This window comes from Musa acuminata, chromosome BXJ1-1 (assembly GCF_036884655.1).
Source record: "Musa acuminata AAA Group cultivar baxijiao chromosome BXJ1-1, Cavendish_Baxijiao_AAA, whole genome shotgun sequence".
Taxonomy (NCBI): Eukaryota; Viridiplantae; Streptophyta; class Magnoliopsida; order Zingiberales; family Musaceae; genus Musa; species Musa acuminata.
Window position 1 is genome coordinate 16,918,679 of NC_088327.1, and position 142,990 is coordinate 17,061,668.

Here is a 142,990-nt window from a genome sequence, read left to right on the forward strand (position 1 = left end):
GTTGGGTCTAGTTTGCGGGTTGTTCTAACTCTATGTCTATCCAATTTCATCAATATTGAATTATGATAATATATACTCATTAACAATAATATATTAAAACATAATAATAGATTAAATAATAAGATTGAAAGATAAACTTTAAGAAAATGATATTCTAAATTTAATAAGAATTAGAAATCATATTTTCAATACATGACATGAATAATTTCACCATGATTTAATCAAATAATAAAATTTTAAATCTTAACAAGGATAAAAAATTTAAAATAATATATTATAATCTAACAATAAAAGTTTTAACAATTAAAAGATTAAGATTTTATTTTGAACTAATCATAATATATTTTAATCCAGATAAGATTAAAAGTTAAACTGTAATACGAAGAAATAACATTCCTAATCCAAATATAAAGAATCAAATATCATGTATTTAATACATAAAATATAAAATATGTATAATTTCAGTATATTTAAATCCAAAGAAATCTTTATGGAGAATTGAAGAATCCCTTAAAAACTTCATATAATATATCTTAATCTAATAATAAATATTTTGACATTAAAAAGAATGATAAATATTTTCAATCTATAAAAATTTTAACATTTAAACAATCAAAATAAAAACTTTTAATTTTAAAAAAATAAAGAAAAATCTACCTCTCGTCAAATAGGAGGAGGTGAGCCTCTAGAAAATTTATTTTAATTTTTATATTTATTTAATATGAATTATTTGTATTTAATGTACTAACCAGATATCACTTGGAATGCTTAATAGTCATTAATTGATAATAGCAAATAAAAAAATAAGATTAATATTTTTTAAATTATAATAATAATTAAGAAAATAAAAATTGATTCCTAACTTAATTATTTAGTTACCCGGGAACAAGTAGGAGCCCTCAGCGCTGACGTACACATACGAGCTTGGGCTCAAGAACAAGACACGGTCGTGGATATCCTCACCTCGACGGCCACCGCTGGCCTGCTTATTCCTTCCCGTTTCCAGCCTGAAGACATGGACTCCGCGGGTCATCTTCCCATCTGCAGTTCTGTTGTAATGGCACGCAACCAGCAGCAGTTCTCCGACCGATACAACCAAGTAGCTGGGATACCGAGTGCGCGGCACGCAGGACGGCATGGCGTACCATGCGGCAATCGTCCCCCTCCCCGTCGGGCCTGGGTCAACCTGGAGAATCTCCCAGTACTCGTTATCGCCGTATATCGCGTATAGCATCCGGTTGCCGTAGGGAACGATGTCGCGCATCCGGTTGCTCCTCCGGGAGACAAACTGAGGTCCAAGAAAGGGGAGTTCACGCTTTCCGTCCATGATTCGTCACCTTGGGCGCCAAGTTAAGTAAGTAATGTCCACCCCGCGTTTGAAGAGGATAGCCACGAAGTCGCGGTCGAGCGTGGGATCCGAGGATACTACAGCCTCCTCTATGTCATCGCCGACCTCATCGGCCCCCGGCATCAGAATATGAAACAGGAAACCCAGGAGGTAGGGGAGCCGAATATCCTCTCTGGTAAGGGGGTTTAAGAGCTTGATCAGACCGCAGTCCCCGCAGAGAATAAGCCAACCGAAGGAGGAGCCGACGCAGGACAAATTGGATGCGTTAGGTAGCGGGCGAACATTTCCGGCGGAGGCGGCGGTGAGGCGAAAGACGGATCGGATTTTTGGTTCGGAGGTGTAGAGGAGGAGGAAAGGGAGCTGAGTGGGGAGGTGATCGGGCCAGAGGGGGACGGCAGACCGCCACGACTTGCAGACGGCGCGCCTAAACGGAGATAGTCGTCGACGCTCGTCAAGAGTTGGGAGGTGAGCTTGACGAGCTGCGAGCGAAGCCCGTCCGACGTCGCTCTTCTTGGGACTTCGTCGGCCATCTCCCGATCTCGATCTCGATCTCGATCTACAACGTCACTTCCGCCCTTAATTCCTTTCTGTTGGAATCTTCTTGGTTAGTTACACGGCGGTTGTCGTTCAAACAGCACGCGATGCCACGCAACAGTTAACGAGGCGTCAGAGAGAGTGCGGGGAGGGGGGTAGAATTCGAACACGAGCGGTCAAGATGATATCCACGTCAGTATCTGGACGGCATTGAACGGTTCGATTATACTTTTGCATCTCTGTCAAAGCCAGAGTGAGCGCCGTTAGTTTTTGTGCTTCCCTGAAACAGAGCATGACGGCTGATGCACAAACAGCCGTTAATTGAGAGAGTCGAAGAGTCAGTTGAAAGTTCTAATTTACTACCTATCTATTTATATAAAATGCAAGCAACATGAATTAATCAAACTACATCAACCAAAATTTCTCCTTTTATATCATCATCATCTATGAAAAAAAACAAGAAAGAATATACATCTTGATAAGTGAACATCACGTAATCAGACTGTAACAAACAAAAACAAAAACCTCTACAGAGTATTCATACAGGTAGATGGGTTTGGGTTAGTCATCTGTACAAAGCCCCCCCCCAGTTGTGTTTCCAAGCTCCTCTCTCCTTATGGCAAGCTGCACAAGAAGATAAGAGAAGAGCTTAATGTATCGTAGTTCGGACGAGATCAACACAGATAATGATGCTAAAAGGTGGTAAAACGCTTACCGTATCAATAACAAGGACCTTCTTGAAAGCTTCTTGTTCTGGAGTTATCAATATCGACTAAGGTGTTTCCCTTTGCTTTACTCTATAATAGTATATGTCCCGTTAGGATCTTCTCTATCTGCTACCATTGGTTCCATGCATATGATAGAGAAGAATTCTTGCATAATCTAATGGTCAGAGGCGTTGGTGACATCAGTTATGGTGGTATACTCTGTGGCTCTTTCTTTGTATGACTGTTCTTCACTTTTTCTTGTTCCGCTTCTTTACGTGCCTTTTTCTTCTCCAACTCTAGCTGTTTGCAGTTCTCTTCATGGGCACGTGCAAACATCTTAACAAAGTTGAGAAGTGTTGAGACGACTGCAAAATGAAGAATAAAAATCACAGGTATTTTATAAGGATATGTACCCCAAAGCTCTCTAGCTGAGTTCGATATATAAAAGTAGTCAACCAATAATAATACAGCTAATATGCTGCACGCGAGCAAGCAAACATTTTGATGTGGCAAGGAATGCAAAATTATGCCATCTCACAAGCATGGGCATCTATAAACGCTTGTATGAAATAACATGAAAGAACTCGGGGATCATCTATGCAGGAAAGAGTCTGAAGCAAGCAGTTGATCATTTGTTGAATTTTCAAGCAGTAATTTCTTGGTTGGAATGACATGTACCTTGTTCAAATGGACACCTGGCAGGATCTTCTCCAAAATAAAGGGTTAATGCATCAGCATTTCTACCCTGTAGGTCGAGTTCAAAATTTTGTCAGAATCAGGATAGGTATAACAAGTGCTTTAAGACTGAAAAGTTATCAGCAGCAGTAACATCAAAGCATACCACATTGGAATAAAGTGAAGTTAGGGCCCTAACTTCAGCTTCAGAAACAACAAGAAACTCCTTCAAGGTCTGACAAAAACAGTGTAAGATATGGATCAAGAAGGAAAATACAAACAATATTTGTGTAAGTTATATATTGCATCAAAATTCCTACTGATAAATTCAGTAGCATCCAGAAAAACTGAGCATAACTACTTCAGGCTACTGGCTGACAAAGATACTCATCAACAAGACAACAACATTCCATGAATTATGAGTTTGATAAAGATATTTTTGTTTTTTGAGTAATTGACATTGGACCTTGTAAGGAATCCAGTTAGGCCTCAATTTTTTTACATGATGGTACTTCCTTGGTCAGAAACCTGAATTTGCCACTGTGAACAATTAGCATTTGTCAAAGGGAACTCAATTTACAGATATTTCAGCATCATTGTTCTACATCTTATGTGGCGAACTAACTAGATTTTCAATTGCCGATAGAAATAGTGTTGTACTTGAAAATTGCCATTGTGATTTACTGACAATTATATGCAGTTTTCTGGCCACTGACAAATGAATGTCAGCCATAAACAAAAAAGTCATGCATCATCAAGTAATTTGCTTGAATTCATTTGTCATAAGGTAGATCCAATTCTTTCCATCTTTTGCTTGCAAAAGATGACTAAGAGGTAGTCATGTAAAATACACAATATAAATCTGTTTAGATGTAAGATCCTCAATAAAATTTAGTCTTTGTGCAGACAAAATGAATGCTAAGATAAAAAATACTAACTAAATTTCTAAGTAAAATATCTCAAGACATCCATATGCAAGCAAACAATATAACATAAGTTATCAGAGAAACCACAAAAAAGGGAAACAAGCACATGTATGAAACAATTGCCAACTGACCTTTTTGTTGTTAAAAGGAAAAAGGAAACTCTAATTGTTGACATACTCACTTTAATAGTTGACAACTGACCTTTTTTGTTGTTACATTCATGAGATGATACTAACCCAGGTCTTCAGCTTATATTCAGGTTTAACCTAGTAAAACATTTACATATTTTTGTATAAAAGTTATTGCTCATAAATCCAATATGTTTGAGCCAATATATCTTGCATGATCAGGTATCAGAAATTGTAACAGATGGTATCTAAACAGAGACAAGAACTTAAGGAGCAATTGAAGCTAACGAAAGGTAATTAGAGGGAGATTAGCAAATGAACTGAAGGAGCTATATAATCATAAGCAATACCTTACAGAAAGTTTGTGAGACAGGGCCATCATTTTCAGATGCTGTTAATTCCTGTTCAACCTTCTCAAGGCCTTTGCTTATTGCTTGCATTTCTTCTGCCAAAGTTTTCAATTGTATCTGTAACAAAAAATTGTTTCACTAAGATTTTGAAGTCAAGGAACATAAAATATCAACGACCAACCAAATGTACCTTAGCTGCAACGTCCAAGCTAACAAGATCTTTAGGAAAATCAAGAAGCTCAGGAAGTTTGTCTGCAATAACCTGCAGGTTGACAAGGAAGAAAAATAAAAGATTGGAAGGTAACTATGATAACAGAATCCATTTGGGATAAGTTTAAGTTTTAGCAACACCAACAAGATAAACAAAAAACAAAGCAGGTAGAAACTCGTTCATCTGTATGAAAATGATATGTCAATTCTATTATGCAAGATCCCATAAAGAAGCTAAATATTCTGTTTCATTGTGGTAAGGGGAATTAGAGCAAAAGACAACCAGAAAACAGTACAGGAAGGTAAATTTTCAAGATACTTTTCAGTATATTTTATTAAACTAGAATCTGAATGTTATGCTTTCCAAAAAAAAAATTAATAATGTCTCACCAATAGTAAGCATCCAACTCAACTCACCCAATATTTTTAAAATACAAGTTTAGATTCTGATTTTACTGCAATATTTTAGGACCAAAGCACATATCTTTAAACTGGTTTGATATACAAAGACAAACTTTTATTAAATAACTGAATTTCTCAAATAAAATATTTAAATTTTTTATAATAATCTTAAATCATCAGACATATAATCAGTGAACCTAGAGTCAAGGCTATATATGCAATTTGCCCAAAAAAACCTCAGTTACGATAATAATCTACCTTGCATAAGTAATGCATGAGAGTCATCTTATTGTTACGTGCACGTGTATCAGAAAGTTTCAGAAGGCTATCCAACCTGAATCCAACAGCAGAACCTGAAAATATAGGGGTAGCATATACAGAAAACATGGCATTTATACCACGAATGCAAGAAATTAAATAATTTAAGAGGAAACATGAAATTTTTTTTTTGGTAGAGATGGATTAGCTCACAATTAAAAAGCATCAGATGGTATCTAATTAAGTATTTTGTCAAGCATTACAAAAAAAATAAGTAACAAGAAATCTAAAGACACCCTCAGAATTGAGATTAATGAAAGGGAATTTTTTTTTATTTCTTGCAGTGAAACCATGATCTAAGTACTGTGTATCATCTAAATTCAAAATTGGAAGAACAGGCATGAGTGCCTCCACCGCAACCACCAGATCATGCATAGCTCTATCTGGTTTAAGGCCTTAGCCTTGACCAATGAGAGTCATATGGGATTTTAACCACCCTAATCAGCCCCCTCTTTTTAACTCTCCTGATACATCGCTCATTCCATATGGTGATGGATCTTTCTCTTATAGCAATGTCAAAGAAGGTGCTGGCTTCCATATTAACAGAGACTAGTTGACAAATCATTTGCAAAGACTGCTCAACTTATAAATCCAAGTGACCCTCTGCAAGCTGAATGTTTGGCTCTAAGACACGCATTGCTGAAGCTTCAACACGGCAATCTGATAAATATTCGGATCAAATCTGACTCACTCACAATGTTTAACATACTTTCAGAAGGCTGCATTTCACCATGGTGCTTGAGGAATGTTTGCCTAGACATTTTGTATTGAGCCAACATTGTTAAGCTCACTAAATGGTTACACATGCCTAGGAACCTCAACAATAAAGCTCATCTCCGGGCTAATTTTGCTAGAGTTTATAACTATGATGTTTTCTGGAGAGCTAATTCACCTCTTAAGAGTCTGTATGCTTAATTCCAGAATCATTATAATATTTCCTTTTTCGAAAAAGAATAATTTAAAAATCATACAAAACTATGGAAGATAATTGGCAAAACCAGTTGCACAGATGACCGATAGAAAAATTTTAGCTAAAGTAAGGTTGTGAATGAACATTGATGATTGATTAACAGATTCCAGAAAAGTGTTGCTTTCCCCAGTCCCATGATCTCGTGGTGTGACTATTTCTGAGATTGTTTTACAAAATTTAATAGTATATGAAGACGACATTAAGTGTCAACACCAACCATGAAAAATGATGTCTACAATCTACATCTTATCTGCAATCTGGGTTTGGCCTTAGAGAAGATTAAATTCTAGTGCTATCAGTAATTTAGATGAACCCAAGTGGTCAGCATTTTGTGCCTCATTAGTCACAATATTGGCATACAATTGTCAGATGAAATTGTAGCTTAACCACAAAGAACAACATACCAAAGCAACTCAAATAGATTCCATGGACATAATTCTAATTTGTCTCATCTTGTTATATAATTATAAATATTTCTCCTTCAAAAATTTACTTATAGTCGAAACTCCAAACAGGTAATGAATGCTTCCTTACAGTGATTGAAAGAGGCGCTCGGGCGAGGCGAGGTGAGGCCCGAGCGCCTCGCTAATGTCCCAGGCGGCGCGCTTCAAACAGGTGCCGCCTGGGCGCTCGCCCGAGCCCAGGCGCTGGGCGCTTCGGGCGAGCGCCTAGGTAAACCAAGTGACCGAACCAGGATTTTAGGTATGGTTCGGTACTGGTTCGGTTGTTAGTTGGTTCAATCGAAACAACTAAACCGATATAACCCTTACCCAACCCTAACCCGCTGCCGCTACCGCTCCCGATCTCGCTGCTCGTCGCTCCTGCTCGCGCCTCCCGCGAGCCCTCCCACTGCTCGCGACTCCCGCGAGCCCTCCCGCTGCTCGCGCCTCCCGCGAGCCCTCCCGCGAGCCTTCCCTCTGCTCACGACTCCCACTGCTCGCGCCTCCCGCGAGACCTCCAACTGCTCGCGACTCCCGCGAGCCCTCCCGCTGCTCGCGCCTCCCGCGAGCCTTCCCTCTGCTCGCGACTCCCTGCTCGCGCCTCCCTGCTCGCGCCTCCCGCGAGCCCTCCCAACTGTTCACGCCTCCCGCGAGCCTTCCCTCTGCTCGCGACTAGAATTTTTATTTAAAATAGCATATTTTTATTTAAAATTTTAAATTATTATATTTATTAATTATATTATATATTTTTATATTTTAGCGCCTCGCTTTGCTCAGGCGAGTGCCTGGGCGAGCGCCTAGCGCCTCGGGCGTTTTTGGACCTTGGTGCCTAGCGCTTTTTAAATCACTGCTTCCTTATATCATGGCCCTTCATCCAAGTGATAAAACTGACCAATTGATTTCATATGAAGTTCATGTTCCTTAATGAGGCTCAGACTATGTAGTTTCAATGTGATTGGAAAATCACCACTCAAGAGATGACAAAAATGAATATACAATTTTTTAGCTAACAAAGTTTCCTGGTACCTAATCTTGGGAGAAAAATGAGAAAGAAATATGTGATAATTTATGTACTTACCAAACAAGATAAACACTTATGCATGAGCAGGCTTCATCACCTTTTAATGATTTAAGTCCATCCCACATATTAAGTGGTGTAGGGATCCAGGTGAATCAGAGAGAAATCTGTAGTTCTTGATATTTTGAAAGTTTAAATTAGAATTTTCATAGGTACAGTATCCTACAAGAGACAAAAGGTCAACATCAGCACCATGCAAGGTCAAGGTTGCTCCATGTGATGGGCATAAATTGATGCATCATCTGTGTCACACGATCCAACCTGATGGGATAACCTATTGACTTTGTTGAGCCTAAACCTCTGGCCCAAAATGCTGAAGTCCAATTTAACAATAGTACAACTTCAGACCGGCTAATCTAAGTCTTAACACATTTCTGATGTGAGACTAAATCGAGGGTGTTACGATGTGTCTCCAAACATTTGCCATTAATGTGTGTTCCATATTTGAGATAATTACTTGTATAATAAAATTAAAGATGATTCTAAATAACCGTTGTTTGTAATTTTGACTCACCCCTGGCAGTTCCTTGGTTTAATGCATTTCCCAAAGAAAGAATCGTCTGCATGATTCTTTTCAATTTAACCGAACTTCTGATCTGAGAATAGAAGTGATAAATGGTAAGCAATAAAATCTCAGGACCAACTAGTGTAGTTCCTAGACAGTTAATCTGTCAATTGAAAATTAGCGAAAAAGGGACTTGCCTCTTGTGCAGTCGAATTGACAATGTTCAGGTTACCCTTGAGGTCAGCAACCTATAAGAGGAAATACAAAGAAAATAATTCCAATTAACATCCTCAGTTTCAAACAAAGAAAAAAACAAGAGATGATCAAACCTGGGATCGGAACTGGATTTTGAAAGAGAAAACTCTTAGCTTGGATTCCACTCGCGGAACTTTCATTAGCTCCAAGAAATACTGGTTAATTCAGGGGAAAGAGAAACAAGCAAAAAAATTGTACATCAGAAACTGTTTCAGATGTACATGACAATGCAACTCCTACCTTCAACAATTACATGCAAGTCAAGAATCAATAAGGCTTCAAATTCAAACTTCTGAATGTTTACATAACAGAAAACTTGACTTAGGAGAAATTTGTCGAAGACAAACAAAACTTTTGATGTTTGTCGCAATTAAACTACTAATTTATATGGAAAATCTGTGTCAACATGATTTCAATGTCCACTGAAATAAACTGCAGCAGCAACAAATTGAACTTATTTACCTGCTCACATTTCCCTAAGTTTTCTTTATCTCCATTGTATCCCTGAAAATTATAAAAACAAAAACAGGTAACATCTGAAACATAAGAAGCAAAGAAATGGCAAAATGTATCATCACTTAAGAAAAAAATCAAGCAAAACCAGTAAATGCCAAAATGATCCATATTGAAGAACTGAGGTGCTTCACAACAGATAATTACCTTGAGTAGTTCCATTTCCTCCTTTGTTGGGCAAAACTTTATGAGGTTATCAATCTGATCAACATCTAGCATGGAATCATCTAGGGCAAGTACTGAACTCTGTGAAACAAAACCAGAGAACAACCAGAAGGATGATCACTTAGTGTCACAATCCAGGATCAAACTAATGAATAATAGTAATGGAACATTCATGCCTTCAGATATTACTGTCTCAATACTCAAGCCATCGAAATTCAATAATACAAAATACCAAGTCACAATCTGGTCTCATTTTTAAAAAAAGCAGCTTTACGAGCGTCAACTTGTCTCACATGGTTAAGTGACTAAATAGTTGACAGAAGTAAATAAGATGGAAATCTGCACTTCACATAGGACAAAGATATCTCAAAAGTAAGACTTGATGAAAAAGGTAAGCTCCAAACTTTAAAGTAACAGCTGCGATGAATTCAATTGCTGACACCTACTTACCATTAGATCATTTAGTGGCATCTTAACCTTTGTAAGCATGATTTCGCAATTATTAGCTCGTCTAAGATCAATCTGCAAGCACAAGTAATCTGAATAAATCATAGACCACGTTTAAGTCTGTAATATATTGCATTAAAAGCGCTCATATGCCCTCATATTTAATCTTTGCAAGAATGCCACAGTTAGTTACTTAAAAAACATAAAATAATGCACTTTAAATGATGTATTTTCAATATCTAGTGTTATTCTCTTGTTATAATCACATTTTCCACACATAATTTACTGAAAAGTAACTAGGATTGAAGATTGCATGTGCTGACAGCACCAACCTCTGCTAAAATCATACAGGTTTAGCAGCATGATATCTGCACAAAGGTATTTTAGCACAGTGCAGGTATGCAAATTGCCAGCGCAATGCTGTCAAGGAATGTCATTAAAACTGTGAGCAATAACCAACGGTTGTTCCAAACAATTTAGCTTTTGTTTTGGACAAAACATTAACTTAAAAAAGATGTATCAAGTTCCTTGCCTAAATTACAAGTAGAATTTCAATAAGAACTTGATGAATTGAATTTATTATCACATAACCATATATACAGGATGCCACTTGTCTTCATGGTAGCATCAAAGAATGCAATACCAAGCAGCAGCCTTCTACTGGAGCCAAGGTAGATTAGAGAACAATTGGAAATATGGCAAAACAATTCTTTATAGGAGCTCTCGTGAACAATGCATTGGATTAGCAAGAAAATTGAAGCTACTAGATAAACTGTGATACAAATGGGGTTCCATATCAGTAAAATCCACACATTTGTATGCCTAAACTTACAAGTAGCAGGTGTTTACCAGGTGAACTTTCTCAGATTTTGGACCCATGGAACGCCCACTTGACTTGGAACCTGAACCTCGATGGTCAGAGTTTGGAACTACTGCTGAAAAGAGACTCTCTAGTTCAGACATGTCAAACTCAGGAGCCCTAGAACAAAAAGAATTGCAACGAGTTAAAGAAAAGCCAAAAAAATTAGTAAAACTTTCACACTCGATGAGAATAGATTGCTAATTACTTCGAGAATTCATCAAGATTTTGCGACTCAGCCCATAGGCTTCCTTGCACTGCTCTTGTTACTTTAATCCAATGCAATGGCTTTAAATTAGCCTTTTTGGATGATAATTGATTAAGCTGCATATTCCTAGAATTTGTCATCCGTGCCAAACCGCGTCCTCTCCCACCTGATAGAGAGCTCATGCCATTCGGGGGCGGCGGAGGTATAACCTCAGAGGCAGTTCCCCTGCCTCCAGAAGAGTTAAGAGCAGTAACGTTCTTCATGGAACTTGGAGGTAGTGGAGGAGGTGGTACAGGCGGCGCAGATGATGATTTGGTAGTAATATCACCAGAATGTTTTGATGAAATCTGAGGTGGTGGAGGTGGAGGTGGCGCTCGAGTTGCAGATACAGGACCAGTACCAGGATAAGGGCATGGAGGAGGTGGAGGGGGAGGAATAACAGCTGTATCATCTGTTTTTCTCAAGGGCAGAAGGTTAGTATGAGGACTGAGGGAGGGCATCGAGGGTGGTGGAGGGGGACTAGGTACTGACTTGCTTGTTATGCTACTTGAGAGTGCCTGACATGCATCTGTAGCAGAAGCAGGTTTTTCCAAGTTAGCAGAGGTAGGGGCCAGTGATGTTCCTTTAAAGGGAGGAGGAGGTGGAGGAGGAATTGAAATTGATTTATCATTAGACTGTGAAGGAATTCCACAATGAGAAGGTAGGGAAGGGATGAAAGTATGTGATGCTGAAGTTGAAAACTTCCAAGCAGGTGATGAAGGGACTTCTGGAATTGAGCTTCCAATTGTCCTAGATTGAGGTTCCAGTGGTGCTGGTGGTTTGAGAGTTGTTTCTGCATCAGTTGTAGCAGCAGGACGAGGAGGAGGTGGCGGTGGCAGTGATGGTGTTGGCGGCAACCGTGGTGGTGGTGGTGGTGGCGGCGGCAATGATGGTGGTGGTGATGGTGGCAATGGTGGTGGTGGTGGAAGAGGAGGAGGAGGACATATACCAGCAGGAACTGGCGAAGTTTTTTTTCCGTAGCTAGCTGAAGATGTCAATTGCGATCCTGATGATGACAGGCCATGTGCTGTTTCCAAAGAAATATTGGATCCAAAAGCTGAACTGGTTGAAAGGGATGAAGCTAACTTTGTTGAGTGAGTAACTTCAGAGCTATCAGGTTCAGCATGGTCATGCAGCAGAGCCATAATTCCAAGAGCTGAAGGTGCACTATGATATCTTGAAACAGTTACATGGGAACCTGACACAGAATTAGAAGAAAACACAGGAGTCGATCGAGATGCTGGGATTCGTTGGGATATTATTTTAATCTGGGAAGGTTGATGTGATGAGATCTGCAGACCATGAAGTTCAGTATTTTGGTTCTTTGTAACTGAATCAGAACTTCTATTAAGTGGAAAAGGCAGATTCTTAGGAGAAGAGGGTAATGGTTTCTTGTTTCTATCATTGGTTTCACCAGATTGGACTTTCTCATGAAGGACATCAGTACTTGACTTTGTTAGCATAACATCAGCTTCTAATTTCTGTGGAGAAACTGCATCCAACTTCTCTTGCAAATTCTTTGATGAAGTTATCTGCTGAAGAACCTTCGTCGCAGCATCCGCTTTTGTTTCTAGCCAATCCAAATTGTTGAACATTTCTTGTACTTTGGCAAATGCTTCAACTGGAAGTCCCTCTTTTTCCTCACCACTTGTAAATTCTAACAATGTTAGTGAATTAGCTGCATCCATCTCTGAAAGAATTACCTTCCCACAGAAAAAAGAGTATCAGTACAAATTTGGAGGACTAATTCATTGAAGAATAGAAAGAGAACAGACCTCAACTCTGAAATCCTTTAGAAACCTATCTTTGGAATCCCACAAGATATCAATTGCATCACGATCTAACATCAAAATGTTAGACCTAATGAAGGCTGTATTGAACATCACCCTGAACATCATCACTTCACGTTCTAGATCCTCATCCAAGCTGATGCACTCAAGTACAACATCTCCTTGAATATGGCAATGAATATCGATTTTAACAAGTTCACAATCTTCCTGTATTTGTCAACAGAAATGATCAAAATATTGAAACAGGATCTTGTAGAAGCTGGGAAATGGCATTTGAAGACAAGTTTTACACACATTAAACTCCTTTAAATTATACCGTTCAATAAAAAAGCAAGGTCTGCATTCATTAGAATCTCAACTTCTTGTTTTAATGGTAATAATTGGTTACAAGTCACAGCATGCCCATCATCTTCACTGTCATTGAAATTAATTTAAGCATGTCATATTGTCACGAACGATCGTCGCGCACCCGCAACAACTCCATTCAACGAACCGTTCGTCGCTCTCATCTACATGTACAGCTACTTGGCAGCCTGTTTTGCCATGGATTTGAGTCATTTTGCTTGTAAAAATGTAAGTTCGAATAAGTTGCAGCACTACAAAGCGACCGCTCACCGAACCGAGCAAAACTGCCCCAAAACAGCTCTGTTTTCGTGTGCCACGGGCTGTTTTCTGCAGCCCGCCTCCGCTCACCAAAACGTCAGCCATCTCAGCCCCTTTGAACCCCCCGGGTGGCACAGGGCTGGATGGGGCTTCAGTATAGTGTCGGGCGTTGAACAACCTTTCGCAAGTTCGCACATTACCTTGACGGGAACTTGTTGTCGCGCCCGGCACCCGGTGAGCAGCTGTTTGTGGACTTGCAGTTGTTCGTTCAACCCTCTAAAGTCCTTGTTTTCCCCCCTCTTCCTCTTTTCTCTTGTGCACACAAGGTGCTCGCTGAATTGCTTGTAAAGCTTCCCCTTTTCGCGAGACGTCAGGACTTGTTCGTCGCTCGTTCTTTCGAACTAATCAACTTTCTCTTTTACAGGTCCTTTGGGACCTGCAAGAGGTTGCAAGTGGGCTGATCTTTGCGGAGCAATATCGCAAGGGCGAAGCGCGACTTAGGCGACGCAAGCTAAGTTCGCGACTTTGCTGTAAGGGTGCCTCGCGACTTAGGCAACGCAAGCTAAGTTCGCGTCTTGGCCGCAAGGGTGCCTCATGCCTTAGGCAATTCCAGCTAAGGCCGTGACATTGTGGTATCAAAGCGGGCAAGCACTTCGAGCGAGCAGCGAAGGAACTTCGCAACTTCGCCATGGCAAAGCATCATGGCAAATCAAGCAAGATGGGGCAAGCCGGACCCTTGCCCCAAGCAGCCGCAGGTGGGCTGCATGTGCACACTCGCTCTCAGGCTATTGAAGCCGCTCAAGAGGAGCGCGGCAGCGAACATGATGAGCGAGAAGTTGGCTACTCTCCGCAAGCGGAGGAGGCGCAATCTAGAGCGCCAACTAGGAAAAAGAGTCACAAGGAGAGATTCACAACAGCGGAAACCCACCTAGATGTTCTTAAAGCGAGCGTGGAGGAACTTTACCATGGCCAACAAAGGCTTGTTGGGGTAGAGAGCTCGCAAGAGGAAGCGGAGTCCAGGATCGACAAGGTCGAGGCCCTAGTCGACCGACTGTCAGATGACACCAAAGACTCCGTGCAACACCTGCAGGAAGTTGTGGCGGAACTCACTTCAAGGGTGGCCATGCTCACAAGAGCACTAAATGCGGGAGGAAGCAACACCCGCGTTGCACCACCACAAAATTTGAGGGCACTCGAGCCTCATGGATATGGAGGGGCCAGAGATGCCAAAGAACTCGAGAACTTTCTGTTCGACATGGAACAATACTTTTGAGCTACGAGAGATTCTGAAGATACCAAAGTTTCTATAGCAACAATGTATCTGAACGAAGATGTGAAACTTTGGTGGCGAACCCGTTGGGAGGAGATCCAATAAGGTCGATGTCGGGTTGACACATGAGAGAACTTGAAGCGAGAGTTGAGAACTCAGTTCCTACCCGAGAACACAGAGTTCGTCGCAAGAAGGAAGTTGAGACAACTCCGCCAGAGTACCACCATTCGAGACTATGTGAAACAATTTTCTGCACTAATGCTGGACATACAGGACATGTCCGAGAAGGACAAGTTGTTCAGCTTCCTCGATGGTTTGAAGCCATGGGCTCAACAGGAACTAAATCGAATGAATGTCACCGATGTGATCGGGGCAATTGCTGCTGCAGAAAGGCTCACCGACTTTGTTTCCTCCGAAGACCCAGGGAGAAGGAAACAATCTTCAGGCAATCGCCCTCCAAAACATTCTCGAGGGAAGGAGCTCGGGGGCAAACAAAAGAAGAAGAGTTCCCACACAGGGCCAAACCCGAAAGGCAAGGCCTCAAAACCTGAAGGATGCTTCTTGTGCGGAGGATCGCACATGGTGAGGGAATGCCCACAAAAACAGGCACTCAATGCTTTGACGACTTCCATCCACCCCCCCCCCCCCCCCCCCCCCCGATCGGACAAGGGCAAAGCTGTTGTTCTTAGTTTGAGCAGTTCTGAATCCAGCAGCGACGACGAGGAGTCGTAAGGACCCCGGATGGGAGCAATGTGTTTGTTGAACACCATACGGGGTCAAGTGGGGGAGAACATGAAGACAAAGCTACAAAAAGCAGGAAGTAGTGAGCTGATGTATGTGGACATCAAACTAAATGGCCAAACGACCAGTGCAATGGTGGACACGGGTGCTACCCACAACTACATAGCCGATCGAGAAGCAAAGCGACTTGGGTTGATCTTGGAGAAGAGCCCAAGCCGAATGAAGGCGGTGAACTCGGAGGCCAGGCAAATCTCCGGGTTGGCGAAGGGAGTTCCCATCAAAATCGGGACATGGAGCGAGAACACCAACATGATAGCAGTGCCAGTGGACGACTTCCAAGTGATTCTTGGAATGGAGTTCATGCACGCGGCGAAGTTGGTGCGAATGTCGTTCTTGAACTCCCTGTGTATAATGGGAGGTGACGACCCCTGCGTGGTTCCTGTCTCTCAGAGAGGAACCAAGGAGCCCCAACACATATCGGCATTACAACTCAAGAAAGGGGTGCGAAAAGGTGAATTAACATTCGTGGCTGCTATGAAGCTAGAGCCACTCGACGAGAAGGTCATTCAAGAACCTGCTGTGGTGGCGAACATCCTGAAAGAGTTCAATGACATTATGCCACCCAAGTTGCCGAAGACTCTTCCACCACGCAGAGGCGTGGATCACAGCATCGAGCTGGATTCAGGAGTGAAACCTCTAGCGAGACCACCCTACCGCATGTCCCCGCCAGAGTTGGCAGAACTCAGAAAGCAGTTAGGTGAACTGCTAAGCGGTGGTCTCATCCGTAGCTCTAAAGCACCTTTCGGAGCTCCAGTTCTCTTCCAGAAGAAACAAGATGGGAGCCTCCGACTATGCGTCGATTACTGAGCCCTTAACAAAGTGACAATGAAGAACAAGTATCCCATCCCGCTTATCGCAGACTTGTTCGACCAGTTGGGCAAAGCCAAGTATTTCTCGAAACTCGACCTTCGGTCGGGGTATTGGCAGGTGCGCATTGCTGAAGGCGACGAAGCGAAGACTACCTGTGTGACCAGGTATGGAGCGTTTGAGTTCTTGGTGATGCCTTTCGGCTTAACCAACGCTCCGGCCACGTTCTGCACTCTCATGAACCAACTATTCAAGGAGTATTTGGACAAGTTCGTGGTTGTCTACTTAGACGATATCGTCGTATACAGCCAAACGCTCGAGGAGCATGTTCGGCACCTTCGGACAATTTTCAAGGTTCTCAGGGAGAACACTTTGTTCGTAAAAAGGGAGAAATGCTACTTCGCCCAAACGGAGATCTTATTCTTGGGGCATCGAATCGGTAATAGTTCCATTCGCATGGACAAATCAAAAGTGCAAGCGGTTGCGAAATGGCGAACTCCAAAGAATGTGCCAGAGTTGAGATCCTTCCTTGGTTTCATCAACTACTATCGACGCTTCATAGCGGAGTACTCGAAGCGTGCAACTCCACTGACGGAGTTACTGAAGGAGCAGCCTTGGAAGTGGTCGGACAAATGTGAAATAGCATTCCAAGATCTGAAGGCTGCTGTTATGAAAGAACCAGTGCTCAAATTGCCAGACTATGGGGAGCCTTTTGAAGTCCAAACAAATGCTTCGGACTTCGCTATTGGGGGAGTACTCATGCAGGAAGGTCATCCGGTGGCCTACGAAAGCAGCAAGCTCAACGAGACCGAGCGGCGGTATCCAGTGCACGAGACGGAGATGACAGCGGTGATCCACTGTCTACGAGTTTGGCGACACTACCTTCTCGGATCGTGATTTGTGCTGAGGACAGACAACATCGCTCTGAGCTATTTCCAAACACAGAAGAAACTTTCCCCAAATCAAGCACGGTGGCAGGACTTCTTGGCTGAATTTGATATGGCAATGGAGTATAAGCCTGGGAAGGCAAATGTCGTGGCCGATGCATTGAGTCGGAAAGTGGAGCACGTGAATGCCGTACAATTGGAGGGCGGAGGTCAAGCAAGTCAATTGCACTCCAACTTCCTTTCCAGGATCAGGGATGGACTGTATGGTGACCCCCAGGCAGTTCTCCTGATGCAGCTCATCAAAGAAGGCAAGGCACGACGATTTTGGGTCCAGGAGGGACTCATGTACACAAAAGGGAATCGGGTTTATGTTCCTCGAGTGGACAATTTGAGGCGTGAACTCTTAAGAGAGTGTCACGATTCCCTTTGGGCTGGACACCTAGGTATTCATCGAACGTTGGCTCTCGTGGAGAGAGCCTTCTACTAGCCGAAGATGGGGACTGATGTGGAGGAATATGTTCGAACATGCCTCACTTGCCAACAAGACAAGGCGGAGCAACGAAAGCCAGTGGGACTTTTAGAGTCGTTGCCCGTACCAGAAAGGTCGTGGGAGAGCATTTCCTTAGACTTCATATCGAGCTTGCCACTAGTAGGGAGACTCGGATCGATACTCGTGGTAGTCGATCGATTTTCAAAGTATGTAACTTTCATTGCTGCTCCCCTACACTGTTCAGCAGAGGAGGCGGCTAAGCTGATGATGAAGGATGTGGTAAAGTATTGGGGAGTCCCGCACAATATCATCAGGAATCGGGATGCTCGGTTCCTGGGACGATTCTGGACCGAGTTATTCAAACTGTTGGGATCCAAGTTATACTTCTCCATAAGTCTCCACCCCCAGACGGATGGCCAAACTGAGAGGATAAACTCGCTCCTGGAGCAATATCGTCGGCACTACGTGAGTGCCAACCAACGAGATTGGGTGAAGCTGTTGGACATTGCCCAATTCTCCTACAACTTGCAGCGGAGCTCTGCATCCAACAAGAGCCCCTTCGGGATCATTACCGGACAACAACCGTCAACTCCTCACACCATGGCAATTGGGTATACTGGGAGTAGTCCGTCAGCCTACCACTTCGCAAAGGAGTGGCACCGAAATGCAGATATTGCACGGGCTTACTTGGAGAAGACGGCAAAATGGATAAAGAAGTGGGCAAACTTGGGAAGGCGACCGCAAGAGTTCAAGGTTGGCGATTTGGTGTTGGTAAAGCTCCAACCAGCATCACTCCAATTCTTTAGGAACAAAGTCCATAAAGGATTGGTGCGCAAGTATGAAGGGCTCTTCCCAATTATCAGCAGGGTAGGCAACGTCTCTTACAAGTTGCAGCTGTCGGCGTGGTTCAAAATTCACAACGTTCTTCACGCCAGCAACCTAAAAGCCTACCACTCGGATCCGCAAGATGCTTCCCGAAGTGTTCCAACTCAGCTACCTCCCATCACAGCCTCCTACGAGAAGCGAGTTGAAACTATTCTGACGGACTGCAAGATAAAGCTACCCAATGGAGCTGAGCAAACATAGTACTTCGTGAAGTGGCGAAAACTTCCCCGAATTGAAGCCAGTTGGGAGCCTGAAGACGCCCAACAACATGAAGAAGCAATCATCAACAACTACAAACAAGCGTCGACGAGGGCGTCGGCAGTTTAAGTGGGGGAGAATGTCACGAACGATCGTCGCGCACCCGCAACAACTCCGTTCAACGAACCGTTCGTCGCTCTCATCTACATGTACAGCTACTTGGCAGTCTGTTTTGCCTTGGTTTTGAGTCATTTTGCATGTAAAAATATAAGTTCGAACAAGTTGCAGCACTACAAAGCGACCGCTCACCGAATCGAGCAAAATAGCCCCAAAACAGCCCAAAACAACTCCGTTTTCGTGTGCCGCAGGCTGTTTTCTGCAGCCCGCCTCCGCTCACCAAAACATCAGCCATCTCAGCCCCTTTGAACCCCTCAGGTGACACAGGGCTGGATGGGGCTTCGGTATAGTGTCGGGCGTTGAACAACCTTTCTCAAGTTCGCACGTTACCTTGACGAGAACTTGTTGTCGCGCCCGGCACCCGATGAGAAACTGTTTGCAAACTTGCAGTTGTTCGTTCAACCCTCTAAAGTCCTTGTTTTCCTCCCTCTCCCTCTTTTCTCTTGTGCACACAAGGTGCTCGCTGAATTGCTTGTGAAGCTTCCCCTTTTCGCGAGATGTCGGGACTTGTCCGTCGCTCGTTCTTTCGAACTAATCAACTTTCTCTTTTACAGGTCCTTCGGGACCTGCGAGAGGTTGCAAGTGGGCTGATCTTTGCGGAGCAATATCGCAAGGGTGAAACGCGACTTAGGCGACGCAAGCTAAGTTCGCGTCTTTGCTATAAGGGTGCCTCGCGACTTAGGCAACGCAAGCTAAGTTCGCATCTTGGCCGCAAGGGTACCTCACGCCTTAGGTAATTCCAGCTAAGGCCATGACAATATAGTAACAGTTAGTGTAAACCATAAAAGAAAAGATACAAACAGAAAAGGACAAAAGTTTATAAAACATCTTTGGACATTTTAAGAAACACCTAATTTCAAAGAGGACATAGAATATTACCTGCTTGTAAAACCGAACAAGTTTGCCCTTCTTTGGTGTTGAGAATAGAACTTTTGGAGTCCGATCAGAAGCAATAAAAGGATCCTGTCCATAAATTCGAAATATTGGCCTGCACCCACCTGTTCCATCAAAGTCAGGGATAAACCTAAGGATTATACAGTCCAGAGTAAGGGCCCGATCAAGTGGAGGCCATTGAGCACCAACATTTCTCCTTGATATATAATGCAAGTATCTCAGTTGGGAAGGCAGTGGATTCAGTGGTGACAAAAAGTGCAGGAGCTCATGAGGGGCTTGCTTGTAGATCATGTCCAATGTCCGCTGTTCGCCTGCATACTGCTTGCGGTAAACTAGAAGCGCTGCCAGCATAAAAGCTAGAACCGGCCAGCCACCTCGCTCACAGTGCATCAACAAGAGATTCTGCTGACCCAGTGAGAGCCAACTCTCGCTTGACCTCAAGAAATGGTGAATCATTTCCATCGTGAGAAGCGGACATCCTTCATACTGCCTTGGATAATCCATCACAGTCATGTCATGCTCTGACAATATACTGGAAATCTGGCTTTGAGTCTCTCCCTCCCGGAAGTTAAACACCATGAAGGAGGCATCAGGGAAATTGTCCCGAAGCTGTGCCACAATGCCTCCAATGTAGACCTTATATTCATCTTGTTCCGATACATCAGTCGTGAAGCAGCAGTCAAACACTGCAAAACCATTTAATAGAAGCTGATTTCTCCCAAGCAAAATTTATCAGACATAACTACTCCATTTAAGCCCGTATCATATGCACCAAGGTTTTGTTTAGAAAGGGGATGGTTCTTATATAGAATTAGATGCTGAAACTGGCAACTGAAACTGACTTAAACAAGGGAAACTTGGGTACATCATCAAAATAGATGCTGCATGGCGATTTCACCAAGACATTGATGTTTATAGGCTCTACAATACAACTAAAAATTATTTCATCAAACACAGTTATTTGATCTCCTTTCACAGGTTAGGGATACTTTCTGATCAAAATTTAGAGAAAACGTAGCACCAAATGAAGAATTTGCTATAAGTGGACAGATTCAAGTCCTTCGAGGTAATGCGTTAAGTGCAAATGGATGCACTTCTCGATTAGTGAACTGAAAACTGCAGAGTTCGTATCACATGAAACAACGACGAGCGTCAAGTTGGCAACCGCGAGCTCCATTGCAACACCACGACATCAAACACGAAATGACAAATTACAAAGTATGATAAAGATTCAACCTTTAGTCATGAATCGCAAGTCACAAGTCACGGACAAATCACACAAACTATTGTCAGAAGGTCCAGAAAGATCTACTCGATTGTGCAGCATTGTCAAAAAAGAAGCGTTTGAAGAGATCAAGAGGTCAGGACTCAGGAGCATACCATAGACTCTCTCGGAAATCTCCAGCAGCCCATCGGGTGGCTTGCGGTAAAAGAACTTCCGAAACAGCGCCATCGTCAAGATCCAGCCGAATCAAACGGAAACACCGATGCCACCAAACAATCGGGCAAGATCAAGAAACCCTAGGCGAAAGGGTAGAGCTCATGGCAGCTCTCTCTCTCTCTCTCTCTCTCTCTCGCCCCTACCTGACGATCTTGGAAACATTTGGAGAGATGGGAGGGGCAAAGGGGGAAAGCACCATCAAAATCTTATCTTTGGAGCAGAGGGAGTGTGGATTCGGAAATAGAGCATGGATTTTGCTGCAACTTTAAGGAATCGCTTGCGCCTTTTTTTTGTGTTTGTTTTTTTCTCCCGCTCCTATTACTTTAATCCCTCTCCTTTTGTGGATATGGAGAAAACAAAAAAATAATAATAATAATAATAATCTTTTGCGAGTAATCAACACCTAATAATCACACTTTTAGGAGGAAGGAATCGTTGGTGGATTAAAAACGTCGGGAGGAAGAAGGAGATCTGGGATTCAGCGACCCGCCCGTATCCCTTCCTTTTGCCTATGCTGCAGAGATGACGTGTGGAATTCTTCTTCTTCTTCTTCTTCTTCTTCTTTGTTCTCATGTGATGCTGTTGATATTTGTACGCACCATTTTTCCTACTCTCCTCCACTTCTTTTCTTTCTTTTTTCTTTTTTTTTTTTTTTTTTTTTTGAGAGAGAGAGAGAGGTGCTGTTAAATATGACTACAACCAAAAATTAAATTGTTTCCTAAAGAAATTAAAAACCTATTCTAGCACTGATACGAGTAAGTTAATGGTTAAAACTTAAGATAAAAGAAAATTGTGAAAGTGATCATTATTCATCCGTCTAATTCTAAGTTTAGCATATATCCCTGCAAAATATTAAAAAAAAAATCATATATTTCAATGTGGCTTATTTCCATGATTCAACTAACATTAGATGATTAATTAAACCCTAAATTAAAATCAATTAATTATCATTGGAATGTTATTTATATATTTCTTTATTTAAATTAAAACAAATAAATATGAAATTTTCATAGGGATATTAATCTTAAAGTTTTCATTAGTTTAGCTAATAAATGTGATTGAGAGTTTAGGATTTATGATTAGCTATTGATAGCAAATCAATCAATTAGCTATTCACTTCTTACCGAAAAAAAATATATAATTATGTTATTTCCCAAATGTCTGAGTTTTCAAAAACCCTTTAAAAAATTTCTTAGTTGTTTGCAACTAAGAAAAAGGTTCTTATTATTACCGAAAAATTCTTTAAAAGGATTTAATTTTATATTTTTACCGACGGTCTAAAGTTTAAAAATTTCTCACATATTATTTTTTTAAGATGATCATTTTATTAATTGTGACCATCGTCAATTACTACCCTTCTTTCCCCTTTACTAGGCACTTGTATAGACTGACAAATAATATCAATCATTCTTTTTTTCTTTTTTTTTGTCTTAATCGTCTACACCTTCGTTTTAAATTTGTGATGACCAAATCTAAAAACTGTTTGTCATACTTCATAATAATAATAATAATAATAATAATATTATTATTATTATTATTATTATTATTATTATTACTTGACGGTAGCTTTTCATGATGAAGTGACTGACATGGGTAGTTGCGGCACGTGTGCCCCTCGATGGGGGACACAAGTGGGTCCCTTATTTGTTAAAAGAAGTCGATTTAGGTAGAAAACCTGGTACCATACTTTTGTAGATTGTCTCCATCTCTTTTATTAAATATCCTTTTTACCCTTTCTTTGATACTTGGCTTTGATAAAAAAAAAAAATATATATATATATATATATATATATATATATATTATTATTTCATATAATATATACAAATAGAAAAATCATGTGATTCCATCAATGTTCTCTCTCCATCACCAAAAAAAAGAAGGATTTCGGGGGAATATGTCAAATATTACAATTTTTAACAAACTACGTGGTCGGCAGGATTCGAACCTGCGCGGGCAAAGCCCACATGATTTCTAGTCATGCCCGATAACCACTCCGGCACGACCACTCGATGATTAGTTTCGCAGAAAGTATTATATATTGACAAAATAACAATGGCAACACCAAACTTAGACCTTCCCGTGTATTTCACATAGTTTTATTTTGCTGACTACTGTAATGATTTTTTTCAGTTTATTTACTTGAACTTTTTTTTTTTTAATCATTTGTGTCAATTGTTTGTCGTTACTATTACTTCGACTCTATCTAGCGACCTGCAATTTGTATTATGTTTAGCAATGTTAACACTGGAAATTAAGCTAATGTTTTGTTGTGCATTACTACTACTATCTGGTTCATAAGATTGCTCCTCTGTTAGGCCGTAGGTTATTTATTTATTTAATTTTTTTTCATAAAGAAAGACAATATGATATGTGAGTCATTCGAATCATTCACCCTAACAAAATAACACATACCCTTGATGCAACACTTCATCATTCTTTGCATCCGACTCTTGTCTGAGCATTTTTCCAGGTATAGTTATGATCTTGCAAGCTAAGACAACAGCACAATGTTTGGTTTGTCATATGCTGCATGGTCTAATTATGATGAAAATTTTAATCTTTGAACCTCAAGTAGAACTCTTTCTTCTTTATTATACAAACAGCTTCTTTTTCTTTTTTCTTTCTTTTTTTGAAGAGAGAAAAGATAATTTGAATATGCTATAAATACAATTATGAAAATTCCAGACTTGTTTACCAGCAAGGGTGGATATATAAGCCGTATCACTGATATATACATAAACCACAGGTGGCAGGTTAATAATCTTAGGTTTTCTCTTAGTATTCATAAAGCAAAAGACAGATTAAGAACCTGAAATAGAATGAAATATATATCCAAAACAATTGAAGGAAAGAATGCAAACCATAATGGTTCAGGACAAGTGTATTCCTGCTTTGTTGAGGAGCGAAAGCAGGTACAAGAAATCAACCTGTGTAAGCTTGGCTGCCCTCTTCTCTGCAAAATCACCCTGCTTCAGAACTCTCAACACTTTCTCCTTGAAACTGCAACTCTCACCTCCTTCCCCCACCAGATCAATGTCTTCTTCCATCTCCTCCTCCTCCTCCTCCTCCTCCACCTCTTTCTCGTCGTCGTCGCCCATGCTAAGCTCCTCAATCATCTCTGCCAAAACTGTGACATCTTCCGAAGACACCTTATCCTCCTCCATCTGTACTTTCTGGGTGGCTTGCAAGGCTTGCAATGTCTTGTAATTCCTTTCTAGCAACGAGAGAACGCTCTTTTGTCGGAAGATGGATCCCAGAGTCTTGTTCTTCCGGTTGAAACAAAGGCGCACCAGCCCATCCCACTCCTTGAAGCTAACCGGAGGGAGCGGTCTCCTAGGCTCTATTCGCACAACAGAGGAGTCGACTTTTGGCGGCGGCCTAAAGTTGTTCCGGCCAACTTTAAGGAGATGAGAGACGCGGGCAAGGAGTTGAGTGTTGACCGAGAGACGGCAGTAGAGAGCATCGCCGGGATTTGCAACCAATCTCATAGCGAACTCGCGCTGGAACATGATGACAGCACACCTGAAGGCCGGACGGTGGGCCAACAGCTTAAAAGTTAGAGGGGAGGAGATCTGGTAGGGGATGTTGGCTACGCACATGTCGAAGTAGGGAAGCTCGCACTTGAGAACATCTCCTTCGATTAGCTACACAATTCAAGATATCAGAAAAACAAATTATGCCTCGAGAAGCAACTCCGCAAAAGAAGGCGGAATTAATGGAAAGGAGATACCTTGAGGCGGCTGGAGTGAGGAGTACCCTGGAACCGGCGATTGAGCTCGAGAACCATGCGCGGATCGAGCTCGATGGCGACGACGGACTTGGCGACCTCGAGGAGCTTCTTGGTGAGGTTCCCAGTGCCGGGTCCGATCTCGAGGACGACGTCGGTCGGCTTGATCCCGGACTTGTGGACGATGGTCTCCACCAGCATGGGGTTCTTCAGGATGTGCTGCCCCTTCGACTTCTCGAAGGGAACGCCGCCGCCCCACCGATGCTGGTCGCGCTTCTTCTGGATCTTGCCGCCCGCCATGCCCGCGCCTCTCCTCTCCTCTCCTCTGTCTCTCTTACCTCTCGCCCATCGCCTAGGGTTAGGGTTTAAGGCCGGGCCTTATAGGTGCAGTTCGTTTGACCGACCTAACAAAAACCACAGCCCACTTTAAGAAAGCCCATTTACGTGGAGACTTCCATCATCATCAACTGTGTTGACGGCCTCTGATCCATCAACTCACTTTAAGAGGTAAAAAACGCTATTTTTTATGATATATATATATATATATATATATGAAAATAAATTATATTTTCTAATGGTATCACTATGGTGACTCACAAAGTAGCAATGCTGTGAATGAAGGAAACTTGGCAAACCCAGTAACCAAGTAGGTGTTTTAGGCCCACAGGTCATCATATTGGCTCAACTGGTTGGAAGCTTCGACTGTGTTTGGGTATGTATGTATGTATGTATGTATGGTGGGGGAGGAGGAAAGGTTAGTTGGGTTGGAAGATAGGGAGAGTTGGACTGAGATGCCACTGTAGTACTGTAGCTATTATCCCAACTATGGAAACAATTCTCTCCGGCCACACCCTTTCCTTTGCTTTGTTTTCACATGTCAAAGAAAGCATTCAGACTGAACCAATGATAAGAGGAAGGAAGGTTCTTATCATCGAAAGTCATGGTTGGTGACCAAACTTGACCAACAAGGATGATCACAAGTCAATACACAGGTAACAGATAAATAGATGAAGATTGAGACTGCATTAAGTCAATTGAGACATCACATCTTAAGTTCTGCAGACTTCAGCATAAGCTTGATTGATTGCATAAGTAGAAGAGACCAAGCGATCATCTTTGCGGATTTCATGTAGTGGAATGGTGTTTCTTTATAGAAATGGCAACGTCATACGTACTCTTGTGGACTGTTGAAATAATTGAATGAACTCTGAGGATAATAGTTAGTGAATGGGTGGTGGCACACACAACCTTGTTGGTAGAAGTAGGCATGAGCTTTGGTGCTTAAAAAGGGGATGAAAAGGACAACACGAATTGTTGATGTCACCATTAGGCTTCTTCCCACTGTGTATCTGCATGCATGACTCGAGCTCCAAAGCTGCAGCAACTGATCCTCCTCCGTCTTCTTGCCCATGGTAAGCAGATCATTCATTCAAGAACATATTTGATCATAAAATAAAATTGATTGAGGTTTGAATATTTTTAAAAAATTTTAATTAAAAATAGATTATTGGGAGGATAAATTACTAGAATGAAAAGTCGAAAAAGAATTTTACTTTATAAATAAAATATTCTTATAAAATAAAATCTTATCTCACTCTACTCTCCGGTGTTTTTTATATAAGGAAGGGTCTCAAGTACATTTATAAATATTTTTTTTTTCGTATAATATTTATCTAAGAGAGTGAGTATATAAGCGTTTTAACCTTCTGAATCCTAACTTTGTTTAGTAAATCTAAGAGAAATTTAAAAAAAAAAATTATATTTTTTTTAGATTTATTTGAAGAAAAATACAATGATATCGGATTTGGGTTCAGATTGAACTCAAGAAAATAGGTTTTATCTTATATTTATATTACTCTCATATAATAAAAAAAATTAATATTTTTTTCAATAAATATAAGACTTGGGTTGAGAGGATGCCTTACCTGATAAGAATAATTATTGATAACATAATTCTCTAATCGAATCTCGCTCTCGCCGCTGACCATTATAGAAAAGATGATTTCATGAATTCAGACACTCATGAAATGCAGCAGCAGTAGCAGAAGGTTCTCCTGGAGTTCTTCACAGACAACATGCCCTGCAGAGCCTCGTCCACTAGAGACAATTTATGGAATTTGCTGAGAAGGTCAGATTCTTCTCATCCCCACACTCATGAAGGTTTTTAGCCTGCCTTCCTCATAGCTGCTGATGCCTTAAGAATGGAAGAAGAGAGGCTTTGGCCATGGAAGCTGCTTTTATTATTGCATGGCATGGCATGGCATGGCAGGACGCAGAGAGGCAGAGCCTCTGGGTTGGAGCTTTACGGTTCCTTCTCCGCTGTTCTAAATGATAAGAAGACAGGACCGTAGTAGTAGTAATACACACACCAACCAACACACATTGTCTCCTTTTCTCCTTTAAATTTCTTCCCTTCCCTTCCCTTCCATGGGGCCTGTGAAGAGTACACAGCCTTTTGAACTGTGTCGAGGAATAGGAGTCCCTCCTCCCCCCTTTCTCTCTGTACTTGAATAGTTTGACACTGGTTATTATCAGGTGTAGGAGCCCACTCACTGGAAAAGAAGATAAAAGAAATGAGACGAATGATAGAGTGTTGATCCAATTCCCTTCGACTTGTCATATATGATGATACAAGGAGAGAGAGAGAGAGAGAGAAGAGAGAGATAGAGAGGTGAAGGGAAAAGGACAAGTCCTTGGAAGCAGATGCAACAAGACATGTTAGGTTGATTCAGCATCACTTCTGGTCTCCCATATGATAAAATTACGTCCCATTTCCATATCAATTCAACATACAAGTCGTATAACCTACTGTGATTGTGTCAACGTGTCGACATTTATGTGGTTATGGGTCTAAAGTTATGCAGTGAATGAGCAATGTAGCTTAGCTTAGTCAAGAAAATGACACAATTAGGCAACGGAATGAACAATCTATCCCAAAACAGATGCTTAAATCCATACATTTGAAAATTGGAGAATTGATCGATTACTGAATTATGCTCAATGATTTTGTGTAATTATTCTACTGATTAGCTCTCAATTTAATTCAAATGATTATCTGAGTTCACTATAATATATATATATATATATATATATATATATATATATATATATATATATATATATATAACACATGTATGCTCTCTCTCCTTATATCTATCTCTCACGAGTAATTTAAGTTAGTAGTGTATTTTTTGTTTTCAAATATTTTAATTTTACTAACATCTTTACAAATATATCTTAATATAAAATTATAGGATCCTCTACTAAACCCTTGGATCTTTTGACAAACTTCAATGTTGAATTTAGATTTGTTCTACGAGGGACAACTATAAATCTCAATCTCCCTCAATCCAACTAAGGCTTGAGTTGGCAGAAAACTCAAAAACAAAATAATAAATAAACATTTATATACCAAGAGTTTCTTTTGTTTTCCTGTAAATGTTTTCACAAATCCGACCGGTAAATTTCTATGTACAACAAAATTATAGAATTTATCTTCATAATATTTTAATTTCATTAAAATTAAGATATGGCATTGGCTTTTAATGCAACGTATTTTCGGACACTGCATCAGAGAGACACCTGCGTCGAGGGAAGACGCAATCATGATGAGTGCACGGGACCGGGCGGAGGGTCACGGGATGCCACACGCCATCCCCTCAACGTGTAATTCAATCGCCATTAAAATTCCCACGACGATGACGATGATGATGATGATGGGGGGCGGCACCCTCTCTCTCTCTCTCTCTCTCTCTCTCTCTTCTCGCTTCCTGCACGTCTTGGAGCAGAGCAGTGCAGCCCATCGGAAGTAGTAAATGCTTGCAGGGGGACCGCTCTACCACTTGGCTTCCGGCCACGTGGCGTCATCTGCACCACGTCCTGTGCGGGGGACCACGTTGGGACCGACGCCTTCCGACCGGTAGTGGCGGCAGCGGGGACCGCCCCCGCCTTCACGTAGACGGAGTTGGAGGTGCCTCTCCTCGACCGTGGTCCCCACTAACGCCACGCCGTCACCTAAGACTCTTCCAAAACTCACCCCCTTTTATTTCATAATATATATTTATTTATATGTAATAATAAAATTCTTTCTCTGACATATTTGTATTATTTTATAAAGATTTAGATAGAAATTTTCACCATCAACAGTCGTTAACGGTATGAGGCAAAGCGTCAGCAGAGTGGAGTTAAAGGGGGACCAACTAACCCAAACGAAATAAATACAAGAACACAAGAAGAGGACACCAAAAGCCGACACCACACCTCCGGAGGTCAAATTCCCGCAGGCCCCACCTCCCTCTCCTGACGTGCTTCACAACCATTCGTCTCCCGTCCCCACGACTTTTGGGGTCCAGTTCCCGCCGTAATAAATGCCAACCCGCTCCCGGATGGAACTGCGATGGATTCTTAGCCGTTGGATTCCCATCTCGGCTAATTGGACGAGTGGCTTATAGTTTCGACGACTCGCTCTCGCTTTCACTTCGCTTCTCTTCTCCGCCCATCCGCTTTGCTTTGCATTGGGTTTGGGCGAATTGGCGGTGGGGTGGAAGAGGGGGGGTATGGCGTTCCACAACCACCTGTCCCGCGAGCTGACGCCGCTGCGGTACGCGGAGCAGCAGCAGCAGCAGTTGAGGGGCGGCAACCCGGCCTTGCTAAGGACCACCATGGATCAGCTCGCCGTACCTCCGCCCTCCGGTGCCTCTACCGATGCTGCCAGGGTGAAGGACGGGAAGGACCTCCGCCGCCTCGTGGCCGACGCGGCCCCGGCTGTGAAGCCGACGATGGCAGGCGGGGGCGGGCCTACGTGGCTTAACAACGCAATTCTCCGGCAGCAGGGTCACCACTACGCCGACGGAAGCTTCCTCCATCTTCAAACCACGTCCGGTTCCTCCGCGTCGCCGGTCGCTGCCGGAGGGGGAGGAGGAGGCGCGGGGGCGGGTAACTGGTTTCCCCGACCGTCGATCTTGCAGCGCAGCGGGAGGGAGGACGAGGTTCCGGCGTCGAACGACCCCATCATGGCCGGTGCGACATCGGGGAAGCACGGCGGACGGCGGGGTCACGCGGGCGGGGAGCTCGGGGAGTCGGAGGCAGTGGCGCAAGGGAGCGGCGGGGAGACCGCCGCCGGGGAGGTCACGTGGATGAACGCGAGGTACAAGGCGGAGATATTGGCACACCCCTTGTACGAGCAGCTGCTGGCGGCGCATGTGGCGTGCCTGAGGATCGCGACGCCGGTGGACCAGCTGCCGAGGATCGACGCACAGCTCGGTCAGTCTCAGCAAATCGTGTCCAAGTACTCGGTGCTCGGCAACAACGGACAGATGCCCGGCGATGACAAGGAGCTCGATCAGTTCATGGTATAGCAAAGCTCCTTATTTTCGTCGCTCCAATGCTTCTTTGCTTTCTAATTATGCCCTCTTTTCGATGCGTTCACTCGATTTCTGGCTTCTGTTCCTTAGATATGCGCATGATTCATTTGTTTCCCTCTCGGGTTCGATAGTAGTGGTAGAGATCGGAAGACAGATAAGCTGAAGGCTTGAAGAACCACAATCTAACTGTAGATTTGAGTTTGATGTTTTGGTTACTGTAGTACTGGAACTCTTGCTTAGTAGTCGGACGCTAAATTCCCTGGTAAGTAAGAAAACATCAACCCAACTCGTGCTTCGAGTGAAACATCCGAAGCGATCATTTCAGAATCGAAGCATCTTTTGGATCATGTTTCACGTGAAACATCCAAAGCGTTGACTTGAGAATCTAAGTATCTTTTGACGACTTCTGGAACACTTTCCACCAAGTTTGACTCCAGCTCATGTATGACAGATATCCTTGCTTTCTACAGACTCCTTTTATGTGTATGACCTTGATTTGATCTTCCGGCGAGAGCAGTGGCTGATATCTTTCTCGGTAGGCCTTCTCTTTAACACATCCATCACAAAGCAATTAGATGATCAACTAAAGTAGTGTCCTTTTATTGTAGGAATGGTAAATCTTCCTTGATATATTCGACATGAAGGTCATTAAATATGCATACTTAGGTAAGACCGTCTGCAAAATGCAAAATCCATATGTACTTTACAGAATATTCCAGCGAGAGATTAAACACTACTTACACCATATACAGTACGCCCAGTTGATCAAGACCAAATTAAACAATGAGATAAAATCATCTTGTGTGATTGATCAATATTGCTTTAGTTAGTTAATCTTTTCGATTTGTGATCTCCCCTTTTCAGTGGATCTCGATTGCACTTCTGATTATGTATTTCCGACACTTATTGATAATTGACAAATTCTTTTTTTTTTTTTTTTTTTGCATGCTTCAGAACTTGCATACACATTCTCAACAATGGCGATCACCTCAAAAAACCTTCTAATATTAATCCCAAATTACCAGGAAATTGTCGTTGCTTTTTTCTAGTTCATCAGAAACCTCATCTTGCTACTGCCATATGGGTTGTCCAGCACTCTAATTGTACAAAAATCATTAATAATCTTATCCTTTCACAGTTCTGGGGAACTGAAGGAGACTTCATTTTACATACTGTTTCGTGCTTCCTTCTTAGGTAGGTGGCTATCAAATCATCATCCCCGCAATGATTTGCTTGTTAACTTACAAGTGTAACTTCATCCTATATGTTGATCGACTTGCACTTTGAAGTTTTTGTTTAATGTATGTACTTTTCGTGTATCATAAATTTAACTTGTACAGTAGAAACTGTATTCTTCTACCTGGATGACCTAAATGCAGCTCGAAAACTTCCAGAGCGCGAGCATAATCCATAAATTTAAATTGAGCTTTCTATATATCTCCAGATATTTCATCGTATGGACAACACTTGGATTTATCCCATGCATCCTCAAACTTGATGAACTATGAACTCTTTCTCTGATCCTTCATATGCTAGATTAGCTGTTATTTTTCGTTTCATTTTAAAATTCCTAATACCTAAAAAATCTCATTCGTTGGCCAGACACATTATGTCTTGCTACTTTGTTCCTTTAAAGAACAACTGCAGCAACACGTACGTGTACATGCAATGGAGGCAGTGATGGCTTGCTGGGAGCTGGAACAATCACTGCAAAGCCTAACAGGTTAATTTCGGATTCTTTGTTCTGCAATATACATGTATGTAACATATAGTTTATAGTAACAATTTGATATATATACCTTTTGGGAAATTGTTCTTTTTCAGACAAATTAAACTTGGTAACACATCATGCTGCAGCTGCTACGATTGGCAATGAACGTCCTGCAGTCTGCACCACATTACCTGCCAAAATTACCTTGCATTTTGATAAGCTAACTTGTGCCTCATGAGCAGAGCATGCCACTATTTCTGTTTTACAAGTCGATATCATCATATATGCATGCATTTTGTTTTTCTGCTACGAGTGTTTAATCGTATGCATTTGAACCTGCCTAAATGCTCTTGGTGGAAGAAGACTGCTGAAAGATGATGATGGTTCGATTATGGCAAATGAAATAGGTGTCTCTCCCGGTGAAGGCACTGGTGCAACCATGTCTGATGATGATGATGATGACGGCGATGATGATGACGATCAGGTAGACAGTGAAACAAATTTGTTTGATGGACCAGACAGCATGGGGTTTGGCCCTCTCATTCCAACTGAGACCGAGCGATCCTTGATGGAGCGCGTCAGACAGGAGCTGAAGCATGAGCTAAAACAGGTAGACAGTTTATGCATATTGCTGTTAAATCTTCAACTTGTAGGCTTGCTAGACATCACATCACAGAAGAGATTCTTTATAAGCCTGCGCATAAGATGTTAACCAAATCATTTTACTTGTAGAGATACAACGAGAAAGATTGTAGATATCATAGAATTTCTGAGCTTATGGATATGATGTTAACTAAATCGTTTCACTTGTAGCGGTCGGTACAAAGAGAAGACTGTGGATATTCTTTGTGAGGTTATTTGTAGGATGTTAACTAAGTCACTTTACTTGTAGGGGTACAATTACCCAAGATTGTAGATATCACAGAAGAGATTCATCGTAAAGCTTACGTATAGGATGTTAACCAAATCATATTACTTGTGAAGGTTCAAAGAGAAGAGATTCTTTGCAGGCTTATGTATAGGAGGATGTTAACTAAGTCACTTTACTTGTAGGGGTACAAAGAGAAGATTGTCGATATCACAGAAGAGATTCATTGTAAAGCTTACATATAGGATGTTAACCAAATCATATTACTTGTGAAGGTTCAAAGAGAAGAGATTCTTTGCAGGCTTATGTATAGGAGGATGTTAACCAAATCATACTACTTGTAGGGGTACAAAAACAAGATTGTCGATATCAGAGAAGAGATTCTTCGCAAGCGAAGAGCAGGGAAACTTCCTGGGAATAGCACTTGTACGTTAAAAGCTTGGTGGCAGTCCCACTCCAAGTGGCCATATCCAACGGTACTTATAACTGATCCATTCATTCTCCTGCATCATGTGAGGATAGCCTCCTCCTCCTTCACCATGCAATTGTAGCGATATGTCTTGCAGACCTCTGTGCTGTGTGGCTTAGTTTAAGGCCATCATCATAAATGAGACAGGCTTAATCTGCAATCCGTAACCTTGTTTCGTGGGTTAATGCAGGAGGATGACAAAGCAAGATTGGTGGAGGAAACTGGTCTACAGTTGAAGCAGATCAATAACTGGTTCATCAACCAAAGGAAAAGGAATTGGCACAGTAATCCATCATCATCATCATCGAGTTCCCTGAAAAGCAAGCGTAAAAGGTTTGTGATGTGTACTACTTAACAGTGAAACCATGTTCTTTTCCCCTGCAAATACAATCTATCTAAAATCTAAAAACTAGTAATGCAGGTGACAGCGATGTTAGATGATGGGGCATTGCTGAAAGATACATCAGCAGAAGCATTGTTTAATACGGTGCTCAATCAAATGGTGTTTTTGCCTCGGTCATCAAGCTTTTGGTTTGGATGATGCAGCAGCTTTTGAGAGGATGCTGTTATGTGCAGTTGCAGTATCAGTGGTGTTGATAGATCTCGTACTACAGGTTATAGTGATGATCAAATAGAATGTTTGGTGTCTTCTCCTTCTTTCTTCATTCACTCGTGGATTAGCACACTGAGTTTTCAGTTGACTTGTACACGTGTTTCATGAAGAAGAAGAAGAAGAAGAAGAAGAAGAAGAAGAAGGAGAAACGGATGTGGATGTACAATGTGATAAATGATCGAAATGTACTGCTAACACCAATGAATTGGCAGCTGATTCTTCTTCGTCCTCTTCTTCTCGAAAGCTAAAGCATTAGCTCGTATATGGATTGTTCACTTTAAGATCAAAGAAGATTGGATTGTTGTAGAATGCTATACTCTAAATTCTCAACAGTGTATTTATTTATTATATATGACGTTAAACTCTCGAACGAGTACTCAGTCACGAACAGAGGTGCAAAGAAGCTAATCATACATAATGCATGTTATATGAACTTACGACATACTGAGGCAACAACAGTGGATTATGCTTTAATGCAGTTCGGAGAAGAATCACTCCAGTAGAATTCACACTTTGAGAAAACCAGCTCAGATATCAATCCTTTTGCCTGAAGAGCTGATCAAAAATAATTTATAAAGCAAAAAGAGTTACATAGTAAAAAAAAAAAAAAAAAAGAATTTAGGCGGACCACGTCAACTTCACCACTCTTTACGATCCTGTCAACCCAGATTATGCACTTCTTTTTCCAGTTAAACGATACATATGATTAATACTTTGAAGCAAATGACCTCGGTATGTATCGATTGGAAATTGACCAGCTGTGGCTGTAGAAAATTGCTCAGACCTGTCGAATAGCTGAAAAAGCTTCTACTACCAAAATTACTACTGCATACAAGCCTGCACCATCAGGTCAAATTACAAGGTGATCACATTGCACTCGCATGTTCATGGACATCGTGCGGGATGGTAGGCTTCCAAGTTGTTCCGGTATGGCTGTCCATGAGAGTGATGCCAATGGCAGCCAACCCTTTCCTGATTTCATCGGACTTGTCATACTGTTTATTTTTCCTGGCTGTGGTTCTTTCATCAATTTTTAGCAAGAGCTCATCTTCTGTAAGTCCGACTCTTCTTAGAGCCCTCTCCCTCAACTGCTGCAGTACCTGCTTACATAATCGTCTTGGTAACTGACAAACTTATTTGACAACTTTCCCAAGACGCAATATCTACTCACCTCAGAGTAATTTGAAGGTGCCAATCCGAGAATACCCAGAAGATTCTTGATTTCCTTTACCATAGCTGAAAGGGACTCTATTCTCAACTCTTGCTTCCTCCCCTGCCCAAAATGTCAAGCACCAAAGAATTTAAATATGAGACATCAGGGAATTTACAGGTTTATTTTGACTTTGATCTGACCAGTGGTCGGAAGGAACGGGCTTGTCTTTTCCATTTCTGGATCAAGAGGAATAAAATCCTTACCTTCCGTGTGTGCAGAAGATCATTGATGATTCTTAAAGGTTCAGATATAGAAGCTAACGCAACAGGAGTGTGCAGATCATCTGACATTGAACTCTCAAAATCCAAATGAAGTTTCTGGATGCACTGAAGAGTGTCTTGTGGTAAAGAATCTTTAAGATCATTTCCATGATGCTGATGAAAAGTCTCTTCACAATCACAAATTGTCTGTGATCATCCATAAACTTTAATCAGCCACACATGCATATCAGAAAAGGAATGGATAGGAATAATGTACCTGATATATATAATACAATCGATCAGAAGCTATATCAAGCTGTGTCATCGAGTAGTTAATTGGAGAACGGTAATGTGTGCCGATTAAGAAGAACCTCAAGGCTAGTGGGTGATAAAGCTCTATGACCTGAAAATTCTGGAGACTTAAATACTTGAACTATTAGAATCAAGGTAAAACAATTAAGTAATGTAATTAAATCTGCACCTCTCTAATGGTGAAAAAGTTTTTGAGTGATTTTGACATTTTTTCTTCATTCACAGTGACAAATCCATTGTGTATCCAGTAACCTATGTTACTCTTGCTGCAGGCAGCACAGCTCTGTGCAATTTCATTTTCATGGTGAGGAAACACAAGGTCCATCCCTCCACCGTGTATGTCAAATGAGTGCCCTAGATATGCTGCACTCATGGCACTGCATTCTATATGCCACCCTGGCCTTCCTGGTCCCCAAGGGCTCTCCCAGTATGGTTCCCCATCCTTGGCAGACTGCAGCATAAAATCAAGTAACAAGATATGATTTGTTCATGTACCATAAGCTCTTCAAACATTACCAAAAAAGAAGGTATCTTACTTTCCATAGAGCAAAATCAGCAGGATTTTGCTTCCTTGAATCCACAGCAACCCTTTCTCCTGCTCGATTATCTTCTAATTTCCTTCCAGATAATCGACCATAAGCCGGGAATTTGTCAACCGAAAAGTAGACATCTCCATCAATTATGTAGGCACAACCATTGTCAAGAATCTGTTGTAAAAGATAGATCGAGTCCATGAAGGAGACAAACAAAAGGTAAAATACACTTGGCATAAGTAAAGCCACATTTTCTAATCTAGTAGTTTTAACTCCATCCTAGGATTATGGTGTCAAACAGCATAATAGAATCATTTAGCCAATACATGTGAGTGTTAAATTCATATATATCACTTTTTTGTCACAGTCATGCAATTTTCTGTATGCAGGAAGTTCCACCAAAGGTTGATAGATATTCCCCAAACATCCATCGTGCTGAAACAAACACCATGTACAACATAAGAAGGTTTTCAATAAAAAATGCTTGATCCAGGACCACTCTAAAAGTAAGTAGAGATCAATTACGAAGCATATTTGAAGAATCACTCGAAGAATGGAACTACCAGACAAGTAAACAAATATTAAAGAAATAATTTACAAGCTATTTTCTGCGGAACAACAAAAGAAAAGGACCAAGCAGTAGTTGGAAACGTAAAGCAGCATAATGAAGATGGCAACCATATGCCTGAAACCACAACCAACTATTCCTTCACCAGTAATCATTCTAAGCATAATCATTCATTTAAAAGAATCAAAGCAGTAAATATCAAACCCCCACAATTTGATCTAAGACACAATGTCAATCTGGAAACACACGAGGATAATTGTTTGTAGAATAATAAACTGACGAAATTTAACAAAATAAGAACAACTTGTAAAATATACCTCTGCTTAATCAAAGAATAGTGCATGAACAATTTACGAGAAATTTAAACAAGGCACAAATAAATAACACAGTTCGTACGATAACAAATAACTAAAATTTACAAAATAAAAGAACAACCTTTAAAATATACCTGCTTAATCATATCTATAATTTGATTCATATGATTAGAAACACGTGGTTCAACAGATGGAGGCAAGCATTGAAGGTAAGCCATATCACTGTGAAATTCATCACAATAGCGACTGCTCAAACTTAAAGGGTCTTCCCCCAGTTCATTTGCCCTGGCAATAATCTACAGAATTCCACAAGTCCAGAAATCAGGTATCCTGTCATACATATATAAGAAAGCAGTTGGTCTACAGACTGACAGATGAAGATACAATCATAAAATATAACTGCATTTCAAAAACCATGAAAACCAAATTATCATTGAGTATCACAAAAAGAAACATGAATCAAATTTAAAATCATGATATAGGGAGAAAAATTAAAAATCCAACTTGATTGTCATAGGACAAAACTACAAGAGATGTATGGAAATGTGCACTAAACATGTTATAGCTTTTCTAGCATATCAGCATGTTTACATTGACACCAAATCAGAAGCATTCTTTTCCTTGTTTTTTGATTCCTTGTATTTGTTAAGAGTGCAGCTTTATTGGAGAACCAGCAAAGTAGGTAGTGTGGAGTTTCATTGCCAGGTCTAGATGCTGTTGTGATAAAGGAGAACAAGGCAACAATGGATGTCAGAGATGAGAGAAGAGACAAAGAAGATCAGTGAAATTTGTCTTGCATAATTACTTCAACAATCCTTAATTATTATACGATTGTTTGGTACATATATTTGTGTTACAACAATTCTCTCTACTTAATCTTCATACCCATTGTCCGTGTTACATATATTTGCCTTGCATAATTACTTCAACAAGCCTTGAATTTGGGCTGCTTCACTAACGAACACATTGTGCATACAAATTTCAAGTTTGCGCTATAAACATTCAAGTTTGTCCTCAACTATGGGTTGCATTTCATCTTGTTCTTTTATCTGATAGTATGATTCAAATTCTTTCTAGACAAGCTCTTTTAGATAGGATCAAAATAAGATGGGTATGAAGACTTCAAATGCCAAAGACAAAGGAAAACATGATACCTTAGTCACCATACTTGTTTCCAAATGGGATTAGACCCATGAAACACAAACAATGGTCTGAAAAGTGAGTCATATCTACATATATCTGATACACCACTATTTGTTTTATGGACTACCATTAGAGAAAGAAAAAGCATTGCTAGTCAACATCATGTCAAAGACATCATGAGGCCACAACAGGAATCTCAAAATAGTACATAGCTTCAGAAAAAAAAAGGAAAAATCTAGTTAGAATTTATATTTCTAATATCTAGCGGTCAAGTAGGAACAGAACTTAAATGAATAGATAAAATTGATGTACAGATGGAAAAGATTTAGTTTTTGTTTTGTGGACTACAATTAGAAAAACAAATTAGCTGTTAGTCAACATCAGGTCAAACACATGCAGATGCCACTACAGGAATCTTAAAATAGCAGATAGCTTCGGAGAAAAAAAAAAAGAAAAATCTTGTGAGAATTTGTAGTTCCAATATATAGCAGTCAAATAGGAACAGTGTTTAAGTTAAATGAATAGCTAATCTTTATGTACACTTGGAAAAGATTCAGTTTTTCACCTTGTCATCAACATCGGTGAAGTTCCGCACATAACAAACATCGTACTTCTGATGCTTCAGAAACCTGCCATATTGACCAAAATAGAATAGGGATAATTAATCAATTCTGCTAAGATTATCCAACTAATTATCGATAGTAGCACATACACTAATTGAAACAAACAGCTTATCTCATGGCACATTACAGTTATAAATTCTAGAAGTGTATGTACAAAATCCAAAACAAATGAGGTATGCAGGTACAAACTTCTGATATCATGAACAACAGTATCCTCTGATTCAGTTTCAAATATTCAGGTAAAGTCACCACTTGCATCTATGAGTTTTCAGGGAGTCTGTCAGACAGTAGGTCGTCTCATTTTTCTGAGCTCTTACATTTTTAGCAATTTTTGCTGCAAAAATTGCAAGCAGACATCTCAAAACCCCTTGCCTTGTCATAAAATTTGTAATGTGAGGTCGCAATTTATAACTTGCTAAAAGTTTGTACAGGTCACTGCCAGCAACATAGAGATAAAACTTCTTGCAGAGTCTTCACATCTATCGGCAACTATGACTATCATATATGAATCCATGTATAAGCATTCAAACACACAAGCATTACCCCAATTACTCGGTTAACTGACAATTGCAAGCCATTTAATATGGAGCACGTTTATCAGTGTCACTGCAGGCTCTCTGTTCATCTCACATCTAATACATCTAAATTAAACAATGATGCTACTGTTACAAAAAAGAGTTTCTGTCTTAAACTATAAGACCACTTCTATAATTATGAATGTTCATAGATATTCATATTCGACTAAAATGAAATGAAACAATTATTGCCTAGCAAGACCAAAACTCAACACAAATTGAAGCATATCTTACTTAATGTTAGAACAAAGTAAAAGGCTGCTGATTCATGCAAGATTTCACGTAGTGAGAGATTCAATAATCAAGAGTAAAAATGTATGACATAGCAAAGAGAACAAAACAATGTTAGATATACCCATCAAGTATAAATAAATAAATTTTATATATATATATATATATATATAAGGTGCAGTTGCTTTTTCAGAGAAATAATAGCATAATGATTGGAAGAAGTTTATTACAAGTATCCCAGACAATTTAACAAAGCAAGCCCAGCCATTTGGATTCCCCTGGTAACAAATGGAGTATGTTGGAAGTTGACACAGATCTGCCATCATAGAGGACCTTAATTCTGACAATTTTTGTTTTAATTAAATTAACAAGAACTCCAGAATAACCTCCCAGTAATGATTCACTTATAAAACCATGTTTTCATTAGTATGATTTTTTTTCTGCATCAGAACACCATCTAGCTCGGCATATGACCATCAAAATGTATCGCTGCACAAAAAGTAGTCCTGTCCTTGTGAATCGAACAAATATATCATAAAGCATGCACAAGCGTTAAAGAAACAAGGTTTTGAAGGACAAAAAAAGGCAGTGTTACAGGGAGAGTAAGGAAATTGTGTTGAACAGCAATAACAAACATCTAACTAGTTGATGCTAGCATGATGCTGTAAACTTGCAGCAACTGATCCTACACATCAATTTCAAATTCATCAATTTTCAACAATGGATGTAAATTTGACGTTTGAAGAGACTCAGAAGCAGAATCTTTAAACAAAGATAATAAACTAAAGCACACTTCTCACCATCAACAACAACAAAAATACCAAGAAATGTTCATTCAAACTCGTAAACAATCAAATCTGTATTCTCAAGATTCACAATTTATCCAAAGAAACAGGACAATCACAGTCACCCAAAACACCAAATTATTATATCAGGATCCAACCGTATCTTCAAAACACCAAACAATATCTTCAAAATTTCAGAGCAAAAACAGCTCGATAAACGTCAAAATCAAAACTCTACCGGTAAAGAACATCGAAGGTGACATAGACCCTCGCGTGCCCGATATGGCTGAGGTCGTAGGTGGTGACGCCGCAGACGTACATGCCCACCCTACCAGGGACCCTCGGCCGGAAGAGCTCCTTCTCCTTGGTCATGGTATTAAAGAGGTAAAGCTCGGGAGACGGCTTCGTCTCCGCCGGAATAGGCGTTGTCCCATTGGCGACGCCACAGAAGACGGATTGCGAACTCGATGCACGGGGAGAAGAGGAGAGGGTTCGAGAAAAGGAGGGATTTTTTAGCCTCTTCGATGCGAGGATGAGGGAAAAAAAGTTGGGGGCGGGGAATTGGCGTCCAAATGTCGCGGCGAAGAAGGGAGAGATGGGGGATGAGAAGAGGAGGCAGCAGCGCTTCAGTGACGCCGTTCCCATCCTCCCGCCTCTGCCGTTGTTCTCGCTTTCTGGTCTCGGTGATGAATGGTTCTCCTCCCTTTCTCAGATTGAAGTCGATGGATAATATCCAACTTCGCTGAGGAGTTAAATGTAAAAAAGCTCAAATATCAAATTTGCTGACGAGTTAAATGTAAATCCCTTTTTTTTTATTTTTTATAAAGGAAGTCCAATAAATTGTGAAAAATTAGACGAAGATTGAAAAAAATTAGTATCTTTTTTTTTTTGTTTTTTTTTGTTATTATCATCCTTGCGTGCTTGACATACCACTATCACTTGTATCTTGCTTTCCTTGGCTGCTATCTTGCTCACCACCTCACTCACTCTTGATCGTTATTTTTCTTTGTTATGTCTTTCGTCACCTCCACCTTATTATCATTTTCTCTCTTTTTACTCTCCTCCTCCTCCCAAGGAAGGGAAGAAAAAAAGATAAAAAGGAGATAAAAGTGGAGGGAACACTAAGAAAAGGTGACAAAAAAAATTTATTTTTATCAAAATGATTAAAAAAATATATCCAAGTAAAAAAATCATTTATGGGAGCGATATCCAATAAAAATTATAATAACATTAAGAGTTTTTTGAAGATATAATGCCTAAAATAATTCTTAACGTATTACAGAATCTTTGATCATTCTCATTTCATTGCACTATTAACAGGAGGGAGGCGAATCTGTCTTCGCCACTGATTCAATTGGTAAAACTGTTGACCGTGGTCAGCAGATCGTAGGCCTTTAAATCTTGTTTATCTATACCCGTATACTTTCCTGAAGAAGCTGTGTCTAGAACATAGTGATCTTACCATTCTTAATCACACGAGTGATTGATTTAAAGTCGCCCACGAATAATTTTCTGGCAGCACCTTATTGCACACAACATCCAACCAGATTATTCTTTTCCTTTTTTTTTTTATATCCAATAATAGTCATTGCCAACAGACGATCTGAATGCTCTATTTCGAAAGGTATTGAGAATTCAACATGATACAGCTAAAATTCAGAACCAGAAATGAAGCATAAATAAAGCATGGGAAAAAAAGATCGGAACGAAGAAGAGAGGTGCAGTTTCTCAAGGACTTTGGACGATACATGTTTTCCTTCTTGGCATCTTCTTAAAGGTACTTGAAGAGGATCCCTCCATGAGTGGCAAAGAATGGAGCAAACACAAGTGATTCAACTGCCATGAGCTTGATGAGGATGTTGAGAGACGGTCCAGACGTGTCTTTGAGTGGGTCTCCGATGGTGTCGCCAATCACCGCAGCCTTGTGGGCATCTGATCCCTTTGGGCCAAGAGACCTGGCATGCTCTGAAGCTCCAGCCTGATCAAGCCAGAATAGTTTTTAAGGATAGTGAGATCTCATTTTTCAGGTCGAAGAAATCAAAGCTTGAATTGTTCTCAATCAATGCAAAAGTTTAACGTATATATATATATATATAAGATTTACCTCAATATACTTCTTTGCATTGTCCCATGCACCACCAGTATTCGACGCAGAGATGGCAATCTGTCCAATATATGCTATGAGTTCACACTAAATGCACGTATGAAGCAATGATGGTAATGATACTAAGGGAGATCTCTACTGACCTGGACTCCAGAAACTAGAGAGCCCGCAAGGACTCCCGAGAGCGTTTCAACGCCAAAAAGGGTCCCAACAACGAGTGGAGTAAGCATGACCAAAGCACCAGGAGGAATCATCTCCTTGATGGAAGCATCGGTTGAGATCTTGACGCAGGTTGCATAGTCTGGTTTAGCACTTCCCTCCATGATACCAGGAATGTTGTTGAACTGCCTGCGGACTTCTTCAACCATCTTAAGAGCTGCACTACCAACGCTCTTCATGGTCATAGCCGAGAACCAGTAAGGAAGCATAGCACCAATAAGCAGCCCAATGAAAACCTTGGGTGTCAGAACGTCTACGGTCGAGATCGTAGCTCGACTAACAAAGGCACCAAAAAGTGCAAGGGACACCAAGGCAGCTGAACCGATAGCAAAACCCTGAGAGATAGAAGAACGGGAATGAAGTGTATTAACATGACGGCAGGGTAGAAGAGAAGAAAAGAAAATTTGGAAGCCAAGACTACTTCTGCAGACTAAAACTACTTTATGTATCAAACACACACATCAGAAACCTAAATTTAACATATGAAGAATCCAGTCAACATCAACATAGCTATCAAGTTATTAGACAATGCAGAACCATGATAGAATAACGGGATGTGAAATGAACTAATCGATTATTTACCTTCCCAATTGCAGCAGTGGTGTTGCCTGCAGCATCCAGAGCATCAGTTCTTTCTCGGATCCTATGGCTCATGCCAGCCATCTCTGCGATACCTCCAGCATTATCACTGATAGGCCCGTAGGCATCGATGGCAAGTCCAGTAGCAATGGTACTCAACATTCCAAGAGCAGCAACTGCAATACCATACATCGCGGCAAAACTAAAGCTAACAAAAATGCTGACGGCGATAGCAAATATAGGAATGATGACGGATTTGTATCCCAAAGCGAGCCCAAAGATAACATTGGTAGCAGCACCAGTTCTACAGGAATCGGCAACATCTTGCACAGGGCTGTAGAGCAAGGTAGATTGTCAGAAGGAAAGAAGTAACCAACCGGGAAGAGTCGATACAACAAGATTCATTCAATACCTGTACGCATTGCTCGTATAATATTCTGTGACAAATCCTATCACCAGACCAGCCCACAAACCGATCGCCACACAGAAGAACAACTCCCTACCGGTTCAGCTCATAAAATTAAGACACACCTAATCTTCATAAACTTGTGAATAACCGAAGTGGGAAGTGAAAGGTAGCTTACCAGTTTTTGACAGTCTTCTGGACACCAAAATTGAAGATTGTAAAGCTGGACGGGAGTGCTACCCAAGTGACGATTGCAATACCCACGGTCATGAGAACAGTGGAGATTATAAGCTGCCACTTTAGTGCAGGTTCAATCTCCTTCACCGCTTTTATCTCAAAAAAGTCGGTAGCAAAAAGAGTGGTGACCAGACAAACAATAATGCCCATGGAACTGATCAGTAGCGGATACAACATTGCAGTCAGCTCGTGGTTAATTCCAAAAGAAGAGATTGAAGCAACAACAAGGGCAGCACATGAAGATTCAGCATATGAACCAAAGAGATCAGATCCCATTCCAGCAATATCCCCAACATTGTCACCAACATTGTCAGCGATGACCTGTAAACATAAATTAGGAAACAAATATGATGGTTGCAATTCGCAAAGCTATAATGTCTTGAACAAGGAGCACGACATCTGTCCGGTACTTGCATGGATACAAGAAAGGAAGCACATAAATGAAATAATAAAACGAGACCTTTTAACTTGTCCAAGAACAAATATAACAGTTGTAGGGCATGCACTATGATCAACTAAGATACCATAAAAATGAGAACACAAAACGAAAGTTTTTAGACTAGATTCTTACGGCTGGATTCCTAGGGTCATCCTCAGGGATGTTCCTCTCAACCTTTCCAACAAGATCAGCCCCAACATCAGCAGCTTTGGTGTAGATACCTCCGCCAACCCTCCCAAAGAGAGCCATGGAAGAACCACCAAGGCCATAACCAGTAATAGCCTCAAAAAGACCTTCCCAGTCATCGCCATAATACAACTTGAATAGGTTTATGGAAATGTAAAGCACCAGAAGCCCATTGGCAGCAAGTAAAAAGCCCATCACTGCACCCGATCGGAATGCAGTGATGAAAGCCTTTCCAACACCCTTTCTTGCCTCCAAAGTTGTCCTGGCATTGGCATATGTTGCAATCTTCATCCCAAGAAAACCAGAAACAACAGAGGTGAAAGCACCAAGCAAAAAAGACAAGGTGCTGAAAATGGCATTGGCAAGGGCAGGTTTGCAAGTCTTGTCCTTGTTGTAAGTGCAGGGTTGGTTCTTGGTGCTAAAGCCCTCAACGGAGCCAAGGAAGAGGAAGATCAGGACTGCAAAAACAGCCATAAAGATTCCAACATACTGATATTCTGTGAAGAGGAAAGAAGTAGCTCCTGTTCAAATGCACAGCAACCTCATGTTAGATACCATGCTACATAAACCAATTCACAAAAAATCACGTCATTATATTAATTTAGTAAATCATCCTGGTTAGGAACCAACAATGAGATAAACAAAAAAATTTATCAAGCTCGAAAATGTTTTTAGAACAAAGCTAAAAATAAATGAATCTTTTGGATCTAAGCTAAAAATAAATATTGGCAGATCTAGACACACACACAATTTCAGCACCTAATTAAAGATGAACTTTTTGTAGCTTTACAGATTGCTGCTCTTAGAATTGCCTTTTTAGAAAAGAAAACAATCGAATCGAATGCCATGTCATAAAAAGTTGACTAGTACTCAAATTGAGAGATAAATGGACACATGAAAGATAACATTTTAAGTTGGGATATAAATTCTCAATCAGTTTCAACCATTTTCCGTTTTCGTTGACCAAGCTACATGACATGATCTCAAAACTTATATCGTACACCGATTTGTCTGTAATCGTAGAAACCCGCCACTTATAGGCAGAGTACCAGCGAATCGTGCAAGATCCTTGTGATCTTAGAAACCCCCATTAGTGCACGAGATAAATTTCGCAATGTACGACTCGGTTAAAATACATAAATAAATAAATAAAGGAAAATATGGTCTTGAAGTCAGTGCTAATACATTCATAAGCTCACATGTAAAGAAGAGAAAAATTGACAGCACATGACATGCAAGTTTGAGGCTAATAAAGAAGAGAAAAATAAATGTTGTAAACCCCGAGCAAATCAAAAGTTTTGATTCAGGTTTTTCTTGGGTTTTTTGAAAGGGGACTCATAAACCAAAATCCGAAAGGAACAGTGGACAACCTAAGAACCCAAACTCGTTCATCGAGTTTACTTCGAAAAGCAGATCATTCGTAGCTCGAAGAAACGAACGATAATGTTGCAACCAAGATTCCTTCCGCACAGTAAACTCCATAACAATCGCGAAGATTCAAACAGTAAACCCGGCAGATACCCTCCAAACATACGACAACAAGGCATGATGTCTAATAATTGCTCTCACCTTCCGAAATGGCGCTCTGGATCTCGGCACACTTGACGACCACGTTGTGATCGTTAAGCCCCTCCTCTTCCTCTATCAAGTAATCGGAATATCCGTTCTTGCCGTTGCCCGTTCCGGAGGACTCCCCCTCCGGCGAGAGCTTCACCTTCGAGACCAGGAGCCACTGCACCAGGGCGAACACGATCCCGACGACGGCCGCCACCGGGATCAGGACCTCGGTGAGGAGATCGGAGAGGAATGCCACCGCCATTGCCGGATCTTGTGCCTAGCAGATCGCGCGTGAAGGTTTCGGGGGGTTCCGACCTCCCTCTCTTCGCATGCTACTCGGAGACGGCCGGGGTTTGAGTGCATTATATACGGAAGCCCAAGGAGAGAGCGGAGGGATTGGGATCACTTTAGTATGGGTGTTCTGGCGGATCATTTTACTGAAAGGAACAACTCTCAGTCTGTTACGCAAACCCACCTGCCTTCTTATTGGAGGCAGAGCGGTCTCGACGGTGGGGACCGCATCAAACCATCCGTGTCGCGTAAAACCAGGAGGAGGAGGAGGAGGAGGAGGCAGGGAAACGTGGTGAAGACGTGTTCGCCCTTTGCGGAACTTTGCCCAAAAAATAATAAGAATCTTTTTACCGCTAAATCAAGAACGGGTAAGAAATAAACCCAACGAGTTGGCCGTGATCGAGGTTTTGGGGCCCGCACCGATGAGAGGAAGGGTGCGTCGGGGGGTGCGGAGAGGTAGGTGAGAAAAGGTTGTTTGCGAGAGCACAGCTGGCGTCTCGGGTAATGGGAAAGCGTGGCATCCGTTGGGCTTTCCTCGTCGGCGGGTAAGCCGGTGGACGAAGGAGGAGGTTTCTCTCGTCGTTCTTTGCATTAAGTCTCCATCACCTCTTGTCGGTTCTCCACCAAATTGTTGTGTCATCATCATCATCATCATCATCATCTCATCTCTGTTCTGGAATTAAATTTATTTCAAATCAAGCGCTTAATTATTATTATTCCAGCAATTATAATTAAGTTGAGTGTGGCTGCATATACATTGATTGGGTAATCAAAATTTGGGTACCTTATTATTATTATTATTATTATTATTATTATTATTATTATTATTATTATTATTATTATTATTATTATTATATCCGTGACAGTGTCGGTGACGACGAGGCAGACGGTCGGTGGTAGGAACATGCAAACTAAGTTGATGACACCCGATACGCAGTGTCACCGTTTTCTAAATCGGATCACATTGGCTGCTTAAGACTAATGACGCATAAATTAATCATTGTGTGTCACACGAACACCATTTGTTATTGCTTCCCATCGGTGCCTTTGTCGGTGAAGAAGACGGATAGTAGCAGCTCCATGGTATTGGGAGACACGGATGGTTGTGTCATGTGCCGCTTTCTTCGAAATAAAATTATATTTAGGTATTTTTCAATTGGCACATTTTCTTTTTTTTTTTTTTTTTTTGCAAATAGTACCCATGATTTAAAAAATACTTAAGCTACTGCTCAAATATTTTTATTTTTATTTCCTGTTGTATTGTTTTAGCTTATTATAGTATTTTTGGTTTGTCATAATGTTTTGGTTGATAAAGTAAAAAATATATAAAAGTATACTCGAAAGCACTGTAAATGAGTTAAATAAAATGCAAAATACTTTAAATTTTATTTAATAAATAATTTTATGATTTAAATAGATATTTGTAATAGTTTAGGAATGATATCACTAAATAAAAATAAAAAAAATAACTTTATTATAACATTTTGATCATCATAAAAAATATTATAAAATATATTTAAGTATATTATAAATCATTTAAATAGACTCGCAATCCCAATCAAACCAACCATAAGTTTAAAATATGATATTATACCGATCTATGAGTAATGGTAATTAAAGAGACATAATATAAAATTATTTTATTGTATTTTTTAATAATATTTAAAATTAATAAAAAAAAATAAATATTTTTAAATTAAAGAGTATTATTTAAAAAAAATTAAAATGAGATACGAATGAGAAAATACTCGACGAATATTTTATAGGAATTTTTGATGCGAGTACAGAGGACAAACGAGTTGTTCTTGTGAGTGAAACAAATTCGAATATATTTTTGGTTTAAGAAACAAAAAATAATTACAAAAAAAATCTGTTAATATCCCTATATATTACAAAGTAATATATATACCATCGAGACAATGATGATGATACGAAGACGTGAATGTTTGCATTCTATTAATAAAAATGTTCTATAACCTTTTTTTGAGTGTTTGACATGATGTTTGATATAATTGATAAAGATGGAAATGGATCAATTGGATCCATCAAATGTTATTAATTAGAAGTAGGTAGCTATCAACATAAAGGAGGACGTTATGTTAATAGAGCATCGAATCTAGTAGTCATTGGTACCATTGTGTGTGCAAATCATATCATATATTGTTCACCAACCAAGTTTTCCGCATAATTAAAATATAAGATTTCCGTAGTGAGATGATTTGGTTGGATCTAAAACAAAGATGAATTATAGGTCGGTTTAGATGTCTTTATAAATCCGGATTGTGATAGCTGATCTTATTGTTTCTTCTTCTTTTTATTTGCAATCATGATGATGTACGATACATTGGAAGAAAAGGATCGATCACTCATCATCATGGGAGGTAGGAAGTTTTTTGTTAAGAGTGTCTTAAAAGGGAAAACACTTGAGATCTTGCCTTAAATCTTTTTCTCTCTCGTGAGTCTTGAACATGATACTGAGTACATTGTCCCGTGATGATAACCTTGGATTCAACAAGGACGGATGACTATAAGAGTCCATCCGACGATTTCTTTTTCTTTTTATTGTCCGATGCATTGTTAACTTCCGCTTTTGATTCTTCAGAGGATCTCCATCAAATCAATATCAAAATTCAACTTATAAGTTGATATATCATTCAATATCAAACAAAATATAAATATCATTTTTTTCTAAAAAAATTATACTAATGTTGAATTGTTGAACAAAATTTTAACATCTCTTATGAAGAAACGATGATCCAAAAGTTAAAAACTTGAATAATCTTTCTCTCAAAGAATTTATATACATCGTTAAGAAGATAAAAGCTTTCGAAAGAAAATGAATGATATTGCTCTTAAATCCAAAAAAGATGACTTGATTGAAAGCTCAAGTGATAAATACATGACATTTCTTGTAAAAAGATTTAAAAAATTCATGAAAAAAATAAAATAAATCTAGTAAGAAGAAGAGGAAAGAATGAAAGTGAGCCTGAAAAAAAAAATACAATCATATACTATGAATGTAAATATTCGGGATACTTATAAAATAAATATCTATAATTGAATAAGTCATCAACCCAACTTGAATGAAAAAAAAAGAGTATTGAAAGCAATATTTAATGAATCAAGTGAGTCAAAAGTAAAAAACAAATCAATAAAGAAGAATTGACAAATTATGCTTTGATGACTTTCAATCACAAGGTATTTTACTCTCTCAAAAATTTCTTATCAGAGAGAATATAAACTATGCCTGTCTTTTATCTCTTGATGTTGAATATAAAAAATTATGTTATAGTGTTTTTAACATATGATGACGTTTCATAATACATTTTAATTGAAATTATTCATCTAATTTTTGTAATGATTATTATTAAAAATCACTAGAATTTATGATCAAACTATTTCAATTGGAATTCAAGATTAGCGTTAAAAGATTATTATTTTGAATTCAAATTCATCATATTTTTTAGATGACATATAGATATGGAAGTCCCGTTAAGACTCCGTTATCAATTAACTATCATCATAAAAAATAAAAAGAATATAGAATCCTGAATTTTGATGATAAAATGAATTGATGGGTTTATTGGTTTAATATATTTTTGAGATAAGTAGTACAAGAAAATACTTCGATCATAAAATCGTACCACTGAAGGGCCAACTGTCAAGGAAGAGATTTCGACATTGTGCCAAAAAATTATCGTGTTGAGAATTAGACATCCCATACATAGTTAACCTCTACTTTTGATTCATCTAATTTTAAAGGATCTTCCTTTAATCATTCTCAAAATTCAAACTTACAATTTACAAGCTAATATATCATTCAATATCAAGCAAACTTTCAATATCATTTTTTAAAAAAGATTACATTATTATATATGAAAATTATGAAAATATTTTATTGATAGAGCCATCATCATTCTCTTTTTCATATTTTTTTAACGAGGCAATAACATTTGATATGATCCTATTCTTTATATTTATAATACTAAATACCATTTAGAGACCTGATTTTTATTTTAACCTAACACAATGAGTTTCACTCTTATAAAAAATATTATCATTTTCAACCTCCACCCATAGTAATTAAAGTCTCATCACCTATAATTTTATATTTTTAATATTTATTTAGTCATTATAAGATATCAAAATTATTAAATCATAAATTTTAATAATAAAATCAATTAATGAGTATATTATATTAATATATTTTTGAGATAAGTGATAAAAAAAAATATTTTGATTATAAAATCAGACCACCAAAGAGTCAATAATCAAGAGATGCATCACATATTGTGTTAAAAAAATATTATATCAAAAATTAAACATGAGAATTGATTCACATATTAGAAAAATAAAATGAGAATCTTTCTTATTTTATATGGATTATGATTTATAAAATATAGTTAAGTCTAATTTTTAAAAATCTTGTAAACCAATAGATGAGCAGAACGATTTTAAAAAAACTAATTTCCTAAATGTAAGGTTATGAATACTTTATTTTATAATTTAGATAAAAATAAATTTAATTATATTTCTACTTGTGACACTACATATGATATATAACACATATTGAAGTTATGAATATACAAGAAGAGTAAAAGAATTAAATATTAATCTTTTAGTTCATAGTTATAAATTATTTAAAATAAAGATAAGTGAATCTACTAGTGACATGTATACTTGTTTGACGAGTATTATCAATGGATTAAATTTTTTTAATAAAAATTATACTGATGTCAAATTATTAAGTAATATTTTAATATCTTTTTTGAAGAATTGAGATTATAACGATGATTCAAAAGCTAAAGAATTGAACAATCTTCCTCTCAAATAACTTATAAAATCTTCAGTAACCTATAAAATGATATGGAAAGAATATGATGATAAAGACAACTTATAAAAGTTTTTCAAAGAAAAGAAATGATATTGCTCTCAAATCGAAAGAAGATTACTCAAGCGAAAACTCACAATGATGATAAAGACATGACACTTCTTATAAAATGATTTAAAAAATTAATAAGAAAAATCTAGTAAGAAGAGAAGGGAAGAATAAAAATGAGTAAAAAAAATGCAGTCATATGTTACAAATGTAAAAAATCAGGATACTTAAATAATAAATATCTATAATAAAGAAGAAGTCATTAACTAAAAAAAGAAAAAACATGGAAAGCAATATTGGATGAATGACGTGAGTTGAATTATACCTTGATAACTTTTAATGATGAGGTATTTAACTCTCCCAAAATTTTCTTATGACATAAATGGAATAATAACTATACCTACCTTTTAATGTTAAATAGCAAAAAATAGATTATGATGTTTTTAGTGTGTGATCTTTTTGGCTTATAATGATGTGTTATAATGCTTTTTAACTAAAATTATGCATATGATTTTTTATAATAATAATTATTCAAGATCACTAAAATTTATGATGAAACTATTTTAACTTAAATTTAAGACTAACACTAAAATATTATTATTTTAAATTCAAATTTACCAATTTTTTAGATGGAATATAGATATGAGAGTCTTGTTAAGACTCCGTCATCAATTGGTTGTCATTATAAAAAAGGAAGAAATGATTAAATCTTAAATTTTGATGATGACATCTATTGATGAGTTTATTAGATTAATATATTTTTGAGATAAGTGATATAGAAAAATACTTCGAAAATAAAATTGGACCACTAAAGGGTCAATTGTCAAGGAGAGTTCGATGTTGTGTTGAAATTTGTATGTCCAGTTAAAGGTTTGATTGATATACCAGAGATTGAACTTTGTGTTATAAGTTTGAGCATCATGTCGGAAGAATTAGATATTATGTCAAAAAATTAAATATTATGAAAAAGTTAACAAACTGATAGAATGAGTGATGTATCGAAGGAAAGAATGATGTGTTAAAACAAAACCAATTTATCAAGAAAGCCTAAAAACGAGAGTGTGAAGGTTATATCCTAAGTTTAAAAAAGGAGTCAATTATAACAAGGGTAGTTAATCTTCATTTGTTAAAAAGAATATCGGTAATGAAAGGTAGTGACATCGAGAGAAGAAAAATCTAGAGTAGACATAAGTTAGAAAGACCGAACTACTATAAATTTATTTATCTTTCTTTACTTATCATTTCATTTACTTGTGACTTCACTCCATTCTCCATAACTTTAACTGGATTAATCAAGTTCTAAACATATAAATTCTTCGATCGAATTTTAAAATCAATTATAAAATATTATTATACTAATTCATCCTCTTTTAGTGCCATTAACATTATAACAAAAATTTTTCAACATTCTTCATAAATATTATATTTTGTTCTTTTCATTAAGATTTCTATTTAGCTCCTATAGGAGCATGATAGATAATAACATTTTATTTTCTTTATCAATTTTTATATTAATTTTATTTAATTGATTCAATATTTTTTTGAATATTCTTTGTCAAGTATATACCCTCTAGTCTTTATCAAAATAAAAATTTACCCTCTCAATATTCTTTGTCGAGTATCTATCCTCTTAATATTTTTTTGAATATTCTTTGTCAAGAATTTTTTTTGAATATTCTTTGTCAAGAATATCAAAATAAAAATTTACCCTCTTAAGATCCTCTTAATATTTTTTTGAATATTCTTTGTCAAGAATACCAAAATAAAAATTTACCCTCTTAATATCCTCTTAATATTTTTTTTGAAAATTTACCCTCTTAATATTCTTTGTCAAGAATATTTTTTTTGAATATTCTTTGTCAAGTATCTACCCTCTTAATATTTTTTCTCCACTCTTTCTCAAAAATAAAAATTAGCATAGATAGGGTTTGCCTTATTTGATATAATTTATTGTCCAATTTGTGATCCATATAATGAAATAGTTGGAATTTGCTTCCCTTGCACGATGGACATGTAGTTAAGACATTACATTAATAAATTTATTTTTTAATATTTATTTTTTTTGGAAGAGTCCTTTCTCTTCTCCTATTTAAAGACAACATCTTTCCCCTATTTTTCATTAGTTGTTTATCAACGGGAGAGCATCATCTTGTTGAAGGGAGAAGTAAGACCTTAATATTTTTATTTATTTAAATTCTCACAATTATTATTATTTTTGAAAATTTTGGATGCATGATTTCGAGTGTCATTTTAATTAATTTAAATATTGAACCATGATTCTTTAAGTTACTTCAATTATAATGAAATGTTGATTTATTTGATTAATGAGTTTCACGAAATTCATGCCCTTTAATTTTAAATCAAATTACTTTTTAGCTGAACTAATAATATTGTAGCATGATGAATATTTAATTTGACTTATTCAATTAATTAAAGAATTTCATATGTTCATTGACTATAGTTGCTTATCGATCTTGACTTCATTAGAATGTCATGTTTACATTGATTAACTTGTCTTACTATATCTTTAAAATAGTTTATTTTTTAATTTATGTTTTAAAAGAAGAAATCGGGATTGAAATGTGATGGGTCTGACCGCCGGTCGGGCCATGCTAGTTAGACCCGGTTCAACCCAACCTGAGTCAGACTCAGGGTCGGTCCAGCCTGGATTCCCAGCGCCCTGCGGCCCTACGCAGGCGGCTTGGATCGGCTCAGCTAGAGGCTGGTGCGGCCTGGAAGGAGGCCCGAGGGTCGGCATGTAGCGGCCCAGCTCGAAAGGCTAGGCGCAGCTCGGCTGGATCAGCTCACCGCAAGCCGGCGGCGCCCAGCGCCTGCGGCTCAGCCCACAATTCTCCTCACTGCATGGACACGTGCCGATCACGTGACTCAGGGCCCCTCTGGACTGTAGTCCCTTTGTACCAGCAGTTCTGGCCGAGCACGTAAAGAAAGGAACACCATGAAGCCCAGCCTTGCACGTAAAGTTAATCTTTATATATATATATATATATATATATATATATATATATTTATATATAACGATAATGGCTTTTTATTTTATCTTAATTTGTTTTTAAATTATTTGTGGGGAAGCAATCGGATGACCGCCGCTAGGATAACCTGCGGTTTGAATAGGAGTGATAGACAGACGTCTGTCGTACTTTTGACTCATCCCTTAAACGGACTATGATTCATCTGGAACATTTAAGCCATTCCTTCGTTTGAACTCCTTCCGACATAAATACAAACATAGTTTTTCCTTCTCTTTTCTTTTGTCGGACTGGCTCTGATTTTTAATAGATTGATGGAATTTGTATTTACAACAAGGATCACATCCGACAGTATGAGAATGGACGGTAGTGATTCGGCACCGGCAATGTTGTACCCGAGACAAACGGTTATCTGGGGGGTTATCGGTACCGGAGAGTGATCGGATCTCACGCACCAAATCCAAAACCACCGCAAGAGGTGGTGCCAAACACCAATCAACGCAATCATAAAAATGCCCAAAACATCCCTCTCCCGATTGGAAGACACCGAACTACATCACTGCCACGATTGTAATATTACTCGGGGACTCGGGGGTATTTGTGGTAACTCTTCTCTTTAGCTGACGTATTCAGAATATTCATCCCCAAATAATTGAGTGGCGTGGAAACAACTCGTTCACTTCCGCCCCCCGAGATCTTCTCTTGCTATATATTTGTGGAATCCTTTCTCCGGCATCTGTAACCGGTGGAGGGCGGCGATGTCGATCGCAGTTGTCGCCCATTTGGTGGTTTAATCCTCTCTCTCCCCTTGTTGTAGCCCCTGGTTCGTGCGCGTAGGTAATTCTTCAACCCGTTCAACGATCCGTACCTTTGGATCTTGTTGTTCGGTTGTGAATCCCGTGATTGTTCCGATGTGCGTTTTGTCGGATATCGGTTCGCTTTTCTTCCGCCTTTTCTTGTGGTGGATCGTTAGTGTTTCTTGAAATCGACGTTCGATGGCACTCTAGGTCTTTGTTCTGGTGTCGTGTGCTTTGATGGCTGCGTGAAAGACGAATAGTTTTGTGTTTTTGATCCGATCTGGGGAGTTTATGGTTGCGGAGTCGAATGATAACCATTCTCTCGCCAGATCGGCAGAGTTCGTTGTTTTCTCGGTTGTCCTTGTTTTTGGGACCCCAGCGAGGATCATCGCCTCAGCGTGTGGAGATGATGGCCTAGAGGATCTCAGTATCTTTTGCTTTAACGTTTCTTGTTCTAAATAAATATAACTAACTAACGCGGGTTCTCATGTCTTCAGGTCGAAGCCACCACCGATTTGCTAAAGGCTATGGGTCTTTGCAGCTCGCTACTCTTGTTGTATATGGTCCTTGTATGCTTTGTGAACGATGTTCTTTCTGGGCGTACAAGTTCTTTCACGCGCTCTGAATGGCCGTCTACTGATATCCCTCTGGATAATGAAGCGTTTGTAGTTCCAGATGGTTATAATGCTCCGCAGCAGGTACAATAAATGTCTTTCGGAGGCACTCAGGGGTAGTTGAATTTATATATAACCAATGTTGTGCGCTTGAGAAGTGTAAGATTAATCAGCATTTAATCAATTTAGTCAGCTTTGTTCCATTAGTTGCTTTTCTTGTGGTCATTGTATGTCTCAACTTGTTACGTACTTACCTTGGTACAGGTCAATCTACTAACTTACTGACAGCACAGTATTCTAAATTATATATCACTAGAATATCTTGACTAACTTTTTGTCGTAAGGTCTATTGACACATTCCTATAGGTGTCTGTTTACGTTATTTATGTCAAATAGTAAACCAGCCTTCCCCGGAAAGCTTAACGTGACATTGTTCAGCCAGCATGATGGAACAAAGGTTTAAAATATTTCCATATTATATTTTCTTCAATCATGTAGGACGACAGACTTAGATAAAGTGATCCATAGGTGTTGCCCAGTAGAGTTTTATTTGGGGACAAAATTAAGGTAAACCTTCATTCATTCATATTTATTTATTTTCACTAAAGTTTTTGTAAAGAAACACAAGCCCTCGGACTCAGATGTCACCTTTAAACAAATAATAGGCTATATTTGTGAAAAATGAATTTACCATGGGTTCTGGTGTTGTTTGTGTTCATCTGCAATTTGATGCTTTTTTTTTCTTTGGCCTCTAGTCTTTTATGATCTCATTGGGAGACAGAACATGTTAGAATTCAGTGTGTTCTCCCTCTGCCTGACCCTCCCCCCCTTCTCTCTCTCTCTCTCTCTCCTTGAATGGTCTGTTTGGAAAGACGCACCAATCAGTAACAAACACTGTTGATTATTAAACATTTACCTTTCGATTTGATGAGTTCAGATTTTTAAGCATTTACCTGTTAAAATAACTTGGTCTATACATTGCTTCATCCATTGTCTTTGACATATAGTCAAGATAAGTAGACTAGGTGAGGGAGCACGAGGTAGGGTCAGGGAAGCCTGTTGCATGGTGGATTTGCTTTAAGGACCATGCGATGTTGGCGTTAGAGTCTAGGCTGTTTTATCAAAGTGGAGCTCTATATCATATATTGTTTGTAGCTAGGCCTTATTTAATCCTACATTATCCGTTATCTGGTAACGCTGTCATCTTACGTCAATTTAATAATTTCTCAAATAATTATGTTGGAAAGTTATATGATTTTTTATAAGTGTTTTACATGCCTAGTAGTGGCCATGAGGTGATTATATACAGAAATGTTTTAGTTTTCTTGCTTTGCAGATACCTTGACCATATGCCAAATTTTTCAATGAACCTCTTTCTTTATTAGCTTCCTCCTAGGATGCTTACATAATGGGATCTCTTTTCATAGATTAGGGAGTCTAGCAATGCATTTGTGGTTGTCTCAAATGCAATATGAAGCCATGATGAGTCATATGCAATTGTGGCACATACAGAGAACCTTCATGGAGCTCACTGTGAGGAACTAGCAACAGAGAGTTTGATGTATCTTCAATAATATAATTTATTTTCTCTAACAGAGCTATTAATTGATATGCTGATTGAGGTTCATTCATCTGTTTTTGAAGCTTTACTTGCTATAGTCTTGGTTCTTCTCAAAGTTTCCAGTCACATAGAACCAGCTTTTCATCATACAGGCTTCTCTAGTATGCTGGAATCAGATTGCAGGGCAAATGTAGTTAGTACTTTTGATGTGTTTTTACATAGCAGATGAGTATTGTGTTCCGTACTGCTTTCTTTAATGCTTATGAAAGCATTTGATTTATTGTTTTTATGAAAATGTCAATAAGATTCTGTTTGTAGTTTATGAATTTATTGATTTTTTGTTTTCATGAATTTTCTGTTTGTAGTTTATAACTATGAAGTTCCAACGGACATTAGGTGGTGTAGAGAGCAATCCAATTTTCATTAAAAATATTGAGAATGTGCTCCTCTTTGGGACTGCACTGACTAAGGGGGCTAAGGAACCAATTTTAGGAAGACTCCACCCTGGTCTTTGGATATGGCTTCCTATCCTTCCTTGGAATTTGAAACTAAACCTTTGTCCTCTCTTTGTGGAGATGCATGAAGCACCAATAATAGTGCAGGTGTATACATAACATGCAGTCAAATCCAAAACTGGTCTGCTGTTTCTTTCCCTTTACATGGTCCTCAGTATTGAGGACTGATTCTAGTACATCAAGCATTAGGTTGGCATCCACTTGATATGTTGAATGTGTAATTTGCAGTTCTTTCATTTTCTTAACGAGACTGTCCCAAGCTAATCTGGAATTTACAAAAACTAAGCAGCTGAAGAGATTCTTTTTGATGCTAGAAGTTGTATTATCTCATCTCTTTTTGCTATATCTGGTAATTATTCTTGTTTTTTGGCTATGTATGAAAGATGCGAATGATGATCTGCTGAACTGGCAAAACTTGCACTTTCTTGTAGAACAATCTTCTATTGTAAAACAATTTCTTCTTGTGGTTCAGGTCCATATTACCCAAGGAGATTATGATGGAAAAGCTGTAATAATATCTTGGGTCACAGAATCTGAACCTGGCACTAGCGAAGTTTGGTATGGTGCAGTGGAGCATGAATTTGAGCATAAAGCTGAAGGGAAAAATACAAACTATACCTTTTACAATTATAAATCTGGATATATTCATCACTGCCTTGTTGATGGACTGGAGGTACTAATTTATCATGTTGGAATATAAACCATATATTTAGTCACTGTGCATATCATTTCTAACAATATAGGCTACATCACAAGTGTTTCCTACTTGCCTCCTGATCTTTATTGAAGTAAGAGGTGCATGATTTCTTAATTGTGATCATTAATGGTAACTAATTCATCATTAAAATGGATTTCTAATTACTTTATATAAGCACATGCATTCGTAGAAACTATCCAACATTTGTCGAGTATATCAACTATGTTCTTTAACCTTAGTAATAATGTTATTTACTACAGTACTAAACATATTCTGGAGATCAACTAGACCTGTGTTGACTGGTTTTAGACAGATTTCTTAGTTTTTGACATGCTGTCTGTTGATATGAAAGTTTTGCCCCTTGGCCATGGTAAGGCAATCAATCAGTGGATGATGCTTTTGAGTCTTTATCTAGGTTCAGCTGAACCTAGCTTGCTTCTTCAAATGACCCTTGTGGATATAAGGGCAATGAAAATATACGTTGAACTTATAGTTACTGGACTGCTTACACACAGCAATTTATTGGGTAATTTTTGGAAGAAGAAAAAGAAGGTATCACAAAATAAAGGTAGATAAGTGATTCATGATGTAGTTTAGGTAGAGTTGACATATGGATAGTGATGCATATAAATAGGATGGCAGGTGGGTCATTGAGTTTCAAAATAGCGAGAGAAAGGGATTGAAGGTTTACTTTATTTTAGGTCATAGATTAGATTAAGAATTAAGATACTATCTTTTCACTTTCCCTTTCTATAAAGATATAGGTTGTTTTTTGGGAACAAGAACTAAGAAAAAAGCTCTGGTGCATAGAAGAAACAACAAGATGAAAGAGAAATGTAGAGATCTCTGAGGAATATTGGAGAAACAAAGAATGTGAATACAGAGAAGGAATATTGGAGAAACAAACTTTGCATATTCTGCAATACAACTGCAAATGACATTGTCATAAACTCTACTTTTTGCTGCTTGGTGCTAATTTACGACAAGAGAAAAAGAGAAATATTTTATTATTATTATAGTACTTCATGCTTTTATGGTATATCACTGATATGAATATTATCATTCTATTAAAAATATAATTCCAGCTACTTATATTTTTCATACTAGAAAATTTATAATCTTACATACATAATTGTGGGCACATGAATGACCAACTGGGACATCTTTTGCTAGTCTTAAATTTTTTTCCTGTAACGTGTTAAGAGGTTGATACTGAATTTTTTTTTGATAGTTTAAGACACACATAAAGTGATGTCATTTTTTGGGAGATGCTGCACTAATATATGATAGAATGAATGTTATAGTGTATATATGATGTGTTTTAAACAATCAGAAGCTGTAGATGAATTGGTTCAGTTTTGGAACAGTATTCAAACTGATACATTTGTGGTTTTTTTATTGCAGTACAACACAAAATATTATTATAGAATTGGAACAGGTGCCACTGCTCGAGAATTTTGGTTCCAAACACCTCCTGAGATTGATCCAGATGCTCCATACATATTTGGCATTATAGGTGGGTATCCTTTTATATGACTTTTCAAGAGATTTTTGATTTTGAGAACAATTTAAGGGATATTAAATAATCAGTTATTAATCTTTATGAAGGCGTTGATTTGTACCTTAGCTGTGAAAGAATTTAGTCATGAATGATATGTACTCAAGACAAGATAACAATTACTAACAAGCAAACAACATAAATTAGGATCCTTTGTTGATATGTTAACTGTACGTATCTATAGAGTAGCTTATCTGTCTTTTGAATGGTATGTTGTCTTTGTTTAGACTGGGTACACTTTATTCTTCTGTTTCAGTATAGTAATTTTTGGTTCCACTACTGCCTTGATGTATTGGCTGTTGTCGGGATTGATTAAGAATTAGAGCCAAATTTGTAAATCTGGTTGAACTAATCTATAAGGCAATCCTATAAGATAATCCCAGATGCTGTTAGAGAAAAAAAATTGAGGGCTTCTTCTATTGGAAGTTTCAAGAGGATCGGTGGATAATCTTTTAAGATACCAGTACTGATACCCATATTGGAATATTTTTAGACCATATGTTGTTGTGCACCTTGGTACAGTAATAAGAAAACTACCAAAAAATTTTGATGTGGTAGTGCAGCCAGTACACTGCTATACAGTATAATAGAAGTTCCTTTGGTGGATTGCATATTTGTAGCCAAGTGGATGGTTATCATTTAGGCTCATGCTTTGGAACCAAGCGGATGTCAGTGCACTTTGATCAGTTGTGTTGCACTATCATGCTTTGAGTCTGCTTCAATGATTAGGATTACAGTGAGTTCGTCCATGGCAATCTTTGTACCAATCTCTTATAATTTTGAAAATTGAGGTCCCTCTATTACAACAAGAAATTATTAGGGCATTAGGTATCTCAGAAATTTAATCTTCTTAACATTTAGAGCTCAAATTCTTTATGTGTATGCCATATTTTATCTTTTATAACATTAAATTTAGTTGTCTCAGATCTTGAATGTTAAGGACAAAGTCTTAGTGAAACTGAGAACAAAAAATACCAGTGGAAACCTAAATTTCTTTTAGAATGATCTTATATAGTGTTTTAATACTGTATATGTCAGATTTTCACCAACATTTAATCTTGCAGCATTGTATTTGTTAAATTTTTACTAGAATTTGATCAAGTGTTTGTTTCCATGTATCAATTAAATACAAACTGGATGTTGTCTGATCCTTATAGAGCCAAGCTGCCAAAACAGTACTGGATCCATATAAACTGAAAGTTCAAATACTTGCTCATGGCCTACAAATGTTAGACATATGTCTGAAAGAATGGGTTAAGGAGTGAAATTAAAATAAGAAAAAAATTCATACCTTGTCAGTACATCTTATATATCTTTCTGAGGATCTGAACCGCCACGATGTGTTGATTCATCCAAAATTCAATAATCAGCAAAGCCTATTTTATCTTTCACATGAAATTATGCTTCAACAACTTCTGATGTTATGTAGATAGATGCAGCTTAATATTCTAGAGTGATTGCTTATATCTCATTTTTCTTTCCTCTAGGTGATTTGGGGCAGACATTTAACTCACTTTCCACCCTGGAGCATTATATGCAAACTGGTGGACAGACTGTGTTGTTTGTTGGAGATCTCTCGTATGCTGATAGGTATGAATATAATGATGGTGTCCGCTGGGATTCATGGGGTCGACTTATAGAAAAGAGTGCTGCATATCAGCCATGGATTTGGACTGCTGGAAATCATGACATAGACTTCAGACCTGATCTGGTACTTCCTATTTTAGATACCCACAATCAACTAACATCTATCCTGTGCTTGTATTTGTGTACTACTTATATGAGGATCATGTTGTTGAAGATTCAAAAGTTGCTCTGGTGCTATCATGCAGTGAAAGTTTCCAATATTTCGCAGACAATATAAAATATTATTTTGATTGGAATTGTTTTAAAGAAAATTAATGACTAAATAATTAAAGAATTCCCTTGATGGTATTATCTAGATCTGCTTGGTAGTCCTTAAAATGGGTAAAGGTTCAGCATAAAAGAAAATGAACATCGGCATGGTTGGAAAAAAAGAATTCTCTGAAGCCTGTTCACCAGTACAGTTTATCGCACTGATGATTTTGTTTTCTTTTCTGTAATCAGGGAGAAGTTTCCACTTTCAAACCTTATATGCACAGATTCGCAACACCTTATGTGGCTTCCCAAAGCAGTTCTCCCCTTTGGTATGCAGTTAGGCGTGCATCTGCTCATATTATTGTGCTTTCGAGTTATTCACCATTTGGTATGTATAGCTTCTTTCTCTGTACATCCACCCTTTTTTGTATGGTTATTTATAGAAAGTATACTCATGGAGTACTGGTCCTTAACATGTGACTTTTAATCAGTTAAATATACTCCTCAATGGTTTTGGCTGCGGGGAGAGCTGAAGCAAGTCAACAGAGAAAAAACACCATGGCTGATTGTTCTCATGCATGTTCCAATGTACAATAGTAATGAAGCACATTATATGGAGGGTGAGGCCATGCGGGCTGTTTTTGAAAGTTGGTTTGTACATTACAAGGTTGACATCGTCTTTGCTGGTCACGTGCATGCCTATGAGAGATCGGTACTTTCTTTTCCACTTTTGCTGCTAAATAACACTACTTGCAGTTTTTAGTTTTGGCAAAAATGACCATTAATTAAGAACCATGAACAAAATTACAGAACTCTTTGGATATAGCCTAGAAGTGTGGAATCCCAGTAAGCCTTGCCATATTGGTAGGCTTGTGGGCAGCATAATTCTCTGGTCTAGGAATGTGAGACCATCTCAGAACAATGGTCTCTTTCCCTAGTTCAAAAACATCACTAAATAGTTTCCTTAAGTACCAATGAGACCTTTCCATATGATTCAAAATCTGCATAGCTGTGTATCAGTTTTGACCCAAATGTTTGGTGATAACTCCTGTTTAGCTCATTCCAGCCCATCTCTTAAGGCTTACTATTCAGCATAGGGGATCAATAGCTTTATGAATGTTGCAAAGCAGGCTCTTAGTTCTGTTATTCCAGATCGGCCACAAAGTATTAGCTATGACAGACTTGAGCACATTGGTAGAATCCTTAAAGATATCCTTGGCTTCGTCAAGCCATGCCTCATGTACCCAATCCTCAAAATATGAAAAGTAGATGTTATATCATCTTTAATTAAGGCTCATACCTCCAACGCCTATAAACATTAAAACGCTATGTCCACAAGAATCAGTGCCAAGGTGAAAAACCAGGCATGGCAAGGGATAAGAGTGAGTAACTTTGGAAAGACAATCTGACATAGGAAGTCTCTTCCATAATAACTTCCAGAGAAACAGTTTTAGTTTAGGCATCATGTTGAGGGCCCACATTGCCTTCCAGCCCATCCATCCACCCCTCATGGTTGTCAGGGTGTCCACCCCACAGAAATTGGTATAGAGTTTTGGAAGTTGCTTCTTCCCTAGGGTTCAGAGTGAAAATCCAAGGGACATCATTGTCCACAAGGAGATATGATGCCAGTGATGTGTTCAATGAACCATGGACGGAAAAGTAGTTGAACTTTATGCATTTTCCAGTGTTTGTCAACAATTAGCTCCAAGACCGAGTTGAAGGATTCCACCTTTTGAACATTGATGAATGTTGACCGTCTATCAAAAGGGGTCTTAGTGATGATGTTGCACATTGATGAATGTGTATGTTTTTACCCCACCGAACAAATCTTATTATCTTCATAAACTATGATCAGTTGGCATCTTATACGATTGTGTTTGTGTGCATTTAATTTCCAGATAATGCAATTGTTTATAGATTTTGTATTTGCCGTTGATCATCAAACATCTGCTGTGTACTCAGATGTTTAGTTAAGCTATGCCCACAACTTTATTTTCTCATGTAGTACAGACTGTAGATAATGTGACCAATTGCACAGAATTGTTTTTGTTTTTGGTCATGTATGATGATCTATTGTATAGTCATCCATCAACCATATGAAGCCCTTATAAAGAGAGTTGGATAAGTGCAGAGTTTCAAATTGTTATTTACAAGATGGTATTGATTGTTCAACATGTATTACCATACTTGCATCTTTTGGCTTTCTGTCAAATAAAAGCCTATTTAAATTGAATCATTATGATTGTATAAATTGAAAAGATGCACGTAATACCTATTCTTATGGGGGGATTGATGTCTTTTAGATTACCCTAGTCGAAAATGCAAACTTTGGGTCAGTTTATTATGCATATTTCTGCATCCCAACTTTACTTTGGAGTCAAGTTGACATATTCTCCTCTCCGTATGCCTATAACATCCTTCACCAATTGCTACTTGTTTCATGCTAAATATCCAGTTTTATATTACTTCTAATAGATTCAGTTTCATTGTAGTATCGTGTGTCCAATATCAACTACAACATCACCTCTGGTAACCGTTATCCTGTGCCTGACAAATCAGCACCTGTCTATATAACTGTTGGAGATGGAGGAAATCAGGAAGGTCTTGCTGAAAGGTAGCTAAAGAGTGCGCGAAAAAGAAGTTTGTAATTGTTCATTTTGGAACTCATTCTTTCTTCTGTTAGCAGACAGAGGTAATAATTTTGACTTGTTCATGGTGTCTAAATGTGAAGGTTTTCGAAGCTGCAACCTGACTACTCTGCATATCGGGAGGCAAGTTATGGGCATTCGACATTGGAATTGAAGAATAGAACCCATGCCTTGTACCATTGGAACAGAAATGATGACGGAAAACATGTGCCAACAGACCACATCATATTCCACAACCAGTACTGGTGGGTGCACTTCCTTCCATAGTGGATTGCATTTCAGTTTTCCGCTAGTGATGACGATCACTGATGGTTAGGAAATATCATTGTGCAGGGCAAGCAACAGGAGGAGGAGAAGTCTAAAAAAGCACCGTAAGTTTCCAGGTCATGCCAGCCTCATTGCCAAATACGAAGAGCTATTCCCCGTTCTGGTCTGATACTTTTTACTGCAAGTGGAGGAGGAGGACCTTTTTATATCTGCAAAGCCATACATGTAAAAAGTTATGGGCACAATTTGGTGAGAAATTGACATGATCCAGACAGACATTTGAAACTGCTTGGCATTGTTGTTGTTGTTTATGATCTAAATGGCTGCGATCAGAAAAAGAAGCAGATATGTAAAGATATTTGTGCATAATTTGGTGCCTTGTCCCTGGAGGTTTCATTTTAAATCTATTATGCGTACATATACTTCATTCGTTTATGACCATCAGCTTATTCTTTAATCCATCACCCACTTAATGATAGAAATTAAGCGAAGAAGATAGAAAGATAGAAATTGTAGAAAAACTATGAAATGTATGAGATATAATTGCCTAATACATTTTGATAGTGAGTTCTTGACAGCCATTTATACACACTCAGTAGGGAGGTTATACACATTCAGCATGGAGGATTTTTCTCAACTGTCGAGAGATTTCCTCAACTGCCTTGAGGAAATCTTATCTGCTTATCATGCCCCCGCAAGATTGAGCTTCCATCAAGGATGTCGATCTTGGACCGATGAGATGAAAATAGTTTACGAGCGAGAGGCTTTGTGAGTGAGTCGGCTAGTTGATCTGCTGTATGTACATGAGAAACTCGGAGTTGATGTCTGGCAACTTGATCTCGCACAAAATGGAAGTCGATGGCTATGTGTTTCATGCGGGAATGGAACACTGGATTGGCACATAAATAAGTAGCTCCAATATTATCACAATATATTGTAGGAATAACCGTGGAGTTGACGTTGAGTTCCTTGAGCAAATTTGTGACCCAATTGAGTTCAGCAGCGGCGGTGGCGACGACACGGTATTCAGCTTCAGTTGTAGATCGTGCAACCGTCTTTTGTTTTTTAGAACTCCAACTGATTGGAGTAGCTCCAAGGAAGACAATGTATCCGGACGTAGATGTTCTATCATCAAAGTTCCCTGCCCAATCAGCATCAGCAAAGGCATGGAGATGGAGTGAAGTATTTTTGCGAAGAAAAATGCCATGATTAAGAGTCCCTTTAAGATACCGCAAAATTCGTTTGACCGTAGACCAATGCGTAGTAGATGGTCGATGCATGAATTGCGATAACTTATTGACGGCAAATGAAATATCTGGACGGGTGAGAGCCAAGTACTGTAAGGAGCCAAGGACTTGTCGATACTGAGTCGAATCTGTAGCAGGACTTCCATCACATAATTTAAGTGATTCACTGGTAGAGAGAGGAGTTGTAACCTCTTTCGCATCCTGCATGTTTGCCTTTGATAATAAATCTTGAATATACTTTCTTTGTGATAGGAAGAGACCTGAAGATGTAAATGTTGCTTCCACTCCCAGAAAGTAGCTTAAAGTTCCTAGATCTTTGAGGGAGAATCGATCGGCCAAGTGCTTTAGAAATGCCTGAGTTTTCAAAGGATCATTTCCTGTGACAATAATATCATCCACATATACTAAAAGATATATTATGCTTCCATTGTGCTAGCAAATGAATAACGAGGTATCAGGCTTTGAATTGATGAAGCCAATTGAGGTCAAAAACGAGCCAAGCTCGTTATACCAAGCCCTTGGAGCTTGACGAAGGCCATAAATAGCTTTTTGAAGTTTGCAGACATGCCTCGGATATTGAGGATGAACGAAACCAGGAGGTTGTTACATAAAGACATCTTCAGTAAGTGACCCCTGTAAAAAGGCATTGTTAACATCCAATCCAATTGTCGTATGTGCCAGCCCTTTGAGATAGCCAAACTCAGGATAAGACGGATTGTTGTGGGTTTAACAACGGGACTAAATGTCTCTGTGAAGTCGACACCAGGTCGTTGATGAAACCCTTTGGCGACTAGACGTGCTTTGTATCTGGCAACGGATCCGTCTGGGTTCCGCTTAATTCGAAAGACCCATTTACACCCGATGATATTTTGTGTGTGATGAAAGGGTACTAAGGTCCATGTAGAGTTATGGAGGAGAGCATCATATTCGTCACACATGGCTTTACGCCAGTGAGAAGATTTTTGAGCTTGAGTGATTGTAGTAGGTTCACTGGCCTCAGTGGAGGAATAGAGGGAGTGAGAAGCTGTTGAACTGGAGTAATAGTAGTATGTGAATCTTGAGAGTAAGGATTGGACGGTGTCATTGGAGGTTCGTGTGATGAGATCGGAGGGATATTCCAGTGATGTATGTTTATCGGAGTAGTTTGCATGGTAGGATTATTTTGAAAAGGAAAGACAGACTCCTCAAAGATAACATGACGTGATATAAAGACCTTTTTAGTTTGGGGTTCATAGCATCGAAAAACATTATGTTCAAGAGAGTAGCCTATAAAAGTGCAAGGCTTAGATCGTGGTGTTAGCTTATGTGACGCATAGGGACGGAGCCATGGATAACATAAACAGCCAAAAACTCTGAGTTTATGAAGGTTTGGAAGTTTGTGGAATAATTTTTCAAATGGTGACTGGTATTGTAAGACTGGAGTGAGCATACGATTAATGAGATAAACTGCAGTTTGAAAAGCTACTGACCAAAAAGATGGTGGCATGGATGCTTGATGTAGAAGGGAGAGACCAGTTTCAACGATATGCCGATGTTTGCGTTTGGCAGAACCAACCAATTGGGGAGTATGTGGGGGTGACTTGAGGTGTTGTATACCACAAGCAGAGAGATAGGATGTGAGGGCTTGATATTCGCCTCCACCATCAGAGTAAACTGTTTTAATGGAAGATTGAAAAAAATTCTCGACCAACTTTCGAAAGTTAGTAAATACAGTAGAAACATCAGACTTATGATGGAGAGGATATAACCATGTGTACTTAGTAAAATAATCTACAAAAATGACATAAAAACGAAACTTGTCAAAAGAAGGAATTGGGGCAGGGCCCCACACGTCGGTATAAATGATTTCAAATGGTTTAGAGCAAGAAATGGAGGTTGTCCCAAAAGGCAGTTTATTACTTTTATTGCAAAGACAAGCATCACAATGATTAATAGTGCTATTGATTTTCAAGGTAGGAAGAGAATAACGAGAAAGTAATTTTTGCTGAATAAAAGGGGAGGGATGACCAAGACGACGATGCCATACATCAACCGGAGCTGCGATTGAGGAGTGAGCAGTAGGAAGGGTAATTTGTGAAGTGGATGGCCACTCATAAATGTTGTCTTTGTTCTGGCCCTGGACCAAGGATGCCCCCGTGCTCAAATCCTTGACAAGAAAAAAGTTAGGAAAGAATTCAATTGATGTATTATTTTGTTTACAGAATTGAGAAATGGAAATGAGGTTTCTTTTAATGTTAGGTGCACACAAAACATCATCGAGTGTAAAGGTTGTGGTAAGTGAACTAAGCGTTGAGGAACCAGAATGAGTAATAGGAATTCTTTTACCGTCACCGATGATGATATCTTCATTTCCGTCATAGTTGTTGTGGATGGACAAGTTTTGAAGATCAGAGGTGATGTGATGAGAGGCGCCCGAATCCACAATCCAATTAGGTTGAGTAGGAGTTGGAGTAGCCATGAAATTCGCCTGAGGCCACTGTGATGGAGTAGGGAGTCTGGGACGAGACCGACAGACTTTCGCGGAGTGTCCAACTTTATCACATAGTTGGCAAACAACTCGTTGGCGGCCTGTGAAGTCAGGACGCGACGACTGAGTACTATGAAAGTTACCACCTTGATATGGGTAAGGAAGGTTTGGTCTGGGCCCCATAAGGCTAGGAGGCAGCTTAGCCAAATCGTTGTTGACGTGCTTATTGTACTGGTTACTCTTCCTCTTGGATTTTTGATTGACCTGAGCTGTAATAGGTGGTCCGGGCAACTTATCATCACGCTTCAAGTACGTCTCATAGTCGATCAACTTATCATAAAGTTCTTCGAATGATATTGGTGAGTCACGTGCCCGAAGTGCTGCTGTCAGTTCTTTGTACTCGCCTCCTAAGCCATTGAGGGTATGGATTAGGACTTCTTCATCGCTGAGAGAATGACCTATCAAAGCTAAATCATCGATGATAACTTTGATATTTTGTAGATAATCAGCAATAGTACTTCCCTCTTGTTTCATTTTCATCAGATTGGAGAGAAGTCCGAGCATGCGAGTACGCGAGCGATTTGCCAAAGTTATTTGTAATTTGCACCATGCTTCTGCAGCAGTCGTACATGAGGATATCAGCGGGGCAATGGATCCAGCAACGGAAGCTTGAATAGCTTGGAGGATGAGGCGATCTTGACGTAACCATAGTTGGTGGGTTGGATTTGGCACTGGATTGGGTTCGCCTGGGATGTTGATCATTTCAGGTGGACACTGGAGAGAACCATCAACGTAACCTAAGAGATCATAGCCAAATAAAAGATTAGAAAGTTGTGCCCGCCAAGATGCGTAGTTGTCGCCTTTGGATAATTTGAAGGGAATGAGTGCTGCAGCATTGATGGTGATAAGACTTTGAGAAGTGCTCAGAGTCCCTGCAAAAATAGGGACAGGAATATCGGAAGAGAAAAATGAAGACATCCCAGATATTTTGTGGCGGGTCAAGTGATCTTTATAGAAGATGTAAAGATATAGGAGGAAGGGAGGAGGAGAAAAGCAGATCGATGCGCTGCAGAGTAGGCTGCAGCGCGATGAACTGCAGAGAAGGCTGCAGCGTGATGAACTGCAGTGATGGGCGAGCAATCTGCAGCAAGAAAGGCAGCGATGGCTGTGGCGGGAGGTAGATGATGAAGACGTCAGATGTAGAAGAGTAGCTGTATGCAATGCCGAAGAGGGCTGCTGCTTCTTCCAGAGGCACTGGTAGGCTGCAGCGATTCAGAGTGCAGGAGAGATTGTTGCAGCGAGGTGGAAGAAATCTCTGCAGCTTGCAACGATTTCTGCAGCGATGCTGGAGAAATCTGCAAGGTTGGAGATAGTTGCAGTAATGCAGTATTGGAGTTTGGTGGCCGGAAGAGCAGCGGAGTTTTCAGCGGAAGACTTCGGTTGGCAAGGGAGCAGCAGCCGGCGGTAGAAACAAAGGCCGTGACTATGCTTCCTTTAGGATCTGATATTAGCAGCCGCAAGTGCTGCAGTAGGCTGCAGCGAATGGCTACGATTGAGGGGCGGAGGCGTCGCCACGAGAGGGATGGTTGAACTCCGAAGAAGAGGGCTTGCTCTAGGTAAACTGCTCTGATACCATGATAGAAATTAAGCGAAGAAGATTGAAAGATAGAAATTGTAGAAGAAACTATGAAATGTATAAGATATAATTGCCTATACATTTTGATAGTGAGTTCTTGACAGCCATTTATACACACTCAGTAGGGAGGTTATAGCATGGAGGATTTTTCTCAACTGCTGAGAGATTTCCTCAACTGCCTTGAGGAAATCTTATCCCGGAAAGTCATTAAGGATTGCTGAGGGCGCCACCAAAGCTTAAACTGATCAGCCTTTGTTTTGGGAAACAGCGAAACTGACCCATCTTTGTTAGGGTGGTAATTTTACACGCAACGCTAGCAAACTATGGCCTCATTTTACAATAAAACCAACTGAATTTTATTCAACGCCCCGATCTCCATGGCAAAAAAGGACCCATAGGAAGACCAAAACATTAGGTAGCAAAGAGAGAGAGACCCATCCCATCCTCCTCAACAGTCCCGATATATGGGTTGTGGTGCCCACTTCAGATACAGTTGGAGCGTTGCAGATGTAGTCCCTTCTAAAGGAAATCTGTCTCTGACCTCCCCTTCCATTATAACCCTTGTGAGCGTCATGATGCATCGCCCCATATAGTCCTACGACAGTAAATGATATTTATATTTGTTATACATCAAAATTCTCAATGCATCATCGCCAAAGAACATAGCGCACCTTCCCAAATGTATCATGGTCCCAAACTTCCAATATAAGCATATCGTGCAGACCATCTTCAACAACAAGGTCAAAGGTCTGATTCCAGATTGGATTCAAGCTTCCATTTACTACCTGCAAAGAACTTACGGTCTCATGTTTGGTGAACAGAGAATGAGGTGTTGCAGAACTTTCATGAGCGTCAGGAAGCTACCCTTGTTTTGTTCCTTGTATCGGTTTTTTTCATGCGAATCACCACGAAGGGATCTGCCTTTCCCATAACATCCATCACAGGCAACTCCTCGGCAGAGATGACCGTCACAGAAAGCACTCCTCTTACTATGACCTCCTTTTTCCGTTTAGTTGCTGTCCGGTCTATGCTTGCAGCTTCAGTTGCATTTCTGCTACCTTTAAGAATCTTCTCCAAAGAAGTCATGGACAAGTTTTGACTAGCAAAGGGATTAGTAAACTCATTCTCCATCCCGTAAGGACAATATAGCAGCTCCAGGTGCACCTGATGTAATAAAACAAAGAATGGATAACTTGGAACACTGCCAGAGATCCTAGTTGGCTTACATGACATCTCTTTAATATACATATCAACGGACAAACATATATGAAGAGTTCAAAATCATAGTGTTTACCATGCTGCTTGATGATGTCAATCATGTCAATATATATGCATTTAAAATGTGAGTGCAGATGAAGAGATTAAGAATCTAATGGAATATGTAAAATCTAGCCAAATGACCACGTTTCAAAATATCGATTAGAAGTTCACAATATCAGGAAGGCATCAAAGATCACCACCGATAGCACCATCCTAGTCTTTTCTGTCGATGTGAGTCAGCACCACAACCCAAAAAGAGAAAAACATATCATGAACCATATTGACAGGCCCAGGAAAAAAGAAAAAAAAATCATGGAAGAACATAACTCAAGAAGATTAGATGGTTGACTCTACACTAACATAACTTAAAATTGAAAACACTGATCCTTTCCATGTTCCTTTAAGTGTGGAAGAAGTGATCATGGAGAAGAAAGTATATGAGGTCACCTTGCCTTCCCCGACCATGATGTCTGAACACCAAAATTTGTCTTAGAAACTTTCTTAGTTGAGACACCCAAGAGAAGAAGGGGGAAAAAAACAAACAGGTGGGAAGGCCATATGAGATGCACAAGGAGCAGTGTGTCCCACATTGTTGCTAGTCATGTGTGCTTCCATTACATACAAGTATATAACATACGTTTAAACTAGAAAAACAGATCATCCACTACAAGAAATTACAATATTAACAATCTTAGAGTAGATAATATGTAATCTTCCAAAAATATGCCACAAGACAATGAACAGGTCAATGCCAGTTCCTAGCCTAGGCACCTTTCACAACAGAAGTGACCAGTTGGCTGTAAAAAAATAACTCAAATAACCAAAAGCAACCTCCTAAGCATGGAAAGAGCAACTGAGCTAATAAAGGGATAGGGAGAGAGACTAGGAAGAAGAATCAGTGAATTTTGAGCTAAGAAACATGCAAGGCAAAAGTCAGTCACTCTTCCTAGGACTTCCTCTCATCATATGCAGGCCAAAAGATCATGTGTCACTAGACCACCCAGTTCGATTAGATGAAAAACATAACAATATCATTTCAAAGGTATTGACATCTTTTTGTGTTCACCTGCCCTAACATTTTTATAGCATGATTAACACATTCGACCTAAACTAGAACCAACAGGACGGGACAGGACAGGACAGGACAAGGGGAGAAGGTAAGTATTGTAACTCCCTAGAGTTGTTCCTTGGCACACTGTCCTTGATATGAACCTTACCGTCCTATACTCAAGCTTGTTGTTCCTTCTTCTGGATTTCTTCCAGGTAGAAGATTTTCTAAAGTTGCTATCAGTCAAATGTACTTCAATGGCCAAAAAGGCCAGCAGGATTATAGGAGAATCCTCTTGCCTAAACTTATCATGATTTGAGCTATAAAATCTCTGGCCATATTCTTGAGCTTCCTCGATCATGAACTGGAAGGAAGAACAGAAAAGAAAAAAAAAGTAACATCTTATAATGTGCAAGCTAACCTGGCCACGATCCTTCTTGTCTCTCTGCACTTCCAAATCTTTGACAAGTTTCAACCACACATCTTTAACTTTTCCAGGCTGAAGATCCTTTAACTTTACTTGAGCACAACCAATAAATTCAGGAGGTTGTAACCCTTCATCATCATATATCTTTACTGTCAAATTCTGAGTGGTTGCATCTTCCACAATAAACTCAAAGTGTTCATTCCAGATAGGATTTAAATCATTGTTCTGCAAGGAATAGAAAGTTAAATCAAGAAAAATAAAATATTCATTAAACAAAATGAAATCTCCATGTAAACTTACAATAGTTTTGCTAGTCTTCATTCTGTCCTGCAATGGGCGTATATATAACACAGCGAAGGGATCGGATTTCCCTATCACATCCTTATTTGTCAAATCACTTGCTTGCACAAGCTTTACTTCCAGTATACCAACAGGTTTCAGTTCTAGGTCACTGAGCAAAAATATAGTAGTCATTGATATTACATCACAGATGAGACTGTCTGTTATCATGAAACAAATAAGAATATAATATACCTGTAATCTCCAGGTAAAATGGAAATAATTTTACGTACTGGCCATGTTATTGAATCCTCAATAGCATCACGAATTGTTCCCTGCACAATTATAAACTTCTCCAATTAGAAAGATTATGTAATTAAAAGTTTAGGACTGACCCACTTTGTATTTTTTCTTTCTTTCTCCCCTTTTTTGGATAAAAGAGGTGGTGTGCTGGGTTGGAGATTTCCAAACCTCAAGTACATTGGAAATACCAGGAAGAGATGATATGTCGCCACCAACCACCTTGAGTGTAAAATCAAGCTTTTTCTACAGTTAAAACATCTGTGATAAGTTACATAACCACAGAAAAAGGGGTAAAAATTAAGCTTTTTAAAAAATATACCTTCTCTCTTAAAGAATAAGAAACAGCCCCAAAACAAGGAAACTCTTGCACCAATGGTTTAAAAATCAAACGGAATACCCCTGTAAAGCCAATGTTTTTCACCTAGTTTGAGAAATTAAATAAGAACATAGTCAGTTTTGTTAGGATCAATACGGCACTAAGAGGGGGGGGTGAATTAGTGCAGCGATAAAAATTACAGTTGCGATTCCAAATCTTTCCGAGTTGATAAAAATGTAACGAAGAAATCGTATCCAGAAGATGTTGACTTGAAGTAAATGAACAATGCGGAGTGTAGCTAAGTAATGAAAGTAAGCAATAAAGAAAGAACACACCGGATTTATCGTGGTTCGGTCGTTGTGACCTACGTCCACTTCCGATTCCTCCTCTGTCGAGGTCATCGACATCTACTAATGGTCTTCCTTCAATAGACGAAGACCAATCACCTTCTTACAACACTTTCTCCTTTTTCGAGTTTAGGAGGCAACTCTTACAAACCTCACACCTCATTTGAATGATCACAAGACTTAGAAAGGGAGGAGGAGGCCACTTAGTACTTTTATAATACTTTCACACCCCAACACTTTTAAGATTTTTGTTTACACTTTGTTGCTCTCTTATGTTGAAAAGAGTGGGGTATTTATAGGCCCCAATAGCCTCAAAATTGGAGCCAAAAAATGTCATCCCAGATTTCCGGAGTACTGACGGTACCACCGCCATTATTGGGCGATACCACCGCCCAGTCTGGCGGTACTACCACTTGACGGAGCCTTGGAGACTGGGATCTAGCAGTACCACCGCGTGATAGTATTAACTGTCGGCGGTACCACCGCTCAGACCACCTAGGAGGCTGAACCTCAAGCAGTTCTACCGCCCACCCTGGGTGGTGCCATCGCTTGGCATGGCTCCAAGTGGCCTAGTGGACCATCCATCCGACCCAACTCAATCCCGTTTTGGGCCCAATTGGCCCCTAATTGAGTTAGTAGGATTTCTCCTAAACCTAACTCAAATTAAGACCTAACTAAATCAATTAAGGCTAAATTAATTACAATCAAGCAATCTAGTTGTCCGGCACGTCAACTGTTCATCTAAACTCCCGGCGAAACTTCCGGCGCACTGCCGATGAACTCCCGACAAGCTTCAGGCCAACTTCCGGCACATCATTCAGATATTCGGCGTATTGCCCGATCCTCAGTATATTGACTCTTACAACATCCGTTCTCAGCGCAAACTTTGATTCTTCCAACCCGATGTTCGATCTTTGACTCTGGCCCAACGTTCGATTCTACTATAATTGTTTTGCCTTTTTCCACGTAGTTAGTCCTGCATCACTTATCTCAACACATGGATTAGATCATTAATTTATCAATTGATTTCATCATCAAAATCTAAGATTCAACAAGTTTAAGGCTATGTAACAATGGAAACTCTTTTAACCTTCTCTTTTCACAATTAATCAATTTTTAGGTCTCAAAAGAAGCAAGGATTTTATCAAACAAATGAGAGATGATCCTGTTTGGTGTCTACAATATAAGAGCATTCCTAACTGCAGGGATTTTTTTATTAATTCTATTGAATGATGGTGTGCATCAGCAAAATAATATTGGAAAGAACTTGCAACTTATGCTCTCTAAATTGTATTTCCATATGTAACCAAAATGCCTATATGCAGAATTTTAGGCCACTTGCAACTTGAAAGCCACCCCTCCTACCATACTTTTGACCAAAGCCACTCCTTCTGACCATACTCACTGCTGCCATCTCTTATTATGACAGTCACACTTATTTGTGCAGCAATTTTTTTCAATGAATTTTTAGTTACATTTAACCACAATAGCGTTAAAAGCTTACAATGGCTCAGCACCTTGAGCGAGTACAAAATGAGTACTTAGAGAAATTCTATTGCATTTTAGGAAGATTAATCAGTTTCAAAGACTTGGAGAAATAAAGAACACAAACAATCAACGTGGTCCAAATGTTCCAACTAAGATAATTCAAACACTCAATGAAAACAACTTTCTTACTGGTGTTGCATCTGCTGTTGGATGCATAATGTGACTTCATGCAGATATGAGTTTCCAGACATGGGCATGACTCACAGTGCTTGGTCAAAAGCTGAGCTTTCTAACCCGAGGCATGCCAATCACTATGATGTAGCTGTCAACAGTACCATGGTGTAGGCTATGCCAGCATAAACATTACTCAAAAGGTGCCTCAAATATAGAGGTGAGTGCAAGAACATAACTAGCACAACCACAGCACATCAGAGAAGAAGCTAAAGGTGGTGTATCCACATATACAGTGACCAGGACATGCAGGATTTGAACTTAATAACATGGCCAGACAATAAACCAGAAAAAACATGGAAAAGAACAATATTACACGGTCCTGCATAAGCTGTCACATTGCAACATCTCCTACTGTATATACCCTGTTCTTGCCAGGCATGGCAAATGCTATCTGTGTTTATTGTCTGAAAAAAAAACTAATATTGTGGTAATCGCCCAATGCTTCAGATTTCAAATCTGTGAAGGATTATTTGTAACTACATTAAATATCAAAAAACATTTAAAATGAAAAAGAATATCACTTAGGTCTACAATACCATCTGAGACAGCCTTATACCATATGGTATAAGACTTGAAACCATTTGTGCCACTCGATAAAGGACTTGTACCAAACAATAAAATTTTTAATTTTCAGCATTTTTTCCAGGCTTTCCCCTAAACTCAGTACATAACAGCATACTAACACACTAAGACTAGGTACGGCTCGGACCCATAGTGGTCTGGACCATGACCAATACACTCTGTACCAAAATTAAAATACTTGCATTTAACAATATGTTTTTGTGACCATATGAAATGAAACATGCAGGCAAAATATGAGATCAAATAGCAAAACAACAACAAAAACAATGCCGTAAATTCCCAACTATTAAATAGCAAAAGAAGTACAAAAAAGAAAAGTTATCAGGATTATTGTGTAGAAAACTGGTAGTTGTTAAAATTTAGAACCTTATATAGCAAGATGCACTCACTCATCCAGACATCAATCTGGATGGTGTCGCTATCTCTAACATGGATTTTAATTATTTATCTAAATGCTACAAGAATTCAACATACAACATAATCTCTTTCTAATTAAATGAGCTCACTATTAAGCTCCATTCAAGACTGAACCTCCATTGAGGATTTTAGAGAACCCTATGATTGGCTTTCAACCCACAATCAACTGTAAATATCAAATTGCAAACCTCAAAGCAAACTTGTACAAAAGAGTTATTTTTATTAAAACTCACAAAGGTAGTTTGCATACAGAAATATTATATTAGAGGATTTTAGTCTATGCTCATGCATCTAGCAGCAACACTCAAAGTTTTCGCTAAACTATTGGAACTGTTTAAAAGAAGGGAAGTGATGAATCAAGTATCAGAAGCAGCATCAATTTCAAATTAACAATAAACCTTAGAGCCAATACATAATATCTTCTACAAGATTTTTTTTCACAAAAAAAAAATATATTAGGATTTAAGAAGCTTTAAGTGCAACCCTACGTTTTGCATTGTGGAGCGTGTATCATCTCAAAGGGACCATAGAGCCAATAAAGGGCATCTGGTGCAAAAAATATTATCTGTATTACCTGTACAGGAAGTGCCACACCAAGTCTAGTTCGAATATCAAGTATAATACTTGGATTGCCATCCCACTGCAACTCCAACTCCATTGTAATCCCAGATTTATCTTCCTCGATGATTGAAACACCTAGAAAAATTATTTACATCTTTATGGTGATTAATTGTAAAGGTTAAGACAACTCTCTTGTAGAATAGTCAGTTGCAGAGGATATCAACTTTAAAATTTTAAATTTCCATCAATATCCATCTCAACACCTTTCGGACAGATACCACACTGCTATACCAGTGTTTTCTCAAAACAATAAAAATAAAACAATACTGACCAATACTAAGCCATATAATCTGGTACCAATCCTTGTCGAACCAATAAATACTGATTGGTATGTACGATCCAACCAGCATTTTAAACCTTGATCATTAAACCACAATGTGGCTAGTAAAATTAGGAAAAATAGGGCATTAAGCCATGTGCCCTATCTTTATTCTGGTACAAGTTATTTTATTAACAAAAACATTTATAATAAAATAGAAAGTAAAAAGGAAAACAATTAAAACAATAAAAGCAAAGAGCAAATTAAATATAATCATATGTTTTTTAAAAAAACAATAGGATGGTATGTTTTGTAGAAACCAGGTAATTAAGCACATATCAAAAAATCAAGTGCCTTGAAAATTTTCTATGAGGTTCGTATTACCTTTGAAATTTTATGCTGGAATGTCAGAAGAATTAATAGTTTAGTGCATAAAATTGAATAGGAGCAAGACATGGGTCAAAGAGTCTCAATTGCTATATATGCCAAAAATATTTCTCACCTGTAAATTGTGGAGCAACGGTTCCCAGAGTCAGCTTCGAAAACTTCAGAGAAGCTAAGATGGCTGGTTTATATTGTTCTAGTACTGGCTCAACAGAATTTCTTATCAGCTCGGATGCTGCCTGTAGCAATTGTATTGCAAACTCAACCAACTCCTTAATATGACACTAGCAGTTTGAATGACATAAAATTTCCTATCATGGAATGATATACATGAACTTGGTAAGTTCATGTATTAATGGAGGCAAAAGAGCACCTCATTAACATAAGGCCAAATCTTGGTAAGTTCAAGGTTGAGCCATTTCAGCTGTAAGAATAACAAGATCAAAATCAATATATATATGGAGAAAGGGGAGCCATTAAAAGCTCAGTAGGAGGTAAAAGTAACTAAACTTCTGACGCTGGGAAAATACAACCCATGAAGGGTAAAATTCAGCTGGCAGAAGTTTCTGTGAATCTTCAATTGTCATTCTTGCGAAAGCCACTACAGAAGCAGCCTGTAACAAGAAATTTCACATTCAGTTCAGTTATGAGTACCTCAAAGCAAGGTACAGCGTCAATTGAAATATTTATCCACTGAACAAACCACTATTCAATGATATAGTTGCATGGTTAAAACAGATAACGCCATTATTACTGAATTCTAGATCTAATAATGTTATCTAACACATTTACAAATTTTCTCCTAATCCAAGCATGCAGTTAAAGTATTTGGCTGATTAAGATTATAAATTTTCCACCCAATTCCTTTTCCTGGTCTCATTTTTCATCCATCTTTAACAAATCAGTAAAATTTTAAATATCCAAAGCATCTAAATGCAATTTGTCAAACACAAATACAGTAAAAGTTTTTCTTGGAACACAAATAGCTAGGAATAAAAAAGGTAAGAAATATGTTAGAACCATTTAATTATTAGAAGAAACATTAGGTACTGAGAGTCGAGAAAATATACCCTTCCTTTCTCCAGCAAGTAAAGAAAAAAAGAGAACAAGGTTCAGATGTTCGCTTCGTTAACACAAGAAACAACTGACTCTACTAAGATTATAAAACTTTATGGTCAGGTCCTAGGCCGGATCGAGCTAGGGTAATTTGGAAATGAAAATAGCAATCAGCTTCAAGGGCACAACAAAGCAAGAAGAACCTCGTCTCAAATGCCCACCTTGATTAAACTTAAAAATGCAAGACATGTTCGGACCACATCCGATTTTTACTTTGTAATTTTTATTTTTCTTGTAGTCTTTCAACATATTCTTGGGAAAGAAAGAACGAATAAGAATATGCCCAAACCCTAGATTACATGAAGCTATCAAAATGCTCCTAAGATATCTAATTTCAGCTTAAGTTGGATGGGTAGATCAAAGTATCAAACCATAATTCAATGTGACCCATTCCTTAATTTCTCGTCGTAGTTCTAGTTTCCATGGTCGGGGGATCTACCGTCCCACCAACAGTAAGATATGCATTGATGATTAAAGTGGGCATGATTCTTCGCAGCAGCAACTAATCAGGGGAACAATGCACTGGCAAGAACGCAGCGACAATTCCACGGAAGCACGTAAAAGCACACCAGGCATCGAACCAACGCAAGGGGAGGGGGAACGAGGAGTACCAGCTGTCCTCGGCTCTTGGATCGAGCGTTCTCCCAGCGGACGAAGACCATGACGAGCCCGACGCCGACGACGACTCCCAGGAGGAGGCCGACGACGAATCCCATGGGGCGGGCGGGCCAGCCGGAGGAGCTCTCGGCTGCACGTCTCCAATCAGGGGAGGTGGGGGAGGGATTTGGATTTCCTGACTAAGAGTTTCTCCTCCGTGGATTAAGGAAACGAAGCGAAGAGAGCGGGAATCGCTTCGGCTTCGCGAGAGCGGGATACATTTAATTTATGGGGGCTGCCCGTTTCGGATGCCTTGTTCGTTTCGTGGCATCAAGGGAAACGTTACTTGCGCCCAAGGGCGTTCGGGTGTTCTCATGTCAAGAACTGCCACCTCAGCAGCCTAGTTGTCTTTGTTCGTTTCGTCGCGACAAGGGAACGTTCGTTGCGCCCGAGAGCGTTCGGGTGTTCTGTCACGGATCTAAGACGGCTCGAGAACTGCCACCTCAGCAGACTTGGTGTCGACGCGAGATTTCAATGGCTGCGACGTCTAGTGACTGTCACGTGATGGATGGGACTGGGACTGTTTTTGGATTTAAATCCGTTTGCTTTGTTTAGGAGTTTATTTAAATTATTAAATGAAGAAATCCTCTCCTTTGAGCGTTTTATTTACAAAATCCAAAAATAATAAATTTATCTCGTAAAAGTTTCATTCACATATGCATCCACGCTTAGGATATATATATATATATATACGCCGTACGCATTTATCTTTTGTTTTTTTTTTTGGTCGAAAATTTATTCGTTCTCAAATTGATTAATATGAATGAGAGAATCAATCATATGACGTCGGCTTTTCCACGTGGGTGGTGGTCTCGCTGATTAGGTCGGGTCCGTCGCTGTCTCCGTCAAAGACATGGCAATCAATTCATTGCCTGATAATTTTAAATTGTCTATTGGAGTAATTATGGACTGAATTTTTCAATTTTTTTATTTTAATTTTTATCTTAGAAGATTGCTATTTGGTAATCCTTTTGTTATTTACAACATACTATTTGTAACCCCTATAAAAATAATAAAATATAATTTTATTATTTATAACTCCTTGATTACTATTTTTTTCCCTTTATTTTCTTTTCTACTACCCCTTAATATCACTAGTTGCTCTGTTACATAATATATTTTTTTTTTATTTTTTATTTTTTAATATAAATTTAATAATTTTATATTAAAAAATTAATGTTAGAAATCTAATTGTGAATCTTTGAATTTTGATATAATTTGTGAAAGTTTTCATGATAAGTTAGTGGAAGAGAAAAAAAAATAAAATGAAAAAGTAAAAAAATAATCAAATTAGAAATTGAAGGAGAAGTATTATTTTTAGCTTGAGGATTTTGGACTAATTCATCATCATTTGGATTAATCTTTTCTCTTTTTGATAGCATTAATCTCGATTGAGTTGTAAACTCTGAAATTTTAATATTTCTAATCTATCTACCTTCTTTCAATTATAATTTTTTTATACAAAGCTTAAAATTGAGCAAACTTTTTTTTTTTAAATGAAAACCAGACTCTTATATCCTTATGACAATACCTCAAATGATTTGGAGTACAAATTCCTATCTAAACATCTCTTCTAATTGATCTAGTAAATTCTATTAAATAGAGATAAAATTACTTGACCTCTTTACCTTATATCGATTATAGTATTTTGTACAAAAACTTTGAATCAAGCCAAATCTCTTTCTTTTTTTTTTTTTAAATTGAGACTCTTGCATCTTTCTTTCATCATCTTATTTGAATGATTTGGTGTAAAAATACTTATCCAAATATTTATTTTAACTGACTCCTTGAATTATATTAAACATAGATAAGATGATTCTGGTCTATCCGGACTCAATTCCTTATTTTTTTTTATTACTTACTCTAATTTATATAAAATTTATTTTATTTAAAAATAGACTCTTATATCTTTCTAACAATGTCTTAACTTAAATAAATTAGAGCACAATTGCCTATAGTGATTCTTTATCTCTGATTTCTCCTTATTTATGAATGATTAGTAAAATTTTATCTTTCTTTCAATAGCATCAATTTGAGTTATAAACTTGTAATGCTGGAATTTTAAAATTTATAACCTATCTGCTTGTTTCGACTATAAAATTATGTATAAAACTTGTAATTAAGCAAACTCTTTTTCGTTAGAAACTAGACTCTTATGTCTTTATGAAATATCTTATTTAAATAATTTGAAGTAAAAAATCCTATCCAAACATCTCTTTTAATTAAACTATTGAATTCTATCGAAGGGAGAGAAAATGACTTGTCCTCTCCATCTATTTCAATTATGGTGTTTTGTACAAAACTCTGAATAAAATCAAATTTCTTTTGTTAAAAATAAAGCAATTGTATGTTTCTTTTGGTACCTTATTTGAATGATTTGATATATAAATATATATCTAAATATTTATTTCAATTAACCCCTTGAATTTTTCTAACTTGTTTTATTTTCTACCCTATCTAGATTCAATTGCTTGTAAATTTTTGTTGACAATTTTAATTTACAGAAAATTTATTTTATTTGAAAGTAGACTCCTATATCCTTTCAAGAATATCTTATTTGAATAAATTGGAGCACAATTCCCTATTTGAATATCTAGTGAAATTTACTTTATAGATTCTACCATAATAGATCAATTCTTAAATTTATCCATTCTTGCTTCTACCTTTTGAAACTTGATTTTAACTAAAATCCTTACTCAAATGAGATTTATATTGATAATTTAAACTTTTTTATTTCTTAGTCATTGATTTTTGTCATAATTGAATGAGTTATACAGTAAATTATCTTTGGTATTCCTCTATAAGTGTATCTTTTTTTTTGTGTTTCACATATACTTCCAATATATTTTTATTTTTTAATTATAATATTCTTATTAATACTCTGGTGTTTATGAGATATTTGTGCCCTTTTTTCAGAAATATAAAGAAAATAAACTATACTTATGGAGCCATAACGAGTTCTAAACATATGTTATGTATATTATGTTATATTATGTTATATTATGATCTCACTATATTATTTATGTTCCTTTGATATGATTGAAATATTTTATTAGCTAAACTTCTCTACTATATTGATATGAATGAATTGAATGAAATATCAAATATAACATTTGAGCTCATACTTTCCATTGTTCTTGATATATGTATATGATACTCTTTGCTCCATTCTCATGAAGTTTATTGTTTTGTATTCCAGCATTAGTTCACTTATATGTTGCTCCTTACTCTTGAGCTCATACCTTGCGTTATGATCGTGATTTACTTGTATGTTATAATATACTCCCTTGATATTAATGAATCATATAAAATATTGAATATGATTCTATATGTGACCTCATATGCTTATATACTGCTCTTTGCTTCGTTGTCAAGTATGAATTAATGAAATGATATTTATTGATTCTTAAATCCATGCTTTATATCTTGATGCTTATGTTTCAATTTAGTTTATCACTTACACTCATGTTATTTTGGATTGGGCAGCCAAATGCTATAAGATTGTGATATATTTTTTTATGATTTAACAAGATTTTGTTATAGAGAATATTTTCCTTATAATGTTATCCAAAAGTATTGTTAAGACTAAAATCGATACTAAGAGTGGGGTAAATTAATGGTATCGTAAAATCATCGACTTTGAAAAATATTCATTCGATGAAGAATCGTATCAGAAATGTTAAAAATGTGTTTCACTTAAAGCAGGTGTAGTAAGCAATTAAAACATAGAACAATAGTAATGAAGAGCAGAAAGAGAGTGCACACCAAATTTATAGTGGTTCAGTCGTAGTGAAGTCATCGATTTTTACTATTGATCTTTTTTTCAATGGGTGAAGATCAACTATCCTCTTACAACTCTATTCTCCTTTTCATAGGTTTAGAAGATAAGCTTTATAGTTCTCTCAACCCTCCCTTAAACAAAAATTTCACTTAGGGAAGAGAAGGGGAACTCTCAAGGAATTACAATATTGTTTTCTCACTTAGATCATAAGTTTTTCGTTCACTTTTTATTCTTGGGCAAGCAAAAAAGATCGGGTATTTATAAGCCAAAAAGTATCTTATCTCATATTTTCAGGTACTAGTAGTATCATCGTTATTATTGGGTAGTACCACCGCCTAACAACCCTGCTCTAACGGTATTTGTCACCAGTCTGAGCAGTACAACCGCCTGATAGAGCCTCGGAGACTAGGCTCTAACGATACCAATGCTTGACAAAAATAATTGTTTGTGATACCATTGTCCAGTCTAAGCGGTACCATCGCCCAAATAGTACCTACCTGAGAGGTTGAGCCTCAAGCGGTTCCACCACTAGTCTTGACGGTGCCATCACTTGACATGGCTCCAAGTCACTGAATGGGCTACCCATCCGACCTAATTCAATCATGATTTGGGCCCAATTGGCCCATAATTTAGTTAGTAGGATTATTCCCAAAATAACTTAAATTGACACCTAACTACAATAATTAAGACTAAAACAATTACAATACTAGCAATCTCAGTTGTTTATCATGTCAATTGTTCATCCAAACTTTTGGTGAACCTTTGATGAACTCCTAGCGAGCTTTCGGCACATCATCCAAACCTTCGGCATAACACTCGATCCATACGTTCTTGACATATTGTCCGATTCTTCCGGCCTAATGTTCAATCTTTGACTTCGACTCATCGTTCGATTCTCTAATTGTTTTACATTTTCATAATCGTAATTAGTTCTGCATCACTTTTCTCAACATATCGATTAGATCATAAATCAATTGATTACATCATCATTCAATAGTTGGTGTGTGCAATTAAAAATGTTAAAAGACCTCTTGATAAATTATTGATTTATGATTATGGTGTTTCTGAGTTTATAAGTGATTGGTAATGATTTTTTTGAGTTTGGCTTTCGTATTTTATGAAGTTTTTGAATGATATATTTAATAATTATAAACTGCATAAGTTTTATTATTTGGGTGAATGAGAATTGAATGTATTTGGTGTTCTCAAATTATCTTATATAGATTTTATGTTTGCGGATAATTACAAAATTATGTTATATTCAAGCATGATTTGAGGATTAGTAGGATATATGAAAAATTCCATGTTATGTATTTGGTGTTATTAAATTCTATTTTATGGACCTTGGGTTTGGATAGTAGATAATTAAAAAATTATTTTTTGTTTAAGATAGATTTATACCCTTAAAGATGTTATCTTAGGTGCATAATATGCTCACCGCTCCATCGATCGCTTGTAGCTCTACTTGTCGCTTGTCGAAAGAGTGTTGCTCGTCGCTCGATTGATCGTTGATTGAATTGAATCATCGAAGAACACTGAAGATAGAAATGTAATAAAGGATGGTATTTGCTTACTCCTGCAGCAAAGTAGTCAGAAAAAAACAAAATAACTTTGGTGGGAGAATAAAAAGTAATCATCGTCTAAAGTGGAGACGATGGAGACGATGATACTATATGACAGTGATTAATTCATTAGCATTTTTAGAGATGATTCAATGCGAACTGATAGAACCTCACACGAATTATTACGTAGATTGATCTTTGAGGGGGATCAATCAATGTTATAGGGGTTCTTCCCTCCTAGTAGTCGGTCAAATAGCTGTAATTGTAGATAGATCTTATTCCCATATATGGCTCCAAACCCTAGCCTAAGGGTTGCTTCCTAAATGAGTTATTCTTTTTGCCCTTAACTCTAATCAACCAACCCAATAAAAGGGGATGACGGCTAGGAAGCCTAAAGGCCCAAATATAAACCCTAGCTATTCTTTTTTTATATGATAGAGACAGATAAATGAGATATATTACAATCTTATAGGGTTTTATTAGTTGTTTCTTGATTGAGTAGGACCCAACCCTATTAGGATTCTATCATAAACCAAATATTCTCTGTTTAGCTTTGACATCGTGGCTTGGTAGTATCTTGCAAGAACAAGCTTGACGCTCGTGATTAGGAGAATAAAAATAAAAATAAAATAAAATTTTCATAAATATTAATTTTTTTTAAATAGTATTATAAATAGCAAAGAGAGGTTGCCCATACAAATCTCTCTATCTCGTAAGTCCATTGACATCACGAAGAAAAAACAACTCATTTTTATCCATATTTTATGCTTAATATGTTAGCATATCTGACTTTCTTATGTAAGATCAAATATTTGAATCCTCCTGCCAACTAAATTAGCTAGTGAAGTCTTAATCGATAGGTTTCAAGTTTTAAACAAGGACCCAAAATCATTTAATTATCATATAATTTTTGGTTACGACTTAAAGAGGTATGAACTCTAAAGAACACTATATAAAATAAAACTATATCTAATTAGAGCTCAATATTTCAAAAGAATAAAAAAATGTGAGTCCTCTTTTACTAATCAAAGGGTATTTTGATGATTTCTCTGTTTCATTTGTTTAATTGAATTAACATTTTGACTTGCCTCCTCCATGTTGAAATATGGGATCGAGTTCAGATCACCAGACGACACTGATCTTAAGATTCCAACTTGTGATCCCAACTATCTTTGTGGCACACCACTCAGCACCGACTGTTGTAACGCGTGATTAATCTTTTTCTTTAAATTTAAATATAAGTATGGCTCCTCCATATTGCTAATGGCCATTGGAGTGAAAAAATAATTTAATCATGACGCAAGTTCAATAAAGAAAAATAATTTGATCCGATAATTTTTTTTCTTAATTAAATTTGCATGAAATTAGTCATCCCAAAAACTTAAACAAAATAAAAAGGACGAAATTAGAAAAAAAAAAAAAAAAAAAAAAGGAAATCCAAATAACATTAATTAATTAATTAGCATCTCAGTCACAGTGCAGGTTTGTCTTTTGGGGCCACGGAAAGGACGGCTGTGATGGAGTGGTCTTCTGATCATCACGACTTGCTCTTCTGTCGCTCCCTATTTCTTCCCTCCTCCCTCCAACTCCATTCCCATCAGACTATATCTCTCTCTCTCTCTCTCTCTCTCGCATGGCGACCGCAGCCCAAGTTGACGAACAGGAATTGCCGCCACCGCGGTCGTCTTCGTCGTCCGAGGTGATGGAGCAGCAGAGAGGAAATGTAAGAGAGCCTCTTTTGGAGCACTCTCCCATCGATCTCCGACGCCAGGCGGCCAACACCACCTCCCAAGTCGCCATCGTCGGCTCCAACCTATGCCCCATCGAGAGCCTCGACTACGAGTGATGACTCTGTCCGGTTCATCTCTGTTCCAGAACCGATCGTTTGGTGTGTAAAGATCGATTCAATGTTTCGTTTCGTTAGGTTGATCGAGAACGACGTCCTCAACCAGGATTGGAGGAGCCGAGGCCGGGCGGCCATATTGCAGTATGTGTTCCTCAAGTGGACTTTCTGCCTCTTCATCGGCATCCTCGCCGGCGCTGTTGGCTTCTTCAACAACCTTGCAGTGGAGAACATCGCGGGTCGCAAGTTTGTCACCGTCTCCAAATTCATGCTCGCCAATAAGTAAGCCACATTTCAGATACTTCTCCTTTCTTTACCTGATGCATTGGATTAAACTGGTGGCGGTGAGTTGAAGGTACTGGACTGCTTTCTGGGTGTTTGCCGGTTCAAATTTGGCCCTTTTGACGTTTGCGACGGCGATCACGGCTTTTGTTTCGACTGCCGCGGGCGGGTCGGGAATACCGGAGGTGAAGGCTTATCTGAATGGCGTTGACGCTCCTGACATCTTCTCGCTTCGCACCCTCGTTGTAAAGGTGAGAAACCCATCGAATTCGCTTGAGAGAATAGTACTCCGAAGGCTCACCATCATCAATGCCGGATTCATATGTAGATCGTCGGTACGATTGCTGCTGTATCATCTTCGCTCCACGTGGGCAAGGCTGATCCCATGGTGCACATTGGTGCATGCATTGGGGCTATGGTCGGACAAGGTGGATCTCGCAAGTATCGCATGACATGCAGATGGCTGCGTTACTTCAAGAACGACAGAGACAGGCGTGACCTTGTCACCTGTGGGGCTGCTGCCGGTGTTGCTGCCGCGTTGCGTGCACCGGTCGGTGGTGTTCTATTTGCCCTGGAGTCGCTGTCTTCATGGTACTAATGCCACAATGTTCTGGTTCGGTCTTCTTTCTTCATCGATTTCATGTGGTGTTCGCTTGATATCTATCACAGGTGGAGAAGTGCACTGATCTGGAGAGCATTCTTCGCGACAGCTGTAGTTGCTGTCACGCTCCGTGCACTGACCGACATCTGCGGAAGAGGAAACTGTGGGTTATATTGGAAGGGCGGGCTGATAACGTATGATGTTACAGCAGATACCGTTGCCTATCGCCTCGCCGATCTACCTCCGGTCATCCTCCTCGGAGTAATCGGGGGAGTGTTAGGAAGTCTGTACAATGTTCTTATGGTGAAGGTTCTTCACGTATGCAGCCCTGTTAATGAGTATGTGCAGATAGATGATTTACCATTCGTATCGATCGATCTTCCCAAATAAGTTTCAGTAATGTTAATCTTGTTAACTTGTGCAGGAGAGGCCGTGCCCACAGGTTGCTTCTGGCTGCTGCTGTCTCCATATGTATATCTTGTTGTCTGTTTGGGTTACCATGGTTGGCACCCTGCAGACCTTGCTCGAACAAGGACTGCTCCACGGTAGCTCATCCCGGTGGCTTCAAGAACTTCCAGTGCCCTCCCGACCATTACAACGATCTAGCCAGTCTATTCTTCAACACCAACGATGACACGATCCGGAAACTGTATGGCCGTGGCACGAATGACGACTTCCAGAAGTCCTCCATCATGGTCGCATTTGCCGCCTCCTACGTTCTAGGCATCCTGAGCTACGGCGTCGTCGCCGCGCCCTTCGGTTTTTTCGTGCCGATTATGTTAACCGGTGCAAGCTACGGACGGCTCGTCGGGATGGCGATGGGCTCCGACACGAACCTCGACCATGGTCTCTTCGCCGTCCTCGGTTCGGCTTCCTTCCTCGGCGGAACGATGAGGATGACGGTGTCGGTATGCGTGATTATGCTGGAATTAACCAACGATCTCTTGTTGCTTCCCCTGGTGATGCTGGTTCTCCTGATATCAAAAACCGTGGCCGACGCCTTCAATCCCAACATCTACGACCTGATCCTGAGACTGAAGGGGCTTCCTCATCTCGACGACCATGCGGAACCATACATGAGGCATCTCACCGTTGGCGATGTGGTGGCAGGTCCTTTACGAACCTTTAATGGCGTGGAGAAGGTGGGTAACGTGGTCCACATACTGAAGACGACGGGGCACCACGCGTTCCCCGTGATAGATGAGCCGCCGTTCTCTTCTTCTCCGGTGCTGTACGGCCTGGTCCTCCGTGCACACCTGCTGAGTTTGTTGAAGAAGAAGCGGTTTCTGCCGACACGCAGCGTCGCAGGGTTGGATGCGGCGGGGCAATTCGGGGCTGATGAGTTGGGTAAGCGTGGATCGGGGAAGCACGACCGTGTTGAGGACGTAGAGGTAAGCGCAGAAGAGATGGAGATGTTCGTTGATTTGCATCCCTTCACAAACTCGTCGCCTTACACGGTGGTGGAGACGATGTCGCTGGCGAAAGCTCTCATACTTTTCCGGGAGATGGGACTGAGACACCTGTTGATCGTTCCCAAGTCATCTTCCGTAAGCACCTCATCCCGAGTCCTCTTCCCATCTCCTTTTGCTTCACTAAGTTTTGGTCCGCATGCAACTGCAGAGAGCGCCGGTGGCCGGCATATTGACAAGGCATGACTTCATGGCCGAGCATATATTGGGATTGCATCCGTTCCTGAGAAAGAGCAGATGGAAGAGATTGCGATTTCAGGGAGCCACTTTGAGAAGACTTTGCAGGGCTTGTTTGACGTGGGCTTCCTCTTAGCTCGCTCGTAAGAAGAAACGTGCCGAGTACCAGTCAGTCCATGTCTATTCCTCTTCGAGCTTGCTTGGCGAACCCAATGTGATCCAATTTAACCGTGTGGTCGGAATGGAACTTCGACCACGGTCTGCTATTGGACTAAACCCGGTTCGATGAGATTGGGGATCCATTACGACCTAACTAAACTCCCAAAATATTGATCCAACTCCTCGTGTAATAATAATATGACGTGATGTGGATCCGATACGTTAAATATGTGCGATTCGATCCAATTAAGTAGTAACTGTGGGTTCAATTTTTAGGTGCTCAAAATTTGGGTTAGATAATAAGGCCGGCCGTGTTTCTTTTAGCCCTGAGAAGTAGAGCGACACCAAGTGATGGGTCACGACTTTGTTAACGACAAGTCATGTTCTTCCAGTTTTGATGGTTCTTGTAAACGTAAGCTTAATCCAACACATGCATGCATGAGATGGAGATTCCAACGGTTGTTTATTATCAGACTTCAGCACAACATACTGAAACTACAAGGGAATGAATGCATTCCTCTTTCACTTGGGACAGTGGGTCGGACATCCCCGTGTCCTCTCGTCAACCTGCATCGAAAAGATGATGAGCGGTGTCATAAGATCAAAAGCAAGCTGAGAATAAAAAGCACACGAGGTAGAAGGAAGGAAGGAAGGAAGGAAGGTCAACTCCAGGTCGAGAGACCTTTGACTACGCTCTAGATGGTGCATGTGTAACCGGGCGGTGGAGTCTTCCCGCAAGTAAGCAGCAACTGCAGTGCCAGCGGCAGGTAGATGTTGATGTTGAGAAGCTTCAGCTTGATGCTGGTGCACAGACAAACTGCAGCCTCGATCTCGACAAGTCCTTGCAGCAAAGGACAGCACCGGTTCACCACGGGATCGCCGATACCGATGTGCACGAGCCCTCCCAGCAAATCAACGCACGCGCCGACCTTAAGCGTGTCGACGGGGCAACTCGGCGACGCTGGTGGAGCTGGAGGGGGAGGAGGAGGAGGGCAGGGAGTGTTCCTGGGCGGGAGCGTCGGGGGGATGACAACGGGGGGCACGCCGACCACTGGGGGCTCCGTAATGGGTGGTTTTCCGATCACTGGTGGCACGGTGATGGGTGGAACGGTTATAGGTGGCTTGCCGATGACCGGCGGGACTGTGATGGGTGGTTTGCCGATGACCGGCGGGACGGTGATGGGTGGTTTGCCGATGACCGGTGGGACGGTGATGGGTGGTTTGCCGACGACCGGCGGGACGGTGATGGGTGGTTTGTGAGTGGGGGTCTTCGGCTTATGGTGCTTGGACTTGGGTGGCTTGTGCTTGGTGGGGGGACAGGTGCCAGCAGAAACGACGGGGGAAACGGAGGAGATGAAGAGCATGAAGGTAATGAGGATGGCTGAGATCTTGGAGGAGTCCATCGTTGAAGGAATCACTCCTTCAGCTATGGGACTCCTGCAGTGTGTTTGGTGTGGAAGGCTTGGGGAGGAAGAAGGTACACTTATATAGGGTTGATGGGGAAGCTCTACAAGGAGTCACGTGAACGCACCAATAAGGCTAGAGAGTGGGGCAAGCCGCCCACAGGCTTCCAACCCGTCCTTATCCATCATCGATCCTCTAAGGTGCTTACAAGTCTTTTCTGTATCGTGCAATTGGCCGCCTGAGGAGGAGTAGTAGTAGTAGTAGTAGTAGTAGAGAGAGAGAGAGAGAGAGAGAGAGAGAGAGAGAGAGAGAGAGAGAGAGAGAGAGAGATCTTTGTGGTTCATCATCAGTCGATATGGCAAGTTACTTGTACAAATAGCAGTTTAATACAGAAAACTAAGCAGCATGTCGCATAGAGAGATTCCACAGAGCAGTCGGATGTGAGATGGTGCCATAGTTTTATCTGCCCCAGACGTACATACGTCTGCCGAGCTTGTTTGGGGAGGGTTTATTTAGAGCCAACTTTGGTGACCTGGGGGTTGCAATGCTTTGTATCTCTATCTTAGCATCAACCACGTAGTTCTTTGCATACATATGAAGTGTTTATGCACGAATACATAACCAGAGTAAAAGACTGGTTTCCCCAGTAAAACTAATGATACTAAAGCTCTATAGATTAAAGCTGGAAGATTTCTCTTGCGTATGAGGGAGAGAGAGAGAGAGAGAGAGAGAGAGAGAGATGAATCTGGGTAATATTTTTTGGGGAGGGAAGGAAAAGGGGGGGGGGGAATGGTGCGAGAATTATAACCAGTCCGTGACTGGCTTGTGTGCGATGGTAGATTTGGTGCTTGGATTTATGCAAACCCGTGACCCTTCTTTTTCACCTTTTCTTGTCTGATTCCTGGCGTAGGTGGGCCCTCCCCCCATCACCCGGTGGCAGAGCCGGTTTACGAAAAATAATAGCATTTAAATCTCAATCATTCACTGTGAGGTGGCAGACAGGTTAGCGAATATTATATTACATGAATTAATATTTTTTTAGTTGACCAATAGGATAATGGATTTCACGTTGGAAGGGTGAGAATAATAAAGAAATTCAAGAATAAATTTTTTAATTAAATTAAATATTGGCAATCATACTTATTAATAGTTAATCAGATCCTATCCCATGGATGCTTTTTTTTTTTAAAGAAAATAATATTTTTATAGTATGAAATCTAGATACATGCTATATATCATCTAGAAATAAAAGAATTTTATTTTTGTCATAATAACAATATTGTTGAGATTTTCAAATAGTAAGATAAATATATTAATATGAATGTGTCAACTAGCTTAGCTTAGTTGGTAAAAATTTTAGTAGTTTTATCATATATATTTATCATTTTTTAAAGGTAGAATAATCATCCTATTATCTAAGAGACTTCTATGATAGTAATGCAACATCCGATTAAAATGATATTTTTCTTGAGAGAAAAGGAATGTAATAGTGATAGTCTTTTTATCTATTTTGAAGGTAAAATAATCATTGTATTATATAAGAAATTTATTTATTTTTATTTTTTAGAATTAGAAAGATGTAATATCGCAAGCATCGGTCTCATTCAGGATTATATGAGATCACTATCATAAAATTATATCATATCTCATTAACATTAATCTCAAATGCTTTATCAAAAATTATATCGAATATTCTACATTTAATTTAAAATCATCATTACTATAATTTTATGAATATTCTACATATAATTTACCAATACTGTTTCCCCCGGATTAGTGCTATTTTTAGAGTAAAAAATAGCACTAAACAAGGTTGGATTTGAAAATAAAAATAAAAGCATGATCGTGTGAAATTTTAGTACTTTATATTTCCAAGTCTCAAATGAAATCAAAATATATTAAAAATCATTTGATATATGATTCAAATAAATATTTATAGTAGTTTAGAAATAATACCTCCCAAATAAAAATCAAAACTTTGACTTATTATAGTGTTTTGGCTATCATATAAAAACCACTATAAGCCCGCCTTACTCAAAAATATTTATATTTAAATGGACTACTAATGTCAATCAAACTAATTACAATTATAAAAATATGATATGATAATGATCTATAAGCAATGATAATCAAAGAAACACAATATGATATTCTTTAATAACATTTATAGTATTTTCAGTACATTAATAAAGCATTATAAAGATTATAAAAAAATATAAACAAGTTAAATATTTGAGGGATATTTTAGATTTTTTTTTTAAAATAGGGATATTATTTATAAAAAAAAAGATGATACCTTTCGATAAATACTAGTATTTTTTTTTAGAAAAATCATTCAATATGAATTTGTAAAGTATTAAAAGTATATTTTACTATAATGGGTCAAATTCTAACCCTAGTATTTTAGGATGGAGACTGATGAAAACGTTATGTGATCGACTATAGCATGGATTGTAGGGTGATAGTGGCACGGCACGATAAGGTGGTTGGTGTCTCCGCCCACCACCACTGCCCTACATCAGTGAGTTGGACGGCACCAATAATAGCTTTTAGGGAAGAGAACTACCAACATTTCACCCCCCCCCCCCCCCCTTCCCCACCACATTGATTCATGTCCATTAGGAAGCCAACAAGGGAGCTTGTTCTCGTGACATGCTCATAATTTGACCACCAACAGTCTCCCCCTTGTCCCCTCCTATATTTGATCCAAATAGGTGTCCCCTCTGTCGGACAACCTTAAGAATGCAAAAGCTACGTCATAGTTGCATGTTTTCCTGTTCTTGATTTGTGTTTAGTAGTGTTAAATTATAATTTAATTATCCGAGGTGTTGAAGCTTATTAGCTATCAATCCATTGGAGCTTATCATAAGAAGATAATTAGGTTCAGTAGTGAACCCTCTAAGAATTATGACCGAGGTGTCTTCCAAAAAATATTCTTTTGATATTTAAGTTAATATTTTTTTTTAAAAAAAATAAAATTTAAAGAGTTTAAAGAAAGAACTATAGACGAATTAATTTTATTAATCGTTAAGATTTAGTCGACGAGAAGAGTCATTTGTAGTTGATGATATTATACATTATTTAGTAGACTAAGTGAGGAATTAGTTGAGATGTGTCTTGAACTAATGAGGGATTTGAGGAGAGTGTTGAACATAATATTTATTGGATGAATAGTACCATATCTAATATAATTATTAATGACAATAATTAGAAAGCGAAGGCACATACATAATCGCTAGAGTTCCACACAAGTTGTGACAATATGACACATCTCATCGATGTCTTTCGTCCTTAGTAAATCTCTAAACTGTCGTTGCGTCGTTATTGTTTTACTATTTGGAAGAAGATCTGAAGTCAGCATTTATTTGAAATCATAAAAGATATAATGATATTTATATTTTTAATTATATTACACTGTCAAAAAATTCCAAGTTAATGAGTTGACATGTTTCATCTCTCTCTCTCTCTCTCTCTCTCTCTCTCTCTCTCTCATTTTTTGTCCAAAGAGAAATGAACAACACTATCCCATTTTGCCGGCAGCACAAAATGAAAGACAAACCCACAGTTGAATCTTTTTCCTAAACATAATTAACTTTAGTCAATTTGTCGTACTGTGTCAGTCAATGAATTCATTTATTCGCCTCTCTATATACATTTTCTACAAGAAAACACAGCTCTCTCCATATATATTATTTTTTTTTTCTCTTTTCTTTTCAAAAAAAATTACAGCAAAAACTTGTTACAGATTATCCCATGCTCTTTGGAGTACAAAATAGAAGACAGACCTAAAGACTAATCTTATTCTAATTAGAATTAATTTTAATATTTTTTTTACTTATGATACTAGTCGATAAATAATTTTTATTATATTAAATAACATACAAGAGGCTCACATGCAGACTCCAACATGAGATGTGTATACTATACCAACGAGCATATTTATTTTACACTATAAAAACAAATTACTCTCATCGTAGGTTCTTTACAAGAAAACATACACAACTGTTATCTCCTTTGATCTAATTTCTTTTACTCTCTCCTCTCTCTCTCTCTCTCTCTCTCTCTCTCTCTCTCTCTCTCTCTCTCTCTCTCTCTCCATTTATGTTAATTGTATATTTCATAATATCTATTGTTAATTATATGACAAAGTAGAAAATGCTCAAGTGTTAGAAGGTGACAAATTTTCCAACGACAACTTAAAACCTTTATCACCACGTCATTCATTCAAAAGATGTCACTTATTATTTTTTTAAATAAAATAATTTTATTTATTAATCAAGATTATCAATATCCCTAAAATTACATCATTACTCTATGAGCGAAACAATATAAAAAGTTTGTACAGCATTTGCAAGAAGAGTATAAGTTTAAAGGTTAGACTGTATATACCCAACCTTATACATTTATATTAAAAGTTAGTATAAAAATATTATTATTAGTGTTGGTTTGTTGTGGTTAAATATATATTTGAATCTCGAATTTTGATTATGAAATCAATTGTAATTTGTTTGATCTAATAGAAAAGTGTGTAGGATTAACTACGATAACAGTAAGACATAAAGCAGGTGTTGTGTCGGAGTCAAGATTGAGATCACGTTGGGAGTTCAAGAGTTCATCGGAAGTCCGGACGTTCATCGAAAGTTCTACCGGAACTAACCGAGAAATCTAGGAGCTTGCCAAAGATGCTTGTCGGAACTTGCCAAGAAGATCGTCGTAAAGTCCAGAAGCTTGTCGGGACTCCGCCGGAGCATTGCCGAGAGTTCGTCGGATGTTCGCCGGAAGTACGTCGGAAGCTTGCCATAAGAACAATTGACACACTAGAACAAGAAGAGCTGTGATCATGTCTTAATTATCGTAGTTAGAGTATAAATTAAGTTAGGATTGGGAGGTAATCCCACTAACTTAATTAGGAGCCAATTGGGCTCTTAACATGGCTGATTTGGGTCGGATTAAACAGCCCAATCAGCCCCTAAAAACATGGTCGACGGTGAAGACTTAGTCTCCCAGGTGGTCTAAGCAGTGGTACCGCCGATAGTTATTGTTGCCAGTGGTGGTACCGCTAGAGCTCGGTCTCCGAGCTCTATCAGGCGATGGTACCACCTAGACTAGGTGGTGATACCGCCCAGTGTCAGGTGTTAGGCGATGGTACCACCCAGTAATGACGATGGTACTGCCAAGACCCCGAAAATCCGGGATTAGATACTTTTTGGCTTTATTTTTGAAGCCATTGGAGCCAATAAAAATTCCACTATTTTCTGCATGAAATGACATGAAAGCATTGAGATAATTTTGAATTGTTGGGTTGTAAAAGTGTTGTAAACAAGTGCTAGAGTTCTCCTCCTCCCTTTCTAAGTTTTCAAGAAAGGTGTGAGACTTGTAAGGGTTCTCTCCTAAACCCGTGAAAAGGAGAAAGTGTTGTAAGAGGTGGTTGGTCTTCGCCTATTGAAGGAAGACCTTTAGTGGATGTCGGTGACATCGACGGAGGAGGAATCTGAAAGTGGATGTAGGTCACAAAGACCAAACCACTCTAAATTCTGATTTGCTTTTCAATTTGTGCAAGTTTCATTACTGCAAGCTACATTACATTCTTACTACCTTCTCTACACTTACATACGATTTCAAGTTAAACTCGAAATGATTTTCATCGGAATCGATTTTAATCGAAATATAGGCTTTTGAAATCGTGAAAGTTTTTCGCTGCACTAATTCACCCCCCCTCTTAGTACCGCTCTTGATCCTAACAATTAATATCAGAGCAAGGTTCACTCTCGTTTGGTTTAAAACCCAAGAGAGATGGTATTTGCTGGCAACCAAGAGGGTCATTCAATTACACGTCTACCATATTCAATAGGACGGATTACACATATTGGAAGATTAGAATGAGGATCTTCCTAATTTCAATAGATTTTGAGCTTTGGAACATTCTCGAAAATGATTTTCAAAAGTCTTCTTTTCTAATAAATGATTGGAATGAGTTGGAGAAGAAGACTTTTACTTTAAATGCTAAGACTATGAATGCCTTGTTTTGTGCATTAGATAAAAACGAGTTTAATTGAGTGTCGATTTGTGAAACGACTTTTGATATTTAAAACACACTCGAAGTGACTCATGAAGGTACTAGTAGAGTGAAGGAGTCGAAAATTAATCTTTTAGTGCACACTTATGAGTTATTTAAGATGAAACCGAGTGAGACCATTGGAGACATGTACACCCGATTTACGGATGTCGTTAATGGTCTAAAATGACTTAGTAAAGGTTTCTCGGATTTTGAACTCGTTAATAAAGTTTTAAGATCCCTTCCAAAGAGTTGGGATCCTAAAGTCACGACCATTCAAGAGGCCGAAGATTTAAATAATTTTTCTCTTGAAGAACTAATTGGGTCACTAATGACCTATGAGATGACTTGTAAAGCTCATGAAGGGCTTGAGGATACCATTCCAAAGAACAGGAAGGATATGACAATAAGAACCCAAGAAGACCACTTGAAAGAAAACTCAAGTGATGAGGACCTCGACGAAGACTTGACACTTTTAACAAGGAAATTTAAAAAATTCATAAGAAGGAATAAATTTAAAAATGACACTAAAAATAAATTTGAACCCAAGAAAGATCAAGTAATATGCTACGAATGCAAGAAGCCAGGACACTACAAGAGCGAATGTCCCCAAGCTAAGAAGAAGACACCAAAGAAGAAGGCTCTCAAAACAATATGGGACAACTCAAGTGCATCCGAAGAAGATGAGCCAACCAACACTGAGCAAGTTGCTCACTATACACTAATGGCCATTGTAGATAAGGTAACAAGTTCAATTGATGCAAATTTATCATTTGATGAACTATTAAATGCTTTTCATGATTTCTTTGATGAATGCAAATCAATTAGTAAAAATATAAATTATTAAAAAAAGAGCATGATTCTCTTCTTAGTGATTACAATAGATTAAAAGTTGAGCATAATGATAGTTTAGCTCCATGTACGAAATGCCATAAAGTAAAAATACTTAGAAAGGAAAACTTGCTACTTAAAGAAACCTTGGAAAAATTTGAGGTTGATAGCAAGTCCTTGAATATAATCCTTACCAATAAGGGTCACGTTCATAAAAGAAGTGGAATCGGATTTATGAGTAGCTCTCACCAAAATCCAACCACCTTTGTTAAAGGCCCTATCTTGTATATTTCACCTCAAAACAAATGCAACTTTTGTTGCAAACTTGGATATGTAGCTTATCATTGTCCATTTAAGAAGTGTAGTCCACATAAATTGATTTGGGTTCCCAAAGGAACCGTAAAAAATTTCATGCAAAATGATAAGTTAAGTTGATCGATTTTTTAGGCATCCAAGGTCAAATGAGTACCTAAAAATCATCATTTTTTATAGAAACGTATACTATCATAAGCTTGGAGCAAGAGATGATACCTTGATAGTGGATGCTCAAGGTATATGACTGGAGATCCATCTCAATTCTCTAAGCTCACTAGCCTAGACGAAGGATATATCACATTTGGAGATAACAACAAGAGTAAAATCATTAGTAATGGAATTATAGGTAACACATCCAACTTTTTTATTAAAGATATATTGTTAGTTGATGGCTTAAAGCATAACCTTTTGAGCATTAGTCAATTGTGTGATAAAGGATATATTGTTAAATTTGAATCTAATGCTTGTATTATAGAAAAACCACACAAAAACATATCTATGATTACTCTAAAATAAAATAATATGTACACTATCGATACTAATGATATTTGTAATGAAATATGTTTTTCGGTTTTAAATGATGATGCTTGGCTTTGGCATAGGAGATTAGGTCATGCTAATATGAAACTAATCTCTCAAATTTCATCTAAGGAACTTATAAGAGGAATTCCTCATATCAAGTTCATCAAAGATAATGTGTGTGATGCATGTCAACTAGGAAAACAAATAAAAGATAGTTTCAAACCTAAGAATCAAGTAAGCACCTCTAGACCTTTGCAATTGATCCATATGGACTTGTTCGGACCAATTTCTATATCAAGCCTAGGAGGTAGCAAATACGCATTTGTTATCGTGGATGATTATAGTAGATACACATGGACTTTTTTTTGACACACAAAAGTGAATGCTTTAGGTATTTCTTCAAGATTTGTAAACTTGTTCAAAATGAAAAAAGTTTTATGATTTCGTCAATTTGAAGTGATCACGGTGGTGAACTTCAAAACCATGATTTCCAAGAATTTTGTGAATCTAATGGATACAATCATAACTTCTCTACTCCAAGAAAATTTCAACAAAATGGAGTAGTAGAAAGAAAGAATAGAAACTTAAAAGAAATGGCTAGAACCATGTTAAACGAACATAGCATACCCAAATATTTTTGGGTCAAAGCCATAAATACGACATGCTATGTTATGAATAGGGTTCTAGTAAGACCACTACTTTCCAAGACTCCTTATGAGTTATGGAACAACAAAAAACCCAATGTTTCATACTTTAAAGTTTTCGGATGTAAATGTTTTATTTTGAATGAAAAAGATGTCTTAGGTAAATTTAATACAAAATCTAATGAAGGAATTTTTCTTGGCTATTCTTTTGTTTCTAAAGCATTTTGTATCTTTAACAAAAGAACTTTAATTATAGAAGAATCTATTCATATTATTTTTAATGAAATTTTCGAAGTTAAGAAAAATGATTTTGATGATTCTTAATTTTGATACTTTGAATTTAAATGATTCCTCTTCTCCATCTAGCAACTCTAATGCATCTTCTTCCGAACCTTCTTTACCGAAAGAATGGAAGTATGTAGATGCTCATCCTAATGAGCTAATTATAGGAAACACATCGAAAGGGGTTTAAACTCGTTATTCTCTTAAAATTTTTTGTGCCAACACCGCTTTTCTATTCCAAATTGAACCTAAATGCATTGATGAGGCCATAAAAGATGATTCATGGGTCATAGCAATGCAAGAAGAATTGAATCAATTTGAGAGAAATAAGGTGTGGAAGCTTGTTTCAAGGCCAAATGACCATTTAGTTATTGGTACTAAATGGGTATTCAGAAACAAGCAAGATGAATCTGGTATCGTGGTTAGAAATAAGGCTAGATTAGTGGCCAATGGTTTCAACTAAGAAGAAGGTATCGATTATGAAGAAACCTTCTCTCTTGTGACTCGATTAGAAGCCATAAGTATGCTCCTTGCTTATGCTACTAGTAATAATTTTAAATTATTTCAAATGGATGTTAAAAGTATTTTTTTTAATTGCTTTATTTCCGAAGAAATTTATGTTGAACAATCTCCCGGATTTAAGAATGATGATTTCCCTAATCATATGTTTAAATTGACTAAAGCTCTCTATGGATTGAAACAAGTCCCAAGGGCTTTGTTTGAGAGACTTAACTTATTTCTAATTCATAATAATTTCTCTAAAGGTAAGGTCGATACTACATTGTTTATCCAAAATTTTAAAAATAATTTTTTATTATTCAAATTTATGTTGATGATATTATTTTCGGTTCCACGAATGAATCTCTTTGTGAATCATTTGCTAAAAGTATGAGTCTTGAATTTAAAATAAGTTTGATTAGGGAATTAACTTTCTTTTTAGGCTTATAAATCAAATAACTAAATAGTGATATTTTTCTTAGTCAAACAAAATATGCTTTAGATTTGCTAAAAATATTTAATATGGATAGCTCAAAGGCTATCAATACTCCCATGAGTATCTCCACTAAGTTAGACATTGATAAAAGTGAAGAAAACTTTAATCAAAAAGCTTATACGGGTATGATAGAAAGTTTACTATACCTCACAATACCGGATATCATGTTTAGTGTAGGTCTTTGTACTAGGTTTCAATCTAATCCTAAGATATCTCATCTTAAAGCAGTTAAGAGAATTCTTAGATATCTTAAATGTACCACTAATATAGGATTATGGTATCCAAAATCCGAGAACTTTGAACTAATTGCATATGCTGATGTGGATTTTGCTGGATTTAGATTAGATAGAAAAAGCATATCTGGAACATATCAATTTTTAGGACATGCACTTGTTTTTTAGTCTTCTAAGAAATAAAACTCGGTTACACTATCTACAACCGAAGCTAAGTACATTGCAGCTAGTGCATATTGTACACAAGTTGTGTAGATGAAAAAACTTTAGAGGATTATAAGATTCATCTTAAAAATATTCTCATAAAATGTGATAACATAAGTGCAATATGTTTACAAAAAATCACATTCAACACCCTAGAACTAAATATATTAATATTAGGCATCACTTTATATGAGATCATATTAATAATCATGATATAATATTAGAGTTTATTGATACGAAACATCAATTAGCCGATATCTTTATAAAACCTTTAGTGAAGAACAATATGATTTTATTAGAAGAGAGTTAGGAATGTTAATTTGTCCAAAAGTATGAATTTGATGTATATCTTTTCCGGACTATCTTTTTGTATTTCATAAATGGAGATTTCATAAACTTATTTTATTTTTATCTTCCTTGGTATCAAATTTACTTCATGGATTTTATTGACAAATACATTTCTCACGGGTTTATCTTTTGTGAATTTTTTTTAATGAGAAATGGATTTGACTTATGAATTTCTTTTTCATACGATGCTTCTTAGTCTTCTCATGAAAGATGAATTTTATAAATGGATATCTTGATCCTTGAAAGATAAATTTTTAGTATGAGATGAACACTTGTAAGAGTGAGGAGTTGATTTCATATGAATATCTTGATCCTAACAATTGGAGTTGAGTTGATTTCATATGAATATCTTGATCCTAACAATTAGAGTTGATTTAATTTCACATGAATATTTTGATCCTTATGAAAATTGAAGCATCATTTAATGAAACTCTTTTATCGTTTTTGACTTGATTCAAATCATTTTACAAAATTGGTTCTTAATGGATTTCCTTCTTACTTTCGTTTTTCATGCCATGTTTTGATGAAAAAAGGGGAGAAGTTGATGGAAGCTATCTCTTTAATATTTATAACTTTTAATGTGAGAACTTTTGAATGATACCATGTTATGAGTTCTTGAAATATGATTAGTATATAAATTGAAATGTGGCATGAATTTTTACCACAGTTGCATTGTTGAATCATTCTCCTTTTTGTTGATGACAATGGGGGAGAAATAATACCAAAATGTGGTAAATTGATGGCAAATGTATGCAATGTATTTCATCATATATACTTGAAATGTTTGCTTGATAATTTTTTTTTATAATGATAAGATATCTAGAGCTTAACTTGCTATTTTATAATTGATATATTGCTGATAAATTATTATCTTTGTCATCTTTCATATTTGAAATATTATACTTGAAAATGGATGTCATGCCTTGACATCATTTTGAGAATGTTAGATCATGATAGTAATCACGTTGTGCATGTTGATAAGTTTAAATGAATCTAACTTATCAGTTTGATACTGGAATTCAAAGGCTTTGAATTCAAGAGTGTCTTTTCTCAAGTATGGCATATAGATAGGAGGAGTTAAGGTTAACTCCATCATCAATTGATTGTCATCATAAAAAAGAGGGAGATTGTTGAATCTCAGATTTTGATGATGAAGTCAATTGTAATTTGTTTGATCTAATCTATATATTGAAAAAAGTGTACAAGATTAACTACAATAGCAGTAAGACATAAAACAGGTGTTGTGCCGGGGTCAAGATCGAGATCACGTTGGGAGTTCGAGAGTTCGTCGGAAGTCCGGACGTTCATCAGAAGTTCTACCGAAACCAACCGAGAAGTCCAAGAGCTCGCCAAAGAAGCTCGTTAGAACTTGCCAAGAAGATCGTCGTAAAGTCCAGGAGCTTACCAGGAGTCCATCGGAGCATTGCCGAGAGTTTGTCGGATGTTCGTCGGAAGTACGCCGGAAGAGCAATTGACACACTAGAACAAGAAGAGTTGTGATCATATCTTAATTATCATAGTTAGAGTATAAATTAAGTTAGGCTTGGGAGGTAATCCCACTAACTTAATTAGGGGACAACTAGGCCCTTAACAAGGCTAATTTGGGCCAGATTGAACAGCCCAATCAACCCTTGAAAATATGGCTAGCGGTGGCACTGCCCAGAAGACCCAGCCTCCCAAGTGGTTTGGGCGATGGTACCGCCCAGATTGGGCGATGGTACCACCGGTAGTTATTGCTGCTAGTGGTGGCACTGTTGGGAAATCTTGGGGCGACATCACATGCGCAGCGGAAGAACAAGAAAACAAAATCCCCGATTCCCAAAGAGATGTTCGTCGTCGTGCAAAGATTGGTGCGCAAAATCCGCGAAACTTAAAACTGCGTATAGAGTAGATCATGTTACCTAGGGAGCTCGTATATCCCTGTTTCATTGCAGATCCTTAGGAGAGGGTGAAGGAGGTCAAGTGTCCTCCTCTCTAGCAGTGATCCACACAGCAAGGTTGCGACGATGCTCCTCAAAACTCCAGGCCTACTCTGAGGTGGAGAGGGAGAGGAGAATAGGAAAGGCAAGCAAAGGCTCTAGCCTATGAGGCTCTGAATCCCTCCTATTTATAGAGGTCCCCTGTCAAACCCTAATGGGTCCTCCCCTAATGGGTATTGGATCTGCATCCAATAAGACAAGGGCTCCATCAGATATCTCATATCCGAACCTCTACTCATCGCAATGCCTACCATATGTGTGTGACCCTCTAGGCCCAATATCGAGCTGGCCGTGAGTCATACCTATCAGAACTCCTTCTAACTCAGTGAATTATTATCTCTGTAATAATTCACTTGACTCATCGACTACGGACGTACTAGGCCACTACGTCGTAGTCCCCAGACGATAAGGGGAATCCAATCCATTGGACCTGTCTGTCCTCAGTTACCGTGTACCTATAGTCCCTCATCCATCTAATATCCCAGAGACTATATATCGAGCATGGTGTTGTCAGACCCATACGGTTTCTACTCGAGTCTCGCTCTAATCGGATTCTCCCGGAGAACTCTTTCTCTCTCAACCCGAATGACCCTGGCTAGGGATTTGTCTGAGCAAGAATACATGAGATATTCCTCTCATGACGCCGAGAGTGGATGATCCTCTATCGACACTCAATAGCCCTCGTAAGGTCGACTACCACTCCCAATGACCAGTTGTACTAAATCTAGGACAGCCAAACCTATAAGTCTGGTATCAAAGAGTGGAGCACTTATACAGGACATCCTTGGTGTCTCAAGTCTGTCCGGTTATCACGATGTCCCTCTCGAGTAACCTATGACCGGGATTATTTAGGATATGTGTTTAAAAGTGAATCGATCTCATTATCGTGAACTCATCACGATCTAATTCCCATTGCACAAATCCAAGGACATCACAATATATATATTACTTATGCAATAGTTATAAAGTGATATACACCAAAATATAATAAGCAAAATGATTCTGTATCAAGTCACACGTGCCATCACTCACGTGATTGGCTTGCTGGGCACCTATGACTAGCAATCTCCCACTTGACCTAAAGCCAATCACCTATGTGTCTGATCCCCATCAGACCCCTATGACGCTAAAAAATAATCTAAGACAATGGCTTTGTCAGTGGATCTGCAATGTTACCTTCGGATGAAACTCTTTCCACTGCTACATCTCCTCGGGTTACGATCTCTTTGATAAGTTGGAACCTCCTCAGAACACTTCTGATGAGACCCGGGTTCCCTTATTTGAGTAATCGCCCCGTTGTTATCGCAATATAAGGAGATCGGCTCCTCGCTACCCAGCACGACTCCTAAATCTGTAATGAACTTGTTCACCCAGACTCCCTCCTTTGCTGCATTTGATGCAGCAATGTACTCCGCCTCTGTGGTCGAGTCAGTAGTAGTTTCTTGCTTGGAACTCTTCCAGCACACTGCTCCTCCATTCAAAGTGTACACATACCCTGAATTCGACTTGCTATCATCGACATCAGACTGAAAACTTGAGTCAGTGTAGCCTTCAACCTTAAGGCTATTACCTCCATATACTAGTAAAAGATCCTTAGTCCTTCTCAAGTACTTAAGGATATACTTTACTACTTTCCAGTGCTCCAAGCCTGGATCCGCCTGATACCTACTCGTGACACTCAGAGCATGCGCTATATCAGGCCTAGTACATAGCATGACATACATGATAGACCATACTGCTAAGGCATAAGGTATCATATCCATGTTCGCCCTTTCTTTTGGAGTCTTTGGGGACATACTCGTAGAAAGCGATATCCCATGTCTCATCGGTACGAGACCTCTCTTGGAATTTTTCATGCCAAACCTTTTGACAATGGTTTCTATGTAACAGGACTGGGACAAGCCAAGCATCCTCTTGGATCTATCTCTATAGATTCTAATCCCCAAGATATAGGATGCTTCCCCTAAGTCCTTCATGGAAAAGTGTCTAGATAACCAAGCCTTTACTGTGGATAGCATTCCTACGTCGTTCCCAATGATGAGGATGTCATCCACATATAACACCAAAAAGATGATAGCGCTCCCACTTACCTTCCTGTACACACAAGGCTCATATTCGTTCTTAACGAAGTCATAAGATCTAATTACCTCATCAAATCTTATGTTCCAACTTCGGGAAGCTTGCTTTAGTCCATAAATGGATCTAAGCAACCTACACACCTTATCTGGGCAGTTCTTGGACACGAATCCCTCAAGTTGCATCATATACACCTCCTCCTCGAGGTTTCCATTGAGGAATGCGGTTTTCACATCCATCTGCCAGATCTCATAATCATAGTGTGCTGCAATACCCAATAGAATTCTGATGGATTTTAGCATTGCTACGGGTGAGAATGTTTCGTCGTAGTCAACACCTTGCCTTTGACGATACTCCTTAGCCACTAGCCTTGCTTTATAGGTCTCTACCTTTCCATCTACTCCGATCTTTTTCTTAAAGATCCACTTGCAACCGATGGGTACAATACCTTCGGGCGCATCAACTAGGTTCCAAACCTTATTGGAGTACATAGAATCCATCTCAGAATTCATGGCTTCTTGCCACTTCCCAGAGTCTATACTCATAATAGCCTCCTCGTAGGTCTGAGGATCAATATCCTCAACATCCTCTCCTCTAATATGTCCCACATATCTCTCAGGAGGATGTGATACTCTATCAGACCTGCGTAAAGTTGAAACTTGTGTATTATGTACCTGAACAGACTCGGGCTGTAGAGTGGTGCTTGAGCTTGGTTCTCCAACCTCGCTCAGCTCTATCATTCTCCCACTGTCTCCGCCAAGAATGTGTTCCTTCTCAAGGAACACTGCTCTCTTAGCTACAAAGACCTTTTGGTTCTCGAGATGATAGAAATAATACCCACAAGTTTCCTTGGGGTATCCCACAAATTTGCATCGCTCTGTCCTCGATTCTAACTTATCGGGGTTGTGTCTTTTAACGTGGGCAGGGCAGCCCCAAATCTTAACAACCTTAAGATCATGCTTCTTCCCTTTCCATATCTCATATGGTGTAGACACTACCAACTTAGTTGGAACTCTGTTCAGAAGGTAAGCTGCAGTTTTTAGGGCATATCCCCAGAATGAGATGGGTAGGTCAGCGAAACTTATCATGGACTGTACCATATCTAATAGCGTACGATTTCTCCTTCCAGAGACACCATTGAGCTGAGGTGTATAAGGAGGTGTCCATTGGGATAATATCTCGTGGTCTTTGAGGAACTGAGTAAACTATGTACTTAAGTACTCACCTCCTCGATCTGATCGAAGAGTTTTGATACTCTTTCCAGTCTGGTTCTCCACCTCATTCTTATACTCTCTAAATTTCTCAAAGGCCTCGGACTTGTACTTCATTAAGTACACATATCCATACCTTGAGAAATCACTAGTAAAGGTAATGAAGTAGGAGTAACCACCAATGGCATGAGTTAACATGGGTCCACATACATCACTATGTATGAGTTCCATTAGCTCAGTGGCTCTCTCTCCAGTTCCACTAAATGGAGAGTTGGTCAGTTTTCCACGAAGGCAAGGCTCGCAAGTTGCATACGACACATAGTCGAATGGATCTAGATATCCATCATTTAGCAACTTTTGAATCATTCCCTCATAGATATGACCTAGCCTACAATGCCATAGGTATGCACTGTTCACCTCATCTCGTTTCCTCTTAGACACTTACATTCATGATATGTGGAGTAGTGTCTTGCATAAACAAACCTTTATGCAATATTCCTCTCGTCAATCTCCCCTCGGCTTTGCTAGAATTTACAATAAATTGTAGATGTGATAAGCAATACTGGTATCCAATACCAATGCACTATCACAAAAATCTGACAATTGGAGATTGATCATGAATGTACCTAAAGCTTCTCCAAGCTTCTATTTTGCCCTCTCTGCAAGGTACTCTTTGCAGTTCCTCTTCCAATGCCCATCTTTATCACAGTGGAAGCACTGGCCTTTGTCCTTTGCTGGGTCTTTCTTAGCAACCTTTGCTTTACCTGGTTTGCCCTTGCCCTTTCCCTTCTTAAGGGACCTTTCTACTTTCCTTTTCTTTCTGGTCACACCAGTGTAGAGAACTGGCTTCTCTTTCTTAATAGTACTCTCTACCTCCCTCAACATATTGAGGAGCTCTGGGAGAGTCACCTCAAGCTTGTTCATATTAAAATTCATTATGAACTGTGAAAAAGGAATCTAGTAGGGACTGAAGCACAATGTCCACACACAAGTTATCCTCTAGGACCATTCTTAGACCTGTGAGTTTCTTTATCCACTCAATCATTTTTAGGACATGGTTCTGAACCGGTGTCCCCTCAGTCATCCTAGTGCGGAAGAGGCTCTTGGATATCTCATATCGCTTAGTCCTTCCTTGTTCCTCAAACAATTTACGGACATGTAGGAGAATGGATCTGGCATACATCTTTTCATGTTGTCTCTGTAACCCAGGAGTCATAGAGCCCAACATATAGCACTGAGCAAGAGTGGAGTCATCAATGTACTTCACGTAGCGAGCGATCTCATCCTCGCTTGCCCCTTCTTCGGGCGTAGGCATCACTGTATCAAGGACGTACACGATTTTCTCCGCTGTGAGAACAATTCTCAAGTTACGGAGCCAATCCGTATAATTTGGACCAGTGAGGCGGTTGACATCAAGTATGCCATGTAAGGGATTTGAAAGTAACATTTTCTGAAAATAAAGATGCAGCAGAAATGAATAACATGCAGATTTTACAAGAAACAAACTATCAAGATATGGACTTCTATCTTAATATGCTCCCACTATTTTGCTAACGAGTCACGCGACACCCTCAGCACGTGAAACGGAAGTCTCCGACAGACTTCTAGTGGGGATCAGGATCCAATCAACGTCTTAGTGTAACCTCGAGGGACTCGACCAATCACACTAAGCCTAAAAGGTAGGCAACTCTTGCCGATCACAACTCCTTGTGATTCCCGTCCTGTTCGGCCTCCGAATCACCATGGTCTCGAGGGACTCGACTAACCATGATGCTCTGTTAAGTCAACACCTTCGTTACAAGATGAGTCTGATTTGATGATATACCCTCGAGGGACTCGACCAAGCATACCATGCCCTCAGGTCACCGGTGATATCTCTATGTCGTAAGCAAGATAGCGAATCGCGATATAGGTGAGTCTCGAGGGACTCGACCAACTCAACCTACATCGGGAATCGGTTCCTACTTATAACGATGGAAGGCCACGTGGGTCAATCTAATTGCCTCACGTTTACTGACTTAATATTATCGAGAGATGTTTCTGTGATTTAGTCTCCTAATATGACATGTCACACATATACATATTTAATATATATCTACATCGTATGCAAATATATATACATATCTAGTATGTGTAGAAGCAATCACACCAGATGATCATGAACCACAATCTAATATGATTAGGCCCGAGCCAGTAGGCCTAATCACTCACATCAAGATCTATGTGTGCAACGGTGCATCTCCATGCCCTGTGATCGTCCATCTCGTCCTCGTCGGTTCCGTCGACATCTTGATGCACCTTCATGCATCGCGATCATCCGTCTCGTGGGTCCCACTATCGCATCTACGCTCCCGTTACGCCTCCTCATGTGATTACAATAATCATAGGCATGCAGGCCCGACAATAAACGAGAAATATAATGGAGGCTCACAAACCTCAATAATAATAATCACAAGTACACACATCACACGGTCCATGATCATCCGTCCACACACCATACATCACATGTATAAATAATCATCATCATGTAGGACTACTAGATAATAATAAAAAATAATAATCAACTAAACCTTTTAATTAATTAATATTTTGCTGAAATCAGGGACATGTAGGGAATTTCTCAATCCCTAAGGGTATTTTCATAATTTGGACAAAAGATAGAAATTGGAATTTCTCAAATTCACAGGGGCAAAACTATCTTTTTGCCCAAAACCCTAATTCCCTCTTACTGCTGCCGCCGTCGCCACCCTGCTGGCGGCGGCCTGTGCGGCGGGGCGAGGGTGCTGCCCTCGCCTGTAAGCGGCACGCCCGTTGGCAGCGCTGCCGCTGCAGGTGGGCGCCGCCGCCTCCTCGGGCGGTTCTGCCGACGGGGCAACGCCCGTAGGCAGTGCTGTCCCGTCGGGCGGCCGCCCCTATAGGGGGGTTTCGCCCGCGGGAGCAGCGGTGGCAAGCGCCGCTGCCCTGCGACGCCTCACCCCACGGGAGAAGCGGCCGCAGGTGCCTCTGCCCGCGAGCTGCCAGCCCCGCCGGACGCAAGCCTGCTATAAACAGACCGTCGACCGGCTGCTGCAGACGCAGCCCCTGTGCTGCCCGCCTTCGGCTGCGTTGCACGCACGTAGATCGAGGGTAGCAACTGTTTGCCCTTTCTCGCTTTTGCGTCAACGATTTTGACGTCAAAATTCTTCCTAAACACAACACACGCAGTTCAAAACCAATCATTCGCACGAACAATCTGGCTCTGATACCACTGTTGGGAAATCTTGGGGCGACATCACATGCGCAGCGGAAGAACAAGAAAACAAAATCCCCAATTCCTAAAGAGATGTTCGTCGTCGTGCAAAGATTGGTGCGCAAAATCCCCGAAACTTAAAACTGCGTATAGAGTAGATCATATTACATAGGGAGATCGTATATCCCTGTTTCCTTGCAGATCCTTAGGAGAGGGTGAAGGAGGTCAAGCGTCCTCCTCTCTAGCGGTGATCCACACAGCAGGGTTGCGACGATGCTTCTCAAAACTCCAAGCCTGCTTTGAGGTGGAGAGGGAGAGGGCTTTGAATCTCTCCTATTTATAGAGGTCCCCTGTCAAACCCTAATGGGTCCTCCCCTAGTGGGTATTGGATCTGCATCCAATAAGACAAGGGCTCCATCGGATATCTCATATCCGAACCTCTACTCAATCGCAATGCCTACCATATGTGTGTGACCCTCTAGGCCCAATATCGAGCTGGCTGTGAGTCATACTTGTTAGAACTCCTTCTAACTTAGTGAATTATTATCTCTGTAATAATTCACTTAACTCATCGACTATGGACGTACTAGGCCACTACGCCGTAGTCCCCAAACGATACAAGGGAATCCAATCTATTGGACTTGTCTGTCCTCAGTTACCGTGTACCTATAGTCCCTCATCCATCTAATATCCCAGAGACCGTATATCGAGCATGGTGTTATCAGACCCATACGGTTTCTACTCGAGTCTCGCTCTAATCGGATTCTCCCGGAGAACTCTTTCTCTCTCAACCCGAATGACCCTGGCCAGGGATTTGTCTGAGCAAGAACACATGAGATATTCCTCTCATGACGACGAGAGTGGATGATCCTCTGTCGACACTCAATAGCCCTCGTAAGGTCGACTACCACTCCCAATGACCAACTGTACTAGATCTGGAATAGCCAAACCTATAAGTCTAGTATCAAAGAGTGGAGCACTCATACAGGACATCCTTGGTGTCTCAAGTCTAAGGACCAAATACACCACTAGGACTACGGAATCGCTGTCTGACAATAAGGCATCATCAACCATCCAACATTCCGTAAGCAGATCAATCAGTGAACTCATTCTCCAATGAGCACTTGTGCTGTATCCCTAGTGTCCCTACATGAGCAGCTATGAGACCAGCTGCATCCATTATATGGACGAGTATACAGCACACCAGTCTGTCCGGTTATCACGATGTCCCTCTCGAGTAACCTATGACCGGGATTATTTAGGATATGTTTTTAAAGGTGAATCGATCTCATTATCGTGATCTCATCACGATCCGATTCCCATTGCACAAATCCAAGGACATCACAATATATATATATATGCATTTATGCAATAGTTATAAAGTGATATACGTAAAAATATAATAAGCAAAAAGATTCTGTATCAAGTCACACGTGCCATCACTCACGTGATTGGCTTGCTGGGCACCTATGACTAGCAGACACTGCCCCTGTCAAGAGGTGGTACCGCAACAATGTCAAGTGTCAGGCGATGGTACCACCCAATGTCAAGTGTCAGGCGGTGGTACCGCCCAGTAATGGCGGTGGTATCGCTAGGACCCCAGAAATATGGGATTAGACACTTTTTGGCTCTATTTTTGAAACCATTGGGGCCTATAAAATCCCTACTCTTTTCTACATGAAAGGGCACGAAAGCATTGAAATAATCTTGAGTTGTTGGGGTGTAAAAGTGTTGTAAACAAGTGCTAGAGTTCTCCTCCTCCCTTTCTAGGTTTTGATATCATTCAAGAGAGGTGTGAGACTTGTAAGGGTTCTCTCCTAAACTCGCGAAATGGAGAAAGCGTTATAAGAGGTGGTTGGTCTTCGCCTATTGAAGGAAGGTCTTTAGTAGACCCCGGTAATCTCGACGGAGGAGGAATCCGAAAGTGGATGTAGGTCACAAAGATCGAACCACTATAAATTCTGATTTACTTTTCAATTTGTGCAAGTTTCATTACTACAAGCTACATTATCTTCTTACTGCCTTCTCTACACTCACATACGCTTTTTAATCGAAATCATTATGAAAGTTTTTTGTCGGAATCAGTTTTAATCAAAACGTAGACTTTTAAAATCGTGAAAGTTTTTCGCTGCACTAATTCACCCCCTCTCTTAGTGCCGCTCTTGATCCTAACATATATAAATCATTTTAAGTGCATTAGATTTGAGTAAAAAATTATAAATTTTTTATTGGGTGATAGGGATAATCTTATCTCATTCCAACTCATCCGCCACGGAAGTAGACACCTAAGCAGGACTTTGAGTCATCAGCTCCTCGACAATATCATGTCATAAGCGCGCCTTAATCTATCCCATATTAATGGCTGACGGCATGGTATTACCTTAGTAATCCATCCTACTAGACGAAGGATAAAATGATTATTCCTTACTCTTACCGAAGGGTTTTTTACAAGAAAACATAACTTTTTTTGACACGACTTTTATCTCCTTTGTTCTAATTTCTTTTGCTCTCTCCCTTTCTATTAATTATATATTTTACAATATCTATTGTTAATTATAGACAAAGTAGGTCATACTTAAATTTTAGCAAGTGATAGATGTTGGGCTGATAGCCCACGAGTTCAGCCCATAGTGAGCTTTAACATCCCATAGCCTATCTCCATTTTCACATAATCCTAGATCTAATAAGGGGGGTAGAAAATAGGGAGAAAAAAACTACAGCAACGAGACAGAAAATTGTAGCAGCATCTTGATTCAAAAAAGAGAAGAAAAGGGTAGAAAAACAAGAGAAGAAAAGAGAAGAAGACAAGGATAACGCAGAAAGACTATTCTCAATTATCTAGGCATTGTTCTCATCTCAGGTTATATCAGATCTATAATATATTCTTGCTATGATTACTTGGGAAAAATTTTGATATTGTGTGATGTAATCCTTATATCCCAGTTATTCTCTTTAGATTGTTGCTTGGGTTTTGGACAAAATACTGAGATTTGTATATTCATTATTCTTATAGTGGATTATCTCTAGTTTATCCCGTGATTTTTATCCTTCACGTTGGAGGGCTTTTTCATATAAATCTTGGTGTTCTATTTGATTGTGATTTCATTTAATTATGCTTCGTGTTATATGACTTGCTAGTATTTGTTCATATATAAAGTTTATTTCTCTTTATATTAGATTTGCTAATGACAACCTAAAACCTTACCAGCACATCATTTATTCAAAAGATGCACTACTTATTATTTTTTGAAATAAAAAAATTCTTTAAGTGAAATAAGATATTCTTATGTCATTTACAAGAAAAGTATAAGCGTGAAGGTTAGACTATCGATTGATATATAATACACAAGAACCAAGGTATTGGTTTGTTATGGTTAAGTATATGAATCATCTTAAATACATCAAATTCGATCAAAAATTTTTAAACTTTCACTGGGCATGATGATCTGCCTATTGATATATGAGAAAAATAAGATTGGTTGAGGAAAAAGAAGTTGCAATACTAAATGATTGATTTTTGTCCACACCCCATAAACCATCACCACCCACGTTAACTAAAAGAATCTAAACCAAAAAAAAAATCTTCGAAATTAATAAATAAAATACAAATTTAAAAGTCAACTTAAAATTTATGATAACTCTCTATAAAATCAAAATCTTCACCATGCAAGGACAATCGTAAGAGAAACTCCTCTCATGTATCCTCTCACATAAATCTCGAAAAATTTATATATTTTCTCTTAATTTTTCTAGACATCATAAGAGAAACTCAAGAACATAGTAAGTGCTACGTTGTTTTCACCCATCAAAACCCAGAGATATATAAAGTATATATACAACAACCAAACATTAATTTTTAGATTTATTTTCTTTACAAGATATACTTTCATATAATGATTCCTAGTTATCTTAGTACATTTGGTTATAAAATTCCCGATATATTTATCAACTGCAACAAAATCGAATGAAAATGCATAGAAAAATTTGCTACAAGGAAATAAGTTAGTCTTTGCCGAAGCTTCAAGTTTTGGTGTTCAAGAGAGGTGAATTATAAGTATAAGGCCAGACTGCAGCAAGCAAACCAAGGAAAGAGAAGCACTCGTATTCCGATCCCAAGTCACCTTTTGCACAGATCTCCACTGAGCTTAAATGGCCAGAAGTCTCCCATTAAACAAATGAATACCTCGTCACTCATCACTCTGCACAGTCTCACCCACACACACTCCCCCCCAAAGAAACAAGGAGAAAGAACAGGAGCATTTGCTGCAGGGACGAGTGCTTCGAACTCTCCTGTAGTGGGTTGTGAAGGCAGCGAAGCCTTCCGCTGTCGGGCGTGCTCTCCGGGTAGTCCATCGAGATCTATACAATAAGGTCGGAGGAAGAAGGTGAGTAGGGGAGACGGAGGTCAACATGGTTGACGAGCGCAGCGACCTTAACGGACGCGCCCGTCTCGGGTCGGGCGCGGTGTGTCTGCCACTCCGACCCGACAAAGCAACTAAATTAACGGATGGCTGTTTGAATCCATCCATCCATCCATCTTTAAACTATTTTTCCTAAAATCTCTCACTAATTTTTAATACCAAAAGATGAATTTATTTGATACTAAAATATATTCTTCTTCTTCTTCTTCTTTTTTTTGACAAGTTTGTAAATGTTGAAAAATAATAATAATAATAATATTCCTACAATAAATTGCCTATAAAACAAGTCACTACTCTATCATTCAATTGATTAAAAAAATATAATTTACGATTCACTTTACTAAAACTTGAAAATAATATTAAGTAGTTCTATTTATTATTTGAATATATATCAACCAACTTAATTGATAAAAATTCTATCAAACACCACAACTTCCAATAGCATATTAGGTTATTGTTGGCTCATTATTCATAATATATGAGGAGGGTTAAACTGTCAATATGACTCGAGATTCGAATCGGAATTGAATCAGAACCATATTGATCGACGACGGTTCATTGATTCGAAATCGAATTAGAATTGAAGTTGGGTTATGATTTTTGGATTTGGGAAATGGAAACCGATGATTCTACGAATCGGAATCAAAACCATCCGAAGCCGAACCGGAATCAGTCCAATTTGATTGGGTTCGAGTTAGTGATCTTGCAAAACAAGTCAACTATGGAGGAAAAGAAAGAAATCAATTGGAGGTCTAAATTCTTCTCGGGATTGGGTTATCAATCTTCCACCAACCCCATGAAGGAAACTCCTCTATATAAGTACTCAGCCTCTCGCCCCACTCTACCTCTCAATCCTAAGCTCCTCTTCTTCCTCCTCCTCCAGCTTCCTATCTGTATGCGTAGGATGGTCCTCTTTGTAGTCTTCCACAGCTTTCTTGAACTGCTTCCGTTGAATGGGAGTGAAGACAATCTCAATTGCAGTTCAATAAAGCTGTGGGAGATGACAAGGAGCGGCCAAAGAACCAAAGCCACACCATGTGGATGTCAGTCAGTCCCTTCTACCATCCTCCTCCTCCTCCTCCTCTGTGTTTCTCAGGTCGGTTTCTGCACTTACTCTATGTCAAACACAGGATAAGAGTAAATTATCTGACTTGTTATCCTCTTCTTTTTCATCATCATCTTCTTGATCTCTTTTTTGGATGAGAAGTAGAGTCTTGTAGAGTTGCTGTGGCAGCTGGTTTGTTTGATCTGAGGATGGTTCTGTTGAGTGGGCATCTCTCTCTCTCTCTCTCTCTCTCTCTCTCATCATGGAAGGAAAGGTGCATTCCTGATGGGATATCAAGCCAGGCTTTTTCTTCTTCCACACATTACCATCCTAGTTGCTGATGTTCCTTTTTCTTCCTCTCAATTAATCCTTTTCTGGTACATTTTCCTATCTGCAGTCATCAGACAAGGTTAGAAAGAAAGGCAAAAGAATTGCATGTACACTTTCACTAGTACTAATCTTTACTCAGATATGAAGGAAATCCCTTCTATATATCTGCCTGCCTCACTGGCTTTACTACTGATACAAGGGTCTGAATCACATACATATTTGTTCTGAGATGTTAAATCTAAATCATAGTCCACATGTTCTAATAATAAGAAGGTTATAGATATTTAGTTCATGAGACATCTTTAAAAATTATGGATTCTTGTGTGGGGTGAATGCCTCATGAAATTTCTTAGATATCTAAGAAAATAATGTTAATTGGCTACTTCAGTAGATTATTACAAGGTGGCAATAAGTATAGCCCTTTTTTCTATTTTTAACTCAATATGATTTATCTGTGATCTCAGTTTTATATGGTCTAGATAAAGATTTTCTTTATCTATCTTACTATGTCAAACTAGAATATGATATCTCCTAACAAGTAAAAAAAATGTATATACAGACAACAAATGTCATCTAAAAATTTTATTGAAATTGCATATATTTTAATTATGATGATATTTATTTTTTAGTTGGCATGGAGAAGTCAATAGGTATAATGATATGGTGCTTGTTTTGTCATGAGGATTGTGATTAGGGATACCCATTTCAGAGGTTGCATTCTGTTTGATCACTCAGATTAATGTGACAAGTGATGACCATCCAAGCTGGTCCAAAGCTTCAGGTCATGGCTTTCTGAAGGTAGGCATGGCTTTTGAACTAGAGCAGCTGAAGAGGTTGCATTTCAAGATTCAGATAAGAAAAGCCTAAAACTATGACATAAATACCAGTATAGTATGTTTGTACAATCTTCTCTGTCCTCTCTCTGTATAATGAGATCTCAATGAATGTAACCAAAAAAAGCAGAAAGAGAGAGAGAGAGAGAGAGAGAGAGAGAGAGAGAGAGAGAGAGAGATGAATTCTGCAAAGCAAGCATTGCTAAATCTAGATGGAACAAACAAAAGGAATCAGACATGGGATGATGAAAGCTCAAAGCCCATAAAGAATGATGAGATCTTGAAGCCACCCTCTCATAATTACTCAACCATGTTCATGATTCATTAATAATTAAGCAAAACATAGACCGCATACTTGATGAGGACAACAAAAACAACTGGATTTACTTGTTGAGCTTTTAAATTTTGATTTCATTTCCATCATTCAGAGTATAAATCTGGTATGTGTTGGAGGACAGAAGACCTCAAAATTAAAAAGAGAAATTCCGTAGATCAATAAGTAAATAACAAATTAGTAAAATCAGATTTTTTAACTATATTAAAAAAATAAATACAGGGAATATATATTTTTCTTAAATTAATCCAAACCTAAACTCAAACTCAATACTCATGTAAACCATCATCCTATACAACCTTTCAAAAATTCTTCTCTTAATCTTACTTAGTTTTATTAGAAAAAATACTAAAAACACCCAAATTAGTTTTATTGAAGAAGTTTTAGCTTAAATACATTAACATATCCCTCTTCTATTTATACGAGAGAATTTTCCTCAACAGAATAGAGGATTTATCCTTGTTTGTGGTTTGAATCCAAAATTTAATTGTAATTTCAATGATATGACAATGTTAGTGTATATGTATGTTTGAAGTAGCAACGACAACCATATATATGAAATTGATCATCGCCGTTTGAGTGAACAAAGTAGATTTTTTTGACAAGTGATTCAATCTCTCTAGTAAGATGATTGTTCTAATAACCGAGCTGATGTAATTATTCAAGAGTAAAATATTGAGCATTTAATGAAATAGAAAACGAGTACACTAAAGACGATCTCAAACACATAACTAAAATTTAATGTTGTAAAATTGTCGATCAAAAGTCAAACTATGAACATAAAATTGTTATAATAATAAAAATAATAAATATTAACAAGAATAGAAACTAAAATATAAATAAATGCTACCAATGAGCTGGCAAAATAATACGTATCGTTATGGATATGACCTCCTGGCAATGAGAATCGTGTTTTTTTATGTAGAACAAGAAACAAGCTATTGTTGAGATGATTTTGTATTATTTATTTATTTTTCTGGATGAGATATTTTTGCCAAATTTCTTCTTCTACAGCGGAATTCCCAAATAGTCAAAAGTAGAGTAGGAATTAATTAGGCAGGTTTGACTCGTTAACCGGCTTCCTTCGCTGGTCGTCGCCAAAGGTCAAACACGGGCGTCGACTGCTACTTACTCAGATTCATTTCACATGCTCTTCTTCGCCATCGCTTATCGCTTTCCCTCACCAACCATTCGACTTTGTACGTAGTCGAAACCAACCCATGCGATCATTCACCATCACCATTGCGTAGCTAATTTTCCTTTGCTGCTGTCACTCGGTATGTTGACGACCTATGAAGCGATTCATTTAACCCATCCCTCCCCTATCAGACGTTGACGGCTTATTTCCTAAAAATAATTGTAGTATACGGTCAAAGCCTTTTCTTCAATTGAAAAAAAATAAAAAGAATAAAAATATTGTTTCCTCCGCCGCCACTGCACCGCTGTTTCCGTGGCGGGCGCCGCTGTCACGCACCGCCGACCTCGATTTTTTTCTGGACGCGCCGCCCTCCGCTGTCGGTCGTTGGATCGGACCTGGAAACCTCCATCCCACCGTCGGTGCTGGTGGCGGCCGCCTCCCTCGTGATCTTCCGTGATCCGGGAGGGCAAGTCGCCGTCGACGTCGGTGGCGGTCACGTGCCCTCGCACAGCCACGTCGTCGGCACACACCAACACAAAAACTAGTAAATCTTTCGCGCAATACTTTGGCGCACCGCTTTCCATTTGTCAGCCGAGTCACGTGGCGGTCGACACACAGCCGTCCTATTTCCCGGCTTTTGAGCGCCTCCCTCTTTTTGTCATTATATTACGCTACGCGTTCGCTCCAAACGATGTCCGTAACGTCCCGTTACAGCAATTACGGATTAATTAGTAACCCCACCCGACCAACTCACTTGTTTTATGGGACCAATTCTTTTTTTTAATATATATATATATATATACATCATTTTCTCTCTTTCCTCTATATTATTTTTCTGATCATATTGAAACCACTGTAACACGATGTAAAAAAAATTAGAAACATAATATATTTTTTATTTATATAATATTATAGTGTTTTTAACATAATTAAAAACAATTATAAAAAATAATATTTTAATATATTAGATAAAATATGGGGAAAAGTTAAAAAAAAGAATTTGTTTTAATCTATAATATCAATATTAGTTAATTTAGACTTTAGATAGGCAGTCACGGCGTTTTCCTCGTAGGAGACTCGCTCGTCGTCACCGTGCTTGGCTCGCTATCGGATAAGCAACTCCAACAGTACCCAGCAAGATGTGCTTGCTATATATTGCACACCCTAGAAAACCACAGCTAAGATTTCCCAATATATACGATCGTAATGAAGAGAGGGAGCTCAACAAGAAGAGAGGTTTGAGAGAGAAAGAGAGAGAGGGATGGAGATGGAGATGGAGATGGAGGGGCAGTTGCCACCAGATAAAGCGGCAACGAGGCCGAAGGAGAGGCCCTTCCGAGGTATAAGGATGAGGAAGTGGGGGAAGTGGGTGGCGGAGATTAGGGAGCCCAACAAGCGGTCCAGGATATGGCTGGGCTCCTACTGCACCCCCGTGGCCGCCGCCAAGGCTTACGACACCGCCCTCTTCTACCTTCGGGGCCGCACCGCCCGCCTCAACTTCCCCGATGACATCTCCATCGACGACCGCGGGACGACGACCGACATGTCGGCGGCTTCGATAAGGAAGAAGGCCGCCGAGGTGGGCGCCAAGGTCGACGCGCTCCAGATGAACGCTGCCGCGCTGTTCGGCTCTCAGGAGTACCCGCGTCGCGAAGGAGAGACTCGGTACAAGAACCCTGACCTTAATCAGGCGCCGACCCCCGACACCTCCGATGACAACTGGTGTCGCAGTGAGAAGGAGGAGATGTTCATAGGCTGTGAATAGAGAGAGAGAGAGAGAGAGAGAGAGAACTTTCTTTCTTTCTTTTGATCTCTACTTGTAGGTTTTTAATTTGTTGGTGAAGGAAGACAGATTAGAAGATGCTTTGTAGGAGTTGAACTCTTCATTATCCATGTAAAGAGCTTCAATGCATGATATAACTAAAAGAAGTAGCTTCCTTTTCGTTTCCACTTCCACTTCCATGCAGTCATGGAGAGAAAGCATAAAGAGAGAGAGAGAGAGAGAGAGAGAGAGAGAGAGAGAGAGGAGTGAAAGGCATGCTTCCGCGACTTCTGGGTTAAAAGGCGGTTGCCTAAGACACTAAATCGCTATAGGGTGTCTCCACACACCGATGAATAAATCTTCCTATTCTCCCTCTGCCATATTAACATCCCAAATGTTTTAATGGGTCATTATGTGGTGTTCGAGCTGCTTAATTAGCTTAATCTCGGTGTTACTATAAGTTGTGCTATAAATCTTTCATTCAATTCATGTGTTGACATCGTAGCATAATAATCCGGGCGTGCCTATATACGAAAGATTAGCTGCTTTAGGCATTTTGGTGGCACATTGTTGCAGGTTTTGTGGTGGGGATTCTGACTCAGTCCATACCTTGTTCAACTCTCCTCTGTTGTTAGGTTCTAAAATATGCTCCAACTTAAACTAAACATCCAATTCCAACAAAGAGGGGAGTGGATGAAAGGAAACAGTAGATTGGATTTGGATCCAATGATCCTTAAAAGAGTGTTGATAGCTAATGTTTTATGGCTACTTTCGGAAGACTATAAATGAGGCCAAATTTAATGATATCCAAGTACTTTTTCTCCAGGAGATTAGTTGTCTCTTTAACTACTGCTGAAAGATCCCCTTTCGAAGGGAAACAAAAGAATACAGATGGATTTGTTGATTCCACCCATGGTTTTGGGGGTGATTAGGGATACTAATGGAGAATGTATTGTTGGTAGTGGTAGGTTTATTTTGGAACATTTCCCTAAATGCTTTGAAGAGGGGTGTCGCTTGTTAATCTTGGAGAGATATTGCTCAATCTAATGAACATTATTATAAAGGACATACAAATATTATTTTAAATTTTTCGATATTGTGAGAGTACTTACTATATGTGTTTTAGAGAGTGGTTGTGATAGCCAATCATACTAGAATCTCTCAATCCTTTATACAAGAAATTTTAATTTTAATTTTTATCTTTATAAGATAATTAGATTTGATATAGCTAGAAACACTTATTATAATTTTGCTAGGTTTTAGAATCATCTTTTTTTTTTTTGATAAAAAAATTCTCATAACCACTAGACCTAATGATATCTTTATGCATTCTTTTTTATTTATATATTTTGAATATTTTCACTTTCTTCCTATAATCCTCTAACCTAGTTATTTATCCCTATAAAAAAAATCTAACTAGGAAAATATCCTCTCTCTTTTTTTTTTCTTTTTTTTTTCTGATCAATCACTCCCCCCATTTCAAAAATCTCAAAAATACTCAAAAAATTATGTTCTTGTTTCTCAATCTCATCGATTTTGGGAATCACCCTAAGAATTGATTTATAGGGTGCACCAGTCCATATAGATGGATCGATCGATTTGGTCCGTGGTTTACCCTAAAATACTGTTTAGGTTCAACTTTCTTTTTTTCCCTCATTTCTTCAAAACAAAAAAAAACCAAAATAACTCTTGTTCTTCTCTCTAAACAGTATAATTTATATATATATATATATATATATATATATATATATATATATATATATATCATGGAAAACATAAATAATCTAAATTTTTTTATTGTGACCTTTCTTTTTCTTCACTCTTTTTTTTTCTCATATAGATCTTCTTATATAGTCTCAAGCAACCAAAAATAATAATAATAATATTTTTTGTTTTATGTTATAGCTCCAATTGCTATATAATCCTCTCATTTAATCGAGGCTTATCCAATTACTTGTTGTCACGTCTTAATTATAGGAAAACTTCAAGGTATAAAATTATGTTTTGATCCTCATATTGAGAAAATACAACTTTATAAGATTTTATCTATGTTATTATATTTGCACCTTAATTACTTAAGTTTGCAGAATCCTTAATATTTATGTATATTTTTATTTTTAATTAATGACTTGAATAAATAAATTAATGGTTTTAAATTCAAGTCGATCGACAAAATTATAGTTTAATTATTTTTTGTGTACCATATTGCTCATTTTTTATACAGCATACTGTTGGAAAAGGACATTAAGAAATCAAAGAATGAAAATAATTCTCTGCCATAGGCAAAAAGAGGTATCTCAAAGTCGGAGAAGACAAGTTACTGTACAACTTCGACTTCTAGAAGTTGTATATTCCAAGATTCATTTTAGCTCTACAATTCCATGTTTCTTTGACCTCTTTAATGTTTTGAAATTGTGCTTCACATTAAACAAAAATACAAAAAAAAACATCCTTATCATATTTGAAGAAACGTGTATGTATGAGACTTTTCATAGGTAGATGTGTTTGCTTGTACATCAAGAAATGCAAATTTACCATTTAAATTAGGTATTTTTGTATTTATCCCTTTGAGCAAGTTCAATAATTAAAAACATGCTTTGATGCCAAAAATATTATATTTATATATATATATATATATATATATATATATATATATATATATATATATATATATATATATATAAAAGGAAAGCTAAGCGAGATGAAGGATAAATATCCCACAACCCTACTAAAAAATAATATAACTATATAGAAGTAAACTTTTTATCCATTATAAATTCGACTAAAATAAAGAAACTAGTTTGTATTGATTTTTGAAGCACTTATAGTGTATTTATATAAGTGACTATTATGTTATGGTTTTTATAGAAATCGATGCCAAACACTTAGTCATACATCAATTTTCAATTATTACTATTTATCGATCTCCTCCTCCTGAATAAAGATGGTAAAAATTAATTCTTAATGGGTCACGTTGACTATTAGAGGAATCAATTTTATATTAAGAATAATCCCTTTCCTTTGTATATTAATTGTAGGTATCCATATTAAAGATGGATAGGATAAAATGAATCTTTAGCTATGAAAGAGGAGTTAGAAGTTACTAGCAAGCAAAGGGTGTATAGCCTCCTGATGGAAATAGATTCTTCTTTTCTTTTACAACTTACTAAAGATATGATCAACCCCCATAAGCCTTACAAGATATTGCTTGTAATATTCTTGATTTATTAATTTTTTCGAAAGAAGATATCATTTGATGAATTGAAAATAGACTACATGAGATAGATGATTTTGGTTGTCATCATGTTTTAGAGTAATATAATTTTTATTAAAAAAATAATATACTTATTTAAATTTAAAATAATTTTTTATCTTATTAAAAAAAATAATATAATTAATATAAATACAATACAATTAATTATTAAAATATAATTAATATTTTGGAATAAAAAAATTATTCAAAGTTATAAAAAAAATGCAATAAATGGGAAAGAAAAATAAGAAGAGCCTATCAAGTTGCAGAGAAAGGGAAAGGACAAATATCCCTTAACACTTTTATTACTTTTCCTCCTCAATTGAGCGGTCTCTTCTCCTATGCTTCTCCGAACCGTCTCTCGCCTCCTTCCGCGGGTCTCTCTCTCTCTCTCTCTCTCTATAAATACCAGTAGAGAGAGTCTCTGCAAGGGAAGAAGGGAAGTAGAGACCGAGCGCGAAGAAGAGAGAATAGGGATTAGTTTAGAGAGTGCGAGTAGGAAGGATGCTGTCGATGGAGTCTCTTTTTGTCCGCCCTTCTGCCACCGTCGGTGTTAAGCCCGTCCGCCACAGCCGCGGCAGCCACCTCCTCGACCAGCAGCGGCCCCGGCGTTTCCTTCATTTGGGCGCCGGTGCCGTTGCGCGGGATGGGGCTTCGGCGACTAATTCTTCCTTGCCGGTGAGGCTCTCGCTTCTCCCGTATCCAAGTCTTCCTTCTCTTTATCGTGGTTCTATTTTGGGATCCAATTCGAACCCTAGGTGGGCAGCTTTGGATCTTTTCCTTCCTGTCACTCCTAACTGGATGGTCCTGGTTGTTATGCGAAGCTTTGTGCCGTATGTTTCCATCTTGATGACTGATTTGCTTATTGTATTGCATGTGTTATATCTAATTTTAGAATTTGTTGACCACTTGTTGCGTTACTTGGTTGTAGAGCCCATTTGTTTTAGAAATCTAGCAACAATTAAGTAGCTTTTGAGCCTTCAATCTTATAGCTACTTGTGTTTGTTTTCAATCTACATGGCTGGAAGGTACTCTTATTCCTCGGTTACGTTGGATCGACCTTAAATTCTGCCCACTACACCTTGTAGAAGATCATGCCTGAGGTGTCACGAAACTTTATAGCTAGCTGGTTAGTCCACGCTTGACAATCATCTTGCCTCTTAATAACGGGAAGTATTGACTGGCAGCAATTCAAAGTCTTTCACATGATGTTGGCTGTTTTACAAGTCAGTTGACATTTTCTTACCTTAAGTATAGGGTGAGACATTTAAGCGGCTGAGCAAGACCTTGTCTTACTTTACTTTAGTTAAAAGATTCGTGAAACTGCAGACCTTCTTTCAGGAATAGAAAGCCTGCTGAAATTTTGGTCTTATAATTAGGAAGAGTGATATTAGTTGACGTTTGCAAACTTCATTTTCATAAGCAAAATATTATGTACATCTGGATGGTCTGTAAAAATAGTGATTTTAAAACTAAGAGACAAAGCAGTTGGGTAGGTTTTGTTTGGGAACACATTTATATTTTTAATGTGCAGTTAAAGAAAGGGTTTTGAGTGAATGTACAGTTGTGGAATGCTTTAAGCGTTTGACAAATGGTAGATCAAAACTGTATTTTAAATATATATTGACGTAAATATTATTTGGTAAAATTGTATTTCAAAGGTTCATTAAATATTTTATGGCAAATTTACTCTTCTAATATTTTTAATATTTATTCAAAAGTGAATACATATTTTTTATTTAAATTAATAGGTAAATAAATAAATTTAATCTTATAAAAAAATTTATATGGCCTAAATATATAATAAATAAAAAATATAATCATATAAGTAAATATAAAAATAATATTTTAAAAAACTAAATAAAATTTTACCTTTATAGAAAATATAAATCATATTAGTTTCTCACTAAATCATTTTGACAATCTTATAATTTTAGATAAAGTCATAGGGTACTTTCGAAATTTGAAAAATTATATTAGCATCCAGCAAATGTTGAAATGTTAATGCTACCCGAAGGTAGCATCAGCATTTGAGCATTTCTAATGCAGCGTCCAATCCATATTTGAAATGTGCATTTGGCCCTCAATGCACATTTGAAATGTGTTCCCAAATGCACCCATAATAGGATGGTTTTGTTTGCAAAATTTTCAAATTAGGTAAATTATTATTCTGTTCAGTTTTCCTTGTTTATTCAACTTGGTTTCCTTTTCTTAGTTTAGTTACCTGTGATGCCCTTGTATTGCATCAGTTCTAAGATGAACATCATGTTTAGCTTATTTTGTGAGTGTTGCATAAAATCTCTTTCATTTTGTTGAGACATGTATCAGACTAATCTAGGTTTATTTATAGAGCTCACAACCATTTTCTATATTTCAGTAAGATTATTTTCTAATGTTTCAATTTGAAAATATTACTAATTGATGAGTTGCTCCCTTTTCTTTTTTGTTCCTAGTAGAGTATCCATCATATAACTTCTAAACAAGATGTTTTTAAGTTAATATTTTCTGGTTTAATGAGTTGCAGCAACGCAGTGGTGTTTATACTGTTAGTGATTTTATGGTCACCAAGGAAGATCTTCATGTTGTGAAGCCTACCACTTCAGTTGATGAAGGTTCCACCAGTATCATTTATTAGTTAATCATTTACTCATTATTTATTTATTTATGCTTGGATCCTGGAATAATTGCTTAGCTGATCATTCATCATGTGATATCAACAGCGTTGGAGATGTTAGTGGAGAATATGATCGCTGGCTTTCCCGTGATTGATGATGACCAGAACTTGGTATTCACTTTTTTCTTCTTCTCCTATCCCTTTTCTTGACCAAATTTCTTCCTCTGCTTCCTGAAACTCTTGCTTGTTTGTGATGATTAAGTTATTAGATTAGGTCTCTTCACCAAATGAACTTTTATGCACCATCTTATTGTGATGAAAATTGATGGCTCCTTGGTTTAATCTTTCATGCATAATTCTTTTTTCTGAAGATATAGTAATGCCCTAAATATAAGCAATTATGACAAAAGCTGTAGGTTTTATTTCATGTATTTTCATATGATTATGCACACAGAGATACATTTTGTCCATTTTATCTTGAGCTTTTAAGAATAGCATTACTGTTTGCAACCCTAAAAGATATAACCAATGTGTTGCTTAAAGTTGAGATTTCCCTAAACAGAGCTTGATGACTGAAAAACATCAATGTAACTGACAACAAGTGGTTGGGATATTACTGCTTCTTGTTGTTATTTGCTTTAGTCGGTTGACAATCCAGCCATCTGGTTTTTTGTTAGAAAGGCGGTCCGGTTTCTTGTTCCACAGCCTAAGCTCTGAAGTTTCTACTGCCTTGTGATTTGTATCTTTTAAGAAGACTAAGATTTTCTATTTGGCATGCTTTGAAGTTGAATACGGAGGTCCTGTCTTTCTATTCAAGGGCAGATAAGGTGTAGAAGGCTTTAGTCTCAAGACTCAGAGTATTCTTGTTGTCACCAATTTACAATACTTATATCATGTTGAAGTACTTTCATATGTCATCTGTATGATTGAAATGAGGTTGCTCTTCCATGATGGCCTTCTGAAATCAAATGCTTAGTTGAATGTTGATTTGGTACTGCAAGATGTTTGTTGAGTATGAAGATTGGTCTTGTTTGTGCTTTTTTCTTTGCATCCATCTCAGAATAACGTTCTTTTAGCATGAATAGCTTATGTACCTGCTTTGGAGTGTTTGTCTTACAGAGCCTGTTTCCTTGTCCTCTTTGCAGGTTGGACTAGTTTCAGATTATGATTTATTAGCAGTGGACTCCATTTCAGGTTTTCTTAGTTAATTTTTTGCTGTATTTTTGTTAACTAATTCCTTTCAAGGTTTTATAACTTTTCAGACTCGTGGTTTAAGAACACAGATACTTAACAATGTCATGAGCACCACAAACCTCAATAACAGGAAAAGAGCCGACCCCAAATAGTTGGTACCCAAAATGATATAAACAAAACCTACACACCTGGCATTTTTTTTAACAGTGTGATGATATAGTTGGTACCCTTATGCATGCTTAAATTTTCTACCATCCAATTTGGCGTTTACTTTTTAGCTGGATGTAATGGCGAAGATTTTCAATTCTGAAGCCTAAAAGCATTGCTAGATTATTGGAAATCTTGAAACCTTTATTCCACCTGGCCTTAGCTTATGTTGTTTAAGATTTTGCCTATTTTGATGTCTCCGGTACCCTTCAGTTTGTGATCACTACCTCATTTTACTTGATCATACAGATAGTTAGGTGGATCTGTCTTCTTAGAAAAGTGGTTTTCCATCCCTTGTCATTCACCACGAACTCAAGGGGGGAACTAAAAATCTTTCTGTTATTTCTCTGAGCATAGTCTATTTACTTGGTGAGTGAAGAGGTCAAGGAAAGGAGATTCTTAAGTTGAACTTAATTATTGGAATTATGGATGCCAAGTTTTTCAAATAAAAAAATCATCAAAGGTCTCTTAATATGGATAAGTAAGCTTTAAGAAACATATCTGAGAAAAAAAAGAAAAAAAAGGTAGCATATCTGAGACAGAGAGGGAGAGAACGTGAGAGATCCTTTTTAAAAAATGATAGATATTATGCTAGTTTATGTAGAATTTGATACCAAGCAAGCAACACATGTATTTAACAATTTGTTCAGCATTGTCAACACGGATGTGCACTTAACTCATAGATAAGCAAACATCACATGAATGCACGTTTATCATGTCTTTTTAATAACGCACCTTTGATGCAATATATTTGGTAAAAACAGGAAGTCTAGGAAAGATGATGGAATAATGTGAAAGGTTGTTTGATAACCTTGAATATAGTTGACTCATAACACATCCATATTTTGAGATAGCAATTAATGAATGTGAGCTCTCACCTAAAAAGTTGGAATTTCATTTTTACGAGTACATTAAGCAAAGTAACATAATTAGTTATTATGCTAGAAGAATGTTACGACACCCAAACACAGAAACATTCCTTGTCATGTATTTCAAGGTGTCTTCTAATCTCCTTCCCTTCTTCTTCGAATTTTTGTAATAGAAATCTTAGAGTCAGCCTTTGTACAACAATGAGATTGTCTTTATACGACCCGGGTAATCAGAATTCAAGTCATGAAAACTTGTCTATTTATAGGTGTAAGATTTAAAGACTACATAATTCTCCCCAAATTCCTAATCGGTGGGAGTCTCATACACTAGGTTTGCCTTTTTTATTTATAAATGAAAATTTTCCTTGTGAATCAAGAACATTTGCTATTAGATCCATCATGACTCTAACATAAATTTAATGCTCCTTTTCTGCTCAGGAACTGGAAGAATTGATAGAAGCATATTTCCTGAAGTTGATAGTACGTGGAAGGTATGTATGATTTTGTTCTTGTAAAGGATATGATTATTCAATTTATTTGTAGATTTTGTTGTCTTGATAAAGTTTTATGTATCATTTGTGATGAAGTTCTGCTTCTTGTGATATATTTGATGATTGACAAGGAACTAGAAAACCGAGATAATATTTGTTGGGCTTTCAGACATTAGATAGAACTAATATGATATCTTCATAGCATACTTAATGCATATTAAAAGTCGCTTCCTTGATGTCTTCTGACAGAGTATCCATACATAATCGAGTTATAAATTAGTCAAGTTGATGAACTCAGAGGCATATGCCCTATTTCTTAGCAACCTCATATGACATTGAGGGATTTTTTTTTTTCTTTTTTCTGTCATACCTCCTGTATTGACTTGTCAACCCAGATATAATATGTTTAATATGCACAGAAGGTATCATGGTCGCAACTTCCTTACTCAAAATTATATGAACTCACATTCCATAGGAGGAAAAAGAACCACCCATATATAGTTTGCTAGATTTGCAAGTGATCCAAATAAGGAGATTATCTATTGGCTGACACACATGATGATACTAACTCCTAGACTTGGTATATTGTTTATTGCTAAGCATTTGGAAGAATAATCCTCGTAAGCATTATTGGGAGGTATTTGTTTATAAGATAGGATGTATATGCTTTGCTATGCAAGAGTCTAGATGTAGAGAAGAAGGCAAGGTCCATCACACGAAAATTGAGTTTATGTGTTTTGTTACATTGAATATGTAGCAACTAATTCCTGTTTGACATTCTATCTAAAATTTGATATACGATGTTAGGCCTTCTCTGGTGCCACTGTTGTACAGTCGGACAGACAGCTAGATTATGTTATTCTACCAGACTGGGGCATTTTCTCAGTCTACATTGTGCTTCACCTTTGGCCTTTGTCGAACATGGTTGATGGTCACATTATCATTAGTATGACACATATATCTGGTTTTCGTGCCTACTCCAGATGATTTGTCAAGGGAGATATTATACAAAAGAAACCACCATGTTCTATCCTGTTTGTACAACATAATGATTCATAAAGCTGAACTTACATTAGCCTCCTGCTGCAGGCATTCAATGAAATCCAGAAGCTGCTAAGTAAAACCAATTGCAGAGTAATTGGCGAGGTGATGACTCCCGCCCCTCTTGTAGTTCGCGAAACTACCAACCTTGAAGATGCTGCAAGGTTCTGAATACCTAAATTCTTGTTGTTGATGTTCTTTTCAGCTTTTAACGAAATGCTAAAGAGCTTGTCGTTTCCAATCACAGGCTACTACTGGAAACAAAATATCGTAGACTTCCAGTTGTGGACAGTCATGGTAAATTGGTACGTCAATCATCCGCTAAGCTTTTTTTTTTACCTTGTACTTCTGCTCAGTGCTCGTCATTAAATGTTTCTCGATGTTGCAGGTTGGGATAATTACACGGGCTAACGTAGTCAGAGCAGCACTCCAGAGAAAGCATGAAAACAACAAAACCTCTCCAGTCTAAGGTTGAACTCACATAGCAGGTGATGTCTTCACGGGAAGAGCAACCCCATTATTAGTAGGATCATGACTACTAGTTTAGTGCAGCTCATTTTTGTGATGTATATATCTTTTGGAAACATCAAATTCTTTTATGTTGGAAGTGAAACCTCAAAAATACCAAATGTATCTTCTTCCATGCCTTCAACCTTGTCGCCACCATGCGTATCTTGGGCTTGTTGTTACCGTTGCCACGGGCATGTTTAAATTTTATTTATTTAGTTCGATAAAAAATAATATAGGTCCGAACCAAAATTGATTTGAACCTTCCTAATAATTTGGATAATCCATATATAATTTAAAATAATTTAAAAAAGATATATATATATATATATATATTTCTGAATAAACTGATTTGATGATTCAACTGAATCGAATTGGAATCTTCTTAGTCTAATTAGACCAACATAATAAGAGAAATTATAATATTTTAAATTAAAATTAGAAATTTAAATCGATTTGATGAATCAATTTATTAGTTGATATTTTTTAATTATAATCAATTCAATCCAAATCTATTAATAAATCAAAATCAAAGAATGAACTGATTTGTATAATGGATTCGATTCCGATACTCTCTGGTGATATATGGTTTTTTAATATGTTAGGACCGGTATTATTATATTAATACACTGCCATGCACGCCACGCGAAGGCATCCATCGCGGTCACCGAACGCACCGAAGCACAGGTTTGCGCCTCGATCCATCCCTGTGATCCGTGCGACACGTTCTACGGCCTCGCTGCGGAGGAGCAGCGACGCTCGGTCGGTCACATGCGTAGGCGTACTGCATCCCCTTTCGCTAATTATGTTGTGGCGCCCCAGTCCCCACGTGCCCGTGTGCCGCTGAGTTGGGTTGGATCCTCTCCACTTCCACACGGATGCAATTCCCCTCCCGTTCTGCCGTGAGACCGCCGGAGACCGTCGAATGTTGTTGTATCATCCGAAACGGAGAGGATCCCGACTCGGCGGCCTCCGCCTGATACCTGATGAGACCGAGGAAGAAGAACAGTTCCGTGAGCTCGTAAACCAATTAGCAATGGTGGGTGAAGAAGCATGCAAGTCGACGACATAATAAACAGACAAGTCTGATGGGAGTGTGTACGTACGTACATGTCACTTGGATTCGGAATTCAAGTAGACAGTCTCCTTTCTGTTGGTGGGACTTGGGACCGTATCATCTGGCTGTGTTTGGGTTGTTGGTCAAGTATTTTTAGATTTTTTTTAAAAAAAATTAAATAATAAATCTTAATATAGAAATGATCTTTTTAAGAAGGAAAAAAAATTATCAAAAATTAGGAATTAATTATTTGATAAATATCTTGTGATTTTGTTGGGGAAAGAATGCTAGAAAATATTTTGGGTGTGGCTATTGGACCTTTGAAAGGCAAGACGAAAAAAATTCTTATGAATCTGTGTAAGATAATAGAATTTATCTTTGAGTCGGAGTTAACTTAATTAATTTCATGATAATGAATTTATTTTTTTTTTGTATTAATATAGGTTACGAGTACAAAAACCATGTTAGTTTTATGTCATTTTTTTAGTATATTATCTATTCGTCGATCTTTGTGAATTTTTTTTTTAATGTATATTTTAGAGATCTTCTTCTCACCTAATCTACTTAAATGTAAGCATTATTTCTAAAGGATTGGAGTTAGTTAGGGAGGATGTTTTAATCCATATATATATACTCCTAAGGCGGTGGGTGTAGGTTAGGTTTTCCTTCTTCCACCCAAAATAACTGTGATGGCAATTAATTAGCATTTGGTAGGTGTGTATGAAATGAAACCAGCCGAGGTTGCTACTCATTCACGACGCTGTTGTTGGAATATAAATTTAATTTTATGATTAGATGTGATTTTATAATTAGGTAGAATTTTGAGGAGTTCTTATCATAGTTCCAAGTCAAAATTTTGAGTTTTAAGGAGAAGTAAGGAACTAAAGGCTTAGAGATTTAGGGTTTGAGATATTGTAAGTTATTGTATAAAATAAGAGTTTTAGTTTTTGAAAATTCTCTATTCTTCTCGATATTTTCTTATATGATTTTTTTTTTATTGTCATTTCCTTAGTATCAAAGATTTTTAATTTCTAATATAGTATCAGTGTCTTGACTATATCATATTTTAGAGAGAAATAAATTTATAAAGAGAAACAATACTATATATAGAGAGAGAGAGATAGCATTATAGAGAGAGAAATAAAAATGTTTTAGAGAGATAAATCTTGATGTTATAGAGAGAATATGAGGAGATAGAAATTATGAAGCAAGGCTCGTGCGATCGATAAGAAAGTAATCGACATATTTAATTATAATTAAAGAAAGATCGATAGAAGAGATCACTATGATATTGATTAGTTAATAGAGAAAGATCGACGGATTAAAAATTTAATCATTTTCAAAAGAAAATATATTGAATCAAGGCTCGTGCGATCGATAAGAAAGTAATCGACATATTTAATTATAATTAAAGAAAGATCGATAGAAGAGATCACTATGATATTGATTAGTTAATAGAGAAAGATCGACGGATTAAAAATTTAATCATTTTCAAAAGAAAATATATTGAATCAAGGCTCGTGCGATCGATAAGAAAGTAATCGACATATTCAATTATAGTTAAAGAAAGATCGATAGAAGAGATCACCATGATATTGATTAGTTAATAGAGAAAGATCGACGGATTAAAAATTTAATCATTTTCAAAAGAAAATATATTGAATCAAGGCTCGTGCGATCGATAAGAAAGTAATCGACATATTCAATTATAGTTAAAGAAAGATCGATAGAAGAGATCACCATGATATTGATTAGTTAATAGAGAAAGATATTTGTAAAAGATGTATATATCTTATATCTCAACTAAAGAAGACAAAGAAGATGCGATAAATTATCCCAACAATATTCTTATTGATATTCAAGATATCAAGATCAAACAAGACCTAGATTGTGACGTAGATAATATTGATTTTATTGGAACAGATGATTTTAGTTTCATTGAAAACATAAAAGTTATTTTACCTCCTTATAAAAGAAGATTTTACTCAGCCAATTATTAAAGATTTAGAAGATGTTGCTATCGCTATTATGAAGATCATCATCTTTGAAAATATATAAGTAATAAAGATTGATAAATATTTTATGATAAAGAAGTTAGATATCTATGCATATAATTATGTTAATAAGATTAATTTTGTATTTAGAGATTGGTTTAAAAAATATGATAATATTTATTTCAAATAAATAAGACACATGGATAGCTATTGTGAATTGTGTGGCTTAGAATTTAGGGATTCCATTAGACACTACATACAATAATAACATCATATGCGATTGCATCAAACTTCAAAGTTTTTCATAACATTACTTGTAAGTTTATTTTAAGAGAAGATGTTGGAATATAAATTAAAATTTATGATTAGATAAGATTATGGTTTAGAAGTCTTAGTTCAGACAAGAGTATCATATTTGAAGTGGAGGTCTTGAGTTCACTCTTCTATCAATAAGAGTTCTGCTTTAGACATACAATTAGGAGAAATAAAGAATCAAAAGGCTTAGAGATCTAGGATTGAGATATTAAAAGTTTTTATATTTAATAAAAATATTTAGTTTATTAAGATTTTTTATTTTCTTCAATACTCTCTTTTATGATTTCTTGATATCCATCATCTTTTCTCTCGATAGATTTTCTAATATGGTACTAGATCTTTTTAATTTTTAATACTTGTCTCGCTGTTCAATGGCTCCATTCAATTATATATATTTTTTTTCTATTTTTTCTGCATCGGAATAGTTAGGAATAGTAATTTTGTGAATTTTTTTCTTTGTATTTTTCCATACATTCAGAGACAAGTAGATAAATATTACTTTATTTATCATTTATAAATATTTATTATAATTTATTTATTCATCAAATCATAAGTAGAAAAGTAAACATAGTGACGTTAACTTCAAGAATCATCCAAGTGGCTCTACTTAGCGGTAAAGGAAGCTTCGCTCTCTATTGGAATCCGATTTAGTACTAGAGGGAGGTTGCTCTGAAAATCAAAATCAAGAAAAAATTAGCAACATTGAGTAGGAACCCCAAAAGTCAACTCAAAATGAATACATGATCAAAATTCAATTATCCCATTGGCGTATATCAAATATCTGAAGGAGCACTCTCCTAACAGCGGATGGAGAGACTTTATCCTACGGGATGAGTTTGTATTCTCCCAATAGCAGATGGAGGTAAACTCATATCGCACTCCCAACAGCGGATGAAGTGGTATCCCTCACCCACCAAAATGGGGATACGTTCCTCCCAACAGCGGATAGAGGAACCGTCAAGTTACCACATCTAACGGCCCGTTAATCCCCGAAGGGAATCGCCCTACCTGCTCTCGGTAGGGAAATAACATAATCTCACACTAGTCATATCCATATCGGGATAAAATAACATATTTAAAACATCTATTTCAAATATCATAAATATCAAATAATATAAATTAGTCGATTTGAACTCTAGTTCAATCGATCCATTTGAACTCAATTTACTAGAAACTAATTGAACCAATCTCTAATCCTTATTTAACTGGTTTGGAACCACCCTAGACTAGTATAATTTGGACTAGATTATGTTCAATTTAGGTTAAACTAATTTGAATAAGTCAATCAGTTCGGAATCATCCTAAATCGATCTAGACCAATCAAGCCTAGTTTAGTTCAATTAATATTTGAGCTCAAATCCAACAATAATATTAGGTTAGATTGGTCAGCCTGTCTACTAGTCATGTGCATTATACATGATTGGGCATGCATCACACAAAACTAGCCTAGCCTTGGCCCATAGACTGATCATGTGCATCGTATGTGATCACCCATGATGGTTGGGCTAGGTTAGCCTACAGGCCAGACTCCTGGGCTAGGCCTGACATGTGAGCAATTTCAATCCAATTAATATCCAATTTCATACCACAATATATATTCATTAATAATATAAATACAAACATAATAATATATTAAAAGATAGATAAGGAGATAAGCTTTAATACAAGGAAATAACATTCTAAATTTGAATAGAAATCATAACACACTAAAAGATAAATCAGGAGATATGCTTTAATATAAGGAAATAACCTTCTAAATTCAAATAAAAATCATGCTTTCAACACATGTATAATTTCAGCATATTCTAGTCAAATAAATTTTAAATCATTCAGAATAGTACATTTTAAATTTCAGATCAAAGAATATCAAAAAATTTTAGATAATATTTTTTAATATAACAAAATTTTAATCTAGATAAGATTAAAGATAAATTTTAATGCCATGAAATATCATATAAAACATATAAATTTTTAACATGTTTAAATCTATAATAAAAACCTTAATCAGGGGTTAAAAAATATTATAAAAACTTTAATTGATTGACTTTAATGTAATAATAAAAATTTGATATTTAAAGAATTGATAAATATTTTTCAAACTATAAAACTTTCAACATTTAAAGAATCAAAATAAAAATTAAAACTTTTATATTCAAGATAGGTAGGGAAACCTACCTCTCGTCAGTAGGGTATAACTCATCGTTCCTCTCATTGTTGGGCTCCGCTAAGTGAGGAACGAAGGAGAGAAATCCCTCCCCTTATATACGAGGAGGTGAGCATCCATTAAAGAAATCTATTTTTATTTTTATATTTATTTAATATAAAATATTTCTATTTAATATACTAACAAATATGATATCATCCTATTTGAAATGCTTAATAGTTATTTCCTAATTCGTATTAACAAACAAGAAAATAGATTAAGATTTCCTAAATTACAATGATAAGCAAGGAAAAAAAATTAATTCTTAACTTATTATTTGATTTGATTACATTTATCCCCTTCTATAGGAAATTTGGTCCCCAAATTTAGCTCATCTTAATAGAATAGATGAGGATATTGCTCTTGCATATCTTCTTCTCTTTCTCACATTGCCTCTTGGTATGAATGGTGTTGTCAACAAATCTTTACCAAAGGTATAATTTTATTCCTCAGAATATGTTCTTTCCTTTCCAAGGTTTGGGTTAGTTGTTCTCTAAAAGTGACATCATCTCTTAGTTGTAGAGGTTGCTATGATATAACATGTGATGGATCCCTGATATATCTTTGAAGTATAGATACATGAAATATATCATGGATGCTAGCCAAAGCTGGGGTAATGTCAATCTGTATGCCACAGGCTCAACCTTTTGTAAGATCTTAAATGGGCCAATGAATCTTGTGTTAGGATTAAGAGAGGCACTAAGAGGAGGAGGGGGGGGGGGTGAATTAGTATAGTGGAAAATTCTTCGATTTCGTAGAAAGTTCATCTCGATTCAAATTGTTTCAGAAAGATATTGAACTTAAAACTTTCATAAGAATGTAAGGAGAAGCTCAAGGAGATTTGTAGTAAAGTAAATTGCACAAAATGAAAAGCAAACCAAAATTTAGAGTGGTTCAGTCAATGAGACCTATGTCCACTTCGGATTTCTCCTCCGTCGAGGTCACGGACATCCACTAAAGGCCTTCCTTCAATAGGTGAAGACTAACCACCTCTTACAACGCTTTCTCCTTTTGCCGAGTTTAGGAGATAACCCTTATAAGTTTCACTCCTCTTTCTTGGATGGTTACAAGGCTAAGAGAGGGAGGAGAACTTTTCTCACTTTTACAACACTTTTCACACCCCAAACACTTAGAATTTTTCACACATATGATAGCACTTTGTTATCCTTTCATGCAAAAAAGGGTGGGGTATTTATAGGTCCCAATAGCTTCAAAAGTTGGAGCCAAAAAATTCAAATCCTTAGATTTCGGGATGTTGGCGGTACCACTGCCATTAATGGATGGTACCACCGCGTAACAAGGGCGGTACCACTACCTGGACCACCTGGGAGACTGGGTCTCCTAGGCAGTGTCACCGTCAGCCCTGGCGGTGCCACCGTCGGCCATGTTTTCAGGGGCTGAATGGGCTGTTCAATCCGACCCAATTCAACCTTGTTAAGGGCCTAATTAGCCCATAATTAAGTTAGTGGGATTACCTTTCAATTATAACTCAATCTACTGTCTAACTATAATAACTAAGACATAATCAAAGCACTCTTATTCGGATATGTCAATTGCTCTTCCAGCGATCTTCCGATGAACTCTCAGCAATGTTCCTGCGGACTCCCGACAAGCTCTTGGATGTTACGACAATCTTCTTGGTGAGTTCCGATGAGCTTCTTTGGCAAGCTCTTAAACTTCTCAGTTGGTTCTGACAAAACTTCCGATGAACGTTCGGACTTCAAACGAACTCTTGTACTTCCAACGAGATCTCGATTTTGACTCCGACACAACACCTGCTTTATGTCTTACTGCTATCGTAGTTAATCCTACACACTTTTCTTAATATATAGATTAGTTCAAACAATTTATAATTGATTTCATCATCAAAATCTGATATTCAACAATCTCTCCCTTTTTGATAGCGATAATCAATTGATGATGGAGTTAACCTTAACTCCCCCTATCCATGTGCCATACTTGAGAAAATACATTCTTGAATTCAAGGCCTTTGAATTCAAGTATCAAATTGATAAATTAAGGTTATTTAAATTTATCAACATGCACATCATGATCAAACCAATAAGTTAAGTTCATTTAAACTTATCAACATGCACATCATGATTTAACATTCTCATAATATGATGCCATTTATTTATCAATGAAAATGATGTGAAAGCATAACATCCATTTTCAAGTGTAATCATACACATTCATCATTTGTAAGTATGATACACATTTTAAATATGAAATATAGCATGATGACAAAGATAGTAATTCATCATTCCATGGTAAGATATCAATTGTAGAATATCAAGCTAAGCTGAAGATATCTTATCATAATGAAAAACATTTATCAAGAATTCACAAAGCATTCAAGTGTTTATGATAAGCATTTATGATAAGATTGTTGAATCTCGTATTTTGATAATGAAACCAATTGATAAGTGTTTATGATTTGATTTGCGTTTTTAGTGATGTAGGATGCTTCGATTAAGATGAGACAATTAAAGCAGGAAGAATCATGTTGGGCTAGTGGAACATATCAAAAGATTGGATATCGAGCCAGAGGATCGGTCGATGTATCGACAGAAGGCTTCGGGCCAAAGATTCGGGCATCGGGCCAAGAAGAGTGGATATTGCGCCAAGGATATTAGAGTTGCGAAGTCAACTGGTCGATTGGGCAATAGACCGCAAGAGAGGATGATGCGTCGAAGAATCGGATGAAGCGTCAATGGGCCAATGACATATCGGATAACATGATTTAAGCTTAGTAATAATTGTCTAGTTTGAAGTGTGTTTTTACATGTGCAAGATTAACTATGATAGCAAGACATAAAGCAAAATGAAGTCCCAGAGTCAAGGACGCGATTTTGTTGGGAGTTCGAGAGTTCATCGGAAGTCCAAACGTTCGTCAGAAGTTATGTAGGAACTAGCCGAGAAGTCCAGGAGCTTACCAGAAGAAGCTCATCGGAACTTGCCAAGAAAATCGTCGTGAAGTCCAAGAGCTTGCCGGAAGTCCGTTAGAACATTACCGGGAGATCGTCGGAAGTTCGCTAGAAGCTTGCCGGAAGAAACCAAGACCTAGGGACTTGTTTAGCTTAAGTATGCCTTATATTTCGTAGTTAGCACGTAATTGGGATTAGATTTGGGCCAACCCAATTAGGGGCCAGTTGGGCCCATGTAAGAATTATGTTGGGCCCAATGAAAAGGCCCAAATAGTGGCCCAAGAGATGGCACCATCGTGGCACAGTCTCCGAGATTGTGTCAAACGGTGGTACCGTTGGTCAGGGCAGTGGTACCGCCCAGCACAACCTCCCAAGCGGTGGTACCGCCTAGTGCAATGTTAGTGTCAGATTGACACTAACGGTGGTACCGCCCAACATAGGTGGTGGTACAGCTTGGACCTAGGAAACCCGGGATGAGATGTTTTTAGGCTTCAAGTTTAAATCAACTTGAGGCCTATAAATACCTCTCTCATCCATAGTTAAAGTACATAAGTATTGAGAGTAAAAAGGAAAGAAACTCTGTTGTAATTTTGTATGAAACTCCTCTCAAAGTTCTAAGTATTATAATAGTTTGACAAAGGAGTGAGTGGGGTGTAAGGGTTATCTCCTAAACCCGGTAAAAAGAAAAAGAGCTGTATGAAGGAGGTTGATCTTCGCCTATAAAGGAAGATCGATAATGGATGATGGTGGCCTCGACGGAAGAGGAATCGGTGGAGTGGATGTAGGTCACGATGACCGAACCACTATAAAATCGGCATGTTCTTCTCTGATTTTCATTTCTATATTTGAGCAATTTCCTTTACTGCAAACCTCTTAACTTGCTTTACATCTACTATGCATCTTCCATACGCTTTCAAGCTATCTTTATGAAAATGCTTTCAAGTTAACCTCTCCTTGAAACGGTTTTCGTCGAAATCGATTTTTATCGTACGAAGATTTTTTTGAACCGACGTACTTTTACCGCTGCACTAATTCACCTCCCCCTCGAGTACCGCTCTTGATCTTAACAAAGATACATTGCATATATTTACAATGCCAATTTATCATCAATTGATCACTTTTTGGTATTATTTCTCCCCCCCTATCATCAACAAAAAGGAGAACAATTCAATAATGTAAATATTGTAAAAATTCATGCAAATTAGTTTTTATGTTGTTTTTACGTGGTAGTGCGCAAAAAAAAGAAAAAGCCACTGGTTTTTATGTGGCTCAAAGATTATATTATGTTTATCAAACCGAGGCTATTAAATTTGTGCATTAGTTTTACTATTTACCTCAACTCATTTTTCTTCGAAGATATTTGTTTGATTAGGAAAGGAAGACTTTTGACTATCGATAGAAAGAAAAGATCTTCGGATCGAATCATTCTCTCACTATTTAGTTATTTATGAAAAATAATAATAATAAGTAATAATAAAAGTTGGACAAAGTATACAAAAAAAAAATGAAAAATATGAGATGAGGAAATTGAGGAAAAAGGTAGCCCAAGAAACAAAAGGGTTGATGATGGGATCATTGAGACATGCTTCTACAATTATGGTAATAATATTGTCCAATTAAAAGATGATACTCTTTCCATTACAATAATTATGAGGTGAGAAATTACAGTGTTGTGCCCCTTAATCAGCTGTCAACTGATTAAATCCAATTAAATCCATGATATATATTATTGCACTGTGAACTGAAGAACTCAAACCATCATTCAATCAATCCATCAATAACTGCACCTTAATCAGCTGTTTATGTACTTGGATGACTCTTCAATGAATAGTGTCTTCAGAGGAAAAGACTACTAAACTATGGTTTTTGGTGAGAGTCGACATACATATCTCCAGATTGTTGCAGTGTGAGTCAACCTGGAGAGATCCAACGCCTTTTTGAAGGAGGAAGTCCATCTTTGGCAACTAAAGTTGACAGTGGAGACAGCAACAGATACTGCAGCAGCACAAATGAGTGGAAGGGGAAGTGACATGGTGATTCCTCCACAGCCACACAAGAACAAGGACCTTTGTCCTGCCAATCCAATCATGGAGCCTTTTCAAGATACCCCCAAATCTTTCCCAGATCTACACACTCCTTGTTCTGTCCTCAGAAACAAGTTCCCCATTCCTCCAATTCCTTTCCGGCATATATATGAACAAGTCAAACCACCACTGTTGCAGCCTTTTATCTTTATTCCTCCCATCACTTTATTCTTCGTTTTGTCGTGGAATGTTCCCTGGTGATATGTACCACATTTTGCAGATTGTATTCAGTCGGATAACAAAAGAATTCTTCTTTCCATGAGACGATGAAATCTGGTATACGATGATCATGCCTTGTATGTTTGGTTGCAAAGCATCCTTCTCCACTTCTCTTTATGCTCGATCTCATCAACGAAGTAACGCTGCGATACAGATTGAAGAGGAGTTGAGAGGAGGAGGATGAGAAGGTAAGTGCAGTACCAAAACTGATGAGCGTCCATGGTAAATTGGTGAGAGTTACAGTAGAAGATCGATGGTGTTCACAAAGTGGCAGGCAGTAGGAAACTGGCAAAGATCACCATCATCAGCCTACTACGATTGGAAATGTGATGGGCACCTTAAAGGACCTATTGTAATGGTGAGGGAGGGGACCATGAGTCCTTCCATGTGTACAGTGAAGAACATTGGGTTCTCTTCTCCTCTCCATTATTTCTTCCTGCTCTCTGGTTGTCTATCTCAGTAATTGGCATTGAATACGAGGTGCAGCACCTCGGCTCTCAGTAAATGGCATTGAATACGAGGTGCAGCACCTCGACTGTCCCTGCCCTCTGATTGGCACCCTCCCTCTCTCTCTCTCTCTCTCTCGGATTGGACTCCTCTACAGACTATTTCCTTTCTATACCATTATCCTCCATTTCCATTTTGTGATGCCTTCGGTGCTGGGAACAGTCTTCCTGTCCTACTTTACATGCCCTCTTCCTGAGTCGTCGGCTTCTCAACGTGTCATCCTTTATATGTTTTGGACTGTAAACTACAGTAAAGCTTCATCTCTGCTGCCCACTTGATATCTAGTGATGAACTACTTCGATTGACATGGATAATCTCAACAGTCTCTAATGACCAAATTTTATTGAAGGATCTTTTAAGTCTTAAAATCCTCTTTAATCAAGAAAAACTCACATTACATAATCTACTAATCACAATCTCAATCCTAATTAAATTAGGATTCGGTTAGCTCTCACTCAATAGGGGACAACCACATAAAGAGATTGATGCCAACTCTTAATAAAAGTATGATTTTCATACGTCAACTCTAAATAAGTTCTAATCGTATTAGGATTTTTTAAATCTTCAATTTATTTACACTCTTCAAGTCTTAATTATATTAAGATTCCTCGAGTCATAATATAGTTAAGACTTCACCCCTTTTTCACAACAATGGAAGGAGGAGAGTCTTATCGAACGCATCCTAAAGCAACCAAAGAAACTAACAACAAAAGCTCAATCGACCCTAGTTTCTCTAGCCTTAGAAAAGAGAAAAAAAGATAAAAGAGAGCAGGGTAGAGTTCTAGGCAATTATACCTCATTCTTCGATCGTAGATTCTTCCTTAAATTCCAACATCAAGTCTTCAACATGCTATCCAAACCTTTGGAGAAGGGTTCTAATAGCAAAAGAGGAGGAGATTGAAACCAACAATGATATATAACATGCCGAGAGTACATACTTGCTATCTAAAGATAACCTACATTCTTACGTATCCATAAGTTTCTTATTATGTTTTTATTTCATTATTTTAAGTCTTGTAATTAGTACTTTGACTTTACAAGCAATATAGATTATTTTATTTTGATTTTACGCTTGATTTTTCTATGATAATTCTTTCTACAAAAATTTTTATTTGAAAGATAGCATCGAGTCAACGGATTATCGAACTTGAACTTTATATAGATTAGATAGTATCAAAGCATGATTTTATGGATAATGATAATAAGACAAAGATACAAAGAGTCGGACAAAGAACATCTAGAGGAAGAAACACCAATGAGATGACAACCAATAATATGAAAACCTTGGCTAACTTTATTACCCAAATGATAATATTAACCCAATAGATGGAGTTCATAATAGGTTGGATACAAGCTCAAACCAATCTCACAACGAAGAATGACCGAAGAATATCATAGTAAAAGAAA

The 142,990-nt window shown here is 38.1% G+C and overlaps 11 protein-coding genes, 1 long non-coding RNA gene and 1 other non-coding gene across 18 annotated transcripts; 6 read left to right on the top strand and 7 right to left on the bottom strand.

The window, feature by feature from the left end:
- Positions 1-2,292: 2,292 nt before the first annotated feature.
- On the bottom strand, positions 2,293-21,844 carry LOC103998392 (formin-like protein 18). Of its 3 annotated transcripts, XM_018831247.2 has the most exons (18): positions 21,260-21,843; positions 19,865-20,565; positions 12,853-13,074; positions 11,039-12,780; positions 10,821-10,950; positions 9,975-10,046; positions 9,507-9,605; positions 9,309-9,350; positions 8,921-9,001; positions 8,789-8,839; positions 8,601-8,682; positions 5,539-5,633; positions 4,859-4,930; positions 4,669-4,785; positions 3,431-3,499; positions 3,268-3,334; positions 2,598-2,954; positions 2,293-2,506 (listed from the first exon to the last, which is right to left on the bottom strand). In XM_018831247.2, exons 1-17 carry the CDS (start codon positions 21,330-21,332, stop codon positions 2,794-2,796), a joined length of 3,876 nt encoding a protein of 1,291 aa, XP_018686792.2. In that variant the 5' UTR covers positions 21,333-21,843; the 3' UTR covers positions 2,293-2,506; positions 2,598-2,793. The 3 variants fall into 3 exon arrangements, with proteins under 3 accessions (XP_018686792.2, XP_009418132.2, XP_018686795.2); XM_009419857.3 differs by lacking the exon at positions 19,865-20,565; XM_018831250.2 differs by lacking the exons at positions 2,293-2,506; positions 2,598-2,954; positions 3,268-3,334; positions 3,431-3,499; positions 5,539-5,633 and having other exon boundaries at positions 21,260-21,844.
- A 1,401-nt stretch (positions 21,845-23,245) lies between these two features.
- Positions 23,246-23,327, bottom strand: TRNAS-AGA (transfer RNA serine (anticodon AGA)). Its single transcript has one exon. It is a non-coding gene; the product is annotated as a tRNA-Ser (tRNA).
- A 746-nt stretch (positions 23,328-24,073) lies between these two features.
- LOC103998402 (ribosomal RNA small subunit methyltransferase) lies at positions 24,074-25,394 on the bottom strand. Its single transcript, XM_009419870.3, has 2 exons — positions 25,052-25,394; positions 24,074-24,965 (listed from the first exon to the last, which is right to left on the bottom strand). The coding sequence occupies exons 1-2, from the start codon at positions 25,346-25,348 to the stop codon at positions 24,192-24,194; spliced, it is 1,071 nt and encodes a 356-aa protein (XP_009418145.2). The 5' UTR covers positions 25,349-25,394; the 3' UTR covers positions 24,074-24,191.
- Positions 25,395-29,517: 4,123 nt separating this feature from the next.
- LOC135676510 (homeobox protein knotted-1-like 13) lies at positions 29,518-34,456 on the top strand. Its single transcript, XM_065187785.1, has 6 exons — positions 29,518-30,399; positions 32,014-32,134; positions 32,530-32,732; positions 33,335-33,466; positions 33,650-33,792; positions 33,881-34,456. Exons 1-6 carry the CDS (start codon positions 29,605-29,607, stop codon positions 33,882-33,884), a joined length of 1,398 nt encoding a protein of 465 aa, XP_065043857.1. The 5' UTR covers positions 29,518-29,604; the 3' UTR covers positions 33,885-34,456.
- Positions 34,457-34,857: 401 nt separating this feature from the next.
- LOC135676503 (cysteine--tRNA ligase CPS1 homolog, chloroplastic/mitochondrial-like) lies at positions 34,858-41,271 on the bottom strand. 2 transcript variants are annotated; one of them, XM_065187767.1, is made up of 9 exons: positions 40,808-41,271; positions 38,921-38,984; positions 37,347-37,508; positions 36,334-36,504; positions 35,967-36,248; positions 35,763-35,888; positions 35,489-35,692; positions 35,244-35,345; positions 34,858-35,172 (listed from the first exon to the last, which is right to left on the bottom strand). In XM_065187767.1, the coding sequence occupies exons 1-9, from the start codon at positions 41,212-41,214 to the stop codon at positions 34,939-34,941; spliced, it is 1,752 nt and encodes a 583-aa protein (XP_065043839.1). In that variant the 5' UTR covers positions 41,215-41,271; the 3' UTR covers positions 34,858-34,938. The 2 variants fall into 2 exon arrangements, with proteins under 2 accessions (XP_065043839.1, XP_065043845.1); XM_065187773.1 differs by having other exon boundaries at positions 37,347-37,542; positions 40,808-40,882.
- Positions 41,272-42,154: 883 nt separating this feature from the next.
- Positions 42,155-46,717, bottom strand: LOC103998428 (pyrophosphate-energized vacuolar membrane proton pump). The gene is made up of 8 exons (XM_009419904.3): positions 46,309-46,717; positions 44,686-45,260; positions 44,056-44,435; positions 43,884-43,970; positions 43,475-43,805; positions 42,817-43,227; positions 42,674-42,733; positions 42,155-42,547 (listed from the first exon to the last, which is right to left on the bottom strand). The coding sequence occupies exons 1-8, from the start codon at positions 46,556-46,558 to the stop codon at positions 42,341-42,343; spliced, it is 2,301 nt and encodes a 766-aa protein (XP_009418179.2). The 5' UTR covers positions 46,559-46,717; the 3' UTR covers positions 42,155-42,340.
- Positions 46,718-55,139: 8,422 nt separating this feature from the next.
- LOC135676520 (phosphoenolpyruvate phosphatase-like) lies at positions 55,140-65,384 on the top strand. 2 transcript variants are annotated; one of them, XM_065187799.1, is made up of 10 exons: positions 55,140-55,290; positions 55,748-55,948; positions 58,413-58,613; positions 60,042-60,153; positions 61,683-61,906; positions 62,284-62,422; positions 62,526-62,746; positions 64,527-64,648; positions 64,766-64,927; positions 65,016-65,384. In XM_065187799.1, the coding sequence occupies exons 2-10, from the start codon at positions 55,778-55,780 to the stop codon at positions 65,116-65,118; spliced, it is 1,455 nt and encodes a 484-aa protein (XP_065043871.1). In that variant the 5' UTR covers positions 55,140-55,290; positions 55,748-55,777; the 3' UTR covers positions 65,119-65,384. The 2 variants fall into 2 exon arrangements, with proteins under 2 accessions (XP_065043871.1, XP_065043878.1); XM_065187806.1 differs by having other exon boundaries at positions 55,148-55,286; positions 65,016-65,352.
- LOC135676528 (uncharacterized) lies at positions 57,292-57,641 on the top strand. The gene is made up of 2 exons (XR_010514326.1): positions 57,292-57,397; positions 57,509-57,641. It is a non-coding gene; the product is annotated as an uncharacterized LOC135676528 (long non-coding RNA).
- A 5,147-nt stretch (positions 65,385-70,531) lies between the features above and the next one.
- On the bottom strand, positions 70,532-80,215 carry LOC135676532 (synaptotagmin-5-like). Of its 2 annotated transcripts, none has more exons than XM_065187833.1 (13): positions 79,992-80,215; positions 78,798-78,878; positions 78,638-78,688; positions 78,383-78,503; positions 77,575-77,696; positions 73,936-74,037; positions 73,785-73,859; positions 73,569-73,648; positions 73,335-73,485; positions 73,029-73,259; positions 71,164-71,463; positions 70,971-71,084; positions 70,532-70,894 (listed from the first exon to the last, which is right to left on the bottom strand). In XM_065187833.1, the coding sequence occupies exons 1-13, from the start codon at positions 80,094-80,096 to the stop codon at positions 70,748-70,750; spliced, it is 1,680 nt and encodes a 559-aa protein (XP_065043905.1). In that variant the 5' UTR covers positions 80,097-80,215; the 3' UTR covers positions 70,532-70,747. The 2 variants fall into 2 exon arrangements, with proteins under 2 accessions (XP_065043905.1, XP_065043895.1); XM_065187823.1 differs by having other exon boundaries at positions 78,774-78,878; positions 79,992-80,214.
- Positions 80,216-86,863: 6,648 nt separating this feature from the next.
- On the top strand, positions 86,864-90,168 carry LOC103998469 (putative chloride channel-like protein CLC-g). The gene is made up of 7 exons (XM_009419953.3): positions 86,864-87,222; positions 87,305-87,505; positions 87,579-87,756; positions 87,834-88,096; positions 88,175-88,444; positions 88,531-89,653; positions 89,727-90,168. Exons 1-7 carry the CDS (start codon positions 87,014-87,016, stop codon positions 89,886-89,888), a joined length of 2,406 nt encoding a protein of 801 aa, XP_009418228.2. The 5' UTR covers positions 86,864-87,013; the 3' UTR covers positions 89,889-90,168.
- Positions 90,169-90,355: 187 nt separating this feature from the next.
- On the bottom strand, positions 90,356-91,375 carry LOC135676543 (36.4 kDa proline-rich protein-like). Its single transcript, XM_065187854.1, has 2 exons — positions 90,594-91,375; positions 90,356-90,478 (listed from the first exon to the last, which is right to left on the bottom strand). Exon 1 carries the CDS (start codon positions 91,312-91,314, stop codon positions 90,607-90,609), a length of 708 nt encoding a protein of 235 aa, XP_065043926.1. The 5' UTR covers positions 91,315-91,375; the 3' UTR covers positions 90,356-90,478; positions 90,594-90,606.
- A 28,141-nt stretch (positions 91,376-119,516) lies between these two features.
- Positions 119,517-120,481, top strand: LOC135587351 (ethylene-responsive transcription factor ERF011-like). Its single transcript, XM_065078646.1, has one exon. The coding sequence runs from the start codon at positions 119,601-119,603 to the stop codon at positions 120,102-120,104; it is 504 nt and encodes a 167-aa protein (XP_064934718.1). The 5' UTR covers positions 119,517-119,600; the 3' UTR covers positions 120,105-120,481.
- A 3,187-nt stretch (positions 120,482-123,668) lies between these two features.
- On the top strand, positions 123,669-130,422 carry LOC135676546 (CBS domain-containing protein CBSX1, chloroplastic-like). Its single transcript, XM_065187864.1, has 8 exons — positions 123,669-124,032; positions 125,879-125,966; positions 126,075-126,139; positions 127,114-127,162; positions 128,677-128,729; positions 129,819-129,934; positions 130,018-130,075; positions 130,159-130,422. The coding sequence occupies exons 1-8, from the start codon at positions 123,859-123,861 to the stop codon at positions 130,237-130,239; spliced, it is 684 nt and encodes a 227-aa protein (XP_065043936.1). The 5' UTR covers positions 123,669-123,858; the 3' UTR covers positions 130,240-130,422.
- Positions 130,423-142,990: the final 12,568 nt, after the last annotated feature.

Coding starts and splice junctions, on each gene's coding strand:
- LOC103998392 (XM_018831247.2), bottom strand. CDS start 21,332: ATGGCGCTGTTTCGGAAGTTCTTTTACCGCAAGCCACCCGATGGGCTG. Junction 4,931..5,538: donor TCATGCATTACTTATGCAAG/GTAGATTATTAT, acceptor GTCAACCTGCAG/GTTATTGCAGACAAACTTCC. Junction 3,335..3,430: donor CTTCACTTTATTCCAATGTG/GTATGCTTTGAT, acceptor CTCGACCTACAG/GGTAGAAATGCTGATGCATT.
- LOC103998402 (XM_009419870.3), bottom strand. CDS start 25,348: ATGGCGGGCGGCAAGATCCAGAAGAAGCGCGACCAGCATCGGTGGGGC. Junction 24,966..25,051: donor CTCACTCCAGCCGCCTCAAG/GTATCTCCTTTC, acceptor TGAATTGTGTAG/CTAATCGAAGGAGATGTTCT.
- LOC135676510 (XM_065187785.1), top strand. CDS start 29,605: ATGGCGTTCCACAACCACCTGTCCCGCGAGCTGACGCCGCTGCGGTAC. Junction 32,135..32,529: donor ATCACTGCAAAGCCTAACAG/GTTAATTTCGGA, acceptor CAAATGAAATAG/GTGTCTCTCCCGGTGAAGGC. Junction 33,467..33,649: donor CCAAGTGGCCATATCCAACG/GTACTTATAACT, acceptor GGGTTAATGCAG/GAGGATGACAAAGCAAGATT.
- LOC135676503 (XM_065187767.1), bottom strand. CDS start 41,214: ATGGGAACGGCGTCACTGAAGCGCTGCTGCCTCCTCTTCTCATCCCCC. Junction 38,985..40,807: donor ACCTTCGATGTTCTTTACCG/GTAGAGTTTTGA, acceptor TCAATATGGCAG/GTTTCTGAAGCATCAGAAGT. Junction 36,249..36,333: donor CTGATTTTGCTCTATGGAAA/GTAAGATACCTT, acceptor TTTATGCTGCAG/TCTGCCAAGGATGGGGAACC.
- LOC103998428 (XM_009419904.3), bottom strand. CDS start 46,558: ATGGCGGTGGCATTCCTCTCCGATCTCCTCACCGAGGTCCTGATCCCG. Junction 43,971..44,055: donor CAGAAGACTGTCAAAAACTG/GTAAGCTACCTT, acceptor CTGAACCGGTAG/GGAGTTGTTCTTCTGTGTGG. Junction 43,228..43,474: donor CCACTGCTGCAATTGGGAAG/GTAAATAATCGA, acceptor TCTATCTCTCAG/GGTTTTGCTATCGGTTCAGC.
- LOC135676520 (XM_065187799.1), top strand. CDS start 55,778: ATGGGTCTTTGCAGCTCGCTACTCTTGTTGTATATGGTCCTTGTATGC. Junction 61,907..62,283: donor TAGACTTCAGACCTGATCTG/GTACTTCCTATT, acceptor TTCTGTAATCAG/GGAGAAGTTTCCACTTTCAA. Junction 64,928..65,015: donor ATATTCCACAACCAGTACTG/GTGGGTGCACTT, acceptor ATCATTGTGCAG/GGCAAGCAACAGGAGGAGGA.
- LOC135676532 (XM_065187823.1), bottom strand. CDS start 80,096: ATGGGATTCGTCGTCGGCCTCCTCCTGGGAGTCGTCGTCGGCGTCGGG. Junction 73,649..73,784: donor GTATTTCCAATGTACTTGAG/GTTTGGAAATCT, acceptor ATAATTGTGCAG/GGAACAATTCGTGATGCTAT. Junction 71,085..71,163: donor ATACAAGGAACAAAACAAGG/GTAGCTTCCTGA, acceptor AGTTCTTTGCAG/GTAGTAAATGGAAGCTTGAA.
- LOC103998469 (XM_009419953.3), top strand. CDS start 87,014: ATGGCGACCGCAGCCCAAGTTGACGAACAGGAATTGCCGCCACCGCGG. Junction 88,097..88,174: donor CTGGAGTCGCTGTCTTCATG/GTACTAATGCCA, acceptor TATCTATCACAG/GTGGAGAAGTGCACTGATCT. Junction 88,445..88,530: donor GTATGCAGCCCTGTTAATGA/GTATGTGCAGAT, acceptor TAACTTGTGCAG/GAGAGGCCGTGCCCACAGGT.
- LOC135676543 (XM_065187854.1), bottom strand. CDS start 91,314: ATGGACTCCTCCAAGATCTCAGCCATCCTCATTACCTTCATGCTCTTC.
- LOC135587351 (XM_065078646.1), top strand. CDS start 119,601: ATGGAGATGGAGATGGAGATGGAGGGGCAGTTGCCACCAGATAAAGCG.
- LOC135676546 (XM_065187864.1), top strand. CDS start 123,859: ATGCTGTCGATGGAGTCTCTTTTTGTCCGCCCTTCTGCCACCGTCGGT. Junction 125,967..126,074: donor TACCACTTCAGTTGATGAAG/GTTCCACCAGTA, acceptor TGATATCAACAG/CGTTGGAGATGTTAGTGGAG. Junction 126,140..127,113: donor TTGATGATGACCAGAACTTG/GTATTCACTTTT, acceptor TCCTCTTTGCAG/GTTGGACTAGTTTCAGATTA.